The following is a 144,179-nucleotide window of genomic DNA, read 5'->3' on the forward strand; positions in this document are numbered from 1 at the left end:
TAATCCTTTTCTTTTTTCAGGGGGACGAGCCAATGAAAACATTTAATACAAAATAGGCTAGCAAGCAGTTCGCGCCAGCGAAGAGTTTCGAATTTGTTATATCACTTATATTTTCCTATTTTCATTTGTCTTAATGTTTCAGGGCCGTATGCGGAATATTTTTCTGGTGGGGGAGGGGAAAGATGCGTTAAAAGTTTTCGAAGAATCTCAAAAGCAAAAGGAGTGAAGGGAGTTCGAGAGACCGAACTGGTCATGAGGGTACTTTTGCATTTTCAAAAGTAGAATTGAAGGATTTGGTATAGGCCTACACTACATTTTCAGGAAAAAACTGTACGTTTTCAAAATATCTGGGGTCAACTGCCCCCCCCCTGGTGCGTACGGCCATGGTCTTTTTTTTTAATTTCCCCATTTTTTTCCTCTCCCTCCCTCTCTTTTTTTTTCTCTCTTTCTGTATTCACAATGTCCTTTCAACAATGATGTTATACTCTCGTGTATTATGTGTTATAATCTACCAGATCCAACAGACCCATTTGATCTTCGTCTACCAATGCGCATTGATAATCCACTTGAATATACCCAAGTGTCAATTAATCATCCAAATAGCTCTTTCTATGGCATTTTTGCTCATTAAAAAAGATAATATATATTAATGTTGTTTTTGAACATCATCGCGAAGTGAAATGTGCTCGTACTCTTCACGAATAGAGAATTCCTTGCAATATCTTTAAAATGAAAAACATGGGATATGTTTTATTCATGTTAAGATACCTACATACAGAAGTAATATAAAAGCACATGTGAGAATGTTGTTACAGTTAAGACATGAATGAGAATGTTCCCATTATTTTATTGTTCATCACAAACATGTTTGACGAACGTTTTCCCCTTTTTCATAAACTTATTTTGTGAACTTACTTATACACCAATTGTCAACATGATAACAATGTATACAATTACAAATCTGGTTTCTTTTCTCTAAGTGTTACATAGTCATATAAAACATTCACAGGTCATTAAACTATTAAAACAAATAAAAAATTATTAGTGTTAGTTCTAGCTCATATACAAGTTTTAGGCCCCAAAACTCTCTGTCATAGTTACTTGAAATTAGTTTAAAAGAATGTGCTAATAGTTGCCATTTCTTTTCTTCTCTTTTTCTCGTTTTTTGTAATTGTAACGTCCCCTTTCTGATATCCTAAACTTGATGACCAACATGTTTGTAGAGGCACATCATATTTCCTACGTTTTATTTTTAATCATTTCTGCTCCCACTGCTGTCGCTCATGTTTGTATTACTTGTTGGTACACAAAACACACGTGACGAAGTAATTATTCTCTAAAGTACCATGTGATAAAAAAGAACAGTAGCCAAACGACATAAATAGCTCCTGATAAAAAAAATCAGAAAGTTAAAGTGAAACAGCTCTTCGAACCAGGGAGAACTAGATGCCGGACTCTTTTTTTTTTGTATTCCTCCTTATTGACCAAGATTTGTGGGCAACATATTTCCCTATTTCCATGTAAACCTGTCATGTATGTAGCCAACAAAATATAGACGAATGTAGTGTTTATGTGAACTTGTTGTGTTTTTTTTCAAAATCGTAGTAACAGAAAAATATCAATTTTTCCAATGTTATACTTAAAACAAAATCAGTAAAAATCGATGCATTTCTCTGTGGGCTTTAACATACTTTCTAAGTAGTCTGCTTCAATTATTCCCTTAATCTGGAGGTATTTCTTATTTTAAGATATACATGTTCGGAATATATTTACAAAGAGCAGGGAAACGAAATATACAACTTTCAAAACTGTGGGAAAACACAACAATTTGTATGGATGACAATCGAATATATCCTTCATGAGCATGAACGAATACAATTAATATGAACAGTATTCAAACCCCTTGTAATTATGATGTTTGTGTGTGTCATAACTCAAGGGTGAAAGTCGGACTGGTTGAATGAGGGCCTTTCTGGTATACTTTTAGATATTAGCTTTAATATGTCACATTATCAAGAAACTTAAATCCGGACAAATCATGTTTGCAAACATCACTTTCACTGAGAACTGACAAACAATTATTAATCGATGCAACACATTGATGTTTTTGCTTTAAATTAGACATGTCGAAATTGACAATAACAACTGTTGGTTTCACAGTTTACAAGAAAATGATTACTTATGCACATATTATACCCAAAATAAAACAATGCACGGCAATGAAACATTTATACTATGAATAAGGTCAAGAGAACACAACAAATAAGTTGGATAAATGCGTGAAGCGAACGGTTTAACGAATTACATGCCATGGGTGTAGTTTCCCTCATACTTGACCCTGGTACGAAATAGCCTTCTTTGCACACTTATATGCTGGGGGGGGGGGGTCCTTATATTAAGGCCAACATCAAGATGTGCGTACTTGTGAGATCTTCGCATTGTCATCTGCATGGGACTTGAAATCATTGCTCAGGTGAAAATGCAGTGCTCTGCTGGGTACTTGTCCTGTATACGTATAGGTGCACCTATTTGATGATCATGCTCGTCACCATTATCCACAGCATGCGGCCGAGATGTTGTATACCGGTTCTCTGTCTGAGTGTGCTTATTCCGCTGTGTAGCCGTAGGTCTCTGGACGACGTCTACTTTCTCAACCGTCGATAAAATACAACCACCGTTATTGCCAAGGCGCAATTGATGAGGCAGGAGATTACAAGAAATAACACGAATGTGGTGTAATACTGAGGCTTGTCATCAGATCCTGTACGTGATTTAAAGTGAAGGATTTATAGGCTAATTTGGTGACTTCTATGACTGCTGAATTCCCTCATTCCAAAAGACCCTAAATGCATGATCTGTGTGTTTCCAGGACACAATGGGTTGACAATCGATACACAAGATGAAATATAATTTTATCAAAATGGAATAAGGGGTCGTATTCTGAAAAACATGTTATCTATTATGAATGTGAAATAAGATGTTAATTGTCATTAAAATGGACATTGCGCGAAATAGAAACCTAGGATTGTGCTCTTGTAGTTTGTTTATGCGCCCACAACCAGTTTGCTTAACATTATATTTTAGTTTGTAAAGCACCAACTAAGAATACTTTGCAGTATGTATACTAAGATAATTTGTATTTTTTTTCTTAATGCATAGGAATGTTTTATATATATATATATATATATATATACATATAAAACTGGTTCTATATTTTATATATATATATTATATATATATATATATATATATATATATATATATATATATATATATATATGTGTGTGTGTGTTACAACCAGCTTGTAGCCATCATTTTGCTTTTTGGGGCTTCATACAGGTATGCAAATGATTTCTGTAAGATTTGTTAACTATAATTCTGATTATGTTTATACAAAAAGAATATTGTTCGTATATTGCTATAGTCAGTTTTCTGTGTGAGAATTTGTACTCTGTCAACACGTTACTCCATATAGTCCTGTTTTTATCTTATAAAACAAATGTATTAGAATTATATTATTATAACATTATGTATTATAACATTAGAAATTTCTCACTAATTGAACACTCCAAGACAATTAGTTTATGCTATGGTCAGACTATTGATGACAATCTAAGTTTTGTACACGTATTACAGTATAATTCTGTATTATTTTAAGTATTATTTTTTAATATACTTTTTCATTAAGTCTCATAGAAGTTTAGGATTATAATGTATGTACATTATTTAATTCATTGATATTATTTTCATCAGCGTCGGTAATTTTAAAGCAAGTTAGCAAACAAACAAACAAAGAATGCATATCTCACATTTACCACAATTCATATGATAATAAAATTAAAGCAATGAATATTGTTTTACTTTCGACTGCCTAATGATTGTTATTGTGTATACCATAATTATGTTACCGATTATCTTTACATATATCTGTTTGTCTTTTTGTTCGATTGCGTATATATGTCTATTTTGTATAGTAAGTGTAAACAAGAAAACTTTCCGTATAAGGACAATAAATCGATAAACCAATAAATCAAATCAAATCAAATCAAATAAATACAATGAAAAGAATTGAACTAATTCGACAAAGTGTGCTTTATCATATCTTATAAGGCCTGTCATGAAAGTTAGATAAGTAGGACGTTATGGAAATATTGTAGGTATAATAAATAGGGAGAGCTTCGTGTACATATGGATAAGGGAAAAATATACAAATTTGTTGGTGTGTTTTATGTGGAAAATCGTTATTACATGAGTTAAAGACGCTTTGACATTTACTATTCATGGTAAACAATACACACAAGTAATGATATATTAATAAAACAGTGTTCGATTATAATATGACTAGATGTGGGACCGAAGGTAAGAATTGATTAATTGTCCCTGTTAAACAGTCTTGTGCTTGTTTGCCCTCAAAGGTTCGCATTCAAGAAAACAATGAAAAGTGAAAGTGAAAAGATCAACTTGGAGAGAGATTTGGTGCGAGAAACTATTAAAGAGGGAAAATTCGAGAAAGATTATGAGGTAGGGAAGGGTGTGAAAAAGGAAAGTGGGAGGGGAAGTAGGTTAGAAAGAAGTCAAAAAGAGGAGAGAGAAAAAGCAGGATAATGAGAGGGAGAGAGATCGAGATCGAGATCGAGAGAGAGAGATGAATTGAGAAAGAAAACCATAGAATCTACTTGCCCTGTTTTCTAGCAAGTCTATTTGATTGTGATTCGAGTCATCGGGAATGATTCATCCTTCTTGTCCCTTTTATCCGTTAAAGTAAAAAGCTAAACTTTCACAGCAACTTTCATTGCCTTGCAGCATTGATTATTCAGTAACTTTATGCGTGTATGTGTGTGTGTGTGTGTGTGTGTGTGCGTGTGTGTGCGTGTGTGTGTGTGGAGGGGGAATCTAGTTGCCGATTTTCCTCACCTTCAAGTCGTAGCTGTTCTATAGAAAGTTTGGGAGCTCAAGCACCCCCTCCCCCCAAAAAAGGAATCTTGATTATTGATGAATTTATGCGAGGACCATGTAAAAACTGATTGTAAGACCCCAGCTCCCCATATCCCCTTCCCCGTAGCTCCTTCCCCGCGAAAAAAAGATCTTCTAGAAATTCTTCAAAATGAGGATCGAGAAAGATTTTAAAAGAATCGATGAACTTACATTGAGGCTACAAGAATTGACCTCAAAATACATTGGTAGAGAAAGCACTTGAACTTTAAAACTTGCCGAAAACAAACTACGGATCGCCGACAAGTTTTGGGGTACAGAGGCCAAATCTCCATGACATCACAAACTCTCAATCATTCCAAAGCTTTAACAAGAAAAGACACTTATTGTTAAATATTCAATTCTATTCGTAACTTAGTACTGGTAATATTCCAATGACCGCACTCCCTCTTTGTTTGACAATGTTTACAATGTGATATGATTATTTTAGGGATTAACCCTGACAATCAACATTCCTTTTGTCCCCCTTTACATACTGTTTTATCATCTTATTTCCCCTTTTGGCACGTAATTGTTTTTCTTTTTATGTATGTATTCCTTTGTGTTTTATAATGTACATTATTTTGTATTTACATGTTTTTTATGTTTAAGAAATAATTCTGATCAATTTTCTACATATTGTAAGACATATACCCACTGAAAGGAGTATATATAAACAGCTCTATTAAAATAAAGACTCATTCAACCTACCGACCCATTAGGCCTAAAATAAAAACTTGTTGTATTGCCCTTTAGGTGACAAAACATGGGTCGGTCGGTTGGAAAGTTTTTTTGTTTAAACTTTTTTTTCGTCGCCCTCTTTGGGCCATTATTATTATTATTATTATTTTTTCCCGCCCTCCTTTGGCTGATATTTCTCAGTTTGTAATGCTTTAATACACGTAGTTTCAGCGTCATCATTCCATCCATATCTTTTGCACCTCATAATAATCCATGGTTTGCAATGTTGTATTGAGACAACACTCTGTGCTTCCCAGCTGACGAAGTCGTTTTTCAGCTACCTGTAAAACTTGCTATCCCATTTAAACAAACAAAATACATATTTTATTATTCAATAATAAATAGATTCTAAAAAACGGTTAAAAAAAAAATAAATTAAATGCCGACCGTAGATGTTCAGATTTTTGGGTCGGTCGCAAAGGGCAATACAACAAGTTTTTATTTTAGGCCTTACAAGAACATTGCATTATCATCAACCCTTGCCAAACACATAATTTTTTTTAAACCAGACAAAAATAATTAAAAAGATGCATCAACGTTCCATAAAACCTAGTTTAAATGCTCTTCCCTAAAAACCTTGTTCAGTGCTTCGAATTCAGCACACTAGTTTAGCCTAAATCTATTTCTCATTTGATAAATTCCCATCTTAACGAGGTAATGAATTCCCATTTACAAAGAAAACGCATTGTAAATATACATTAATTTCACTTTACTTCGAATTTCGTTCATTCATTATTTATATGTTCATTCATTTTCATACACATGGTTAAACAAATTGTCATAAGGGAGTATAAACCAGGCTAACTAAGCGTTTTAAAGTAGCAGCTGCCCTACCCCACCCATACAGTCAATGTCGCTATACGTAAGGTCCGTTATTCATAAGGACCGCTATTCATAAGGACCGCTTTTCATAATTGGAGAAAAGGGTCATTATTCATAAGGTTCATTATTCATAAGGACCGCTATTCATAATCAGAGAAGAGGGTCGGTATTCATAATACGAGAAGAGGGTCGCTATTCATAATGCAAAATCGGGGTCGCTATTCATAATAGGAGAAGAGGGTCGCTATTCATAATACGAAATGAGGTTCGCTATTCATAATAGGAGAAGAGGATCGCTATTCATAATAAGAGAAGAGGATCGCTATTCATAATAGGAGAAGACGGTCGCTATTCATAATTCGAAATGAGGTTCGCTATTCATAATAGGAGAAGAGGGTCGCAATTCATAATACGAAATGAGGTTCGCCATTCATAATAGGAGAAGAGGGTCGCTATTCATAATAGGAGAAGAGGGTCGCTATTCATAATACGAAATGCGGTTCGCTATTCATAATAGGAGAAGAGGGTCGTTATTCATAATAGGAGAAGAGGGTCGCTATTCATAATAGTAGAAGAGGGTCGCTATTCATAATAGGAGAAGAGGGTCGCTATTCATAATAGGAGTAGAGGGTTGCTATTCATAATACGAAATTAGGGTCGCTATTCATAATAGGGTCACTATTCATAATATGAGTAGAGGGTCGCTATTTATAATACAGGATGAGGGTTGTTATTCATAAAATGAAATAGGCCTAAGCAATATCCAAAATGCTCATAACAAATGGAAATATTGGACGGAGGACACCCCCAAGGCGATACATGGCCCTAAATATTTGTCTTGTAGGTTTGAAATTTGTTATCCAATGTTATAAACATAATTGAGAATTTAAATCAATAACATTTGAATCATAAAACATCCTCAAGCTTTGACTTTAAATCTTGAAAATCTTACTTCCTTACTTATGAGGAGAAAAACAAAATCGTGCAATATTATATATTTACGAAAAGCTTGAATATTGTATATAATCTAACTCTCTACAACCAGGGGCGTTGCTAAGGGGGGTGTGGGGTGCGATAACCCCACCTGTCAAGATATTGTCGGTAAAATTGCGCTGCTGTCGGGAAAAATGAGAAAAGGGGGAGGGAAAAAAGAGAGGGAAAGGGAAAGAAAAGAAAATAAAAGGAAAAGAAAGGAAAGAAAGGAAAGAGAAGAGAGGAAAGAAAGAAAAAGAAGAAAAAAGAAAGAAAAGGAGCAAAAGAAAAAGGAGATTAAAGAGAAAGAGAGAGAGGGGTATGTTTGTTGGAGTCGCCACGTCGAGGGAGCAAGAAAGATCGGGTCCGCTGTGTCGGTATTCTTGCTCGATCTTCGTATACTATATATATGTAGAAGTTTGAGGTCGGTGAGATGTATTATGTCGGTAATTTTTTTCCCCTACGAAGTGTGACTTTTTATCGGATAAAGAAACATTTTTGAGAATTCAGACAATAATTAAGAGTCGCCCGAATCGTCCGAATCGTCTTCTTTGTCTAATATTTTAATGAAACGTTAAAGCTACAGTCCCATATACGTCCCGGACCGTCCCGGACCATCCCGGACCCCATCCGGGGTGATCCGGGATTCGGTCCGTGTTGACACCGTGTTGGCACCGGGGTGGTCCTGGATGGTCCTGGGTGGTCCTGGATGGTCCTGGATGGTCCTGGGCGGTCCGGGAGTCGACCCCGGATGTTTTTGACGGTCAAAAACTGCCGGGGTGGTCCGGGACGGTCCGGGACAATAGTTTGATCCGGGGTGATCCGTGTAGCCACCGTGCTGGGTCCGGGGTCATCCGTAGTGGCGCCGGGGCGGTCCGTGTTGATCCGTGGCAGTCCGGGAGTGAGTTATTGACCGCCCAGGACCATCCAGGACCATCCAGGACCACCCCGGTGCCAACACGGTGTCAACACGGACCGAATCCCGGATCATCCCGGATGGGGTCCGGGATGGTCCGGGACGGTCCGGGACGTATATGGGACAGTCCCATATACGTCCCGGACCGTCCCGGACCATCCCGGACCCCATCCGGGGTGATCCGGGATTCGGTCCGTGTTGACACCGTGTTGGCACCGGGGTGGTCCTGGATGGTCCTGGATGGTCCTGGATGGTCCTGGATGGTCCTGGATGGTCCTGGGCGGTCCGGGAGTCGACCCCGGATGTTTTTGACGGTCAAAAACTGCCGGGGTGGTCCGGGACAGTCCGGGACAATAGTTTGATCCGGGGTGATCCGTGTAGCCACCGTGCTGGGTCCGGGGTCATCCGTAGTGGCGCCGGGGCGGTCCGTGTTGATCCGTGGCAGTCCGGGAGTGAGTTATTGACCGCCCAGGACCATCCAGGACCATCCAGGACCATCCAGGACCATCCAGGACCACCCCGGTGCCAACACGGTGTCAACACGGACCGAATCCCGGATCACCCCGGATGGGGTCCGGGATGGTCCGGGACGGTCCGGGACGTATATGGGACTGTAGCTTTTAAAGCATCACACTTTTTTGAACAAAACATCCCGGACCATCCCGGATCACCCCAGACCATGGTCCGGGATGGTCCGGAGTGGTCCGTGCTCGTCCGTGCTGGTCCGGCTTTATATGGGACTGGGGCTTTAAAAAGCATCACACTTTTTTGAACAAAACATCCCGGACCATCCCGGATCACCCCAGACCATGGTCCGGGATGGTCCGGAGTGGTCCGTGCTCGTCCGTGCTGGTCCGGCTTTATATGGGACTGGGGCTTAAAGCTTCCGCGCTTTAACGGGTTATTTTCGTTTCTTTTTTTCTTCATTTTCTGAATGCATTTCATGAACTAATGTAGATGAAATGAAATGAATGAATGTTGATGATGTGGGAGGAAAAAGGAGTTACCTAAAAGTCATTTCGAATATACTGAAATAACTTTCCATCTATCACTGTACGTCCCATATAATGTACACTAAACACTCATTACATGTCGTGGGAAGTTTAAAAAAAAAGTAGAGCAGCAAGCCACATTCCCCAATACGCGCATACCTCTTACTTAATTTCAAACAGCTCATCAATATGTAAGACCTGAATTGACCTCAATGCAAGCAAGCACATGCGTCTTACTAGGTAAACCATCTGCAAGTAAAGCATTATACAATGTACGAGGTCATCATGGAAGTTCTAGAAAACAACAGGGGAGGGATCAAAATAAGCTTTGAAGGGCACTTATACGGGGGAAAATGAATTCAGACAAGGATTAAGAGTAGTGAACGGTACAACGAATCGTCTTCTTTCTCTAATATTTTAATGGAACGTCAAAGGGGGGGGGGGGTGAAAATAATTTAGCTTCTGGCCCCGGATTTATAGGGTTAAATTTTTAGACGTTGGGACATTGGCATTAACATATATATATATATGTTAATATATAAATGGTAGCTATTTTTGTCGGTATTCGGTGGCCTCTTTACCCCCCCCCCTGAAACTGAAAAAAGTCTAGCGACGCCCCTGCCTACAACCCCCTTTTTGTCGCTTCCATCCTTTGCTGAAGGTAAGGGACATGATAGATCAACCCCCTGATGGCAACACTGCTACACCCCAACCGCACCCCCCCCCCCCGTGAAACACAGTCTACGCCATCTATGAACTAATTGTACGAGAATTGTCAGTAATATGTACTTGTACCACGGAAATACTGCAAGGAGGGTAGGCCGAATGGTCGGACTGATGGGGGGGGGGGGGGCACGCCTTTTTCTTTTCTTTTGTTCAGAAATGTTTTCAATATGTTTTCAATAAATGTTTTCTACAAATATTCGGGGCCATATGGCCCCCTCCCGCCTACGCTACAGCCGTGGGGTATCTCCTATCCATTATTTCGCCTACTGATGTTTATTGCTCATTTAATTTACATTTTTTTATGAATAGCAACCCTTATACCGTATTATGAATAGCGACTCTCATTTCGTATTATGAATACCGAACCTCTAGTCGTATTATGTATAGCGACTCTCATTCCTTATTATGAACAGCGAACCTCTAGTCCTATGATGAATAGCGACCCTCATTTCCTATTATAAATAGCGACCCTCTTTCCGTATTATGAACAGCGAACCTCTACTCCTCTTATGAACAGCGAACCTCTACTCATATTATGAATAGCGACCCTCATTTCATATTATGAATAGCGACCCTCATTTCATATTATGAATAGCGACCCTCATTTCGTATTATGAATAGCGAACCTCTAGTCGTATTATGTATATTGTATAGCGACTCTCATTCCTTATTATGAATAGCGACCCTAACTCTATATGATGAATAGCGACCATCATTTCCTATTATGAATAGCGACCCTCTTTCCGTATTATGAACAGCGAACCTCTACTCCTCTTATGAACAGCGAACCTCTACTCATATTATGAATAGCGACCCTCATTTCGTATTATGAATAGCGACCCTCATTTCATATTATGAATAGCGACCCTCATTTCGTTTTATGAATAGCGACCCTCTACTCCTATTATGAATAGCGACCCTCTTCTCGTATTATGAATAGCGACCCTAATTTTACATTATGAATAGCGAACCTCATTTCGTATTATGAATAGCGACCCTCTTCTCCTATTATGAATAGCGAACCTCATTTCATATTATGAATAGCGACCCTCTTCGCCTATTATGAATAGCGACCCTCTCCTCCTATTATGAATAACGACCCTCTTCTCCTATTATGAATAGCGAACCTCATTTCGTATTATGAATAGCGATCCTCTTCTCCTATTATGAATAGCGACCCTCTTCTCCTATTATGAATAGCGAACCTCATTTCGTATTATGAATAGCGACCCTCTTCGCCTATTATGAATAGCGACCCTCATTTCGTATTATGAATAGCGACCCTCTTCTCTTATTATGAATAGCGATCCTCTTCTCCTATCATGAATAGCGACCCTCATTTCGTATTATGAATAGCGACCCTCTTCCCGTGTTATGAATAGCGACCCTTATAAGTAATGAACCTTATTTCGTATTATGAATAGCGACCCTGATTTCATATTATGAATAGCGGTCCTTATGATTAATGACCCTTAATATGAATTATGAATAGCGACCCTCATCTCACGTTATGAATAGCGGTCCTTACGATTAACGAACCTTATTTCTTTATGAATAGTGACCCTCTTTTGCCATTATGAATAGCGGACCAGGAAGTACGGGAATTTACACGTTATGAATAACGGTCCTTATGAATAGCGGACCTTATGAATAGCGGTCCTTATGAATAGCGAATAGACCCCCACACTCACACCCACGCACACCCACACACATACGTTACCAAGCGTTTCAAGATACACTTATTCATTTAAGCAGTGTTGCGATAGTACATTTATGATAGTAGTGACTGAATATTCAATGCTGCAAAGCCGAACTGAAAGAAGGGACAAGAAGAGTGACTCATTCTCAATGGGGCAATGACTTGACTCGAAACACAATCGAATAGACATGCTGGAAACCAGGGCGAGTAGTTTACATGTCTTTCTTTCTTTCTCTGTTCATGTCTCTCTCTCTCTCTCTCCCCCTCATTATTCTGCTCTGTCTGTCTCTCCTCTTTTTTTTTTTTTTTTTTTTTTTACTTCTTTCTAACCTACTTCCCATCCTTCTTTCCTTCTTCACCCCCTTTCATATCTCATAAACTTTCTCGAAGTTCCCATCTTTAATAGTTTCTCGCACCAAATCTTTCTCCATGTTAATCTTCTCACTTTCAGTTTTTATTGTTTTCCTGAATGCAAACCTCTGAGGGCATATAATCGAAAACTATTTTATTAATATATCAGTACTTGTGTTTATTGTTTACCATGACTAGTAAATATCAAAGCGTCTTTAACTCATGTAATAACGATATTCCACATAAAAAATGCCAGAAAACTAGAATATTTCCCCCTTATTCGTATTATGAACACGGAGCTCTCCCTATTTTTTGTACACATTTTTTCCTTTTTCTTTGATTATACCTACAATCTTTCCATAACGTCCTACTTATCTAACTTCCATGACAGGCCTTATAAAATATGATAAAGCACACTTTGTCGAAGTAGTTCAATTTTTTTCATTGTACTTATTGTCATTGTATGGAAAATTTTCTTGATTATACTATACAAAATAGACATACATACATAATCGGACAAAAAGACAAACATATACATTATATGTAAGATAATCGGTAATGTATTACGGTATACACAATTAACAATATTAGGCAGTCGAAAGTAAAACAAATATTACTTGTTTTAATTCTATTAACATATGACTTTTGGTTAATGTGAGATATGCTTTTTTGTTTGTTTGTTTGCTAACTTGCTTTTAAATTACAGACGCTGATGAAAATAATATCAATGAATTGAATAATATATACATCGTAATCCGAACCTTCTATGAGAATCAATGAAAAAGTATATCAGATAGTAATGCTTAAAATAATAATGAGTACAATTATCAAATGATGCATTATAACCAATATATTGACATATATCACTGACATTTTCATCGCCATGTACGTCTTCTATCTTCTTCAGAAGCAGAATTAAACTGTTATACGCGTACATAACTTAGATCGCAAAAAAGTTGATGGCGAAATTTCACTTAATTTTATCATAATGTGAAGAAGGATTCAATTCGGGTTTATTGCAAATAAAAACATGCCGAATAAAAAGTCCGAAGACCCATTCAATTCAGTTTACAAATTATAAATACCTACAACAATATAAGAAATCAATACTTTGGCAATCTTCATTTTAATTACTATTCTAATTAACTAAACTAATATCAAATAATCGTAAAATAATACATGTTGTATTTATTCAGTTATAACATTTAAATAGTAAAATATGTTGTCGCTATTTTCTGAATGTCATATTCAATTTGTTCATACACTTCAAAATAATAAGTAATCTTTTTTTCAACCTAGTTCACATTTTTTTTAGAAACATATTTCCATATAGATAATTATCATAAGTGATATGGCAATACAAAATATAACAATTATGATTACTTACAGATTATAGTTTTATAATTATACTACGAAATCCGATTAAATCTGGTTAATTGGCATGACAAGAAATAAATTACATCTGAACCATAATACGGGGTGAAAATATTTACAGATTTGAATCCAATATTCATGTGAAGTGGGGAATGGGAGACTACCTGTAACGCTTTGTTCTCATTTTGGGGATATTGAGCTGATGAGAGTTGCGGAGAGTGCGTCGTGAGATGGTTGGTCTCGTTTCACGTAAGAGATGGCGGTGGCGGTCTGAGATCAGCAGGGATCTAGCAAACTTTTTACAAAGATGTCATTTACACTTCCGCAAAGATCCCCCTCCCCAATGTGTTTGAAGACAAATATTGATAAAAGAATACATTTTTTTTCGGTGGCCTGTTGTATGCAGAAAATCATAATTTTGTATTTCAAAATTCAATATTCAACTTCAAACACATTTGTTTTGAAAATCCTTGCAGAGATGTGTCTTAAAGGTACTACGTCCCTTTTGCAGCCAACCTCAGATTCTGTAGAACTTTGCAGGAATTATGAATATGTCATGTATGTCCTATCTGAAATTTAAACGTTAGCAGTGTCCTAATATTCAAATTAAGCAAGGAAACCCGTTCACTTGCTAGACTTCACTGTCAGACACTATTGAGTGACTGACTGGCTTTGTTTCTTCTTTGGTAATAACGTACATAAAATGAGCTGTAAAGGGTACATTTGTCTACATCAATAATCCACTTCTTGTGATGGGCAAAATTAAACTGATTGAATCTTTGCGCAGCATAAAACGTATGACCATTCGGTACAATGGTCTGAAAATCAAGGCTATTACTTATTGGCTCTATAGCTCCTAAGTCGATTTGACAACTAGTAGTCGTTAGTTTCCCACTTGAAGACATTTTCGAGCCCCACCTTTTTTAGGGAAGTTCTAAATTAGTATTATCTTTAAAATGCCGTTGAAATTTAACCTTCTCATTTTTTGGGCCTGCAAATGGGACATGGTACCTTTAAATGACATCCTCTTTCACATTATGATACAATTTACGTGACATTTTGCAATCATTTTTTTTTTTTTTGGGGGGGGGGGGGCTCTCAACACTTTAGAGGGGCTTTAAGCATTGTAATGAATTGTGTAGGTGTCCGAGCTATGTAATTTATCATCCACAGCCGTCATCAATGGGTTCAACGCATCATATGATATATGTTTTAATATTTCAGTCGGTAGAAAACACGTTTTATCACGCGTTTCCTATTGGATTGCGATGAATAGCTTCAGGGCTCCCAGGGCCCCTCAGGTGCCCCGGAAATTGTGTTGTATTGGTTGGATTAACAATTACCTTTAGTATTACACATTTACATTTGTATGTAGAAATTAAATATATAACTATAGTTTGATTTCTTGTATCAGTTATCTTATATTTTTGCCCTTAAAATAAGATTTGTGGGTACCTGAGACATATTTGGCTATAAAAAGCCTCATACCCACAATGTATTATTGTATTCTGTCTTCCTATTACCCCAGAAAATATTTTAAATCAGTACTCTTGACTGTCTAGAGTTGCTGATCCCTTTGGAACAACTTTAGGGCTCCTGAGGTCTTCTGTGGGTCTTAACCTTGACCATAGTTCACGTTATTGTTCATAGTGGGTTTTCTACCTAAAACGTTTAAAATAAAGTTTCCCTGTTGGAGCCATCTGTGTCGATAAACGAATTTTAATATTAAAGACCCATTCCACCTAGCTACCATCTACAGGTGCTATTTTGGAGCAGCAGCTAAGCAGGGCACGACTTAAAACGTACATTGAAGAAGCCATCACAAATCCGCGCGCCGATATTTCATCATCACCATTGTTTCACACCTTTGGCTGGCAAACAGTGATGACTACAGTCATGCCGTAATTTATCCACCACTTTATCGTGTGCATATCTAAGTAATTAATCAATACTGATTTTCTGGAAAAAGTTGTGGTATTTGTTTAAACCGAGACTCGAATCTTTGATCGGGCGGTACCCGGGTACCAGATTTTTAGTCGCAAACCAAGCATGCTCACTAACAAAAAAAAACACGAAACACCCCCCCCCCCATTACTCGTCCTCTCCCTGTTCTTGTCCATAATGTGTACCTATTAAACCAATCGATCACACAATGACAACGACAACGATTTTTATTTATCAAACGGCCCTCGTCTGTGGCATGGAAACAAACTTATTTTACAACAATTAACAAAATAACAGAATAATACAGTTGGTTCTTAACGTACGTGCAAAGGTGGTGATCACTCTCATCGAGCTACACGAGGCCTCCATATATATATATATATATATATATATATATATATATATATAAATCCTGTCCAAGGGCCTGCGTTGGATTCTAGTACTGGCATTAAGGGTCATTGATAGCTGGAATATCTGACACTTCCCATGTGTAGAGTGTGTCTGGAGAGCACAGGGAAATATTACCAGACTTGAACTCTTGCAGGCAGTACCATTGCCTCGCAGTCTTATCAATTCTGTATTTAGAGACTAGAGTCTGGACATGCTTCATAGTGTCTGTGTACATATCGATTGAGACCAACTTCCCGTCCGTTATCCAGGCAATCAGGATTGAACCTGAATGGGTAACAGTGGGGAAAGGCGATGCATTGCGCTTCGATATCGTATGCAATATGTTCCCTATGAAATTTACAATAAATATTGTGCCTCTATCTCTAATGACCAATCTATCCTTCAAGTAGAATATTTGCTCAGGTGTGTACCAATTGCATGGTATCTCCCTTATCGCCTTCCCACCTGCTGGTGAGAATACCTGGATCTTATGAGCTTTCATGTAGCTGACATAGATCTGATCGTCGCTATCAATAGCAACGCTGCTTAATCCCCCTTGTTCGTGATTTATGGTCTCGAACTTCATACCAGGGATAACCTTATGATCTGTGCTAGTTACCGATATAGTATTTAGGCAATCGAGTACTACACCCCGACCATCGGATAAGAACCCAAGACAACGGACGTTCACTCCCTCAAGCACGGTATCATGGAGGCAGCATGAGCTCTCGGAAACCAAGGCATCACGTATGAAAAAGATATGTATTCCTCCTGTATTGCAACCCACTGCCATACCACCATCTGGTGTTGCAGTCATGTCTTCGAGACTATCTTTTGTAGGGAGGTCTCTCTTATGTACTTTCCCACATGAAATGAACCGCAAATTTCCGATTTGCAATTGATTACCACGAGTATTAACATCAAATATCAGATTGCCAGCGCGTACAGCTATATCATTGGCACCCTCCCTCCGCGGGTGATCTCTACCTTTCTTTACAGCATCTTCGAGTTCACTAGACAGAAAGTCATGAATTGTGACTACATCTCCTTCTAGTGGGGCATTCAAACTATCACCCGCCAACTTACCCGAGCTTTTGATATTCGTAACCAACTTTTCATCAGCTATTTTGATTTCATCCAATTGTCTACAAAACTCATCTCTTAAGGTGTCCAACTGAGCGTGCAGTTCTGTCGTTCTCTCGTTCAGTTTATTGATTGACTCTTGGCATATCTCGTTGATGGAGTTTTTCCTCCTACTAATGTAATCATTAACAAGCTGTGTCTGCCTCTCAACGAATGCCACATCTCTCATCATGGTTGTAGCTTTCTCGTTACCAGTGGCTTGTATAGATTCAATCTTTGCTTTGATAAAAGCAATGTATTCTCCCGTATCTTGAAGTGTGTGGCCTTTCCTCTCGTGGTACAACATCCGACATCTCGTACATATGAGCTTCTTACACGTAATACACACATCAGTACAGACTTCGTCCAGTTTATCTGATTTGTGTACTTCTTCTTGGCAGGAAAACTTTTTTTCAAGAACTACCCGTCCCTCCCTGATATCTTCTACCTTCACCACTTGGTGGGTGAGATTTGGTTTCCACTTATTATGCCTTTTGAGGCAATCTTTGCACATGTTTTTACCACACTCATAACATATCTTGATAGCTCTAATCGACTTTCCCGCTTCTACACACATGTCACAAATTTGTCTACGATTTATAATGTTATCAACAAGAAGTTTTAGATGAAGATTTGTTCGCAGATTCACTATATTGCCGTTTGAAACATGTGTAGTTTCTCGACAGATCGCACATTTTATCTCATTCACACTTGAACTGCATCTTAGCATATTTGTTAGACATTTCTGGCAAAACGTGTGCAAACAACGTAATTCCTTTGGATCGCTCAATATGCATAAACAAATAGAGCACCGCAGGTTTCGAGAAAAAGCATGGTCAAATGAAGCCATTGCAATATATAAAAGAACAATTACGTCAAAAGAAAACAAAAAGTGAACCCCAATCTAAGTTATCGCACGTTTCGCAAGTGTAATCTTCGACTCATTTTATGTAGTAGCACTAGAAATAATTACATTAAAAAATCGTCCGTTCAGGTAGGCCAATATAGAGCTGTCTTTCGCCAACAGATCTCACTGCGATCATAACGCCTGGAAGAGACAACCTTGCAGCTGTAAGGCAAGATGGCACATCAAAGGTATGGTTCTGCCACTGTACATATGTCAACGTTTTCCTAATGAGGGATCTAAAGAGAGGAAGAAAAACAAACAACGGAAGCATATATTCATTATAATAAGAAATATAGGCACCTACATTTTAAAACAGCAACGAGAATTTATCTATCTATTTATTTTAGGACAACCATCCCCGGAAAAGAACCTCTGTGGATAATTACCCCCAGGTAAAATATCACCAAGCAGCCACTCAGATGACAGTACGTCCACCCTAAACAGCAAGCCCATACAATTTACCTACTATTCAGTATCTCCTTCATGAAATGTATCGCTGATACTTCACTCGAAACCACCGACAATTATTTCCTTCGAAAAATACTAACCGAGGACAATCCCTGCAAAAGCGCTCCTCGTCTGAGAGGCAATTTGGTTAACATTTTAAGGAGATTTTATTGGGTTGTCCTTCTGTGAATTTTCTAGTGGCTCTTTGTCCGGGAGATTTTACCGGGTAGTTTTCTGTAAGGCAGTCATAAGGCTCCGTTTAGTCTCATTTCACAACGCCCCCTATCGTCAGAGCATGATCAGAGTCAGCAGCCTAACATGTTAGCCTATGGACGTTTTTTTAAAAAATCGTTAAAAATTCATTTTTTTTTAAAACGAAAAGCACATCCACCCCGACGTACGTTATCATTAGCTCTTTCATTGGAGCCCTCATGTCTCATTGACTTTTGAAAGTTCATCCACCGTAATTTTTCAAAATAGGTTGCAAGCTCGTCATTGCCTATAATACACATGTGAAACAAGTCTAACTTTGGACTCAGTTTACCAAGCGATTTGAAGATTATAGGTCGAGCACACGAAACATAAAAAGCATGAATTATCATAGATCACTTCTGCCTATGTCATTATGTCCATTTCATCCAACCCCCCACCGTAATTTTTCCATTTAGTAAAAGCAAACATTTTGCCGAGTTTAGCAAAAACATGAATATTCATGAACGGTCAGACAATACAGCCTTTTAGTACGTAACGTATAGTGAATGGGAATGGGCGATGATCCGTTCAGGAGGTAGAGGTCAGTGGTTTGTGCTGGCAATGTTCACGCGGGTGAAAATGAGACAATCGGAGCAATATGTATTCCTAGATTTAGCTTAGAGGGCCAGTCAAGGACGTCAGGCCTGGGTTACGTTTGCGCGTTCGCACACACCGTACAAAAAAGGTGAAGTAAAAGTCAATATTTTAGAAACATGTCATAATTTGAAATAACGACCCCCCCCCCCCATTACCATTTCGCAACGGTCGTGATGATAGGAGTGGAGTTATACGGCTTCAAGCACCCCCTTCTTATTTGAAAGATCGTGGATCTGCCCCTGTGATTATTTAAATATTTTCTTTTTGATTCCCGACTCGGGTTGGTCAAATTATACATTCCAAATTATATACCTCACTTAAGAAATCCAGCCATCTGATTGGTCGAAATTGCAGTCTTGATTTTAGCCATTCCCGTAAAGAAACGAAAAATGCCCAAACCGTTTAATAGTCTAAGAGTAAAATCCCGGCAAAATTCCAGCTACCGGGAAAATAATAATATCTTGCTGCGATACCCATTGGTTTACGTGTTCAAATGTTCTTTGAGCGACCGCGGACTTCATACTGTACTTTTTGTCTGCGATTCCCAACTGTTCGAAATTTCAGTCATTTTTCGGGGCGGTGATAAACAGACAGTTTATTAGATTTTCCGTGATGTTTTAACCAATTACACGATAAAAGCATAAGGTAAGAATTCTTGATAGATTTTTATTTGAATTCGGCATATAAAAGGGATATCGACTGCTTTAATACTCGAGGACTAGCTGTATTGATACTGGCTCTCGGGAAATTCGGCGCGCCACCCATCCAGGCGGCGCATATTTTTTTTACACAACTGTTTAGCCACTTTAGTCAAATACACTGTGCAAACGACTAGAGATAGAGTCTAGCATTAACCAAGGCAATTTTGTTGGATTGCTGGAGCTGTACATGTGTAAATACTACAAACTCGTTATCTGTTTCGGATTAAATCTATCCTCTCTTCTCTTTCATTATGTATTTCTGTTTTCTCCTTCAATCTATCCTCTTCTCTTTTGTCATGTATTTCTTCTCTTTCTTCAATCTATCATTTTTTTCTCCTTCGTTATAACTATATATTTCTTTGATTTTCCTTCAATCTATCCTTTTCTCCTTCGTCATATTTTTCTTTGTTTTAAAAGGGGTTTTAATCTGATTCCTTTCTCCTTGTATTCCCTGTTTTTAGTCTAGATCCTCTTAGCTCTTCAATTATGTATTTCTATGTGTTTCCTTTGACTTATCCTCTTCTCTTTCCTTATTTATTTCCTTGTTTTTCCTTCTCCATATCCTCTCAACTATCCTTGTTTTCCCCTTCCTATCATCTTCCCTTACCTGGGTGTACGTGCTTGCACATAAGTGCGCTGACGACTTAGACTCTTTTACCAGAGCACTTTTTGGAAAATTTTCGCGAAAATGGCTAAACAGTTGTGTAAAAAAAATATGCGCATCCAGGCGCGCCTCGGGGTGATAGCAGCGGAGGCAAATTTCCCTTGAGCGTATAACAACAGCCAGTCCTCTCGTAGCAGTCGATATCTATATAATATTACTAGACAGTAACAGTAACGTATCCAATGGGCTCCCAAGTAACGTCCCTCGCGCCCAAAATAGAGGAAAGCTCGAATAAAACGAGGGGAATCATGACTCCATCGCTACCTGCGATATAAGGGCAGTAGAATTATTCGACCAGTGTGATCGGATCTATTCATTCAAGATCTTCTGGCAATACAATTTAACTACAAAGTCTGGACTCCCTAACATTCATGTAGTGGTTTTGGGATTTACTCGTTTCCCATTAAGCGATTACTACAGCCCACTGCAGAAACGATATTTCTTACGTTTGTCATCTGAAACAGTAGATGCACGTTTACAATCATGTAAACTAAATATTCAACTTAAAGAGAACAATTATGAGTAGTTAAAAACTCACTTGAATTAATCGAACACACGCCGTTTTCATCAGAGCATTTAAGAGATAGATGGTATTCAGATTTAGAGCGAAATAGATTTTCGCTCACTTCATCTGAAATATCTTAGAGCATGTGTCATCGTAATGCAGTATCTGAAATTATATTAATAATGATAATAATAATAATAATAATAGTTAGTAGTAGTATTATTAGTAGTAGTAGTTGTAGTAGGATAAATATAAAGAGAAATACCTCAATATTTTAGTGACTTTAAATCAAAGCAGACAATTATGAATTTACCGTAATAATGTTTTATTAATCAGTCATTCAGTGATTGATTAGTCATTATGTTTTATTGTAATTTCGACAATAGTATATACAATCTTTAAATATAGCTAATAAATGTTGAGCTTGTGTAGCACAGTCTTACCAGTTTCATTTGAACGTCCTCTTGGTAGTCAAACTTAGGCCGCTATTTGTTAGGGTCTTTCGAACTGAAGCAACACTGATTACCGCCACATTTCTTGCTTGGCATTTTATACCCCGTTTTAGTTTTCAGGCACTTCCTATAATCAGCCAATGACGTGCCGCTAGTATTCTGCTGATCTTTGCTTATTACTGATATAACAATTGTCATGTGATGTAAACAAAAATAGATCAAACAATGCTATTTAGGCCTTGGGGTACCCTGAAACGGATAGGTAACGTAGAGTTTGGGGTTAAGCGTTTTAATTTCCTTGATTTCGGGGAGATTATTTACAACTTTATGCTACGGTCACAAAGGTTTGTACGAACGATAGTTTCGTACGAATCTCCTTGTTTTTTCATTGTCTTCCCGAATTTCCATTGTCTGAAAATCGTTCGTACGGCGTTCGTCGCAGTTCGTTATGGCATTTGTGACCGAGGCTTAACCCGAGAACAACCAGATTCTTTGGTAGTTAGTCTGTGTCTCAGGAGCTGTATTTGGCTTGCCCCTCATAGCTCTGTTGCATAGATGAAGGCTCAGTGGTAGAGTAGTGGTTTCGTAACCTGGTAATCCCGGGTTCGAAACTAAGTCGATTCGTAAGGAGAGGACCTTCGCGACGGTCACATGCTTTCTTAGCAGTCATGTTAATCAAACTAAAGTAAAGTAAAGTAAACTAACGCATTGACATTGGTCTGAATTAAATATATGTTATACCGTTTTGGATAACGAACCTCATAGTGATATAATTCACATGATTTGTTTAACTCCATGATAAATAAAACGCCAGATACAACGTCGTGACTTCCACTTATATTCTTTATATCTCCTTCCCTTTTTTACATCTATATTATTACGATTCCATTTACCTAAAATCGTTACTCTTTAGAAACAACACGACTGACAACATATTGTTTAGAAATTGTTTACCTCAAAATGTTTAATATGATCTCATAATAAGCCTGCAGCGAAGGAAAGATGTGAAATGTAAAAATGATAGGTAATACAAAATATGCTAATGGTTTTGTTTGGCCTACACCTACTACACATACACATACACACATAGATGCGGGCTCTTTGAGCAACAGATAAAAAGGAAATCCACGCTTTCGAAATGTGGTGTTGGAGGAGGATGCTGAGGATATCCTGGAAAGTTCACGGTCAAAATGATGTCAAAAACCTTCACAGACCAACACTTTGGATCGAGTTTGTGTAAACATCATGTCATGCTGGTCGTCGTTATTACAAGCTATTACCGCTTCATGCAGGCGCGGATCCAAGATTTCTTAGGGGGAGGGGGGGGGGGGGGCAAATTTGAAATTATGCAAATATCCAAATATTGGTACGTAATGGTGACACCGGCAGTGGCAAAAACATTTGGGCATATGGAAACGTTGTATCATCCGCTCAATCTGACTTGCGTGCATAGAACAAATAAGCATTTTTCCATGAAAAAGTGAAGTTTTCTAAAATGTGCGTTTCTTTCCAGTATTGGGGCGCCCGGAAGTCACTCGGGTAACATTTCATAAAGTATAATATAAAAAGACTATATGCAAATTTTCTGTACTTTTGTCGGAAAAAATACATTTATCCAGCACAATGTCGTCTCTTTTTGCGTTGGAGAAGAGCAAATAGCGAGTTTCAATCACACTTTGGCCGCTCTCGCAAACTCTCACTCGTTTCACTGTGGTCAAGAGACTTTGGGGCAAGCGGTTAATGAAAATACTAATCGTTAGCTTTCTTCTGGTATCAAACTTATTTTGATTGATTGTATAATTTTGTCGGAATAAAGAAAACAAAAATGCTCGACCAACAACTCATCAGCGTCTGAATTGACCTTTTGACCTTGAATTCCCGGATGCAAGCGCACTAATGACGTGATCTTTGCTAAATCGGTGTATTTTATCGTAAAATGCGACACTTTTACAATGTTTATACATCTTTTTTTAATTATTAGTAAGATATAACATATTTTTTCTGATATCACTGAAGTTTTGGGTTTCATTTAAAGAGTAATTTTAAAATAAGAGCCATTTTATTGTTTTAATTTACTGGATCGTACCATTAAAGTTGCAGAGTAGAAAGATGCATTTTCCAACCGCGCCAAATTTAATTTACGTTCCGACATTATGTTAAATAGGTTCGTATTGTTAAGAATCCACTGCTTTCTGCTCCAACAAATGTCCACATGCGGAGTCGTTTATCAACTAAATTATTCAAATTTATGGACGCTTCCTAGCTTCCCAGGTGTTTGTGTTGCTGTTGAAGCATTTCATTCACCTGCTATCATTCTTTGTACTCCAATTGCCAGAACGCAAATTTCATTTTGGTTTTATAGTTTCATCGGAGTCGTTTATCATATGTATTCAAATTTATGAATGCTTCCTCCCCAGGTGTTTGTGGTGTTTATGCATTTCATTCACCTGTTATTATTCTTTGTACTCCAATTGTTAGAATACAAAATGCATTTTGGTTATATAGTTTCATGCAATAAGTAAGTCAATAAAAGAGTATGTTCTGCACAATAAAACAATGTGTGTCCCTATTGTACAATGTAACGTGTCCCCTCATTTTGTAATAGTTAATTTACCCATTCACATAATGGAAATACCTGCCCGATGAAGCCATTGGCCTGTGACCCCTGAGCACTCAACACCGTGTGGGAGTCAGTTCGTGCTCATATTCTTTTATGAGACAAATACAAGCAAACGTTTCCATATGGGGGGGGGGGGAGACAACAAAAATCCCCATCACCCCACTCTTACATGCAGGCCCCGCTTAACGTTTCTCGGCGGGGGTCAAGGGGTGGAGCCCCCAGAAGCTAAGGGGTATAGGCATTTAATTACTGTCATATTTTGATACCTTATTTTTGTGACACTGGCAAGACACAAACTGGTGTGGGGTCCAGGGGGCGGAGCCCCCGGAAGCTCAAGGGTTTTGGGCAATTACGGTCAGACAAGCATGCACGGGCCCGCCTTAGGGCCCCTGGCGGGGTCGAGGGGGTGGAGCCCCGGAAACTTAGGGGTTTCAGGCATTTAATTACGGTCAGATGAACATATTTTGATACCTTATATGTCCCCCGGCCTCCCACCACTGGATCCGCCACTGGCTTCATGAAAATAACGTTTATTGGCCTGTATACATACTTTACATTGTGTTTGATTCTCGCGGTATCGCGATCAGGGTCGCGTTTGATGTAATTGATATTTGTATAAAGTTACAATGATAATAGTTTTAAACTACTGGTAATGTTATAAGCAACTAATAATCATTACCAACTACTAACAAGCTACTGATATTGCATTTGATTGGTACAGAACAACTTTGTTTTTAGATCTGTGGCAGTTTGAGGTTCAAGGTGTTAAAATTTTCTTATCGATTACAACATTTCCGAAATATATTTTGAATATGTGATATCGTGCTTTGGTTGTTTCTCATTTCAGTTATTGTAATATTGTTTGGTCCAACGCGTCCCATTACTTTATCAACAGATTGTTTTTACTTCAGAAAATAGACTTAGGAATAAGTTCCAATGATTTCTTTCCTGCCCCACACCTTCAATACTTTTTCATAATTTATATTACTCAATTGTACGTTATAACAAGATTTAACATTGCATTTTTAATGTTTTTTTGTTCACAAGGGGATGCTTCACAAAGATCCTAAGTTGAACTTATCTCTAAGTTGGACTTAACAATTATGGAAATCCGATAGCATCTTTGGAAATATGTTGTAAAAGTTATTTAAAAAAAGCATAAAATGTTCATTAAATCATTCATATTTGTTATCATCAAGGAGATTTCATGTTCTTGATGTGGAAAGTATAACAAGTGTAAAATACTATATATTTTATTTTAAGGCTACAGTTGGCTCTCCATAATTTTAAAGTCCAACTTAGATTTAAGTTCGACTTAACACCCCCTGGTCTTATACTCCAGTTAATCATGTCTTTGTTTTTTCTTCCTTAATTTAACAAAACATTAACATTATACTCATAATTAATCTAATTATCATTTATTTTGATTTCCCATAATTCATTTTGTTTAAAGTTAAAGGCCAGTATTGGAAACGCCCCAATTTCAAAAAATGAAATGGAAGCTCTCATTACCAATCATGTGAAAGAATATGTTTTGACTAATACATGATGATGAAAAAATTACCGGGAAACCGCCTACTAATTCATATATTTGGTAAATTTGTTTCTCTCATGGACTGTGAGAGATATAGGGTAGTCCCATATACATCTTTCTGTGTATAGTGTTCGTAACTTTACGAAGAATGGGCCAAATTTCTTATCATTTTGATGATTCCAGAACCTTGCAGATGCTAGATGCTAGATGATCAACCTTTTCTGATAGATTCCACAACGTTTCTTTCACAATGCAATCGCATGACCATAACTGGTCTTTACCTTTAATTCCTTCTCTATGGAACAATCTCCCTCCTGTACTAAAGATCAGCCCAATACTTAATTATTTTAAACGCCGTTATACATTCCATCTGTTAAGTTGAAATCATAACGTGAAATGTGATACATATATATTGCATGTTTGTTTCATTATTTTATGTGTTTGTCTGTTTGTTTGTCGTATGTGTTGTCAATTATGGAGTCAACGTTCGATAAAACTTGTTGCTCTTTTTCGTCGATCCTTCATTCTCATAAATTATTTATGTCTAATTGCTCTATATTGTTTTCTATTGATGATGCTCAGTTGTTTACATAATGTATGTTGTTTTTATCGAGAGTGAAAAAAAAGACTGAACTGAACTGAACTGAGTTGTTTTCAATTGCAAATGAATGTAGAATTGACTCACAATAAAAAATTCAAGCAGTGAAAGATTAGAGAAGTAGCCTACCTGATCATGTTAGGAAGTTAACATGATGATTACACACACACACACACACGCGCGCGCGCGCACACATACACACACACACACACACACACACACGCATACAGGGGTGGGGGTGGGGGGGGGGAGGTATGCAAAAACAGGACATGGGATTTGTATTCTTACAGAACACAATAGTAACTACTTTCGGAGAATCAACCTAAAGAAATATTAATAAGATTGTGCGTCACCTGTTGAAATTAGCAAACATGAAAATTACAAATCACTTAAACCGAACATGATTTCTAAGATTTACATCATATTGAAATTGCCCTATAGTTGAGTCTTTGAAAGTAGTTGCAATTTGTGTATACCATTCTCTACCGGTGACACTGATTAATATGCGCCAAAAGACTGAACCATGTCACACAACGGATTATATTTGATAATTTATTGAAACATTCAAAGGCTGTTTGTACATAATATACATGAACAATAATGCAAATGTTATATACATTTATCAAAATATATACAATACAATGATGTATACACTAAAACAAAAAAAGAGAAAAATGTAGATTTATATACCTTCAATATATTGGTGCGTCGTACATTGCACAATTTCTTTTTTAAATCAAATAATTATCATTCGAATCGTCCGGGATGAATAATCTTTTGCATTCATTTTTGTATATCTGTTTACCCCCCCCCCCCCCTCTGGTATTTTAAAAGCTTTCCCTTTTTAAAAGGACTGTGTCGTGAAAGGAGATGTCGTGGTATGGTATTTCATTCATTTGGCTCTCAATCCTAGGTTTTTTTAAAACATTATATTCATTACCTTAACTTACTGTGCTGAAAAAATGACAGCATTCCCACCTTACGGTAAAAAAAGAAGATCTTAATGGTGCTCGCGTAAACTATAATCAACTGTTTGACTTTTTTACACGATATTTATGCTCAGCAAATATTAAATATTTAACTAATGGCTCGGTTTACTGAATTATTGCTAATCTCCGTTTTTACTTGAAAAAGATAATAGAATTTACATTACAATATTTACGATACCTATGCATAGCTATGCGGAAGGCCACCATTGGTCCAATTCTGTCAAATAATGTTATTACCTGCTCCCGGGACGCGTATTTTTAAACCTAACCTTGCCCACGCTGCCCTGCATATTAATATTTGAATATATGAATATTTGCGTTGGTATATTGTTGGAGATCAAAATTAAATCGGCCAGATTCTCGACTTAACCAGTATGTCGCAATGATAATCGACAATTTATGACCTGGGTAGTCATTCGTTTACGGTTTTCCCGATTTTCTCGCAATGTCATTTATTCTAACTAAAAATAGCTTTGCACTTGTAATTTTTTGTATGAAATCTCATTATTTGATAAATTATTGCATCGGATCCTGTGTGCGCGCGTATCATGAATATTTATGACTAGCGCATGACTTATGGTTCCTATTTAGCCAATCAAATGCAGCTATACGATGGCAAGGTTAGGTTTATAAAAAAAAGCTCCCGGGACGGGCGGATCAAGGATTTTGAACAAGTCAGAGGAGGCACAATATTGCGAAAATATTCTCATAAATTCATTCATAAGTCCATTTTATTTCTCTCATTGGTCAGTTGGATTCGTTGGCGTCCAAAGTATATTACTAATCGACTAGCAGAAAAAGAAAATAGGTCCATTTATATAGCAAAGCTACTACCCTCTTCTACTTCTACGACGATACTCAGCAGGATCCATAAGTCAGGATGTATAGTGCTGAGGAATAAACTATCTAGTTCTTGGTCTAGATGCTGGGTGGAAGCGCTCCCTTGAAGCTCTCCAGTGAAGTAGCGTCAAGGGTGATCTTTGAAAGTGCATTCCACGCAGTTACTGTCCGAGAGAAAAATGAGTTCGGGTAGAGCTGGGTGCGGGTATACATAAAATACTCTACTGCGCTTAATACAATATACCATAGTATTACCCCAGCTGTAGCTGAGCAACCTTAATAAAGAGCTAAATATTCAAGGAATTTCTTTCTCGAGGGTACCTTTACTTTACATGGGTGGAGAGTGGCAAATGTAGATTAATGTCTTGACAAAGGACATTAATGCCGCGGCGGGACTCTAACCGCGAACCATGTGATCCACAATCCGGTGACGTATCCACTAGACCACGACTGATGTCAAACAAATTACCAATGACAACAAAACAAAGTCTAACTCAAATCGGGTTGGAGCACAAGACTCTGGACCTGTTTCACGAACCCTTTTTACAATGACAAATCTGCTGATAACCAATCAGAAGCAAGGATTTCACTAGCTTATAACAAAAACTGCCATTTTTCATTGATGACAAGTTTTGTGAAATGGGGTCGTGGAGTATACCTACTTACAATGCTTACGGTACGCTGATTGATGTCAGGCGCCAGAGAGACCCAGTAGTTTTATTGGCGTCAAAAGGATAATACCAATCGACATCAACAATTAAAACAGCAAACAAATTATAACGTTTGGTTTGAAACGGTATAACAAAATATATTGCATTTATTGATTTTCCTTAGGCTACAAATTGTTTCATTTACGAATTTGGTATGTTATATATTTCTATATAATTGCCTTGTTTTGACCCATTTCTTCTTCTTCTTCTCTCTCTCTCTCTCTCTCTCTCTGTGTGTCTCTCTCCCCACCTCTGTTGTATCTTGGGGGCACTCCAAACTTGGGCACAGTAGATTAGAATTGTTTTCTTTTTAGGAATGTACCGGTAATATAAATATTTATATATCACTCAGTCATATAATTATCTTGCTTAATAATAAGCCACATAATTATGAACGACTTTATGTCTAGGATTTTGGGCGTGTGCTGATCAAATATATCATCTGTATGAATTTAAAGTTATTATAGTTATTACTGTGCCGCTCATACTGTAAAAGTAAACCAGAAACATGAAACTTTGGCGAATCTAAAGCACTTGCTAATTCATGAGTTTCACGATGTACGCCGCGGGGAATTCAAGGCAAGCTCTGGTTTCATGGTAGGTAACGCCTTCATCAACTGAATTATTTTTGTCATACTCTTTAGTTTACAAGAATCTGAATGTTTTTTATGTAAATGTAAAAAAAAAAGAACTTTAAAGTTCAATCATCATCATCATCATCATCATCATCATCATCATCTGGGATTGTTCTGAAAGACAGTACAGAGGATGGGTTTCTCTGTGAAGATCCTCATCATGAAACGGAGCGTGATGTCGGGTTTGAAGGTGGACGGTATGACGCAGTAGTGACCGGGCTCGAGAACGAGACGGCACACGACCTCCCGATAATTGATGTAATCTCCCGATCCTCCGATAGAATGCATGTACATGACGTCATCACGGGTCAATGGACGGTCGATGTTATCAGTCTGAGAAAATTCATGAAGAGGGCAAGAAGAATAAGAACAAGAAGAAAATGAGAATATTCCGATTACGCATTTAAATTATTACAAAATTCGGACAGCAAGTGCCAAATACTCTTATATTTGTTGAATCATAATATGATGGGATGATAGTTGCTCAAATATTAGAAATTATACAAATCGTTAAGGGACCCCCCCCCCCCCCCCCCTCCCCAATGCCTTATAGGCCTTTGGTCTATGAGAGTGACAAAGCGCAAGACTCTGATCGACGATCTTACCTTGTATATACGGAAGCCTATCGACTGTTTCTTGGCTCGTTTTCTGTTTCGAATTCTTCGGTACTCCTGAAGTAAAGTGACAATGAGAACGCACTTTCCTCTGTTTGCTATCGGTGATCCTTTGTCGGGATGCCAGTCATCTGAAGAAAATTAAATATTATTCAAGAAATTAGTTTCATTGTTCACAAATCGAATTTTTACGTAACACACAACTATCACACACCACACACGAACGCATACACGCATACACGCGCGCGCACACACACACACCCACACACGCGCACGCACACACACATACACACACACACGCACACACACACAAACCCAAAGCGCACACACCACACCCAGACATTCACGCACACATCCATTAACACATAATTATGCACACAAAATTTTTTCCTGAAATGAACTAACGACTAACGAGATACTTTCTATTAAAATCAAAATTTCAGTAGGAGCTGAACTAACCTGGTTCTAAGAGTGAAATGATGATCTGAGGGTTTGAGCAGTATCCTTCGTCCAGATAGTTTGGGGAACCTCCGGCATTGATACCTGTTCTCCATTGCCCAGTCCGAGTCACTAGGTGAAAGCCACGAGCTGGTGAAATAAGGAAAGATAGTTAAATGACTTTTACTATGAGCTCTTGATTGTGTATAATATTCTCATATTGAACCCGTTAGTGAAGCCGGTAGGAAGACGGCCGCCCCCATTAAGAATATAGAAACGAAAAAAAAAGAAGAGGAATTTATAGGCACAAAGTCCCGCGGCTTCTCTCCCATTTGATACACATATTCGCAGGAATAAAGGTGATTCCCGGGGAAATAAAATCTGCAAAATTTCGCTTGCCTTTGAGATAAAGCCGAAATGTGTACGGAATGAACCCCACTCTGCATGAGACATTCATAATAAGCCCTGTGATGTAGAAGACTAAGCCAATTAAAATATAAGAAAAAAATGCTGGAAGAAATTGCCGCTTCACAACTGGTTTTCGAGTTTGTATAAAGTGTCCGATTTACTGCCGCTATGGGGGCATACCCCCTTGTTTCTATATTCATGCTGTGGAAAATGCTTCACTTAAAGTGACTCAGAAACATTGTTGAAGGTTGATGAAAAAATGGCTTAATTTTTGTATAAAATGTAACTTATTTTATTCCTTCTGCCGCACTAACACTCTGACATGCAAACAACCCCGAAATATTTATGATTTTCTTTGAAGGCGTCACTGTGCAACACCCTCTAACAGTGATTAATAGTCAATTCTCCCAACCATTTTTGAATTTTCCCAACCGTTTTTCCATGAAAAAAAGACATAAAACAGGCTATTAAAAATCTGTCAACACTTAAATGTCTGGAATGGTATGTACAGCCAGTTTATTGCTTTGTGACGATTTACATTCACCTAAAATGTAATTAAATTGTAATAGTATAGTTGGGAGAAGTAAGGAATCGATCAGATAAGTTTTTTCCCATTTTGTATCATTAATAATGGTCCGTTTTCACTCAAATTGTCAGATTATCTTTAACTGTACATCTAGCATTGAAGTCACTGACTTAGCACCACTATCTCTCATCTGAACAATGTTACGTTACCAAGTTTCTTTAAAAATAATATCAATAACGAAAAATAAAATGAAAATAAAATAAAAAAATAGTGCCGCTTAAAATTTTTTTTTAGTCCCATAAAGTGCCTTTAAATTTAATCTTCCTAATCGGCGCCCTGCATAAAATATACAGCACGATCACAAAGGCTACCGAAAAACAATTAATTTGAGCCAATTTCATTTATAGCCTTACAATCACCTTTTTCAACGTACGATCTAAACAATGAAGTATTACGTAACCGAAACTGAGAAAGAAACTAACAAAGAAAAATAGAATGAAAAAGATAAAAATTAAAAAATAGTGCCGCTTAAAAACTTGTCTAATGGGGCGTTGCAAGATCAAACGCAAATCCCCAAAATCAAGCGCGAGTCTTGCGATTAATTGCAAATTTGTAACTGATATTTGCAATCGATTGCAACTCAACTTTCTTTCAACGCCTCATTAGTCTCATCCATTCTTATAACATTAATCTTCTCTAATCGACACCCTTTATAATATACAGCACGATCATACATACTACCAAAACACAATTAACTGGAGCCAATTTCATTAGCCTTACAATCACCTTTATCAACGTGTGAACAAAACACTGACGTATTACGTAATCCGAATAATTATGATTTATATTAGTATACACAAAAGCGTATTGAAAGTGCCCTTGAATTGATTCTTCGAAAGGAGTATAGCGATCGTGTTTATACCTGTATCGTTCACGACATCTGCTATCCCATCTCCATCGAAGTCGGGTCCCACGGTCGACATGACAACCTTGGTGAACTCCGCCAAGAAATCCTTGTATGACATCCTAAAATGTAAAATAGATTTTTTTTTTGGAATAACGAAATTTAGACCAGGTCTTCTTATTGTATGCTGAGAATGTATACTTAAAATAAAACGAACAAACATCGAAATATTTGATATTTCAATTGGTCTTGTATTTGGGCTCTATTGAGACTGTATTGCCCGTCGCATCCGAGGTGTCATTTAGAAATTCGATTATTCAACGTAATATTGGATATTAGAATAAAATAAAATAGTCTTGACTAAGCTAAAATATACTCTAAGAGTTGAAATACCATTTTTGATCGTGGAACAAAAACAGAAAAAGAAATCAGTTCTAATTATTCCATTTTGCCATGTAGACAACAATAAACCAATCAATTCTCATGAGTCTTTGCTTCCACCTTTTTGGTAAAGTAACAATGTGATATCATTACCATCATGACACTTACCAGAATTCACCATCACTCAAAGACCGTTCTTCGTCTTCTTCAAACTCGGCTTTGTTCTTGAGATTATTCCAAAGTTTGGAACTATTTTGATGGAAACGGGATAAAAAAAGAAAAAGAAAGGTCTGATTTTTTTGAGAGCATTCATAACGTATATAATAACTGCCTCGGAATGACAGCAAGTTATTTGTAAATACTCACTTCGGAGAGGGGGCAATATGATTTACTAATAGGCTGACTTATTACTTTATATACATCCCCAACGTTTCAAGGCATGTCTGACTTGGCGACAAATAAATACAAGAATGCAACAAATGCATAAAGACAAATGACATTTTGTAGGGAAAGGTATTACTCTGACAACCTTGAATGCTTATCAAACACTTCTCTGCAGCCCCCTCCCATACTTTAGCATCCAAGTCTAAACAGAGAAGAGATACTTAATAATTGACATAGATTTCTTATCTATCACGTTCTCTTCCACGAGTCTCTGCCTCTCCCCCCCCCCCCCGATCCACATCGAGTCTTAATATACGAAGCCTTTAAGAATTGGTATGTACGATAAAAATGATTAAAATTCACATACTATAGTATAGTCTTCTTACCTATCGCTCCATTTTCCCTTCCACTCGGTCGAGTTGGCCCAGGGGTTTCTGACCTTGACTAAGCGGATCTTGGATCCATCCTTTAGGACCCCTGTCTGGACCCGATTAAGGGCGTATGAATGCCCCGTAACTATACCAAGGTTGTTCGTTTCATTAGCTCGCCAGTTACCCTGTAAAAACAACATAATATTGACAATTATGCTGAGTTAAATAAAAATGCATATCTTTTAATTAGATTTCTTTGTCAAGCACAATTTTTTTATGGAATGAATGCAAGACCCCCCGACAAAATATACTTATAAAACCGAACCTATCGACAATCGTGTTGTTGTGGTGAATATTTATCTTATTAATTTGATACTTTGTCATGTAGTTTATGAAACGAATTCATGAAACAGTAAGAGGAAAACCAAATATGATATTAAAATGGGCTTATGAAGTGGATCTTTACTATTTAAAGGCCGTCTGTACTAGTTTGGTGAGGAGGGATTAGACCACCCAGGGTGGTCACTGACAGGTGGTCATCTCATCAACTCAGCTCTCAATTAACATAAGAAAAAGAGGATCATGGGGGACCATTGGCCACCGATTAGGCATTATTTTTTATATATATATATGGAGGGAGCAAGTAGCTACAAGTAGTACAGTGGGGCTTTAAGAGACTTGGTAATTTATATGTTTTACTTCGCCTGGGTGAAGAGTAGCAAATTTAATGTTTTAGTAGAATGAAACAAGTTCCACGGCAGGAATGCCCTGCACCATGAGCCTCACAGTCTTTTAAAGATGTGAGTGCTTTTTATCCAGAACCGTGAGAGAAGGAAGAAAATTTAAATACATAAAAAATACGGAAAGATATGAAAGTATGTTCGAACGAAGATTGTGCCCCGGAATTTCAATATTAACTAGCGATGACCTTAAGATTGCCAGTAAACTTGTAATCTAACAAGTGAATTATAATAATTTTCTAACAAGGGAATGCAATAGTTCGCAAGAGGTTTTGGGAAGAGGCGTCCGTTGCTTCGCATACCTTTTTTTGTAAACAGGTCTATTCAGTATATATTTACTTTGAAACATTCAGCACGTAGCATTCTTTGTTGTTCTCATGGTTTTCCATACGTTTTCAATCTACATGTGCAGTAAACATATGTTTTTTGACCCCGCCTCCTCAGATGGTGTGTCCCGACAACAAGGAAAAGAAAAGGAGTGGATGAACACTTATGGAAATTGAAGAGCTTGTATACACCACCTTTATACAACAAGACTTGTTAAATTCTAACTTTTATTGATTTATATTATAAAATTTTCACTTAAGTATATCAATATCTATCAAGAGAATGTATGATGTAAGAGTATACAAATATATATATATAATTTAAAAATTGAGAGGATGATGATGAAGCAAAAAAAAGAATGCCATCGACTAGGAATCCCGACGACGAGAAAAACTCGAAGTTTGGTGTATATGTTTTATTAGCGTCTTATTGCAATAATTAGAATGTTCGTTGTCTTTCTAATATGTCATTTCATTATCAATTTTGAAATCAATTTGCAATCAATATATGTACGAATGAATAGGATGATGGAATGCACGAAAAGAAGGACATTGGGGATGTTGTGTGGAATAGGGCCTCCTCGCTTTCTTTTCGCGTTGCCTTAGATTTCTCTTCCTTTATATCCGAAAGCTGAAACATCAACATGAAAAATGTTTCACATATGCATTCAGAATTCATGCCCTCCACTTCTTTTGACGACCAGGTTATTGCCCGAGGTTTCCTCGGCATAGCAACGGATAATGTAAGCAACCTGCATTCTGATTATCCAAATCAATGGCACATAGCAGGTGGATGTAATAGTTCATCGCCGGCGAGTGAGGACGAGGAGCAGTGAATTGGTCATTGTTCGAATACTGAACGGGCGTTCCCTCTGATCTCTTATGACTGTGTTAAAGGTGAAATTCAAAGAAGATCACAAATATTTCAACTAATGTATCACTAGAAACTGGTAAGCTAACAGATGGCCATCGTACAAGTTTGAGGTCAACCACATATCGGGTGATTTATAAAAATAAAAATTCAACCACCTCCATAGCAGCTGGGATATATACGAGAGATTCGCCGGAAAAATATTGATGTTTTAATGACGTCACTATATGGACCAACACTGCCCAAGCAGACGACATCCCAAAGAGAATGAACATAATTGCGAAGCTATTATTTCTCAAATTATAATGAGTTTAGTGTATATAAATGTAATGGCATGTCAAACCATTCGAAATGGGATATGACCGGACTCTGATAACTAAAATCTTTTGCTTGTAAATACACAGGATAGGGGTTAATTAACAATCAAAGAAACCAGGCTTTCAAATTGAAAAACCCCCGGAATGATATTAAGGTCGGCATTTGTTCCCTCTTGAAACGCCGAACATACCCCGGTGTGTGCAGCTGAATATACAATGGCGTCTTATTTTGTTTACAAGCGACAGATTCCTTTATTTTTGTATCGCTGCATTTTTCATCAAAATAAAACCATGCGCGGGGTTTAGAGTGGGGCAATAGATTATACATTTAGCCTGACGGTAGTGAAGTAAGAGAAAGAACTCGAGAGAAGATGAAAACACAGGCACTGAAAATGTGTGAGATGTCATGGGACATCGTCTGCTTGTGCAAGTCATGTCCATACTGTGATCTTAAACATCTCAGCGGCGTTCGGAGAGCTCTTCAGGTGCTATGCCGGGGCTGTATTTAAGCGTTTTGTAATTTATCATAATCATTACTTCGAATGTTTCCAAGCATTGAATTTTAATAACCTTGTCGAATCAAAGTTTCAACTTTGCAATAATGAAAATATAGTTTTAAAATCAATGAACCATGCGCGTACGCAGGGGTGGTTTTGGGGTTAACCCCCCCCCCCCCCCCACCCTCGAGTTTTTTTTTTATGTTTGATGTATGTTTTTTTTGGAAAAACCCCCCCTTTTGATTTTAACCCCCCCCCCCCTTGAAAAAAATCGTGCGTACGCCACTGGGTGGAACATAAGTGGTCAAATGCAAATTGCCAGGTCGACAAACTTTCGCACAAACTTGTTTTCAAGTAGTCCCTCGTGTTTCATTCACCTGTTCCAATCATTTCTTGAAAAGCCTTCCTCGAATAAGCCAGTTTCGTAATGTAACCAAATTTAATGCATACGTCTTTGTGAAGTGCCTCAATACAAATTATTTCATTCACCTGATAAGAATAATAGTATTTCAATAGTCAGAATGCAACTGCATATATTAAGTGTTGCTAGGTAGGTCAAGCCATAATGTTTGTCCAACCTGGCAACAACTTAATATATGCAGTTGCATTCTGACTATTGAAATACTATTATTCTTATCAGGTGAATGAAATAATTTGTATTGAGGCACTTCACAAAGACGTATGCATTAAATTTGGTTACATTACGAAACTGGCTTATTACCAGCGACGAATTGTAAATGATGGAATGTCAGATGCAAATTACCTTCATGAATGGCGTAAGGCATTACAATAAGTTACATTTCTTGTCCCTATTCGGGAATTTCGCACCGAGGACCGGAATCGTTCGAGGGTCACCGTCCAGAGCCGCTGGAGGGCCGTATAAAACCAGCACCCAAACGGCGCCTCCTTCACTTCTCTGCCTGCGTTCAATCGAAGCTGCTACTCGATCTTACGCTAGATATCTACCGAGCTTTCTCGTCGAATAGAACAACCGACTGACCCACGTCGTTCAAGATGAAGTTCATCGTATGCCTCGTGGTCCTCGTGGCCGTAGCTTCAGGCAAGCCCGTCATCAGCGGTCAGGACCAGAAGTACACCCTTGCTGATTCCAGCAAGGATCTAGAGGGCATTGCTCACATGGCTATCGTCGACTCACTTTCCCCTCTACACATCTCGCTCTCGTCTTTGGAATCTGCGGTAAGCTCCTTTTATTTTCTCTTAAAAACGGTGACCGAATCTGCCTAGTCTCATCATTTTTCTCGAATTGTCTGAAAGTTGTGAAATGCCAAAGCAAGACTATTTTACCTGGGAAAGCTTTTCATCTTGACTTACCTTGTTACATCTCGTACAACACTACATCGTCCAATTTTTCACAATTTTCATATATGTGGTATGCAACCGAAATGGTATTTGAATCTGACCTCTGGAAATATAAGACGTTCACGCTTATTTTTCCTTGGTACAAATTTGTTATTTTGATCCAGATTTAAAAATATACATGTAGGCCTACCAATTGTCACTATTGCTCTCCAAGGTTTTTTCAGTAAAGTACGTTTCTGAAGTAGAGCAGTTTCTTGCAATGTGTATCGTCTTGCTCTTGATGAAAATGTAGTGGTATAGAGTGGCTATCTCTGCAACGGATTTCAGATAAATACTTTGGATTATTTTTTTCATTTTGGTATTGACACTTGCTTAAATTGTTGGAATTGAAATGTGTTTTTAAATGCTCAATTATTAACTTTTTACAGTGGAACAACCTCGTCAACATTGCTTCTCAGGAAGACTACTCTATCCCGGAACTTTCCATACCCAAAAGTCAGTATTTCGCTTCTCTTTAATATCATAAAACAGAAGGCTGGTCTTGTACAAGCATCAGTAACATTACGCCACCTGTATGTCCATGTGACAATTTGATATTGTAATTTACTTTCGGCCGTGATGTAGAATTCCTAGTTAGAAAACTCTGTATGCTTCTATCAATTTAAAATATTGAAATCAATCTTCCACTAAATATTAAGTGCTTCCACCAGAAACCTTTAGTCCGGAGTTTTTTTAATTATCAGTCTTGAGACATTTTTTAAATTTTGAAATAAAAACAAGCAAACAATCAGAACTTGAAAGTTACAACGCTTTCTTCAATTTTGTAGAACTTAATCTGCGTGCTCCAAAATAAATGAATCGTGGATGTTCCAGTTATTGATTGATTTTTATTCGCCAAGCTTCCAACATACAACAATATAAAAGAATAACGGATCAAAATTGAGTCCACTTGAATTGGATAAACCACGAAAGTTTAAATTTAAAAAATCTGGGTTTCTAACAACTAAATTAATCGTGTCTTTCAGTCGACGTGAAGAGCATCTTGTCATGCAAGCCCAAGTATTCTCCCAAGTACCCTGTGGTCTTGCAGTACATCTCTGATCATTACATCCAGGTCCAGGACCATATCGCCAACGCCAAGGAACTTGCAGAAGGACTGAAATTCGTCTCGCAGCTCATCATGTACAAGAAGATCGACCACGGTAAGGAATTCTTCATAATAATAATAATAATAATAATAATAATAATAGCCTAATAGTCCACTCCAAATTTTATTAAACCGAAACGGAAATTCTTTTTGCCCAATTGATCGTATTGGTGTTTTTATTTTTAATCGATGCAAAATGGGAAGAGTGTCCTTTATTACAATATAATAGTAAACATGATTCGAATCTCCCAAAATACAATATTTTCTAAAATTCGCATCTTAGATGCGAATTCATTGGAGATTATATTTTTACGCAATAGATATAGGAAAGTGAAAACCGTTTCATATCAGATTACTTGAAAATGACCCGATACCTCCATATAAATATATTACAAAATAGGAATACTTTGCATTTCAATCGATTCCTGGAATATTTATTATACTTTCATCATACTTATCATGTTTTGAGGTACTATTTTGGGGTTGATTTTTTTTTTGGTTTATTTGTTTTAATTTTTTTTTTTTTTTTTTTTTTTTTGGGGGGGGGGGGGGGGCTCCTTCAAACCGCCCTTTATAACTGATAAAGTATATAATCTTTTTGTGCTTCGCCTTTAATATTCTGATCGTATTTCTCCTACGCTAGATACCCTGGCCTCTGTCTCTAAAATGTTGAGCAATTACTTGACTGACTACGCATCGACAATCTCATCACTTAAATCAGTCGTCTGTCAAGATCAAACAGCGCCCTCTCATCCTATGGACGAGTAAGTTCTTATGTTTCATTCCAAATACGTATCGTGCCTTTTGATAACTAAACCAAATTAAATTATATGCAAATCTAAGCATGAAAAAAAAGATTAAAATGTAACATGGAAAGCGCTATAAAAAACTTACAAAAACACAATTTGAATAGAAAATTAAGACTACATAAAATCATTGATTGTTTCAGGGATCTTTCTTTGAAAGTGGCAGAACAAATATGTTATGTAAAGGATGTTCCATTTTGTTGATGCAGTGACAAGTTTGAATATAAGAGTCGGGAGTAACTATTTTAAATTATTTTGTCAGTTGATAATCGAAGATCACCTATCTCAAGCAATAAATAGAGATTCGACAAAATTAAATCGGGTTACATCAAATGATTTCCGAGAAGAAAAAATAATACCTAAACTTAAATGTTATGCAGCGATATATTAAAATATGCTAAATATATTCATCTTTTGAGTGGATTAATATAATAGACAAACATAATCAATTTACTTATTCAGGAGTTACATGGACAAACCCCTGTCAATGATCTTGAAAGGGTAGGTCACAACTGCTTTTTCGTATTAAAAATATAATGCCTTTAAATCTTATTCCCGGTTGCAGTCGAGTTTTAAATTGGAATGTGCCTTCTGAAGGCCTAGCGACCAACATTTATGCCCCCACAAAAACGTCTCATGTACGCCCTCTATCGGAACATTACCCCCGCCCCCCATCACTTCTGCGCTTATCAACCTTTGAATACATTTCGTTTTTAAATTTGTATCCAGATAAAAATTCATTAAGCCTGCCTAAGTAAACGCCTTAAAATATCTAATTCAAATTTCAATCTTATTTGTTGATCTCATGTAGTAGCTTTGAATTTCAATGAAACAATATTTTGCCTTCCCCCGTTTTGTCAACAGCACCATGCCTACTGTAAGTATCGTATTCACTAAAATAAATTCACCACCACCACCACCACCACCAATCAAAGCAATTTTCATATTAAAACTGAAATTAATAGATATGAGAGGATATGGTAAAGGTTATTGCCAGGTTTGGATTTATTACTGAAAATGCAGATATCCATTAACTCTGATCCGATGTTGGTCGGTAAATATTGCTGCATTCTCCCCTACATAGTAAGACATAGGATTTCTTAACTCCTTATGACATTTTACGGAGCATTCACGCTGTCGAAACATGTAATATTTTTCTAATTCGTGTACCTTATGTTGAAAATTTGTCTTCATTAAAAAAAAAAGGTTCCGGTAGACATTGTAAACTTTGCATAATTCTTAAATTTATCTTTTAGGGCGCTGGAGTAGACAAAGGGTAAGGATTTTTGTTTATCAATTTTAGTAAACTGTCATGTAGGGCAAGCATTCTATTCTTTAAAAGTTCGATTTGAAAATTATAATTATAATCTACATATCTGAATATTTCGATAGTAAAAATGGCACAAGATGTCGGACAAGTTTTATTAGTTCATTTTCGCTACCAGAGCTATACTCTTAAACCAAATCTTTTATCTCTTTCCCTCCTCGTTCAGCTTCGCACTTGGTGTAAGTATAATTATTAAACACAAAATAAAATATAGCAATTACATTATATATCTCTGCAGTAGTTCTTAGGACAGATTTATACTAGATGGGTAATATCCGGGGTGATTTGTCTTAGGTTAGTTTTGGCTCGGTGGCAGAAGTCTGGGGGATATATTTCTCCGATAGATTATAATTTGAAGCAATAGTGCTTTACTCATTTTCACCTCGATTAGAAGGGGGGAAATGGAATAACTATGACTTATAAATTAGCAGTAATCTTTTCCGTCGGAAGTATTCGTGTAGGTTTTAGTTGTCGTTTGTGGACAATTGTCCGGGGTTGTTTTCCTAGGTATAGGTAGTCATCTGGGGTAGTTTTCTATATAGATGTCCGGTATAAAATAAATATTTGGTAGGTCGGGCTTGAATGTCAAAATATGCTATTCTCGCTAATTTATTTTATTTGTACACCTTTCATTTCAAGGGTGGTGGAGTTGGTAAAGGGTGAGTAATTCAATTACTTTCGTCTTTTAACACACTTGAATCCTGCTTTATCTCATTGTATCACTTGTTATATTGAAATTGGAAGTAATGAAACCTTTTTTTTTTAAATCCACAATTATCCTAACAGATTCAACTTGAACGTAAGTACTTTCTTTTAAATAGCATCAAGGGGAGGACGATTGAATAATTAAAACGAAACTCCTTTCCACTTTGCAACGTGTTACATAATGTTTTAGTCATAAACTTTTCCATATTTTATACACATATATTTTCTTTGAATTTTGGAAACAGGGCGGTGGAGTTGGCAAAGGGTGAGTGTTAAATTAAATTATCCTGTACGTAATATTAAACAAATTTGTAATGTTTATATTATAATGTTCAAAGGGTTCAGTAGGTCTGTATTCGTTGCAAATCTTTAACTTAAATTCAATAATTATTTGAAATTTCTCTTTCTTATACAGCTTTGACTTGAACGTAAGTATGGTTATTCCTTAAAAGCTTCAAATTCATTTCTTCACGGGAGCTGTAGCTTACAAACAAAATGGAGTAAACTATGATATAATTTGTCGATCTACATGTGCTGAAATTACACTTTATTTTGCTAAACCATTTTCTATTTTCTCCTTGTCAGGGCGGTGGAGTTGGCAAAGGGTTAGTATTAAAACATTTCTCAATTTTGGTCTTCTAACACACCGTTAATTCTGCTTTACATCTCATTGTATCACTTGTTATATTGAACTTGAAAGTAATATTTTTTCTTTTCCACAATTTATCCTCGCAGATTCGACTTGAACGTAAGTACTCGTTTCTTTTAAAGAGCAACAAGGGGAAGAGGATTGCATTAGTTACTTTAAACAAAATTGTATCTTTTCACATGTGTAAAGAGCCACAAAATTTGCACAGTATTACATGTGTTTTTATAGTCATAACTTGTTTATGTTTTCTTTTCCTTTTAATTTTTAATAACAGGGCGGTGGAGTTGGCAAAGGGTGAGTGTTAAATTAAATTATCCTGTACGTAATATTAAACAAATTTTTAATGTTTATATTAGAATATTCAAAGGGGTTTTGTATGTTCGTTGCAAGTCTTATCCAACTTTGTATTCAATAATTATATTTTACTTTCTCTTTATTATACAGCTTTGACTTGAACGTAAGTATGGTATTTCTTGTTGCTTCAAATTGAATTTCTTTACGGGAGCTGTAGCTTACAAACAAAATGTAATAAACTATGGTATAATATTTCGACTAACATGTGCTGAAATTACACTTCCTTTATCATGCTAATTCATTTTCCGTTTTCTCCTTGTCAGGGCGGTGGAGTTAACAAAGGGTAGGTATTAATTTTATTAAAACATTTTCAATTACGTTAGTCTAATTCTAACATCTTATCTCATTACATCTCATTGTATCGCTTGTTATATGGAAGTAACGAAACCTTAATTTTTTCTTATCCACAATTCATCCTCAGATTCAACTTGAACGTAAGTATTAATACTTTTAAAATAACTATCAAGGGGGAGGAGGACTGTATTTATTACTTAAAACAAACTTGTATCTTTTCCACATTTATACAGAGCCACAAAATTGCACCCTCTACTTATTACATAGTCATAAACTTTTCCATGTTTTTTCTTTGAATTTTGAAAACAGGGCGGTGGAGTTGGCAAAGGGTGAGTGTTAAATTAAATATCATGTACGTAATATAAATAATTAATGATTATATAGTGTTTATTATGTCTGTATTCGTTGCTAGGAATAAAATCTAACTTTGTATTCAATAATTATTTGAAATTTCACTTTTACTCTTTTTTTATACCGTGACAGCTTTGACTTGAACGTAAGTATGGTTTGTTTGTTTATACTTCAGCCAATGGCTGTTCTTCGTCATGGTCGTGCATATAAAAAGCAAATGACCATTTTACAAAGAAACATACATACATTATATTATTCCTAAAATAATTGCTTTTTTAGATTTAACTTCTTTACGGGGGCTGTAGCGAACAAACAAATGTAGTAGGATATAAATTGTTGACCTACATGTGCTGAAATTACATTTCCTTGTAATGCTAATCCGTATTCCATTTTCTCCATGTCAGGGCGGTGGAGTTGGCAAAGGGTAAGTCTTGAAACATTAAATAGTACATTCATAGCCAGCAGTAATTAGTTTACTTGTACCTGCGTATTACACTTTTTCATAAAAAAATATAATAAAGAAAAAAACGGCTTTCTATAACTTCAATTCAATTTTCTCTATCTCTCTCATACAGCTTTGACTTGAACGTAAGTATGGCTATTCCTTTCAGTGTATTTTTCTTTTTGCTCATTTCGGTTACAAAACAATACGACTAGATAATGCATGGTATTAGCATGTGCATATATAATTATATACGAAGGGCAAGATAAACGAAATTATGTGTACTCCCTTCCCCATCTGTCCTTATTTAGCCAAAAATATGACTGTACCCATCTTTCCGCACTTGATAATAACCATTTCAAATTTGCTACTTTCCCTTAATATTTTAACAGGGCGGTGGAGTTGGCAAAGGGTGAGTGATGATCTAATTATTTCAATTATTAAAATTTAAATTACTAATTTACCCTTTTGTATAAAAAAGACGCACAATTACTAAACGAATTTCATTTTTTCTCCTAATTCTTCCACAGTTTCGCTTTGGGCGTAAGTATGGTTTTCATTGTTTTGTAATATTGACTTGCCAAAGATTTTGAGCAATACATTTATATTTGTTTTTATAATAAATTTGAAATATATTTTACTTTCCTGATCTCTCTGCACGTGATTTGGGTCTTAATTATAACTATTAATCATGTTTTTTTCCTCCCATATCTTTCTCCATTTCCTCAATAGGGTGGTGGAGTTGGCAAAGGGTGAGTTACTTATTACCAATATCGTGTAGATTATCGGATTACAACTGCATTAATAATGCATGTACATACAGATTTTATTCATTGCATAATTAATGTTCCACTTATTCTTTTCCTTTATCTTCTCACTTGACAGATTCAGCCTCACCGTGAGTATAACTTAATAGCCTCTAAGAGAATTGTACATGCAAGTAGTTCTCATTTTATATAGTATTTATTATTGGAATTTAAAGCTATTTTTGCATCCCCGTATGAGTTCTCTGTCTGGCTCTAATGGTAACTTTATTTCTTCTCCACAGGGAGGAGGCGTCGGCAGGGAAGTCGAAATCAAAGACTGGTAATCGACGTTGATTATCTGGCGCTCAATAGGTATAATTCTCTTTATTCTATTTATTAAAGACAAGACTTGCATTTTAATATAAATACAATATCTTGGGAATTCTTCTTTGTTACCACCCCCCTCAATTTGAAATGAACGTCTTGCTCCCTTTCAAATTTACGAACGAAAATATTCGTTTTTACTCAAAATTGTGCCCACACGCAATTCTGGATCATCCCCTGGTAATTCATGACATCAAAACCCAATTGAAATACAATTTTATATAAATTTATCTTTTTGTCTTTTTTTCGCAGATCTGATCTGACATCAAATGCCATGCGCCCGTACAGGAATTTCATAATTGCCATTTTTTTACACTGATATCAATACTTTGGTCGTGCCTGTCCAATGATACATATGTATTAAATAATAGCATCAAATGCAACTACAATTTGCCAATTTTATTCATTCGATGGTCATTAGTTAGTTTAGTGTGGTGCGAATGCGAACGTGATGATATCTTCATGTGCATGATGTATTTTGGGGTTTACTGAATAGTAAATCGGTGGTCGTTTATACGAAGCATGAGCAGACGTGTAAATGATTGAATGATTGCTGTCGGTGAGAATTAGTTCAGAATATTTTTATTGAGGAACGTTCAGCGAAGAGTCGTGAGTTGCGTGAGGGATACGAAGTGTTTGAGAGCGGTTTGAAATGCGATAATTGCAAATGATTATTGGTTGACAAGAGTGCGATTCTCTAGCTCGCTTTCATTCAGCTCCTTTTTCTCTTTTTTTCTCTCTCTCTCTCTCTCTTCCTTTGCTCTCGTCCCCTCTGTCTCTCCCGCCTCGTCTTTGTATTCAAATCTCGTTCTCTCGTCTCTCCTTTTTAGTTTGCTACATCTCTCTGGCTCTTCTCGTCTCTGGAACCTTGAACTTCTCGCCTCATTACTCAGGATTGGGAACTATGCGTGTACAAGGCCTTAGGGCTTTATTTATGTAGATCCATTTCATTTCTAAAATCGTCATGTCTATTCTATGCCTAATGTTCTATTCCTGGTTTTTTTTCACCTTGTTATCATTACTTCCGTTTACTTGTGTTTCGTTTCACGATGAAACGCCTAGGGAAACGGATAAGGATAGCACAAGGGTAGTGAGCACTATTTTTTTTTGGCCCTCAAATTTGAAAAAAAAAATGGAATCCCCCCCCCCCCCCCCTTGAGCGCCAGGGGAGGGGGCCCATCTCCCCCTGACCATAAATACTTAGATAAAAAATCTTACATTCTATCCAAGACTCGAGTTATAATTATTTCTTCGGTAGGTCGCGTCTTAAATCTCCAAATAGGAAAAGCCAAAATTTATTTTCGGAACCATGGTATCTACATTATGACAGTCGTCAACCCCCCCCCCCCATCCCCGCTAAAAACTTAAGTTTTTGATTAAAAAAAAAAAAACTTGAAACACGATAGCTTTCCAAAAATTAACTCAAGGTACTTATAGTATCCTCGTCCATTACCCTTTGAAACGTGCGAACAATACAATGTTGTAGGCTTGTTACATAATCCAGACATGATTTTTATGGGATACCATCATGACAATGGAATAATGAAATTGCCCTTGAGATAAAAAAAAATATAGAACGGATTGATTCATTTACCTTTCTTGAGCAGCACATGAAGGCTCCTGATCGTGTACCCCTATAGAGGATACCATAAACATCATCAGGGTTTTCCGATGTGAGGTCATAGACCTCTGCTAGACCACCGGTCAGGTCAACGAACGCGTCTGCCGCCATACCGCCTGATAATCCACTGTAACTACCATGTAATCTAGAAACAGAAACATAAATGATTGATTGGAATCGAATCCTGATATTATTATCAATGAACAAACGAAGCAAAAAGATTCAATTTTCAAATAGAAACCAAAACCTCAACGAAACGTAAGGCAAATTGTATTAATGTACGGTACCCTTGACAACATTAATTAGCGATATCATTATTTTCACAAAATACAGGAGCATATTAAATTAAAACAAAATTTCCAACGAAAAATAAGGTAAATTATATCGGACATCAGAAAGTGCATCCAACGTAGGCATGGGAAGTTAAGAGAAAGCAATTCAAACCAGTAGCGTATTTTAGTGGGGGCACATGCCCCTGGCCGCGCCTAGAGGGCGGGCGACAGGGGCGCAAATGCAAGATAGATGGAGAAAGGAAATTATGGTTTAAAATATATACTAAATCGTTATGCTCCTGTATGTATATCTAAGATCTCGTAAATTCGCATCCCCAATATGCCATAGTATAGCAGATTCAAAAGTTTTAAAATTCTATATATTCGAATTTTTCGGTTGTTCCTCGATTTCACATATCCAGTGTTTAACAATCAGTTCCCTTCGTGCCTCCTCTACAATAAAAAAGAAATGGGTTAACTTGATTTCAATAGGGGGGAGGGGCAAACAAATTGTGCAAATATTTTCCATGCGAAAATACAAATGTTTCACCTATTTTCAAATCTTCCATAAAAAGGTAATCACATTTCCAAATGTTATATGTATTCCAACTGAAGACATCTTCATGTTCCCGAGTTACCGGCAAGCTCTCAAACCCCCAAATCAGCAGAGAAAATTCGAGTGGGGGAGGGTCGACACACCCCAAACATCACCGTCTCTTTATACGTCCCTGGTCGCATAATAGTAATAATGTTTAGCTACTTACTTGGCATATGCCTTCTCTACAAGCGACGGCCAGAACTCATTGGGATCGCTGGAGCTGGCGAAGACTCGTCGGCCCTGATGGCTCACTGGAAGACGGTCATCAATTACTACGGTTATCCATCGGCCAAACCGCCAGAACCGAAACCGAAACATGCCGCTGTAACCGTCTGTAAAGCTCTGGTCGCTTGGGATAATCTGCAGATAAATAATAACGAAAAATATATGGAATTAATTTTTTTTTATTTTATTTTAAATATGGCCGCATATTATATCCCCCCTCTTCCCCCTTTCTTTCTCTCTCCCTCCACTCTAAATGTCGTGCAACAAGTAAGGGCATAAGGAGGGGAAATTAAATGGAGATAGAGAGGAGGCTGAAAGAAGAGGTAGCGGCTTCAAAGCATGTAAAGAAGGGGGAAGTAGAAAGAGAGAGACGGAGAGAGAGAGAGAGAGAGAGAGAGGATGAAGGTGAGGGCGAGGGAGGGGGGGGGGGGAATAGTTATTGATTGAGGGGTGATTATGCAGAACGTATCCGGGGAAAACTTAACAATTTATTTGTTGCTTGTAACTCCCATTTTGTCAATGAGAAAGGTATTATAACAATATCAAGAGAGGAATAGGGAAAGAGAATTGTAGAAATAAACGCACCTTCTGAATGAGAGCAGGCATCTTGGCGATAGCTGAGAGTGAGGCTAAAAACCAGCAATCTCCGAGGTTTCCTTGGACAACATCTTGCCTGCTGAAACCATCAACGACTAGACGCGGATTGTCAACAAGTTCCTGAAAATAAAAACAAAATACATTGCCGTGTCTTATAAAGATTTTAAACTCAATAGCGGTTCAAGAGGGAGCTTGGGGGCTCGAGCCCACAAATATTTTGTTCAAGCCCCTCTAACCGCCAACAAATTCTTCAACCCCCCCCCCCCCCATTCTCGAATTCAAATGAAATCAGCGAGGTGCATAGAGGAAAAAGGTTAGAACCCAAACTACATCCAAATACGGTTGTGCCCCCCTTATGGTGGATACGCCATGCTGTCCAAATAGTGGTGAGGGCTACTACGGGCATTGACAGGGCGACATAATTATTTAGAGTTTGGGCCTGATCAAATTAAGGAGATTTTATTGCATATAAATAATGAATTTATTAGAATTAAGAGTGTAATATTATGGTACTTGTAAGAGTGTATCATATTGGCTGGAAAAAACTATCACTCGACACTTAAAGAATGTACAAGCGTGCAATAAAAAAATATAAAAAACGTCACTTGGGAGATTTTTAATATGTCTGTTCATATCTTTTTGTCATATTTAAATGCGGAGCATGCAATATTTTCATGATATAAATACACTTACAAAGGGTCTCTTCCACACAATGTTGCTTGCGTTTCGTGAACCATCGGAGAAAACTGATTCCGGTTCGGCTGGGAAATCGGGATCCTCAAATAACCCTTCGCTGTTGATGTGACTAGCGGGTGCTTCATAATCCTGAGAGCGACAAAGAGATAGAGAGAGAGAGAGGGGGGGGGGTGGGATATAGAGACAGACAGAGAGAATTAAATTGAAAGAGAATGGTGTAGAGAGAGAGAGAGAGAGAAAAAGAGAGGGGGAGGGTGGGATATAGAGACAGACAGAGAGAATTAAATTGAAAGAGAATGGTGTAGAGAGAGAGAGAGAGAGAGAGCGCCAGGGAGAGAGAGACATTTAGGAGTTGGATGGAACGAAGCGAGAGAAGGAGAGAGACATATTGATATAATTATTTCATCGATTCGTTGTGGAAATAAAGTGACCTTCCTTCTAAAAAGTAGAATTTCAAAGAAATTCAATAAGTAGGCCTACTCATTAAATTTTATTTATGGTCAGTAGAAAAGGCAATAAAATGCAAATCGTGATGTTGACAGGTCACTGGATGAAGAAAATAGATATAGCGCTGCATTAAAAAAAATGAATTGGAATAATGGACCGATAAAATTGGCTTCAATCAATACATCACAGGAGAGAAAAAAATAATATTCAGTCTCACTGTCACAGTCATGGAGCACGATTTTACCAGGTGTACAATTGTGTTTATTGGTACATGCTTGTCTATTATAATAATTTCAATAATTTATGACGATCAAAAATCTACCTCTCATACCCTTATATCTATCAAGCTATACCAACTCCCGGTTCGGAGGGTGATTGCAATATTTTCCCATCTCTGTTTTCTGCAATCCTAATTAAGTACACCTTGACAGTGTCATTCCACTCCATGTCTTAATATTCACAGTAGTTCTTTAAATTTATTGTAAAATTATCTTCACAGAACGGAGAATTCAGCGCCTCGTGACGTAGGAGTTAGTTTTTGGTTTACCTCCCCTTTGGTCTTGCTGGTACCTTCTATCTTTTCTTCCAATAAATCTTCAAGAGACTCTGATGTTTATCAATATGGCCACAGTATTTTCCCTTTCTTTCTTTAACCATTCTACGGAGCCCGGGAAGGGACATGGTAAAAATATTTTTATCTCGTTAAAACGAGATAGTTATCTCGTTTTAATGAGATAGTATCTCGTTAAAACGACATAGTATCTCGTTTTAATGAGATAGTATCTCGTTAAAACGACATAGTATCTCGTTAAAACGACATAGTATCTCGTTAAAACGAGATAGTTATCTCGTTTTAATGAGATAGTATCTCGTTAAAACGACATAGTATCTCGTTTTAATGAGATAGTATCTCGTTTTAATGAGATAGTATCTCGTTTTAATGAGATAGTATCTCGTATAAGTCCATTGCATACTGGAACCGGGTGGTCCCTGTATTAAGCCTATGGGAGTGAGAGAATTCAGTAGTCCACGGGTTAACAACATAATACCCGCGAGGCTAGACTAGACTGCGCGCGCTGGCGCTAGCGCGCTCGCTGCTTAATGCAGTATATAGCCAGGCGGCCATGCCATGCCAGGCCTTGTACGTATGTACTACTAAGTTACGTCTACGGTAGATCGACTGAATTCAACCAGAAGTTGCCGGTTGCAATCGCGAGGATTGAAGGTTAGTTCACTTCTTTTACTTATTTATGGCCGGGTCATTCAATGTAAAAGTGAACAAACAGCTAATTTAACAGATTTGCTCTTTTTCGCGATCAGTTCTAGATCTGTGTAACGTTAATTTTAAGACTGCTCAATTAGCAGACTGCAGTCCCCATCTGAAGCGCCCTGTTCTGGGGCCCGACGCTTCAGGCTCTCCGCGGTCTGGGTCTGGGACCCTGGCCTTGGGCTTGGCCTGCTGGGAAGGCTGTGGTCATTTTGCAAGCTAGAGACGAAGTAAACTAGATCTAGACGTTACTTTTTTACGTGCTCGCATTGCAGTAGAAGTGTGGAATTTTCGTATGTATAGATCTAGACTAGTCTAGATATACGAGGAAAAAGCAAGCAAATGTCAGAATTGTAAAAAAAAAAAAAACCTCATAATATTCCACGGCTATTGTCGATGTCTAGTGTGTAGAGTCTAGATCTAGATTCAACTATGCAATATGCAATACACCGCAACTTAGTCTTAGTATAGATCTAGATCTATTTCAGCGGCGCGGCGGATCCAGGATTTTTCAAAAGGGAGGGCCGAAGTTGGACCGAAATATCAGCCTCTATTTGGCGTTGACGGTTGGATCCGCTGAGATTGCATATCTGGCTTCTCTAAATGCCTCTGAGCTCTGTCATTTTGTCAAAAGAATGCCCCCAGAAAGATGGTTATTCCTGTCTAGGCCGAAGTCTGCTCAGCCTCAGGGCCTCATCAGGCACCAGAAAAATTCGCTGACCAGCGAAAAAAGTGGAAAAAATGATCCTTAGCTTTTTCAAGTGTCTGTTTTCTAGTCTAGATCTACCCAAAATATTCCTTGACAAGCAAACAAAAAGGAGAAGGGGAGGGCCATGGCCGATTCCCCCCCCCCCCCCTTGATTCCGCCACAGTATAGATCTAGATTCTATGACTATGTTGTTCAAATTATTTGCTAGGTACCAGTTTACTAGTAGGTTTATTGTCACCCTTAGTCCTTACACTTCTAGCCATGTAATAACATTAACAGTAACTGGGATTTTGTCAAAATGTTTACATTTACGTATCTAGAGGCTAATAAAAAAACATCAGTGCAACACTGTTGAGTATGTTGAAGCACTAAAAATAGAGGATTTATTTATTTAATAAATTTACTGTCTTCATATTAACTTTCATTGCTAACATGTTGAGCTATTTGATAAAATTATTATTTTTTTTTTTTTCTCAGTAAATTTACAATATTTTAATGTTTAAATGTTGCTGAAATAGTTACTTGACAAATGCAAAGTAAGATTAATAAACAAAAACCAGTGTGCATGAAAAGTTTATTTAACCAGTTCTTTGGGGGGAAAAACACTGTTGCCTGTGCGTTTTAGATAGGTATACACCATGGGGCTAACGTAGTGAGCCCCATGCCTGCAGGGGTGGTTTATTGTACTAGTAACTACGAGTGTAGAAAATCAATAAGTTTTGAAATATTATAAATAAGGACTAGACCTAGACTGCATGCATGGCTGGAATACTCCCCCAGGGAGTGGAGAATGTGCATACATTGTGTGCGGGCAATCCTGATTGAATCCGATGACCGGGGACGGGGTAATAATAATCTGTAAACTGCTTAGATACATTATTAATGTCTTACTCTTAAGCACTATAAAAAAGCGGATTATTATTATTATTGATTGTGTTTTCAATATTTTAATTTTGTATTCATTGTATTTCTTCAGTAACTTAATGCCTGGCTAAAACATCGACAAACTTAAACTAATGTCATACATAAGTGTTAATACATGTGTAGGATCTACATCTATATAAGTTAGTTGGGAGTAGACTCTAGACCCTATATCATACATGTATGTATATGGTCCATCCATGCATGGACCACATACTCATCTCCCATCTTCCAAAAAAGAATAGCTAATGATTTTGGTAACAAAAAAATTGCCTCACTAATCATCACTGCTTCTTTGTTTTCTGTCTTCAGCGTGTTCTTCGGCAACACTGAGGCAGCATTTGAGAAGAAATATCCCTCAGGCTCAGCTCACCAATCGAAGGACAAGGACAAGGGTTCTATCCAGAGTTTCCAAGTAAGATAATTCCTCTTATAATCCTATTCAGTGTAAGTGTTAAAAAAAGAAACTGAATTGAAATAAGAAATTAAATTAGATAGAAGAATAGGCAGCAAGATGAGGGGTAATGGAATGTAAGTTCTAGGAAAAAGTTTTGAAAACACTTGTAACGATTTCTGGATCTGGATGTATACGATGATGGACCAGTTGGTATATGATTGCAGCAGATGAGAGAGGGCGCAAAGAATAGATAGTTGAATCGTAGGTGGCTCTTCTCAATCTTAGACTTGAACACCTTTGATGATGGACAGACTATTGATTACTTATTAGAGTACAGACTCAGTAATTTTGAATCCAAAGGACCTGTAGATGGTACGTACTGAACTGATAGACTCTTAGAGCTGTAGCGTACCTTTAGAATAGACCTAAACAATCCAATTTTCTGGGCATTAGTTGGCACATAACCTTATTCTTGAAACTTATGACCTAATTCTTGTGCAGCCCTGATATGGGTATTAATTGCACAGGTCACTTACTGACTTTTTCTTAAATTCTCTTTTTAGGCACAATTTTTGTAGGGTGTTTTCTGCAGCTGTGACCCATGCATACACACCCTAGCCTCCAGCACAGCATTGACCACCCAGCTAATCTCATTCAGGTATGACTTTCTGGGATTGATTTGAAGCTCAATGAACAGAAGGCTCAAGATTAGCTATTGTCACCTTCATCAGGGGTGGGTTCATTAGGATCAGGGGTGGGGGCTAAATGGAAAAGGGAACAGATTTATCAATTTTTTTGGTCAAAATGCATGATCACATGTAACCAAACTTGGCAGGAATCATTCAAAATTCTACCCATGAATGTACAATTTTTAATCATGCATGTAACTCAATAAATGTCTTAAGATTGTTCTAAAGATAAAAGAAAGGGGCTAAAGTGTGGTTCGATTCACCTCTCATTCCATGTGTATACCTTCACCATGTACAAAGTCTATGGCACTAGACTATGGAAATGGTAAGCTGTCACTGGCAATTCAATGCCAATGATGAAATAAATGGCAGTGCTTGGAGTGGTGACATTAACCATAATGCGATTGAAGTAAATAATGAAATGTTTCATGTATTTAAAAAAAAAAAATGCATTTTCAGATTGTAACCGATATATGTATGACTATAGGAATCATCCATGAGGATAGGAGCTCAATGTAACTTAATTCAAACTCTTTGCAAGTGAGAATCAGCAACAGGTAAATTATTCACAAGTTGCATATTATAGTAAGTTCATACATGTACCTCTTCAAAAAACAGAAAGACTAAACATTTTATTATATTTCAAGAAATGTAGGTAATTGTTAGTCACTACCTAAGCCCCCCCCCCCCCCAAAAAAAAATGCATCATTAGTCGTCACTGTTCCCTCCTTTTTTCATTTTCAGCATTTTCCTTGGCAACATTAAGGCAGCATTTGAGAAGAATTAACCTTCAACTCACCAACCTGCTCTTAGGCATTTTCTTCAAGGATGCTATCCACAGATGCCAAGTAAGTGGAACAGATATACGAGGTGTGTCAGAAAAGTTCCAGGACTGATATCACAAAAGAAATATATACCCAAATTACAGACTTTGAGTTTTCCCTTTCGAAGCAATCCCACTGGAGTCTTACACAATGTCCCATCTTTCTCTGCCATGCCTCCATGCACTCCTGAATGATTTTTCTTGGATCCTCTGCAGCTTTTTCCGTCCTCATGGCCATGTTTACATCTTCCACATTTGTAACTCTTTGTGCGACCAACCATGAAACCCCTGTGTGCCCCATTATTTTAGGGAGTGACAATTTTGCCGCATTCTGCCAGACACTCCTAATTCAAAGGGCTGTAACTTTTTCTGCAATCGTTATGAAGAAAAATTGTGTCCAGCAAAGTTGTCTAGTTTTGTATTGGCTTTCCAGTCATATATATTTCTATTCTTTGGCTAATTTTGGGATCCAACACTTAAGAGGGGCGTTAAACTGTTATCAATCAAGCATCTCAACACTGAGCAAACAGATACTATAAATTGGTTCTTTCTATTGAAGAATATTACTGCCATTTTACCTCAAATGAATATTTCCTTTGTTAAGAAGAGTGTTTGATGCTATTCTAATTAAACAAGACAAAAATAAAAGAAATCCATTCCTTTCTAATTTCCATACGTCTGGGTCATTCGCTCTAAAGTTTGAACGAAGTTATTTTCATGACAAAGTACTTCTATCCATGAAATTTCATCAAAACTAGGGAGGATGTGCCACTCAAGACTACTTCCCTTGAATGCCGTACTATTTGATTAATATCCGTACTATTTCAAGGTGATGTTTCCATGATCTGCTTTTAAATCTTGTTTGGTTTCTTTCTTCTTTTTTTTTGCCACAGATGTCGAAGTTGTACCACCACAAGCTAGACAAGATTTTGATTCCGACTAACCCATTCTTTAAAGGTCCATTGCCTTAGGAAATTAAAACTTTTATGTCTTGTATCAAGACCCTTTTAAAGCAACATAATAACAATTGTTTCATAAATAAATGCCTCCTTATATTTTTTACAATTTTTTGAAAACCTCTCCAAGTTGCTCGTCTAATGGTGGACCCCGCCCTTAAAATTCTCAGAGTTCCTCGGAATGATTGACCAAAGGATTAGTGATGTTATATCAAGAACGATCTCCGCTTAGGCAAGCTACGGTGCTTGCTAGCCAGCTCTGCAGGCATTATGTTTTGTACACAAACATAAACAATTACTTTTGTTATTAAATAGTGTGCTATGCATCTTTACTTGTTATTTATTGTGGTGAAATTTCACTAATGGCCCAATTTTAAAAAGAGAGCTATACCATGAGTCGAAGAAGATCGTAATTGATTTGAATGCCTGTATAACGTGTCAACTAAATGCATGCTATAAAGAATTTCAAAGGTAAGAAAAAAATGTTTCATATATCTAAGTGACTGAATGTTTTTCGTACTACCTTCTTCTCAATTTAAAGAAATATTGAAAGTGGTATATCAGAGTGAAGAAACTTGTGTTTTTCCCTTTACAAGCTCTGCTCTTTCTTACTTCACTTTCAAATTTCCTCTCTTGTTATATAAACATTTAGCGATTGCTTTACTTCACACATTCAAGCAATGTATACTATCCCTCCTAAAAAAAAAGTTTGTAGATGTGTTAACAATAGATATGGCGACGAAATGTATCAGCATCTCTGAAATGCCTAAGCATAAAAAATGTTGGCAATTTCTCTGAATTTTATTTTTTTAATTTTTTATGGAACATTGTTTACATTAATTGCCTAGTTCTTGGCATGCAAATGGTGGACACTTTATTAATTTCTTTATATTTTTGTGCTGTACATATGTAGAGGAATCTTGTCATAAGCAATCGTGTTCGTCTGCCAGAAAGTTTTTTTTTGTTTTACTCGGGAAATTGTGAGGATTGTTTATTATATTCGTACAATGAATTTCAGTATGTTATGTTGTGTTACGTGTAAGCGACAATTCATTTTTATAACAGCTCCTATCGTCCTAGCATTCATTGATAGTAGGCCTATATTGTGACACATTGAGATACCTTGAACTTGAAACTACGTTTACATCTTTTTCGAATTCACGAAAATACAAAAGAAAGATGTACAATAATTGTATTCACATTTACAACAGTTTGTTTATTACACATAAAATAAAGTATGTTTTATCACAAAATCAGTTTATTTTCCTTGTTCTTTTGTTTTGGAGGGAGGGGGATGTATTCAGAGCAAATTCTAAGAAGCAAGATGGTGAACTTTTCATTAAAATGGGACAAATAAGTTGTTATCAAGTTTTGATAGTGATTAAAATGTACAAGATAATAGACATGACGAAATTAAAATAACATGTCCCTCTTGCTTCAATATTGTTATTATACATATCTTCCAGAGGGATCTAAGTCGAGTTCTATAATGAACTTTTCTCAAATTCAGTCTAATTTTGATGAAATTGTTACTATCTTCATTTTGTGGATTTTGCTCTGTTTATTTATTTAATCCAATCTTTAACTACTTGGCTTTTTCTTGTCACGTTGTGATGCATGTGTTTGAATGATTGTACATGTCCGATGTAGTATGATCTTGACGATGTTCTTATGAACGGACGACTGATGTTGGTGTGAATATGTTTTTGAGTTGGTGTTGGTAATGTCAGAAGGATGTTGGCATGAACTGGAAAGGGGAGGTACAACGTCGGCACATGGTGGGATACGGGTTGGCATAACGTTGCTTCTACGTCGGCAAATGGTGGAGAAGAGGTTGGCATAACGTTGGTCTAGCATTGGCACATGGTGGAGGAGGGGTCGGCACTTGGTGGGAAAAGGGTTGGCATTATGTTAGGACAACGTCGGGGAGACGTCGGCACATAGTGTAAAAGGGGTTGGCATTACGTTGGTCCTACGTCAGGGAGACGTCGGCACATGGTGGAAAAGGGGTTGGCATTACGTTTGTCCTATGTCGGCATATGGTGGGATAGGGGTTGACATGACGTTGGTCATACGTCGGGGGACGTTGGCCCGATGTTGGCTTAATGTCATTTCGTCGTTGTCGAGCCAACGTTGGCCCGCCGGCAAGAAAGCCGTTGGCCCAACATCACATTGGCGACGATGGCGCAACGTAACAGCCCACGACGTCGGCACGTGGTGGGATAGGGGTTGGCATAACGTTGGTCCAATGTCGGAACTACGTCGGCACATGGTGGGATAGGGGTTGGAATAACGTTGGTCCTACGTCATGGAGACGTCGGCACATGGTTGAAAAGGGGTTGGTACACTGTTGCTCATAACGGTGGAATATTTTTTTTTATCCCAATTTATGGAATTATCTTAAAAATAATTTAAAAATACTAGATCTAGATAATAGTATACAGTCTCAGATTTTATTGAATAATAATTTGCCAATATGTGTTTTGCGTGACTGCTAAAGCATGTATATTATGCTACTATATTTATCAACTAGGGGGCCTATACCCTTAAGTCATAAATGACAGTAATGAGGATTAATGCCTCACAAAAGGGCACTAATATAGCACATCGACACGGTGTTGATCCTGGGGCCTCACAGTTACGAGGCCATTGCTTTGTCACTGAACCATGACTGTACGCAGCGGGGGCTATGGTAGGGGGCAGTTTCCATAAATTAAAAAAAAAGAAGAAAATGCAATAAATTTTCAATAATTTATTGCATTCTACCCCGGTCTCCAACATGAAAAAATCTTCTGTGTGCCCATGCCTTGAGCCATAATGCATGGCCGTCCAGAGGATTTTTTTATGTTGGGGACCGGGCTAGAATGCAATAAATTATTGAAATTTTATTGCATTTTCTGTTTTTTTTTTAATTTATGGAAACTGCCCCCTACCATAGCCCCCGCTGCGTACAGTCATGGTTCAGTGACAAAGCAATGGCCTCGTAACTGTGAGGCCCCAGGATCAACACCATGTCGATGTGCTATATCAGAGCCCTTTTGTGAGGCATTAATCCTCATTACTGTCCTTTATGACTTAAGGGCATAGGTCCCCTAGTTGATAAACATAGTAGCATAATATACATGCTTTAGCAGTCACGCAAAACACATATTGACAAATTATTATTCAATAAAATCTGAGACTGTATACTATTATCTAGATCTAGTATTTTTAAATTATTTTTAAAATAATTCCATAAATTGGGATAAAAAAAAATATTCCACCGTTATGAGCAACAGTGTATAACGTTGGGCCAATGTCGAGGAGACGTCGGCACATGGTGGGATAAGGGTTGGCATAACGTTTATCCAATGTCGGAACAACGTCGGCACATGGTGGGATAGGGATTGGCATAACGTTGGTCGTACGTCGGCACATGGTTAAAAAAGGGTTGGGACGACGTTGGTCCAATGTCGGAAAGACGTCGGCATACGGTGGAAAAGAGGTTGGCATAACGTTGGTTCAATGTCGGGAGGACATCGGCACATATGGTCGGATAGGGGTCGGCACAACGTTGGCCCGATGTTGGCTTAATGTCATTTTGTCACTGTCGGGCCAACGTTGGCCCGCCGGCAAGAAAGCCGTGGGCCCAACATCATGTTGGCGACGTTGGACCAACGTAACAGCTAACGTTGGCCCCACGTTGGCGTAACGTCGTATTGTTATCTGGGTTAATACAGGGACCACCCGGTTCCAGTATGCAATGGACTTATACGAGATACTATCTCATTAAAACGAGATAACTATCTCATTAAAACGAGATACTATGTCGTTTTAACGAGATACTATCTCATTAAAACGAGATAACTATCTCGTTTTAACGAGATACTATGTCGTTTTAACGAGATACTATCTCATTAAAACGAGATACTATCTCATTAAAACGAGATACTATGTCGTTTTAACGAGATACTATCTCATTAAAACGAGATACTATCTCATTAAAACGAGATACTATCTCATTAAAACGAGATACTATGTCGTTTTAACGAGATACTATCTCATTAAAACGAGATAACTATCTCGTTTTAACGAGATACTATGTCGTTTTAACGAGATACTATCTCATTAAAACGAGATACTATCTCATTAAAACGAGATACTATGTCGTTTTAACGAGATACTATCTCATTAAAACGAGATACTATCTCATTAAAACGAGATACTATGTCGTTTTAACGAGATACTATCTCATTAAAACGAGATAACTATCTCGTTTTAACGAGATAAAAATATTTTTACCATGTCCCTTCCCGGGCTCCGTACCATTCCCATTCTCATATGCAATATTTCTCTGTTAGTTTTCATATCTTTCCATGATATTCTCATCATTCTCCTGTACACCCTCAGGAAAAAATAATTAGTCTGGTTTAAGGAGTTGTTCTAGCATTGTGTTCCAGATTTAAAAAAAGAAACGATATGTACCCAGATTCGTAAAAGTTCGTAACTGTCGATGCCATCTGATTACCATGACTACTGGGAACCCTAATGGATAAATGCTGAGCTGTTATGTAAGCATTTTTGTTATCAGCACCGTTGCCAGGCAATTTGCCTTGATACACACTTTTGTTGTGTCGACGATCATCATTATTTAAATTGTCATTACTTCTTCTGAGAGCGAGAAGGCCCTTTACTCAACGGTGAGCGCATTCACGAAAGGAGTATAACTTTTTCGGATTATTTGAATGATCATGTTAATATTAGCTATTCTCTCCTCTGCCGTTTTACAACTTTTATGATGACACGATCGAGACTATTTTCGAAGAAGAACTCAAGGGCAATATATCTTAATACCGTATTGTACGTCCAATAGAAGGTAATTATTCGGATTTACGTCATTCATGTTTGCACATGTTAATATAGATGACGCACATGACTACATAAAAATATTTTTCGAAATGTTACGTCTTTAATATTCTTCTCACATTTTGGTGCATGTGAAATATAAACATCTATAGGGTATAATCTACAAATTCATTATCAAATATATACATTTTTGGGGAAATATTGTTTTCTTCTTTTTGTCAACACAATATCAATTTGAATTTCATAAACAAATAATATGCACAATATTGCCTCCTCACTCTAATTGCCTGGACTCTGCTTATAAAAAGGATTTTTTTTTCTTCAATTGGGCCTATAATTCAACTGACGGTTTTGTTTATACATTGACTGATGATACACGCATTCCACAACTATATACCACAACACCAACACCTATACCACCACACACAAAAAGGCCTTAATATTATCATTATGAATACAAATTATTATTATCAAAATTATTATTAATATCATCATTATTATTATTATTATTATTATTATTATTATCATCATCAACTATTATTAATATTATTAATACTATCACAATTATCATTATCATTCAGAAACCAGTAGGATTGGTATACCTTGTCTGAGGTAAGAACAAGCTGCCCATCTGGATGTGTTTCAAAGTCTTCCACATCATCGCCGTTTTCAAGCAAGTCGGACTCGTCAGTATTGTTAATGGGCGATGGCGGCTGTTCAGAATACAACCACAGGTCCCCGGGATCGTTGACCACGTTTGGCCTTGCATTGACCGCTGCGAGAGGGGGAGCAGGGACGCGGTTAGTCCGCAGCGGTGATGTATAGGGAGGGGGCGGTTCGTTAGGCTTGAAGACAGGTGCACGCTGTGGATAGCCGCTGCTGTAGTTACCGTAAGGGTTCTCGACGTAACCGCGGTTAGTGCTTGGTTGAGTGCGGCTGTAAGGTGGGGGCGGTGGACGACCAGCTAGGATATCATTACTTTCTCTTGTATGTAATCGGCCTGTTGGTGCCTGGGGCTGCTGGAAATGGGCATTAGGATCTACTCCCGATGTCTCACTTCCACAGAGCGATGGTGAAGAACCCATGGTCCAAGATCAAGCTTTTCAATTCATCTCATACCCGGGAATATAAAATTTGAAAATTGAATACAATCATGTCGACTACAACGCGGCTACACTATGAGATCTATCATCTGTGTTCCAAAGAGATATATTATGAAGAATATATTCGTAACGCACTATGCAGTCCCGTTGAACGTAAAACCATGAATTGCTCCGAATTATGTTGGTTCAATTTCCTGCATACAAATCACCGCTATATTCCATAATATGAGATGGCAATCAAGATGGATCCTAGATTTCAAAATGAGCTGCAATATATCACAATCACAAGATATAACCATACGTGTAATTATATAAAAATAAAAGTACGCTGGCTTTAAGTATAGAAGCTACGATATACCCTCCATTATTATTGATGTGTTGATATACTCTCCCGGTATACTCGGCGCTTTCTACATGTTAGGGTAGATGATTGGACAGGGGTCGATCGCACACAAAGCATATAGACGATTCAAGGGTAGTCGATTCTATTCATTGCTAGCGAAAGCATATACAGCTCGCTCGCTCACACGCCTCCAGTTCGGAGCGAATCAACGCGAACAAGTGCGGCAGGTTGTACGACGAGCTTTGGTAACCATGGAAACAAGACGCGCGCGAACGATTGCGGTGAATGGGCTTTTGCTGTTGAGTGTTGGAGGTGTCTGCTCGTGAAGTGGAGAGTGCTTATGTCAAAGGGTTATTTATATCGCCCTTCTTTGTTTTATGCACCCATGTCGAGCCGTATATCTGTCTGTCGATCTGTCTTTACTTTCTCCCGGCTTTCTCCCTCGACCTTCTCTCTCCTCACCCAAACCACACTGTCTATCTAACTCTAATTTCTTATACCCTCCTCTAATTGATTTATAATCCGTTATATCTTTATCCCCAGCTATTCTCAACCATTTTCTCTCTCTCTCTCTCTCTCTCTCTCTCTCTCTCTCTCTCTCATTCACCTTCTCTCTCGTTTTCATTCATTCACCCCCTCTCTCTAATTTTGTCTCTTTTTAACTATATTTCTCTTTGCCTCTCTTCCTGCCTTTTCTCTGTAACTCTTTCTAACTATATTTCTCTCTCTCTCACTCTTCCTGCCTTTTCTCTGCCCGGTTTCTCTGTATCTCTTTCAATCGCCCCCCCCCCCTCTCTCTCTCTCTCTCTCTATTTCCCTTTTCCCCATTCCCCCTCCCCCGTCTGTCTAACCGTCTTTGTTTCCTCCTTCTTCCTCTCTCATTTCCCACCCTGTTCCCACCTCTAATTCGTTCTCCTACTATATTTATGTCTGTTGTTATTTGTTTATGTCCCCCTCTTTGTCTCTTTCTTGTCTTTATTATTCTTTCCTTCTCATTCTGCTGCTCTTTTCCTTCATAGTTCTCTCTCTCTCTCTCTCTCTCTCTCTCTCTCTCTCTCTCTCTCTCTCTCTCTCTCAGTATTTCCTTTTCCCCTTGCTCTTTCACTCTTAGTCTGTCTCTTTTCTGTTTATTTTTCAGCTCTCTACCTTTTTTCTCGGAGTCTCTTTCTCTCTCTCTAGACGCGATTCTAAACATGGTATGGACAAACAACACTCGCCTGCATTAGCCCTTAATAAAATATTACTGAATTGAAATGCCCTCGTTTCTAAAATACTAAAGTGGTTGGCTCTTTAAAAAACAGAAGCTGATGAAAAGCACACATGATTCGACAATAATTTCATCAATATAATTACGAACACTATATGAGAAATCAAATTTCTCCTTACTACACCAACCTTTGCCATAATTTCTGAATCTATTATGAACCAATTAATTTACTACTCAATGTATGCTGACAGCAAAATACAGACTGCAATAGAGCAAACGTACCATGAATGTGATGACACTATTGATAAAGGCTAATGGAAGCATACTGTGTGGATTATGTAACTGCTTGCCAGCAAGGTCGTATTCTGTATTTCAGATATCCCCTTCCCCTATGATGTCAACGATAGATGGAGCTACATGGATATAACACGGGATTGGAAATTGAAAGTTATATGCTGAATTCACAATCTTCATTATGTCATTTGGGTCAAATTATTCAAAATCATGAATTCTTTTGTTTCCAGGTCCAAGAATTGGAACGCCTATATTTTGGTACCTCCCCTCCCTGCCTCTTAATCTATTTTGTCCTCATTTCGAAGTCACTTCCTGCACCCGACATACTTTATATTCATGTTAACATTGCTATTTTACTTTTTGTCATATTTCATTTTTTATTCATTTGCAATGCAATGCTACGCATTGTAATGTAATATATTGTAATGTAATATATTGTATTTAATTGTAATGAAATGCCATTTAATTCAATATGATGTAGTTATGTTTAATTGTAATGGATTTTCATGTACAGAGCATTTCAATGGATAGAGATATATGATGCACTATATAAGCGAAAGATTATCACCATGATCATCATTATTATTATTATTATTAATATTATTACTTTTTTCACTCAGGCTCAACCAAATATTTTCAGCGAGAGAGACAATTCCCCTTACTAGGAAACAGCATTAAGATGTCTTTCGTCAAATAATCTCGGGCAAAAAAAAATCAACAACATCCAAACAAGCAGGCATTGAACAAAACGTACAAATATTCACATTTTTATTATCAATATTCAATAACATTGACTGAAAGTAACATTCAAATAATAACCACTTAGAGTCTTAGACATTGTCTAAAATAACATGTTAATAACTGAAATGGCAAAAATAAGCAATTGAGAATTCTCAAATAATGATGGAAATGAGATTGAAATTATTACAAGTCACATACAGTACATTTAAAAGAACAAATTTACAAGATTCACATTGTGCAATGAAATATATTGTAGTTTGTACTCAAATATAATTGTAATGCATAATGCTATGTAAAAATAGATGTGTACTACATGTATTAAATTTTTCAATAGAATGTAATAAAAAATAATGATGTTTTGGGAGGGGAATAAAAGATTATCATTGATGGATTATTATTCATCAAATAAGAAGTACAGACTAGAGTCATAATTTAAATTTTACTTGTTTTCACCTCACCTGGAGCAACTCCTCTAATTTAGACAGCGCAGGGGGGTGTTTCACAAAGATTCTAATTCAAACTTAACTCTTAAGTTAAGTTCGACTTTAAAATTATGGAGAGCCATTTGTAGCCTATATAATGAAATATATTCAAAAGCAAACATTCAAGTTTTTTTTAGACATTTCATAAATTACACATCAAGAACATGAAATCTCCCATGATAGTAGAAAATATGAATGATTTGAATCAACATTTTATGCATTTAAAAATAACTTTTACAAAATATTTTGAAAGATGCTAATGGCTTTCCATAATTGTCCAACTTAAAGATAAGTTTAACTTAGAATCTTTGTGAAACACCACCCTGGTCTTTCAACAAAAAAGGTTATCACAGCATTATCTCTGTTTGAATCATTTTCAAATTCGATTCCACAGACCACAGTACGCTCATGGTGTTTACATTTTGTGCAAAATCACTTGGCGTTATGGGAACATATTGAAAAATACACTATGTTTTATTTATATTCTTGAAACAAAATACATGTACATGTATATGTGTACTCTGTATTACTTACAATTGTATTTCAACATTTTATATGGCGAATTTTCTCTTCTTTTTACTCAAACACAATATATAGATGCAAAACAAGTGTGCAAAAGAGATAGTGAAACAGAAGTTCAAGCAATAGAACCCAGTAAACACTTGCTTCCTCAAAAAATAAAATAAAATGCATTCCAGACTTTTACAGCAGGGCAAAGGCTTATCAGAATGATTACATTATACAACTTCTCCAGTTCAAGTTATTTCTCTGGCTCATATCGTAGACTTTTCAAGGCAACAATACTGAGGATGGTATTCTTGAAGCAGACAATTATTACATACAGTTCAAGTCCTGACTGAGTGGATGACTGATTGCCATGGAAAATCAATGTTTCTTGTGTTTTTTGGGTACATTAAAAATCGACAAATCGGACAGTATAAAAAGGGTGAATTCATTATTATACAAAAATAAATGAGAGTGATTCATAGTTTTCCCAAGAAAGAGCAGTGATTTCTATGAGGTATGTTCTATAAAATAATTTGGAAATAGATTCTTTAAATACATTTCAATACCTTATAGGTTTGTTCCAAACTTTGTTTTCAATGACATACACGAGTATGCTCGAGAAGATTGTTATTACATGTTATGTTGTTGTCTTTTTCATAGTAAAGCTTTCTATTCAAAATATGTTCCTCTAGGTAGTATTATTTACCTCTTAATTGAAGAGATTGTCCCTCTTAGATTTGAACCAGCGCCCTGTGGTATAAGGGTTTTGTTGCCTGTTCGCAAGAAGGCCTCGGTGTCTCCTCAATGAAAGTAATGGCCTTCTTGCGGGCAACCCACAATTCTTTTCTTCTTCTTCAACACATTGTTCTTAACATGTTCAGCTATTGCCTAATCCCTAACATAACATAACATACAAGTAACTGGCATGTATTCCTGGGAGAAAAGATTTCACTCTTTTTAATAAATATACATTGTATATTGAACACTTGCACCCTCTATATTTCTTATGTTAATTGAGAGCTGATTTGATGAGATAGCCACCTGTCAGTGACCACCCTGGATGGTCTAATCCCTCCTAGCCAAACTAGTACAGACAGCCTTTAAGTTTAAGACCGAGTCCCCTTTTTAGTCTGGCTCCCCCCTTCCCAATGCATGAATGGGAGAGGAGACAAGGTGCACAATAGTGGATATAGCCTTATATTCTATGATTCAGGGTACGAGACTGTCAGGCTTTCACGGCAACACGAAAACAAACATTTCCTCAAATGCCTACATTCCTATTTACAGGTCAATATTCACAATAATTTAAAAAATGGTTTGCATCAATGTACACATAAATATACGACCATAGACAAGGCCCTGCCTGCCATGCTCATTTCAATTCAATACAAGGATCAATGATGTGTCTATAGCTCACATTCATTTAGTCGCACGATGATGTCTACATGCAGGCATAGTTGCATCAACTGTTGTTACTGACTTGAGATTCTAAACGAGGTTGCTTGGAGGGCGGTTCATCTGGATCATCATCCTGTCACAAGTAACAAATGAAAAGTACAAACAAATTAAATCACTATTACAAAATGCATAATTATAGGCATTTCAATAGCGCCGTCTATCTAGAAATTCTATCCGAGAGGCATTAATTATTACCCCGGCTTTAGCTTAGCTGCCATTACAGCGCTCCAGCATTTCAAGGAATGAATACCCACCAGGTACCTATTTACCTCACCTGGGTTGAGTGTGGCAAATCAAGATTAATCAGTAATGCCTTAACAAAGGACACTAGTGCCATATCGGGATCGAACCACGACCTTGAATAGACCAGTTCACGGTAAGCACATTCTTACAATGACCCTGAATATCCACAGATCTTCAAAACATGAAGAGGTCCCACTTTGTACATTTTGAAATAATCACTCTTACAGCGATGGAGGTGCAACATAAATAGCCTTTGTTTCCCCTATTCAAATAATACTTCCACCTGTGTATCATGGAGTGCACTGCTTGTGCACAAATGAATAATGATTACATAACTTTCATGAGCATGTATCCAGTATTTTGTCTCAAAGTATTTCAAAATTTGTTCTGCAATGACCTTTATCTGCTCATGCTCAGACTGTTACCATGAACTGGCTTATTGCAAGTCAAGTGCTTAATAAACCACTCTACCACGACACTTCTATCAAGATCGTAGACTTTTGATTGGTCAAAACTGAGGACATGAACTAACTATCACCCACTATGTCACAGCAGTAGGGCAATGGAAATAAAAACTGACACAAAATCACGGAATTCAATATGATAAACCAGAACGTCAGCGCTCATCCGCATCTCACAACAACAAATATCATAAATTTTATGTGGTACACTTTTGAACTGGTCAAAAAATAAAAATTTGATGCCCTGGAGGGGACATAATTTCATTTCATTTGCATAAATTACCATAATTAATTAATGGAGAACAATTTTGAAATTCTGTGTAGAAGTCTAGTGTACCAAAGTTAGCTCTACCAGATAAGGCATACCAAATCAAAATCGGTCAAGAAATGAAGGAGAAGAAGCATTTTTTGTGATTTCGAATAAATTTGCATAAATTAGCATATATAATGAATTTCATGCTTCTGTATAGAAGTTTTAAATCCCCCTCCTAGCCCTATCATATGAAACAATCAGAATCAAAATCGGTTGAAAAATAATGAAGAAGAAGCATTTTGAAAATCTTGATGTTGATGCCACAACAAAGTCTAAGTTTGTTGACCTTAATTGACCTTCGACCTTGACTTAGTGACCTGAAATTATACTCACATGATTGGGGAGACTTGATAACCCTATAGTCCAAGTTTCATTGACTAAGAACTTATACTTTCAAAATTATATCAAAAATTCAAAAACTTAACCTTAGGTTAAGTTTTCGATGATGATGCTACAACATAGTCCAAGTCTGTTGACCTGAAATGACCTTTGACCTTGACTTTGTGATCTGAAATTCTACTCACATGATTGGGGATACTTGATTACCCTATAGTCAAAGTTTCATTGACTAAGAACTTATACTTTAAAAATTATATCAAAAATTCAAAAACTTAACCTTAGGTTAAGTTTTTGATGTTGACGCCGCCGCCGCCGCCGTCACCGGAAAAGCGGCGCCTATGTCTCGCTTTTTGCTACGCAGGCGAGACAAAAATGAAATGGAATTCAAGAGAAAGGATACAAAGCAAAACTTCAGTAAGCTTCTGTATACTCACCATTGCAGAATGTGGTCTAGCATTTTGTTTGGAAACTGGCTCTTCTGCTGTCAACAGAGGGGGCTCTTCATCTTTTGATGGTGAGTCTATATGGTGCAAGAAACAATGGGAGAAACAAAGGTAGCTGTTAGGATGACTGTGAATCAGACAAAATAGTAATCTTATCAACATAGATTTTTAAAATATGGACACTTAAGGTAAGTTCATACCTGCAAGCATCATTTCCATATAATAAATACTTTGAGAAAGAAAGTTTATAGTTTCTGAGAAATCAAACTCTTTACCTTTTACATAATAATGCAGAGGAGTGGGAAGAGGGGAGAATGGGACATCAATATGTCACCCTCTAAATCTATTGATATATTTGTCTATACAGGGATTGACATTAGGAGGAGGGAGGGGTAGGGGAGTTAAGAGGAGGAAGAGGAGGGGTAGGAGAATGGAAGAGTGGAGGGGGAGGGGGAGGGGAGAGGGGAATAGGGAGAGGAGACATATTAAACTCTTACCCTGTTCATCGGTTTCTTTTTCTATACTTGGCTGGACATCAGGAGGTTGAATCCTATTCTCACTTGATGTGAACCTGCTCTTTTCAGCATCTACCAAAAAGAAAGACAAATACCACGATCACAAATCCTACTAATCTAGGCTCCAAACAAGACACTTCTCCAGGTGGTATAAATTGAAAAATAGTGGGAATTTATTCACATAATAGGTTCCTTTATAGACACAATCAATACAAAAGAAATAGATTGCCATGCACATTGCATCATAAAAGCTTCAGACGTGAGCCATTCCTAGTAAATAACTCTCCTTCATGTTGTACTAGAATTTCAAAACTATTTGGAAAGTTTGCCCAAAATTGATTTTTAAGAAATCTGAATATGCATGTGTAGCATATAGAGGTTTGAAGATCTGTGACTCACATTGTATGAAATTTATAATTACAAGTTCGTAATAGCTTGTTGAGTTATAGTAGTTGAAAATAATTTCTACAGAGGACTTCAGTGATCACAAGAGCAAAAGGGGGATAAAGAAACAGAATAATTGCAATTTTTTTTTTTTAAAGTCCTTATTAATCACAATCAAAGAACAGTTAACCACAATGAACAAGATACAGACAAGATATTCAAGGCAGGTCTGAGGTGGCAATGGAGAAATAAATATCTAAACAAACACAAGGAAAATGAAAAAGTGTGTTATCTTACCTTCTGCAGTTGGCCCTTGATTACTACTCTCATCTAGATCGCTACTCATCATAGAGTCCATGGTTGACTCATCGTAACTCAACGCTGATGAGGGCGCTATTTATGGAATAAGAACAATGATAAGACATTGATGTTATATAATGTAATCTTTGAAGGCTTTAATAATAATAATAATATATAACATTTATTAGGCGCTTAATACAGGTGTTTCTAAGCGCACCATTGTCTTGACTTAAAATTACCAACTAAAGCTTGTAATAAACACAAAAAATATAAATATGATCTTTATTCAATAAATCAAGCATATATAATAACAAAAATGAAAATGAGAACAAACATAAGGTCAAACATGAGATCAAACAAAATATCAAACAAACAAAGAATAATATGGTGAGCACCTCCTTTGACCTACTCACAACTGCATAATGGCATTCATGAATTAAAAAGGTGCGTTTTCAGTAAGGACTTAAACTGGTCAAGAGAATGGGTATTATGAATATGCGCTGGTAATTTATTCCAAAGGATAGGGGCATTTACTGAAAAAGCTCGATCGCCATATTTTGTAACAGAACGAGGTCCAAGGGTTAACTGCAAGGTTGATGATGATCGAAGAGGTCTTAAAGAACAGGAAGAACGTAAGGAAATCAAATCTGAAAGATATTTAGGGGCTTGGCCATGGAGAATTTTGTATGTCAGAAGAAGAACTTTAAATGTTGTACGATGGTGTATGGGAAGCCAATGGAGAAAACGCAATATTGAGGTTATGTGCTCAAATTTTCTCGAGAGAGTAACAAGCCTTGCAGCAGTATTCTGAATTCTTTGGAGTGGAAGTAAGTATGAGTGAGGAAGGCCAGAAAAAATTGAATTACAATAATCAAGGTGGGAGGATACAAAAGCATGGGTTAATTTTGCAGTTGTGGGTCGGTCAAGTAGTTTCCTAATTTTCCCAATTTTGAAGATTCCAAAAGATGCGGATTTACAAACGTTTTTAATATGCTGCTGAAATGTAAGATTTTTGTCGATTAAAACACCAAGGTCTTTGATGGTGATGATAGATTTGAGCGAGGTTTGGGGATACACCATGTATTCTTTTGACAGGGTTAGTTGGCCCTGAAAAGGTCACACTCATGCTCTATCTCTCCATCTTGAGAAAGAATACGTGGTGTAACTACAAAACTTGCTAAAAAAAATAAGATGTTATATTACTTGTTGTACGGATGTACTCGGTCACACTTGCATAATGTGATGTCATAAAGATAAAATATAAAAGATTTGACGGCACATTATTAGTATTGAATACATACACTGTACAAAGGACAATGTACAATGTATGCATTACATGTATACTGGCTTTCTTAGAACTGATCCATTTTTTATCACAAGTTCTATAGAGCATGACAAGATGATAAAGATCAAATTACAAGAACCTGTAAGTGTAAGGGCGCATTTATCAGGGCTTGCCACTAGATATGTACATATCGTACCCCACTATCGAACCCCACTATACGATCGTGATTTGCGGGATGTCGCGTATATCGTCCCTTCACGATTCAAAATAAAGGCCTTGTGTCTGCCCAGCTGTTTTGACCCGGGAAGCAGTTTCTCGGAGGTCATCTTCACACACATGCTTGTACACAACACCTGGGGGGTCCTATTTGTATGTGAGGTTCAAAACAGCTTTGCGTTTATATTCTGGTTGTATGTCACATTCAAAACGCACCTTTTTGCGTCTTTAGATATGCCCATATCTAAAGACGTTTGAAAAAGGCTTTGCGTTTATCAACTTCTAAATTTGCCTGAAAGACGTTTGAGAAACCTGATTCTAGCCAAAAATTTGCTAGATAAACGCAACCTAAGTCATATGGGATTTTAAAGGCAATCTTGATTCTTGCATTTCAAGTACTAAACTGACTAGGAGAGGAATAAATACTACACCTACATGTACATGTAATTTCAAGGGATAAGTTTATAACACCACCAATGTGATATGTTTTCAGACCTATGGCTATGGGCCTACCAACAAAACTTCATGCAGTTTGATATCATCATCATGAAGAAAATAGAAGTTTCAGCATAACAATTAAATAAACAAACACACAAACAAACAAACTGTCTTACTTAGTCTTGAGTTGGAATCTTCAAGATTAGGGATGTCTCTAAGTTTTACTGGAGTAGTCTGTTGTGAATTGCTATCAACTGCAAGAAGAATAAGTAAACCAATTAAACAGAGAAATTGAAATACTCTGTATAATTTCACAATGAAAGAGAAACAAAAACATTTGTAACATTAAATTCACTATCAATATATCGTCTTAAAAATAAAAATATATATTACTTGTACAGGATACAATATGCTTTAACATTTCATTTTTTTCTGTTCCAAGAATTTTCACAATATATAGATTCTAGGCCACAACAAAAGAATGCAGAGAGGGAAGAGAAACAAGAATATGTTACAAGATTTGCTGTCATCCAGGGCCCCATTTCACAAAATTTGTCATCAGTGACAAATGACAGTTTTTTGTTATAAGCTACTGAAAACCTTGCTTCTGATTGGTTATCAGCAGATTTGTCACTGATTTTTGTCATTTGTCATTGAAAAAAGGTTTTGTAAAATGGGTCCACCATGTGCTCTATGGTATTCAGGTGAGTCAATTTCAGTTACTGTCAGACAATATCAGAACAAATTTTCAATTGCTTTTGAGCCCCTGCAGTGCATACACAAATGAAATTATTGTTATAAAAGTTGTGTTCAAGTTGACCTACTAGCATCTTTACACATTGTACACAGAAAATATCAAATAGTAAAGCAGTCAACACTGAATCGTCTGATATTTACAAGATTTTGTCATTGTTTATTTATTTATTTTTTAAATTTTTTTTTTTGGGAGGGGGGGGGGGGCCGAGGGAGAGGGGGGGGGGAGGGTATCTCTTACATCTGTTTTCTTTCTCCTGTTCCCCGTTCATGCTTTTAGCATCTCCCTGGCTACTGGTCTCACTAGTCTTGTCATCCTGGCCATTCTGATCATCTGTTTTCTTCTTCGCCTCTATAATAGGAACCCACTTAAAGATCTTCAAAGTCGTGTCACCAATGGTTATCCATTTCTTTTCCCTGTAAAAACAAGAGAAAAGAAAACTGTTAACGAGGGACAGAGAGAGACAGAGAGAGAGAGAGAGTGAAAAGAATCAGGAGGGAGGAAGAGGAACAAAGAAATATATCAAAGGAAAGGGAAAAAAGAAGAAGGGAAAAGAGATGAAGCATAAAAAGGCAGGGGCTGGGGTTTCAGTCTCGGTCTCGACACTCACATGCTGTGCAGTGCTGGTGGCTGTGCGCTTCACTTGTGCAAATTTCTACCAGTAAATCTCATCATGACTGGAGTCAATTGGATCCCACGACTGTCTAAATGGTGAGAAAACTCTTCTACTGTGCAATAAACCAAGAGCATAGCTAGGATTTTATTTTAGGGGGTATTGAGCATGCAAATCACTTACAGAGCGCTCCCTAAGGGGGTGGGAGTTTTCCTATTTTTGGAAGCTCTGACGTTTCATTAAATTATTAGAGAAAGAAGACGATTTGTTGTACTGTTCTCCCCTCTTAATCTTTGTTTGAAGTCAGTTTCCCGGCCCTCTCGTGCAAAAAGCTTCGACTACGTTTCATTAAATTATTAGAGAAAGAAGACGATTCCTTGTAGTAGTAGTAGTCTAGGCCTAGTACCGCTCTTGCCTCTTACTTGTCTGAATTCAGTCCCCCCCCCCCCCCCCCTCCCAAGCTTTGAGTTTGAGTTGACCACGTTTCATTAAATTATCAGAGAAAGAAGACGATTCGCTGTAGAGGGGTCTAGCGTTCGTTCTTGGCTCTTAATCCTTTTCTGAATTTTCTTTTTTTTTTCTTTGTCTGCTCCCTTTTCTTCCCTTTTTTCCAAGGCCACCCCTACAGCCCCTCTGGTTATGCACCTGCAATAAACTGGAAGAGAGTTTACAGGCATTGGATTCTTGGAACTTGGACGCACTGGAACATCAGCAGAGACCTTTTTGTTCTGTGCCGCTGGCAAACTGGGAACAGCCATTCACTCAACACACACAATACGTTGCAGAAGCACCACTTACAATGCACGTAGGCAGCTCAGAAATGAAACGAGACTTTTATTAACTCACCATTTTCTTACTCTGTCGATTGCTTGCATTACCCTTTTGATTTCATCTTTGGCGCGGCTACGGGTCTCTGCGCGAGAGGACCGTGAGGAAGACATCATCATCCCACGTTCAGAAACAAAACAATAATCGAAATGTGCGAATAATGTAATGTCTTTCTTTCGATCGGCGAAACGAGCGGAGCGACGGTCAGTAGATCGACGCCGTGAAAATGGTCGCGTTCACTTTGCATGCATGCAATTTGCACACAAAGAAATTCACGGTAGGCGACCTGCATGCGCTATCTATTATACACACAAAACTACATACACACACGGTATGGGTACGGTACATCACACACAAACACCACCGGTATATACGCAGCATGTATGCACTGCCTGATAAAAGGAAAACCAATAACCGAAGGTCGTGTGTGTCAAAGCATGCACATTTTCGCTTCGAGCGAGATTGTGTTTTGTGCATGTGTACAACCATGAACCTAGTAAACAGTTCATTGATGTGAGATCTTTTTTTAAAGAAAGAAAGAAAGAAAATGAGCCCATCGATAAAAAATCTTCAGGCTTGCTGAATGGAGAGTAAGGAAAATATGAAACATGCCAATTTCGATCGTTCGGTCAAACTTAACAATTCTACATTTTTGCAAATATAATTTAGGACTGCAATCATCATTCTCAAAATTAAATATATATATTTTTCCTACACATTTTCACCTCAGCTTTTACTTGGTGCGTTAACACTGTATCAGGAAGATGATGTTGTGCGCTAATTGTGACCCCAACTTTTTTAAATACAAAAATAAATTAGGGATGCACTCACTTTTGTATTATACCTGGTGTATATATAGTTCTATATTTAATGAAGAAAGATAATTTCCTAGCTAGGCCTATATCCCTGTACTATATTTTGTTTCCACTGCATGCATGCCCCCAAGCATGCACCCCCCCCCCCATCAGTACGCCAGTGTTCAGGGGCTCATGTCTTCTCAACCCTATAATAAAAAACGCACACACTTTCCCATCCTCTCAAAATATTTCCACGATATGCGCTTATCGATATTATAAAATCCAATGTTTAGGAAATTGATTCCTGTTTATTTTTCTTTTCTTTGAATAGAATATTTGTATGTGATTCAATTCAGGTTCTATTATTTTGTATTGTCTATTTGGTTAAAAGATACAAACCTTCTTGTTAATAAATACTCCTTTTACTGCCATTTTTTCGGGGGGGGCGCACCCCTGCCCCCGCCCCTCCCCCACACTTCCGGCGCCTATGAGATATATATTGTAATTGTTTTATTATCAAAAATCGTTGTAAATATTTTACATCTATGAATATTGCAAATATTCAACATATTCAATACTGATTCTCTAAATAGGACCTCATTGTAAATAAGCCCTCGATCTTTCATGGGCCATCCTGTCAGGTTAATGGTGATGTTCTTGTGTTTTGTATCTTTAATCCCCTTGTCTTTTGAACCACTCCTCTATATTGATTCTTTGTATATTTTGAGCTTAACAAATCTAAACAAATCATAAAGATTTGCATGCTGTGCCACCCTCCATCCACATCCCTCGCATGCCTGTCTGACAAACCGCTTTTTAATTGCCTTTGAAGAAGAAAGAGAGAGAGAAAGAAAAAAAAAAAACAGGGGATAGTTGTTTTACTTCCATGCAATATGGCAACTTTTGGCTACCCTGATAATAAATTATTTTTTAATCAACTACGAACAAAAGGATCAATATCATTTCCTCTAAATAAAATACATTATCATATGCTTCCATTTTCAATTGAATCATAAATAGTAGGACTTAATTTTTGCACACTGGCTCTACCCCCGCCCCTTTGAAGTATTCTTCAACAACCAACAAAAAACTTAAAGGTGGAAAAAAAAAATATGTGAAATAGGAAACGGTGGGAAAGATGCCCAAGACGAAAATCCAATAGAATCCCCATTGAATGTCCCCATTCAATCCCAATTGGCAATTTGGAGTAAATGGAAAGTGAAACAGTAGGTACCCATTGAAACCAATTGGCATTGGTCCCCATTGAAACCAACTGGCAATTGGTTTTAGTGGGGAGCAATTGCCAGTTGGTTCCATTGGGGACCAATTGCCAATTGAATGGGTACCCATTGTTTCACTTTCCCAAATTCCCAATTGGTATTGAATTGGGATTCAATGGGGGCATTCAACGGGGATTCAATTGGTAAATCGATCCAGTTAGAAGAACCAGTGATAAATTACTGATACTTCATAATCGATATTGGCAACTGTCCACTAATTAGCAGGCCCGGATCAAGGATTTTCCAATAGGGGGGGGGGGGGGGCCGGAAATTTGAAAATTGCGCAGACAGTTTTTCAACTCAACATACCAATACTGACAAGGTCATAATTATTAGAAGCACCATACCGGTATTTTTTTTTTTGACATTTTCATCGGGGGGGGGGGGGGGCTGAAGCCTCTTGCCCGAAAAAGTAATTTTCTAGTTTCACAATTCGGCTATATAGTGAGCGAAGCGAGCGAGCAAAAATTTGAGGATAATATGTATTTTGTGAAAGTGTTATTTATCACCAAAATATACGAGAAAAGATATAACAAATTCATATTCGGGCAGCTAGCTCGCTGTCCCCTCCCCCCCCCCCCCCCCCCCCATTACGCTCGAAGCGCAGAAGCTTTAATGTTCATGAAATTATTAGAGAAAGAAGAGGATTCGTTGTACCGTTCTCGGTTGTTAATCATTGTCTGAATTCAGTTTCCATACCCCCTCCCGCGCGAAGCGCGGAAGCTTTAACGTTTCATTAAATTATTAGAGAAAGAGTACCGTTCTCGACTCTTAATCCTTGTCTTAATTGAGTCCCCCCTTCCCTCTCCCGCGCGGAAGCTTTGACGTTTCATTAAATTATTAGAGAAAGAAGACGATTCGTTGTACCGTTCTCGATTCTTAATCATTGTCTGAATTCAGTTTCTATACCCCCTACCGCGCTAAGCGCGGAAGCTTTGACGTTTCATTAAATAATTAAAGAAGAGTACCGTTCTCGACTCTTAATCCTTGTCTGAATTGAGTTCCCCCCTCTCCTGCGTGAAGCTTTGACGTTTCATTAAATAATTAAAGAAGAGTACCGTTCTCGGTTCTTAATCATTGTCTGAATTCAGTTTCCCCCCTCCGCGCAAAGCGCGGGAGCTTTGACGTTTCATTGAATTATTAGATAAAGAAGATGATTTGTTGTACCCAGTGGCGTACGCAGGATTTTTTCAAGGGGGGGGGGGGGGTTTAAAATCGGGTCCAAAATTTCGCAACGACTCAGGAAAATTTGAAAATCGCGCCGGCCAAAAAGTCGCTCAGTGGGGGGGGGGGGGGGGGGTAAGAGGACACTTTTTTTTTTTTTTTGGTCACAAAAAAAATCACAACGACTCAACCGACCGCTGAATAAGCGGGGGGGGGGGGGGGGGGGGGGGGGGGGGGGGGGGGTAAGAGGACACTTTTTTTTTTTTTTTTTGTCTCAAAATTTGAAAAAATTGACATTTTGCTCCGTTTGGGGGGGGTAAGGTCACCTTTCTTAGGTCGGCCATGGGGGTGATTTTTTTTTTTTTTTTTTTTTTAAATAATTAAAAAAAAAAAAAAAAAAAAAAAAAAAAAAAAAAAAAAGGGGGGTGGGGGGGGGGGGGGGGGGGGGGGGGAGGGGTTTTAGGGATTTTTTAGGGGGGTATACAGCCATAAAAATACCAAAGGGGGGGGGGTCTTTAACCCCCCAAAACCCACCCCCCCCCCCCCCCCGCGTACGCGCCTGGTTGTACCATTCTCGACTCTTAATCCTTGTCTGAATTGAGTCCCCCCCCCCCCTCTCCGGCGCAAAGCGCGGAAGCTTTGACGTTTCATTAAATTATTAGAGAAAGAAGACGATTCGTTGTACCGTTCTCGGTTGTTAATCATTGTCTGAAATCAGTTTCCCCCCTCCGCGCGAAGTGCGGAAGCTTTGACGTTTCATTGAATTATTAGAGAAAGAAGATGATTCGTTGTTTCATTCTCGACTCTAAATCCTTGTCTGAATTCAGTTTCCTCCTCCCGCGCGTAGCCCGTAAGCTTCTGACGCTTCATTAAATTATTATGAGAGAAAGAAGATGATTCGTTGTCTCATTCTCGCTTCTTAATCCTTGTTTGAATTCATTTTCCACCTTCCGCGCGAGGCGCGGAAGCTCTGACCTTTCATAGTTTAATGAAATTATTAGAGAAAGAAGATAATTCGTTGTTCCATTCCCGACTCTTAATCCTTCTCTGAATTCAGTTTTCCCCTCCAGCGCAACTGGCAATTGGTTTTAGTGGGGAGCAATTGCCAGTTGGTCCATTGGGGACCAATTGCCAATTGGTTTCAATGGGTACACATTGTTTCACTTTCCATGTACTCCAAATTCCCAATTGGTATTGAATTGGGATTCAATGGGGGCATTCAATGGGGATTCAATTGGTAAATCGATCCAGTTAGAAGAACCAGTGATAAATTACTGATACTTCATAATCGATATTGGCAACTGTCCACCAATTACTAGGTATATTCCAATCTCATTTGCATTAACTTCATCACATAGATCATTTGAAGTGAATTCAAGAGTTACATTTACAGAGACACAGGCTCGTACAGATATACACTAAATATGCATGTTGTTTCTTGGTTAGTAATTGCTAAAACGTGAATGTAATTGTAACATGATCAGACTAAATGATCTATTGGTTGAATAATTGCCGAAGGAAAATAGAAATCACAAAATTGATGTGCATTGTCATAATTTGCTTAACAATTAAATCATGATAAATTTATTTTTCTGTGACACGTGTAAAGTGATAATGAATATTCATGAGATGCCTAGATTTGTTGGTTTCTATTGGTCCTATTGTATTGTATTGGTCTATTGGTCCAATTGGTTTCTATTTAGCATTGGTCCTATTGGTTTCTATTGATTTCAATTGGCCCTATTAGACTTTAATGGAATTTCAATTGGGTGGGGGCGTGAGGTCATAACAAAAAAATGCCTGTATATAGACGCTTCAGTTTGGGCATGACGGTCTCGATCCCAACCGGGCCCTGTTGCATCAAGGAAGTATGATTTGAGAAAAGGCCTACACAAAGTTTTAATTAGCGGCAATGTTACATCGACCCCATTCATCCACCGCCAAATTGTCCCTCTTTACCATTCGACAGGTAGTTAATTGTCTAACCTTTTATAATATGCAGTAATTAGCACCAGAATTTTTCATTCATCCTCCGCCAAATTGTTCCTGTTCAGGTAATTAATTGTTTTGCCTTTAATAACAAAATATGCAGTAATTAGTACCAGAATTCTTTTTGGAGAGAGTGTAGGGGGTGGGGGGGGGGGGGCGGCTGCATTTTTCGGGTATTTGTTAAGCACAGTCACCTTAAGGAAAAGAAATCATTATCAGGCGTATACATACACAGAGTGTAGGTCTATAGCCCTATCAATCGAAGTAACTACATACATGCCCATTTTTAAATATTCACTTTCATAATACTCATGGGCATAATAAGGATATATTGACTGCTTTGAGAGGCATAGTGGTTTCTATAGGGTCAAGGGAAACTCACAACCTGCTATGACCCCAAGGCGCTTGCGCCGCGGGGTCATAGCAGGTTGTGAGTTTCCCGAGACCCTATAGAAACAATTATATACCTCATTTTAAGATTCTTTACTAATCCTGTCTTCTGATTGGTGAAAATGCAGTCATGTTCTTAACCATGCCCGCTAATTGAAATTCATAGTCATTTTTCCCGGCTCTACGGTTATATCCATTTTTCATAGCACTTTTTCCATGGCTGTGAAACGTGACGTCATTTTGCTGCGATCCCCATTTTGGTTTACGTGTTAACGGTATTGCGCATCGGTCATCGCACAAAAGAAACTTATATACGGTAACACGTAAACCAAAATGGGGATCGCAGCAAAATGACGTCACGTTTCACAGCCATGGAAAAAGTGCTATGAAAAATGGATATAAACCGGTAGAGCCGGGAAAAATGACTATGAATTTCAATTAGCGGGCATGGTTAAGAACATGACTGCATTTCAACCAATCAGAAGACAGGATTAGTAAAGAATCTTAAAATGAGGTATAGGCCTTACATCAATGATTTATGCAACTCATTTGTTAGGCAATGAAAAGTGATGGATTCCAACTTAATTCATCATAATTGTAATGAATTCGCCATTAATTTGATTAGAATTTATTCAATTTATTTAATCGCAAAACAAATATAATAATCCCCGCTATTTTATTGTGACCGAGCTAGGGCTGAGATAAAAATAACGGTAAACTTTATCTTTGGCATAAATATGATTAGTGAAGCGCCATCTTTAGTTTGAAACATTATAGAGACACCTTGTTTTCCATATTTCGTCCGTGATATGACTGGACGTCCGCACGTCTTCGTGTTTACTCTGAAGAAAAGCATATTTGTGACCACAACAACTTCAGTTGCTGTACGTCAACACATCTAGCAGGGAAAAGTAGGTATGTAAATTACTTTTGAAAGATAAAGTTATGTTGAAAACGTGTAAAATTATTAGGCATCGGTACCCAAAAGAGTATCGAAGTGGGCGGAGCTGAAGTGATGTGGTTGCATTTGCGTATTGTGTAGACCATCCCATTGAGTTTGTGTTTGTTGTGAAATTCACCTAATCTTGATCTTGCCACTCATCATTCTCATGTAATGTAGTCTTGGTTAGTCTTACTTATACAACCTTATCAGAAATTAGGTGGCGCTATTGTACTTTCGTATCCAGACCGTGACTTGTAACTTCGGCATACCGTACCAACAAACAACAATGCTAAGTTAATGCCAAGGGTGTCTGAACGATTTTCAATTTGGGATCGTTTTTCACAATTTTTGTTCGATATTGGAATAAAAAAATGTAATCGGAATAATACCTTTCAAATTCAAGACTCACCAATGATTCTATCAAAAGATACAGCCCCTCAAAAACTGTGCAATATTCATAGCATTTCGGTCAGAATGGACAAAAAAGTGGTTCATGCAGAGTCAAAAGCTGCACAGCTCGATATGCAGAGTGTGGAGTAAGGGTATTTTCAAACTGAAACTGCTCGTGATCCTTGGGACTAGAGAAAAAATAAGTGCATGGATATATTCTTTACAGCTGGCCCAACTTATCCCTCGGGGGAGCACTTCGTGAAATTGGTAAATCTCTGAGTTAATGTACATGTACCATTTTTTAATCGCTGTTTTGAGCAAGATATTTTTAGAATTTTGGGGGTGGGCCCCTATGGGGAATATGGAGAAAAACCTGCTCTTTGCGCAATGCACATGGACTGCATAGTGATGTGTGCAATCTCTATGGGAAGGATTTTAGCACACAAAACTGAGTGCGCGATCAGACACCCTACGGCTTAATGCCAACAAAGAGGTGCACGTGCGCATGCGTTAGGTTAGCGAACCGTTATAATAAACATCGTCATAATGTGAATTACTTACATGAATTTAATGAGGATCTGAGATTACAGGAGGAGGAGGAGGAGGAGGAGGAGGAAGAAGAGAGAGAGAGAGAGAGAGAGAGAGAGAGAGAGAGAGAGAGGGGGGGGGGGGAGGGGGAGGAGGATGAGGAAGCGGCGAACAACAACAACAACAAGAGGAAAAAAAAGAAGGAGAAGAAAGAGAAAGAGGAGGAAAACAAGCTGGGGCATTTCAGTTCTTTGGGTCATTGAGATTTGTAAAATGACCTCTGAAAGTATTTCAATATCGCCCATTGACTTCAAAAGCTAAAGCACAGACTGTACAGTACATGTACATGTAGTCATTAGCAATTCAGAAGTGTCATAAATTTCTGAATTACTAGAAATGCTTGTTTTCCTGAAGAGGGACATTATATCTGTAACTACTACAGGATTAGCTTTTCCTCTTTTATTCTACTTGTCAATTTATGCTACTTCCTTTACTGTTTTTTTGTCTTTCAACTCAAAAGTGTCTTTTGTTCTTTGACAGGATGAACCAATTATCCTCTCATTGGGAGATGCCAAGTACAAAGGTCAACGATCTCCTCTGTAACTTCTTAAGTACATGAGAGATAGACTGTAGGCAGTATTGTTCAGCAGCGGTTGGCTATCAATCGTTTGGCAGTAGATGGCAGATGATATTGATAGTGACGAAGAAGAAAGAAATATGGTAAGTCCAATCAAGTAATCTGTTAAATACTGAATTTTATAAAAAACAGGTTTTTAGAATGTAGGCCATCTAATGTACACCTGTACATGTAATTGATCAAATGAATCGATTCTTTCTTACCACCTTTACTGTTCAAACAAGTCCCTATCAAAAAGAGATAACCTTTGAAATTGATAATGCAAGGCTAAGCTCCACATAGTTTTTTCTATGGTGCGTTTTCAAAGTTAGAAGGCGATGAAACTCATGCAGTGTCAATTGGCAAGGACATACACTTTTGGCTGTGCTTTTTTAATATGTGATGTCATTCAATTAAGTTTTTTTAGTACAGAGCAAATGAATGAGAACCTTGCAAAATACGAACCTTGCAAAATATGTCACAGAGTTCCCAATTGTGGTTGATTAATTATTACTTTCTTATTTTTAATAGGATTTTGCTCAACTTTCGCTGACCTGTTCCTCTTATTTTTCTGCTTTCATTAAAATCAACTTTAATATACTATGACTCTGATTGTATTAATATAAGAATCATTTTTCTGTGCAGACAGTAGATTATTTTCAATAATTTGCAGGCAGTGTAAAGATTATTCAAAGGAATAATTCTTCAAAGGGCACACACTGAAAATTACCAAAAGAAACTGATGAACAATATTAAAGGGATAATAGTGTTTGTCAAGGTTTGTGAATCAAAGTTGGTTTACTGTAATAGGTTTACTGTAATAGGTCTTCCTCTACTAAGATTGAAAGTTTACAGAAGACAACATGGGTATTAGCGGGGTATTTGCTTTGTAAGAAAAATTGTTTAAACTATTTTAACACACAGACAGTTCTACTTCTGGAAGTTCTACATAAAAAAAAAAAACCCAAACCTTTTGAAGCAATGTGTATGTGTGTGTTACAGTGTTTGGTAGATCAAACATGGTATTGAGTCTGTAAAGTAAACTCAAAATATGAATTTATACATTTCAAATAACGGTTAACTTCATCAAGTGGGTTTATTCAATAAGAATTTTCAAGAGAATCAACTTCCACTAACCACTACATGTGTTTGTATTGACATAATATTATTAATCATTAATTTTTTCCAGATCAAGTACGGTATCTAAAATGGTTAATCGTGTTTTTGCTGTAAATGGGCACTGATTTATTACATGTATTGGTACAGGAGGATGTGGATAGTAAAGGGGATATCCCCCTTAACATTCAGCCCTTAATTTGTTGTAGCTACTCTCCTTAACCTAGATTCTCAACCTCCCTTTAGCCTGGTCACCTTCCCTCACCACCATTAAGTGAATTTCAAAAATCTAATGAATAAATAAATTCTGTATTTAGGATCAGGAAGACAAAAAAACAGTCATGCGGCAGGAAGCATCTCTATTTGAAATAAAGAGGATTTCTTATTCTTCATTCTTTTAAAGAATTTTGGACTTTGTTTCAGTTTTGATAATATTGTTGTGCTTATTGAAAATCTCAGTAATGATTAGAGCTTTGATTAATATTTATGTCAACATCAGTTATTTTTGTTTATATAAACATAAAAAGATAACCAACCCAAGTATTATCCTTATAACCTCCACCAGCGGTGGAGGCGGAAGAAGAGAAGAAGAAGAAGAAGAAGAAGGAAAAAAAAAAAAGGAGGAATGGGGGTGGAGGGGAGTACAAGAGCCATTGAACAGTAATACCTTTAAAAAGAACCATATATCAGAGATGTATGATCGGCCTTTTGATTGAGAGCAACACAAACACACCAAAGTGAATTGATAGAGAAGAGAGGAGAGGAGAAAAGAAAACAAGGAGAGAGATCATGTGAAGAGATTCAGTTTTTGAAGGAGGAATCAAGAGCACCCTATTAAATAACATAAATAATGGATGTTTATTTGCTCTGTAAATCTCTTCCTTTATTACGTCGACTTTGGCCTCGTTGACTCTCAGACAATCGCAAGCTCTCTGATAAAAAACCTGATAGATATTATTGTAGTTTGGACCTCTTGTCTAGAATCACTGCTTGCCGCATTGAAAAATCGAACAAAATTGCTATTGGTTCTGCAAGTGAAAACTCTCTGGAAGTGTACATTTGAGGTGCTTGTATCGAAAAATGGATTTAGAAACTTTTGTGATGAAGTGAGTATTGTTATTCCATAATGATACTGTATCAGTTTGTCATTTTACTGCTTTGTTCGACATACTATTCATGTACATGTTCTACTTTTATGAGGAGTACTTACGCATTACTACACATGAACTTCTGTGTCATCTTTGCCGTAATTCAACTCAATTCAGTTCATCAATGGTTTTATTTGACAATGCCAAAGGCTGAATTGTGGTGCATGTTCACAACAATTTCTTAGTATCATTAACATTACATTGTGCCATTAAAAAAATGACATTTAAGATCAAGTGTCAAATTATGTTTACTTAAGAAAATAATGGTTGAGATATAATGTTAAAACATCCATTAGTTTGTTTATTACATGTACATGTAGGTGTATATGCAAGGTTAAAATAAGTTGTTACAGTTTGCAGTGTTTGCAGTGCATTACATGTTGGACACACAAGTGCAAGTGCATTGGTAAATAGTACAATTACTATAAGGCTTGATATTTTATATTGTGGTCATCTATATTTTGTGGCAGTAGTGGTTTTATAATTTATTTAAGGGGGGGGGGGGGGCTCTATCCCCCAAGCCTTCCTTTTGAATTGCTACTGTTTTTTGGAATGTTTGATGACCATGAGGTAGAGGTGTTGCGGTCGAGTGGATACGTCGCCGGACTGTCGATCACAAGGTCCGCGGTTCGAGTCCCGCCACCGCACTAATGTCCGTCAAGACATTGATCTACATTTGCCACACTCCACCCAGGTGAAGTAAATGGGTACCTGGTAGGAATTTATTCCTTGAAACACAGCGCGCGTAACAGCTGCACTGCTAAATCCAGGGTAATTATGCTGCATTATTGTAGAGCACTTAGAGACTTCTGATAAAGTAATGTAAGTGTTAGGCGCTATATAACCAAGGATAATTATTATTATTCTGTTCATGTACTTCAATTTTACACATCTATACTTTAAACAGGCCTTGTTAGAAAATTTCTCAATGCACATCTAAAATCTCAGAATGTAAGCAGGGGTTTGGTGCACACAGGACCCACTATTTTGCTTCAGACCACACCCCCCCCCCCTCCTCCTCTCATGATCCCCTCCTCCATTGGGAAGTACAAGTTAGCACTGAGCCATGAGTTCAAAATGATTATACATTAGAACATTCTTACATAGTTACAAAATCAAAATGCTCACGAAACAACAGTTCAGTTTGTTTTTGACTTTTTGGTTTAAAATACTTTGATTATAAACACATACTGTACATATTCTCTAGTTCATGTAGAAGGGGTTCAACTTTCTGACATAAAACTTATATGGTATGTTTATTGTTTACAATTTTCTAAATTAAAAGAAATACTTTCATATGTTCTTAATGTGTTATAATGATAATCTATTTCTTATTACACTATTCCCCATTGATCATAGTTCAACTCACCATTATACTTTGCTCTTGTTCCGTTTGATACAGGAAGATGAATTTCAATGGCTGTTGAAGGCAGAGGTACATGGCGTACTCAGACAACTCAATGTGATTCTAGAAGTAAGACATGTTTTCTTTCCTTTCTTATTAAACCTCTGTGTTGGCAGCTGGATTCATACTGACACAGCACTGTGCAAATTATATAATGGAGATTGATTGTAAATGGTACCGAACGACTGGAATCTAAATAATATTTCTCATTAAAATGTATGGCATTGCTAATGTTTTAATAACCTTTGTGGATGGATCTTTATTATCTGAATCTTGCATCAATGTGAACTGGAATGAAGGAAATTATTGTTATTGATTTGGCAAAGACAAAATCAATAAATAGTGAATGCAAATGATTTGAAGTGTGTTACATGCATTTCTGAACCCTTTTTTTACTAAATATCTTTCTCTCCCTCTCTGTATATAGGAAACAGGCAGGAGGTTTAACATTCCGGGTACAGGTAAGTTAATGCTTTTTGATATTACAGTAGGCATATGTTATACAATTCCCAGGGCTCAACACTAACAGGTGCCTGACACACACAGGGGCCCCATATAAAGTCTGCCCTCCCCCCCCCCCCCCCCCCCCCCCCCCCCCCCCCCCCCCCCCCCCCCCCCGCGGAAATTAAGTCTGAACCCTAAATTATAAAGTTCATGTTGAAAAGGGTGAAATGACTCTCCGACGCCACAGATGACCTTGAACGAAAAAGAAGAAGAAATGTTGCCCGTATTCATGAACAATATTTTCGGACATTCTGAATTTTCAACTCCTATTCCAAAAGCTGATTTAATATTCACATAAAATATATAATATTTTTTCATTATCAAAATCCTGTTCAGTGATTGGTCAAGCATCATGTGACCAAACATACATGTAACGTTGCTCTGATGTTACCGATAAGGGAAATCTGCTATACCGGGACGTCATCCATGGTATAGTGCGCTATACCATGGATGACGTCATAGATACATTTATGCGATTGATCGAGATCAATCAGTGACAGAAATTATTATTATTATTATTATTAGATGGTCTGTCGATTATCGATAGATCCTCCATTAATTATTATTATTTAAAAAAATTGCTTTTCCTGCCACCTCGTTCCTTAATTTCAACTAGAGCCTCTCAGTGCATGGTATATTTGTTTACTATGGTGGATCGTAATATTGGATTGCTTTTCTTTGTGGTGAAATGTGCGGAATGTTGTTTTGTATTCTCAGAGGCACTCCATTGCTTGAAGGATTTGCAATATGGAGACTCTTGACAATATGGTCTACACTTTAATACACTAAAAGAAAACAATACATGTAAAACCATTGATATTGAACTGCATTTTTAGAGGAAAACAATTTCATGAAATAAGATTACTTTGTACAATATGACTTCATTCAACAATATCTTTATAATCTTTATATAATTAACGGTGTATTAACCGCACCTTTTTTACCGCCAAAAAAAATTCAAAGTCGGGGGTGCGGTTTATACACGGTACAAAAAAAAAAAAAAAAAATTAAAGTTTCGAATTATGCCCCTCCACCTGGCGCTATGCCTGGCAATGTCTCCCAGCTCAGTTGACCAGGGCTCAAATTAATTTTTTGTCCACGGGAACTCTTCCCCCCAAAAAGAGCCCTTGTGAGCCTTCTCACAGGGGCTCTTTTAGTACTGACGGGGGCTCTTGTTTATACAATAATCCATACAAGCTACATAGCTGTTACTGACTTTCATCCCCTGATGACATTCTCTCGATTTTTTCCCGTTCTGCACATTATTTCCTCCTCATTATTCGGAGCAACCTTTACATTCTTTCTTTACTGAGCCGCGTAGCGGCGAGGCGATTTTGTGTGTGTGCTATTTTGGACAGGCGCGGATCCACGGGCCGATTCTACCGGCCCGCCCCCCCCCCCCCTAGCCTCCCAAACCGGTAAAAAATAGGATAGTAACGTACATTTTACCTTAAGAAATAAAATAGAAAACGCCCCCCCCCCCCCTGACCTGCCAGTGACACAAATGCGGCATCAAAATATTTGTGCTTCTCTGACCGTAATTAAATGCCTAAAACCTCTGAACCCCCCCCCCTCCACACCAATTTACGCTCGCTACCCTCTACCTGATCGTAAATACTTTAGCCCCCATTTTGATAAACCTTCCGCGGGGCCTGTGTATATAATATATACGCATACAACACTGATCTTTATGATGTCTTTAACGTGGCATATCTTCTTCTCCCCTTGCAAACGAGAAAGAAAACAACATCATCAAAAGGGATTAAGCGACAAATAATGATTGTGATTCAAATTGATGCGAATATTTGTTTGAATAAGCACTGCTATTCACCCAAATCTTCTTCGTAAAAACAACTTTAACAAATCTCTGCCATGCTTACTGAGTTGAGACGTTCCATTCAATGTAAAATACTCATTAAAGAATACATTTCTCCTAATCTGAAAGTGATTTTACAACACAGTGGCAGATTTGCATGGCTGTGATTTGTAAAAGTCATTTTTACAAAGAAGATTCTGGTGAAAAGCATTGCTTATTCAAAAAAATCCTTGCAACGATTTGAATCACAATGATTATTTGTCGCATGATCCTTTTATTGAATAACCTTGTTTTCTTTTTGTTTGCAGGGGGAGAAGAAGCTATGTCACGTTAAGAAAACATAGAGATCAGTTGTATTATGCATATATACATATGATACCAGAACAAAATATTGATTATCAGAATGTCATTTTGGAATACCTCTATAAAAATACTTTAGCTTGTATCAGTATTAGTATGAGCCAATATAAAGCTATTATTCTTTATTCAGTTCAACTGGACCCCCCAAAACAAATATATGTGCATTTAAAAGTATATTGATTTACTGGTCGAGGTTCATTATTTGCTGGTCATTTGAAATCACCAGATTTCAGCGGGTTTACGCTTTCACAACAAAAAACTTCTCCATGACCATGTTTCTGCCCTTGCGCGATCGCCTCCAGCTCCAGCAGACATGGCGCGGCAGCGTGCACACGTACAGTTACTAACGGCGCAGTAGGCCTATAACCACTGCTGACGGCGGCACTGCACTGCAAGCTGAATCGGTAATAATAGGCCTACTCATAGCACGGGAAATCTTGCACGCTAATCTAAGTTCCGTTTCATTGGTTTAAGGTTTGAAAATTGAAACTAAATATTGTGTTAAAGTTATAACAGAAAAGATAATCTTTATTCTATAATTCCAGGGGGGCAATTTTTAATTTTGCAATCGCCCCCGTGAGCAACCTGACGGGGGCGATTATGTAGCTCATGGGGGCGAATCGCCCACCGCCCCCGTGTATTTTGAGCGCTGGTGTTCACTCACCGCTCGGAAACTAGAACAACACTCAAATTTGTCTGTCATCTTGGTTTGAAAGCAATCTTTCTGATAGATGAAAATAATTCCTCCAATTTTTCTTCTATTACACAGCGTACCACAATTAAGGTTCTATCCTAGGTCCTCTACTGTTTTTTAAGTCGGCAAAAAAAAAAGTTGGCAAAAAAAAGTTGACAAAAAAAAAAAAAAAAAAAGGGATGCGGTTAATACACGAGGGCGGTTTATACAACGTTAATTACCGTATGGTTTATGATTTTTGTGTGGATGTTTTTCAGTGTGTGTGTGTGTGTAAGTGTGTGCCTACAGTGTAGATTACAATACACAAATTAAGTCTGGATTTTATGAGATTAATTTTAATCAATATTTGTTCCATGGGAGCTCTACCACAAAATGACTTCATTATGAGGTTGCACAAATCAAATTATATGGTATCCATAGTGCACACAGTACTAATCTAGTGGTTTTCATCTTTATGAATATTTAGTAGTTATTGTTGGGTGAGAATAATCATAGTTGGGTCGATGATAGCAATGATTGAAACCAAAAAAGCTACTCACATGGTGTTTGTTTTGTTGCTGTAGTGAAATGTCAGAAATTTCTGATGAAAGTGTTGGATATGTTATATAGTTTATGTATACAATTGGATTCTTATATAGCGCACGTATCGACCTTGTGTGCATTGTTCATGTAGACTTTGTGTAAATCATCTACAAACTACATTACAGTTTCGGTTCGTCAAGCTTACATATCACATTATGAACGTGTACTATTTTGCTAAAAACCCCAATTTACTGTAAAGTATACCGGTACTCAAATGTGTATGTATAGTCTAGTCTGCAAGCTTCATATCTACTGTACTTGTCCGCATAAGACTTGCTGCTCTAAAAAAAAATGAAAGTGTGGGTACTTTATAATGCATTTCTCGTCCAAATGCTCTTAAGAAACACACCCCGTAAAAATGAAGAGGTATACGAAAGAGCAAAATTTCTCTCCTAATAAGTAATAGTAATATTTGATACTTTTAATTCTATTCATATTAGCACCTACTCTGCAAGGCTACCATTTTTGGTACCAATTTAACACCTGGGTGTAGAGTGGCGAATGTAGATTAATGTCTTGCCAAAGGACATTTTAATAGTACAGTGGCAGAACCCAAACCGCGTATCTTGTGACTCACAGTCCAATAATGTATCCACTTGTCTCTGTCATCTCTACACCTCCAAATCTTCTATTGATTCACTTTTTTTGGGGGGGGGGGGGGGGGAGATGGGCTGGACATTTCCAAAATACATTTTTAAGCAGTTTATGTCGAAAAGTAGTTGTGCTCAATGCAACCACTTTTGTTTTTACCTCTCAAAACACAAAGGCCTAAAGTATTACCTTTAAATCCTTTAGTGTATCTTTGCCAGCAGGTGCATACGTTTCCCATGCCATCGATATTGATGCATGGAGTTGACACTTGATCATATAGCTCATAGATCATTGAACAACACATGTATGCCATTCAACGAGGGATATGATTTAAAGTACAAGAGTATAAAGTGATGTTAACATGATCTAGGGAATAGCTAAGATGAGTAGTAAAGAGAGGTTAGGGTATTTTTTTACAAAGTAATATCAAAGAAGTAAATGTTTTTATAAAATGGAGATTAATTGTTAAAGGCATCTTTTAACTATGTTAAGTCTGAGATGCACGGCCCTACGTGTTATCAGCGTCTTTGATATGGTGTAATATTGAAGCCCTATAAGTTACAGAATCCTTTAAGAGTAAACAAATCTTTTCAGAGAGGGATGTGTATGTACAAGCACTCAAAAATTTATCTCAAAATATATCAGTAGCAGCAGGATGGGCTTATGTGCATAATTTTGGATCAAATGACTGTGGTTTTCTCGCTATAAGTGAAAATGGAAGCCCTCATTTAGTACATAACGCATGGGGTAAATAAAACACTCCAGTTTCAAAATTAAAATCTGCAAAGTAAAATGATTGCAATTTGGTAATAATGCATATTTTGCCATCATACTTTGAGAAAAGTTTTAATAATTAATATTCAACATTTTTGCCCTTTAACATGTTCTGAGATTTTCACTGTACACATTCCTGCAGTGTAAATTGAAGCCCTCATTTTGTACATAACACATGGGTAAATAAAACACTACCATTTTCAAAATTCAAATCTGAAAAGGAAAAGTATTGGAATTTTGCTAATAATGCACATTTTGCCATCATACTTTAAGAAAAGCTTAAAATAATGAATTTTTTCAACATTTTGGCCCTTTAACATGTTTTGAAATTTTCACTGTACAAATTCCTGCAGTGCCCTGCAATGCTTTTTAAGTCGAGTAACTGCTGGGAACCACTTACTTCAGGCTGCTAATGGGTTTATATGCTCATGATACACTCAGTTGAATTTATTTGACAGGGATTGAACCCTGGTGGAATTGAGAGTTCTTCCATGCCAATGCCCCCTAGATGGAAGGAGATGCGGTCTCTCCATCTTGGAAGAGTTCCGTTGAATCCCTCCATCTAAATTATTCACCACATCTTTCATTATTACCTGATAGAAAGGGCCTGGTTGGATGTTTTGTGCCACAGAATGAAAGACAAATTAAGAGGTGGGATGATCATGAGAGTGAAGTGAAGACAATGTACAAGTTCAGTATTTGCCTTTATAAGTAAGATAAGAGCTGTAGTGACCTGTTTTATTGTAACAGAAATGGTGAGAACTTTGATGATTATTTGAGGTTTAAGGAACTCTCTCTTTATCCAATTCAGCGTCCAGGCTTTTTATACCTTAGAATGAGTACATATTTATGTAACAACTGCTCTTCATATCAATCTTGAGAGGAAAACTAACTTGTCCATACTAGTTACTGAAAAAAATGATATGATCAGTGTGTTTCAGGCATTTGAACCATATAGTTATAATTTACAGGTAAAGAATTATTTTCAAGTGTCTTCTTCTAATTGGTTGCAGAACAGTCCTGGAAAAAATATTTTGATTATTCACATGTTCACTGTTCAATTCTTCAACATCTAAAGAAGATTCTGAGTATGATGTATAAGACAATAATACTGTCTCTTGTGTGAAAGGTCCTAAATAGTTTATTTGGTTCCTGATGAAACTTCTCTGCCCCATTTCCAACTAGTCCCCATGGAAGACTGCAAGAGCGTTTTAGAATGATGTGTATGTTGTGTATACTTGTCACAAGCAGGCGAAGGCAATTTGCTTTCCTTCTGAAACTTGCCTTGTCCCTAAAGTCTGAATTATTCACTTGATCCACTGCAAGCAGCCAAAGTGTCCGTATAGTGATGAAAGCAGGTGTCTCAATAAGCATGTTTACATGTATGTTTCAAGTAGCAATTCACTCCTCACTTAAAGCTACTGGTCAACCTGTTCATACATCTAAAAGTAGGTGAAGGGAAAAACAATTACATTCACTCATATACTGTCACTATTTATTCAATGCTATTTCTTATAAAAATGTAAGAGAAAATTATCTTACAATTTTGTAGCTGAACATTAAACATAACAGCTTTCATGTTGTCTCTAAATTATCACATATACATGTATATCTCAAACCCCTTGAAGGATTTAGAGAATACACATAGTTTCTGTAGGTTGTTCTGTTTTAGAAGATGAGTTGTATATCATCTGTTTGGAGCCAGAAGGGTGTTAACTCATATGTATCATAGAGTTAATACCCTTCCTGTTTCAAACAAGTAACTACTGGCCTACTGGGTACATACATGTACATGTAGATCTCATCTGCTATGAGCCAGAAGGGTGTTAACTCATATGTATCATAGAGTTAACACCCTTCCTGTTTCAAACAAGTAACTACTGGCCTACTGGGTACATACATGTACATGTAGATCTCATCTGCTATGAACCAGAAGGACGGTATCTAATAAACATTTGCATGGAGTTGATACCCTTCTGGGCCCTACATGTATTTCACAAAACTTGTCATCAGTGTCAAATGACAGTTTTTGTTATAAGCTACTGAAATCCTTGCTTCTGATTGGTTATCAACAGATTTGTCACTGAGTTTTCTCATTTTTCATTGAAAAAAAGGCTTTGTGAAACAGGCCCTTCTGGTCATTAGCAGTCAATCTATTGAAATCGGCCTTGAAGCAGGTACATGCAGCTACTTGACATTTTAAGAGTGCTTTTATTCTAAAGAGTTCTAAGGAAAATTGATCGCTTGCTGAGGCATATATGTGTAAATGTACGCTGCGGTAAGCCAAAAGGTCAAATTGTATTCCTAAACAGCTTTCTGAAGGGGCCTATATATGGTATGGAGAAATTGATTCTGATATCCTAACCAATGTTTTGATGAATCAAATAATAATCGAAGGGAAAAGAAATAGCTTCTTACTTAGCCTATGCCTTCGATTTTTTAATATTTATTTATTTGTTAAGCTAAAAATCTTAATCTACCTATCTTGCTATATTTCCTTACTTTCAAGACAGTCATACACATCTCTAACATCTCAAAAATGGGCAAAAAGGAGAACTAACATGATTTCAAATTGCCCTAAAATGAATATTTGAGAATTGAGAGTCTTTGTGATGTGATTGTGTTAAATATTGATGAAACAAGGAAGGCATTTATAAACATACATTTTTCAAAGTTTCAACACCTGATATAATGAAGGCAGTATTATAATACAAACCCATGGCATGTACCTTCCAGCGTCTTTAACTAGATCTTTACGAGCCATGCTTGAGTACTGTACATATGAATAAATGAGAGGTGCAGATATCAAACGAGTCCCGGGAGTCTCATTGTAAATCATCTATCAGATGGATGAACATTAACTGGAATAACTTACCCAGTAGGCCTATCATCTTTTCATCACACCAGAAAGAAAGAGAGAGGGGGCAGGGTATTAGGAAGTGTAGTGGCTATCATGTTTTTGTAATTTCTGTTATGCCATTAAGTCCTTCTTAGATAAGTGTCGTAAATAACATTTCAAGTGTGAAGTTTAGAATGCTTGTTTTGGTGTAATATTAGGTATAACATTAGGGTATTAGGAAGTGTAGTGGCTATCATATTTTTTAAAACCCCCTGTTATGTCATAATGTCTTTTTTAGATAAGTGTCGTAAATAACATTTCATGTGTGAAGTTTAGAATGCTTGTTTTGGTGTAATATTAGGTATAACATTAGGGTATTAGGAAGTGTAGTGGCTATCATATTTTTTAAAACCCCCTGTTATGTCATAATGTCTTTTTTTTAGATAAGTGTCATAAATAACATTTGAAGTGTTTAGTTTGGAATGCTTGTTTTGGTTTAATATTAGGTATAACATTAGGGTATTATAGGAAGTGTATAGTGGCTATCATATTTTTTAAAACCACCTGTTATGCCATAATGTCTTTTTTAGATAAGTGTCATAAATAACATTTGAAGTGTTTAGTTTGGAATGCTTGTTTTGGTTGAATATTAGGTATAACATTAGGGTATTATAGGAAGTGTATAGTGGCTATCATATTTTTTTAAACCCCCTGTTATGCCATAATGTCTTTTTTTAGATAAGTGTCATAAATAACATTTGAGGTGTTCAGTTTGGAACGCTTGTTTTGGTGTAATATTAGGTAGAAAATGTGTCCCATGGGAATAGACTTTATCGCAAGGGTTTCAGATAGAAAAAGTGTAGCCAGTTTGAAAAAAAAAGTCTTAAAGAAACCACTGAAGTTCTTTGGAAGGTTTTGTTTTCTATGGCATGCAAGGGTTAATCTTACATTTACAATGTAGGCGCAAACAACAAAAGCGTCTCTATTAGGAATAGTATTTTCACCTTGTTAGAAGGATTTGATTCAAAATATATTAATATATGACTGACCAATTGTGAATATACATGTTGATTTGATCTTCTTCTCAGCATTTTGGCAGTTTCAGCAATCATAGAATTATTAAATAAATTTAAATGCTCAATCTATGTAGTCGTCTTTCTATGATTGTGATCCAAATCTAAGGTTTGTGGGTGGTTGTAGTCTGTAAATGCCATGCATGTCATGATATTCAAAATGCAAAGTGCACCACCGAAACTTGTCTGGTTTTCAATCTCTCCTCGATGAGGCTTGCTAGGCCTGATTAGCTTACATACATCCAACCTTGCCAATCAATTCAGCTGAAAAGGCCAGCCGCTATTCCTCTATCGCAAGCCGGCCGGCCCGCCCGCCCGCCAGCAGCAAGGCAAAGCTCTTTGGCTATGTGTTGTACATCTGGCTGATTAGGGGCTGAAATGAGGCACTGTCCTGGGTTGCCAATTCGCCCCTTGGACGTACATGTACGCTCCTCTTCTTTACACGTGTCTCCATTGCAGCACTCAGCAGCATACAAAGCTACTTTGAGGGGGGGGGGGGTTGCTCATTTCAGATTAGCTTTCATATGTAGAAATCAGATTTATTGGGGGATTTATTTGAGGGATTTCCAATAAAAAAAAAAAAAAAAAAAAATCTTTTTTTTTCTTTCAAAGCTTTTAATATGTACACTTTTCACTGACATCTCCCTAGTACATATCTAATCTTCATTTGTGCCCTTGTCTTTTTCACTGACTCTCAAGAAAACACAAGAGAGAATTTTGGTTAAGGATACAATGCAGATATATAATTATATATACTTAGGTCTTAGGTTTGCTTTATCTTTCCGTACAGTGCTCAATGCCTAGGCAGAGCAAAAATATATTGAATACCGGTAAGGCAGACTAGTGGAACATGGTTGCTACTCTGAGTTTCACGCTTTACAAGCGATCATCGGGCAACTCATGGCATTCTTAAAAAGCACATAATTACTCTACAGCCTGGGTACAAACACGCTCAAAATAAGACTTTAACTAATACATTAAGAATTCGACTTGGGTACTGCACTGGATTTCTAAACAGGGTATAGCAATGCAGCGCAGTACCCAAGCAATTACCATAGCACTGCCACCCATGAGTAATTATTATTGTATTAATTAAAGGAGAATTAACCCCAAAGAATAACTTTAGTTGTTCTGAGAGGTTTATTGCATTCTTGCCCATCAGTCTACACGATTCCCCACCAAAGTGTATGAGAAAGGCATAAAGCAAGAATGAAGTGCAGTTTCTCAGCAAGACATAGGCATCGCCGTTGTCTTGATTGCATGACGTACTACAGTGTATATGCGAAGTTGTTTATCAACTGAATGTATTCAAATATATGGATGCTTACTTCACAGATGTGTGCGGTGTTGGAGCATTTCACTCACTTACTATTTTCCTTTTTACTTCAATTGCCAGTACGCAAAGTGCATAAATAAGTTGGTGCTGTTCTGGGGTGAAGGTTTCACATACTGTAAATGAAATAGCTATATTTTAGTAAATTACTATTGTTACCCTATTATATATTTTTCACTAAATGTAATTTTTGCCTTCTCGACTATGATTTTCCCTCATTCAAAAGTAAAGGATTCGTTATTGAATTAAAAAGCCTTTCCCGTTAAAGCTTGGTGCATGATGTACAACTCCGCCTGGTACGTCACATTTTCAAGAAAATGGCTGCGCCCATGCCATGCTATAAGGCATTATATCATGCCAAGAAATCTTCATTTACATCTCACTTGTACACATTCGTATTAAAGAATGCTATCAGTTGCCCGATGATCGCTTGTAAGGTGTGAAATTCAGAGTAGCAACCATGTTCCACTAGTCTGAATTATTAAAAGGCAATTGTAAATCTTACAAAATGCTTTAGAAATGTGATTTCTAACAGTTCTCCCAAAAGCCCTAATTTACTGAAGTTGGAAGACCTATTATTCAAGACAGTAAATAAGTGAATGTACTTCAATATTAAAGAAACATACATGTATATATGACTGGTTTTCGCTAATTAATGTATTCATTTATTGCTTGACTCACAAAAAAGGGATTTTGTTTTGAGTGATGTTACTTTATCTTAGATAACATGAAAGGAATACATCATCTGTTCAGAGCCAAAAGGGCTTTAACTCTGCCAAGAAAGCATGTGACTTGCACCCTTCTGGTTCCCAAGGGTCGATATGGAGATTCTGCTCACTCTCAGTGTGGAATTCTACACCGCAAGAAAGTGTAGATGCGGAGTGCATCTCATGACATTACCCCTTAGGTTGTATACTTAGTAATCATCTTCTTGTTCTGTATGTCAGCAAGAAGACTAGATGGATGAGGCGCTGTGCTCTAAATATAGATGATAGCTGCAAAAACACAAGGTGTGTGGGAAGTAAGAGAATATTAGGTTCAAATCTACTCTAGATAAGGGTATACCTGAATTTGTTTTTCTTCAAATATTGATTCATCTTCCAGATTTACATAATAATGTGAGCATGCAGAATAGATTAGGTATTACAGTAGTGCGATCCTCCAGAAATAATGGAAGTGGCAAAAATACAAGTTGGGTGTAGCAGGATGTTGTAGGGAAATATGAGTTTAAATCCACCATAGATAATGTATACCTGAATGTGTTTTATAAAAATATTGATTCATCTTTCTGATGGATGTGAACAAGAAGATTGGATGTTGAGCAGAGCTTTAACAAAATGAAAGGAGCACGAACACAAGATGTGTAGGGGTATAGGAGAATAGTAGGTAAACAGAAATTGTAGATAATATGGGTATACCTGATTAGTAGGTATTGTTTTTAAGTACCGGGTATTGTTTTGACTTTTAGATTTAATTATGTGCACAAAAAGAGGAGAGATGGTTGTTTATAAGAATGTTGCACAATGCTCTAAAGATTGATGTAAGCAGCCCAAACAGATATGTGGTGGGCAATATGAATGGGAAGCGGTTGGTCAAAAATTACCTGTACATAATGAGAGGACACTTATCATGTTTTTAAATCGTTTTATAGCAAGTATTGCTCCATTTTCCAGGTTTGTGTGTATGTGAGCTCAAGGAGAGTAGATGGATGTACATGTAGCATGGTGCATTATAAATAGAGTGAAGCGGCACAACCACAAGATAAATGGGATGTAGGATATAGTAGGTCACCATCTACTGTGGATGAGAGTGTATCCGCTCTACTAAATATAAAATGATTACGGGTATAGACCAGTTTTGGTCATGCGATTGCATCGTGAAAGAAACATTGGGGAATCGATCAGAAAAGGTTAATCATCTAGCATATAAGTATTGGTGTGTACTGCAAGTTTCTGGAATCATCAAAATGATAAGAAATTTGGCCCAGTTTTGTAAAGTTACAAGCACTGTACACAGAAAGATGTATATTAGTCCACGCAATTTATATATAAAGGCCGAATTGATATGATAATTTACCAAATATGTCAATTAGTAGGCGGTTGCTCAGCAAACTTGTTATCGTCAAGTATTTTAGTCGAAACATATTCTTTCACATTATTGGTAATAAGAGCTACCATTTCATTTTTCGAGAAGGGGGCGTTTCCAAAACTGGTTTATACCTTTAAGTGAGCTGCATAAACACACACAAGCTGTAGTGTGAAGGAAAATAGTAGGTCAATATCCACTGTAGAGTAAATTTGATGTGATTGTGGGTTTTTTCTTCATGTTTGTCCTCACCTGAATGGAATAATGAAAATAATATTTTAATAGTTTATAAAGAAATATAGATACTTAATGCAATTAATTTGATATAATTCAGACTGTTGCTCTGTTTTTTTTTGCCGAAGATATGATGAATTTGTTTTCATGCACCCTGCTGAAGTAAATCTTTGTACCAACATTCAGATTTTAGATTCATAAGCTGATCTCTATACCGTGAGAGTCAAAAAAAAGTTTACACCTAGAAAATTGCTAATTATTTTTAAAAACATCTATGAACAGTAAATTATTATACATCTTATGAAAGAGTGTTTCATCCCAAATCATTTGGTACTATTTTTGTGTGGTATGTGTTCACGCTTGGATGAACAGGTGGCATTGTTTGCGAGAGTGCAAGTGGGCAGGTCCAAGCTATTTGCTTTGTGACGTACGGGACATTCAGAGACTTTAAACAAGAAATAACAATGGATGACATTATTTATATGACTATCTTTTGGTATGAGTCTGTGGCTATTATGAGCAAGTTCATTTGTGGAAAGTTTTAGTTCTGACCAATTCATAAATTAATTTTTAATGTAATTAATGTGCCCCGTGACGTACAGGACCAGAGAATTTCTGACTTTTTTAAAAATAAGTTCATCATAAAAGTTCTCTGAATTTATTAAGTTATGAGATTTATGGTAATGATATCTTAATTCATTATGGAATTAAGCATTAATCACAACTATTACCATATTTTTCTGAACTTTCGTTATTATGTAATATACCAAAACGTAAATGTGTGCATGTGACGTACGGGACACGTGACGTACGGGACAACTTTTCCCTATGGGAAAATGCATGCATTGAAATGGAGAATTTTCGTCAACATTTGTTAAATGTGAACAATTTTAACTTAAATCAGTGACAATTAGAGTGTTTTAAAACCCAATTAGATCCTCTGACCATCATTTAATATCATCTGTGTTAATTTATGAGGTAAATCAATACAAATATTACTTTAACAAAGAAAACAAATTGAATTAATATTCATACACACTATATTACCATTTTTATTCCATTTACCCATCTATCATGTGCAGTCATGCTTCTTTTCTCATTTCTTTTATCCATTCCATTCAACATCGCAAAATGTTTTTAAACAATAATTAATGAAGAAGATGAACTTGAACTTGAAAACTTTTATTTAAACTTGTTTGAAACACAGGGGACACTCGGCACATCTTATTTTGTCAAAGAACATTTCTTATGCTCTAAGTGTTTATGAACAAAGATACATTAAAAATATGAAGTTTTTTCTTCATAGCTCGTTTGAATTATTTGATAGTAATATCATAGAATTTTGAAGGAATTCAAAGATAATGCTGGACATATTGTCTTTTTTATATCCTTTTATCACAGATTAGAACATGTATATGTTGCTGTCGTATATTCAAGAATTTTGATGTACATTAATGTAGCCTACATGTTTGTGAAAGATGGATACAAAAATATAAATCTTGAATGTATTTTGTATTGATTAACACCACCAGATATAAGAAATTAAAACCCTAAAGGTTTGTGTGACCTTTTCCACAATTCAAAAGATTAATTTAAAGCAAACTCAACAAAAATGCATGGGTGTTAACGTGATACAAATCTTAAGTGGGTGAGAGTGTGAAATACTCAAAAAGGCTATCCTTCCTTAAAAGTTATGATTTAGTTTTTAGGAGATCAGAATTCCCGAGCTGGCTCCATAACATGTACAGTGCATGCTGTAATCCTTTACCATCATATATGACATTGAAATAGAATATAAAAAACCTCACATGGAGAGCTTGATAGCATACATGTGCTATTCTTACCTGCAGCATCTATGAGTTGTAAAAGCCAGTTTCTGGTGCATCCACTACCATATTTCATTAGACTCATTCCAGGAACTAGTACACTATTATGATTTACATATTTAGCATCCTGCCAATGTTGGAGACATCAACTGGCAAAATACCAAAGTTGATAATACCAGGGGTCTGGCTTGAAGACTAATTACATTAACAACAATTACATAAAACAACAATAAAAGTACAAACAAGTAAATTCCTAGAAGGGACCCAGTATATGTTCATATATCCCTGTATACAACAAGTTTCCTAACACAGTATATATTCTCCTTTTGGTCATTTCCTTTTTCACATCTCGCATTGGTTTTATATGGGGTTGTCCCGTACGTCACACACTTGTCCCGTACGTCACATTTCTTAATTTGATTATGTAATCAACACAGAATTTTTGAAATTTTTGTTAAACCTATTTTTTGTTAGGTATTCATCTAAATTAGAACTTCCTAAAATATCTTTAAAAACAAAAATTATTTTCATAATTAAAATTAAACAAATTATGATCAAATTGTGACGTACGGGACATCACACTTTGGAACCTACCTCATTTGCATAATTAATTCATTTTGAAAGTTTTTATATTTTTTCCTATTTTCTAGCATGATGGTCTTCATGTCCTGAGATATTTAATTTTAAACAAAAAATTCAAATGAGATACAAAAATAAAAATGTAATGTCCCGTACGTCACGCTAATTAATACAAATCGAAGTTCGTGACCTTGGCACTCTTCGTATTTTGATAATATTTTTAATTTTTTATCAGATTCATAAAATTCATAGTTTCAGCTTTAAAAATGAGGTATAGTTTGTTAAATATATATAAAGATGAAATTTGACCCCCAGAGGGGACAATAGCTTGGACCTGCCCAAAAATTGACTTGCGCCAAAGTGATGCCTTCAGTATGTAATATGTTGGGATCAGTGGAGTGAGAGAATGGATTGAATGTATTAAATGAAATGCATTGCATATGCTTTTTTGCAAAGGGCAAAGTCACACACACCCACACACACGCGCACAAATGTTCCTTTATATTTGATATTTGATATGTGTGGCATAATTAATTTTGTTAGGGATGTTATTTGGATCTGCAAAGACCGAATTAATACCCAAATCCCAATTGTTTTATTCAAACATCACATAGGCAATTTTGGCGCAAGTCGATTTTTGCACTCTCGCAAACAATGCCTCCTGTTCACCCAAGCATGAACACATACCACACAAAAATGATACTGAATGATTCGGGATAAAACACTCTTTCATAAGATGTATAATAATTTACTGTTCATAGATGATTTATAAAATAATTAGCAATTTTCTAGGTGTAAACTTTTTTTTGACTCACTCTGTATACCGGTAGTTAGATAATTACAGTCAAACCTGCTTTAGTGACTACATGTAACTCTTTAGAAAGACCACATTTGTTTTGTTTCCCTTTAAAATGATTTTTCATTGAAACATATAGTTAAGAAACCTGGACATACATGTAAAGGACCCCTGACTATATCAAAACCACCTGCCTATAAATATATACTGCCTACAAAGACCACTTTTTTGTCTCCTTTTCAAGAGCAGTCTTTATATACAGGTTTCATTGTATTTTGTTTCAATTCAAATCATGGTGAAAGTCACCCCTACCTTCCCTAGTTGAGTGAGGAAAGTGTGCTACCATAGATTGATGAAGTGAGATGTACATAGAGAGGCCAATGACGAATGCTGCTGAGCATTTAGTAAGAGTAAAAGGCCTGTAATTGAGAGGACCCAAATATAGATTGGTCGTCCTTTATGCGTAATTTAGATCACCCTGTACATGGGGAACACAATGCAGATTAGGATGGCATGGATGTGTGCATCTATAGAGGAATATAAATTTATGTAGGCTCAATTTTTCAGGTTCAAGGGAAGATAGATTTTGAAAGATTTTGCATTACTATAATGATTCATCTTACATTTCTAATTTTCTATGTAGCACACTAATTGAAGGAGAAAGCGAGAGAGAGAGAGAGAGAGAGAGAGAGAGAGGGTGTGTGTGTGTGTGTGTGTGTGTGTGTAAGTGACTGTGGGTGCGAGTGAGTGAGAGAGAGAGAGAGACAGGGGGGGGGGGGCACTGTAAAAGTAAAAAGAGTGGTTGAAATTCATCAGAAAATGAGAAAGAAACAGATGAAACATTAAAAGTAAAGCTGAACATGCTGAAGTAAAGAGATTTTGATAGAAATAAGCAAACCATGTTTATACATGAATTGCTTTTTTTTTGGGGGGGGGGGGGGATGGCTCTTGTATTCATACTAAGGAACCTGTGCATGAGAGCAATAAAGGAAGCTCTTTGAGTTGGTATCATCTCCGTCTTGATGTAGATTCTGGAAAGTGTTTGTCGTGAAAGACTACCTTGAGGCACAACAACTACTTAAAATGCATACATTCTAGAAGTGTTTGTATTGCCGATGGCAGTGCTGCGTTAAAGGAATGAAGAAATAAGTGAGTTCTTACAAGCTCCTACACTCTTATAAAGCAAATCATGCTCGAGTTTGTTTTGCTCTGATGTTTAGATAAAAGGAGCTTCTGTTCTTATCCTGGAACATGTATTGTGAAGATTTTTCCTACTGAAGATATACAGCGTGTCCACGCACAAAACAATTTATCCCGAAACTCTATAACGATACGTCGTATAAAGAATCATCGTATAAATTCCAGGGTGTCCACACACAAGAAACGACGTATAAGGAATAATTGTATAAATTCCACGATGTCCACACACACAAAAAAGTTATCCCGAAACTCTAACGAAACGTCGTATAGGTGCGCAGTTTGCTACTGCGCAGTGTGTTGTTTTGTTGTTGTCAGCGGCATGGGCGTCAATCCTTACGTAATACCTATTGTTCAGGGGGGATGAATGAATAGATCATCCCCCTGAATTAAATGTACTATATCTGTTTGTTTTTCTCTCTCTCTCCTTTAGGGCCATTTCTCACTTAATCAATCACTTTTCTATTAATCCTTACAATATTCCCCACTGTATTTTGTATTATTGTTTGCATGTTTTTATTTCTATGGTTTAATAAAATGTCTTGAATCTTGTAAAAGTATTCATGTACATTTATTTACTTTGATTAAATGTGCAGCCAAAATTCAGCTGTATGTAGCCATCTTTTCATGCATTTGCCATCTATAACTTTCACTGTATAATTATGATAATAATAATAATAATAATAATAATGGTGGCTTCTTATATAGCGAACATGTCTGTCACGTTGTGATGCTCCTGGCACTGCCCCAATTATCTGCGGCGCTCTAGCATTTCAAGGAATTAATTCCTGTCAGGTACCCATTTACATCACCTGGCTTGAGTGTGGCAAATGTAGATCAATGTCTCGCCAAAGGACATTATACTGCATATAAAGCTGCCACCAGCATTATAGTCATTTCATTTAATTTCCTGAAATATAACATTAAGTTTTACGATGTGTAAGTAGCTGAATATTTTTATTTGTTGGTTTACACAGGTGGGTCAAGGAAAGTTTTGTTTGTATGTAATTGAACATGTAAATTAAAAGACCATCAGTTCTTTGTAACAGGCTATTTGTGGTTGGGGTATGCTCATATAAATTTGAAACTAAGAGAACATTTTGTGGTCAGTTATAATCTTGTTAATGTAAAATAGTCTTCTCTTTAAAGGGAAAGACCAGTATTGGAAACGCCCCAATTTCAAAAAATGAAATGAAGCTCTTATTACCAATCATGTGAAAGAATATGTTTTGAATAATACATGATAAAAATGTTGATGGGAAACCGCCTACTAATTGATATATTTGGTAAATTAGTGTATCTCTCGCCTGTTGAGAGATACAAATGCATGTGTCGCGCACGTGTGTGTAGTCCCATATACATCTTTCTGTGTACAGTGATTCTAACTTTATGAAGACTTGGCCAAATTTCTTATCATTTTGATGATTCCAGAACCTTGCAGTACATCTATGCTAGATGATCAACCTTTTCTGATCGATTTCACAATGTTTCTTTCACAATGCAATCGCATGACCATAACTGGTCTTTAGCTTTAACCTTTTGGATATAAATTCACTTTAACAGGCACTCCATTTTCATGTGTCATTATATGCAATGATTCAATTGTACTATTAAAGGTAGTTTATGTTACATTACACAAAGATTACCATTATACAACTTGCCTTGTCATTGCCAAACTGTAGACTGCACATTTCCTTTAAAATCTAATGGACAGGAGTTTGTTTGAAAGCGTCCAGTTTATTGATGTGTACATGTGTAGTTGATTGTGTTCAATAAGCCATGCAGTACAGAACACCTGATGACGTTTTAATTAAACACCAACCTCTTTGCATCTTCTGCTTTTCTGATCGTTCTCTCTCCTTTTCTCTTTCCCGAGACCTGATTTCTTCCTGCTCTTTCACTTTTTTCTCCTTTCTCTTTCAGTCTTTCTTTCATTCTCAGTCTATCTGACTGTCTCTCCCTCTCTCTGTCTTTCACTTTCTCTCTATCTTTCCCATTCTCTCTATCTTTCATTCCCTCTCTCCATATCCCTCTTCTTTAAATAATAGATATCTATATCTTTCTCTTTATCTGTTTTTTCCCTTCTCTCCTTCCTTTTTGTCTATTCTCTCATTTTTTCCTTTTCTTTCTATCATTTTTATCTTTCTTCCCTACTCTCCAATATTTCTTTCTCTCCCTCTATCTCTCTCTCTATCTCTCTCTCTCTCTATCTCTCTATCTCTCTCTCTCTCTCTCTCTCTCTCCATTTCTCTCTACTGTAACAAAAAATATTGACTCAATCAATACATGCATAGAACGTATTTCTGTTAATCATACAACATGTGTACAATACTACTATTACTGGGCATGCACATGTATGTGTGAACTTGATTATAAAAATCAATTTCAGCTTCACAGGACCTTGGTGTGAGCTGGGACAAAATTAAAGGCTGACTTTAACAATACCTGAGTCAATATTAATTAAAGCATTTGTTGGCATTTGCAGTATATTTGAAATTGGACTTGGTATCCCCTCCCCTCATGACTAGATCAAGTTGTATTAATTCGATGATCCAGTATATCAGTGTGGACTTGGGGACTTGTCTAAATAAAATTCATTGATATCTGAATGTGGAAACTAAAAAGGCATTGAAAGAACATTATTGTAAAAAAGGACTGGAAAAATGCTAACTTGGTTTCTCATTTTATAAGATATTCAGGATTATAGAGAATGATTGTTGACCTCAACTAAATTATTCAAACTCCTTGTAAATTTGATGTTTTTATGTTTCTTGTAATTCAAGACTGGTTGAATTAGGACTTTTGTTGAATACTTTTACATGTAAGCTTTAAAATATCACATTCTAAAGAAACACAAATCACGACAAATGTCACATACATTGTATTTAAAAAAAATGTTCAAAACTTAATAAGTGTAATGAATGATTTAGTTGTTACTGTACATGTATATGTATCTTTCATGTTGGTTTGTGTGGCATGTTAAAAAATGGTAGTACAACACTTGCTCATGTTACAATTGCTCTTCATCAGTTTCCTGCACTTAACATATTACCAGTAATAGATTCAACCCTGGACCCAAACCCTAACTCTGTCCCTAAACCTAACCTTAAACCCAAGTGCAACCCCAACCCCATACTTTTGACTAAGTAAAGAGCTTGGAGCAATTGACACAGGAGTTAATATGAGGACACCTGACATACAATTACCAATCCATAATTTGAAAGAAAGAAAGAAAAGAGGACACAAAACAGGTGGTGAAAACATTCTGTGGATAACATGGCAGTGAATGAGTGAATGAATTTATAAACCACTTGTCCAGAAGTTGAGTTTCCTAAATGCAGTGAAATGAATACATTTAAAAGTCAAATAATAGCAATGAAACCAGACATGCTGAAGCTTTTTTGTCTTGCCCTCATACAAAATAGCAAGAATGAACGGAAAGCCAAAATCAGATTATATAATTAATAGGCTGTGATTGGCTGCTGGAAATTAGATGAATAATGCTGGAGTTAAAGGTAAATACCAGTTATGGTCATGCGATTGCATTGTGAAAGAAACGTTGTGGAATCGATCAGAAAAGGTTGATCATCTAGCATTTAGCATCTGCAAGGTTCTGGAATCATCAAAATGATAAGAAATTTGGCCCATTCTTCGTAAAGTTACAAACAATATACACAGAAAGATGTATATGGGACTACCCTATATCTCTCACAGACCATGAGAGAAACAAATTTACCAAATATATGAATTAGGCGGTTTCCCTGCAAATTTGTTATCATCATGTATTAGTCAAAACCTATTCTTTCACATGATTGGTAATGAGAGCTTCCATTTCATTTTTTGAAATTGGGGCGTTTCCAATACTGGTCTTTACCTTTAAAATTTAGTGTTTATGAAGCTATTTTAAAGATTTATTTCCTTTTCTTTCAAATCAATGTAGTTGTAAACATTCCCTGTTGGTGGCTCTTGTACAAATTATACACATCATATGGAGGGCATTAATTTGGTTGTGTCGTGTATTCAGTGCAGTGAAATTTCTTTATATAACTTAATTGGGCTTGTGTATCTCTGTGTAAGTTGGAAACATGCCAAAAACTACAGAATACAGAATGTGCTTATATCAAAGAAGATAATCATGCTATATAATTCTTATGATTGATGTTCATCATGCTGTGTACTTTTAAACTTGATCTCTTCTTTTCTCTGTTGTTGACTTGCAGGTAAAGATACACTGATCAAGCCCGAGACTTTTGTTCTCTCAAGTACAAAGTGAGTTCATTATGTATTGTGTGTGTTTAGCCCCTGGGGTTGACAGAGTAGTTTTAAATGTTGATTCAAGACAGCTATTTATCAAACTCTCAATGCAATGCTGACTTAGCATTTGTATGATCAAGGAGATATCTATTTGGTATGATATGTGCCATACTAATGGTTGCAGCGCAGGAAAACCGATGAAGCATGGGACGTACCGCCCCTTGAGGAGGTACGATAGCTCAGTCAGTAGAGCAGTGGTCTTGTAATCCGGTGACCCAGGTTTGAAACCAAGGCGATGCGCTAGTGCCCTACTAAGGCATTAACCCTCATTACTAGGTCCCTCGAAGAGGACCTAAAGCCATCGGCTGTCTGGTTGCTTACTTACAAGTATATATGCTTTCTTAGCAGTCAGGTAAAATAACCACCATCATTCAGTCTGACAATAATGGTCTCATAGGCCTTCTTTGGTAAGGTATTATTCTAACTTTGCCTCTCTCCACCCAGGTGTAGTAAATGGGTACCTAGTAAGAAGCAGTTCTTTAAAAACGGGGATAGTAATATGATTGCAGGGCCCTCAGGAAGAGCAGTGCATAAGGCTTCCCTGGGTAAACAAAAATATGTTACTAACTATTCTGACAACTTTGCTGAGTATTTTGACGTCCCCATATTTTTAATCATTCCTGAAAGAATTACTTGAATATTATATTTAAAGAAAAAAATTCATGAGTAAAATGGAATCTGGCAACAAAGCTTTTACTCGTGGGATGCAGTAGTAAAGCTTTCTGACTGTGTGTGTGTTGTATTTAAATACAAGTAGGTCCAATATTGTAGTCCATAAGTTTTATGAATTTTAAAGAAAAAAGGTTTGCATATAATTTCACTAGGTGTACTGTAAATTTGAAGGTATGAATAAAATCATTTTGCTTGTAATGAAATGATTCAGACACCTATATGTTGGAAAAAGTAATTACATTCATTTACTTTGTGTTTTGTTTTGTTGTTATAGTGGGACTGACTATGTGAAAGGCATTGTAACATTGGTTGGTGACATGTTATGCAAAGCTGTAAGTATTGGAATCCATTTTGTTTCTTCATATCATCTTTGAAAATAATATTGAAAAGACATAGAAATGGAAAGAGGAAGACTGGAATAAACACAAGTACAGTGTATATACTTGTAGGTGAAAAAAAGGTCAAAATAAGGGTGAAACATGAAAAAAGAGGGCAACAAAATATCACAATGAACACAAATGTGGTGCACTTTAATTTGCTTTATTTCTCCATCATTGTTCTGTTTGTTCATGCTTATGATTTTCTAAGACAATTGAAATGTTTGACTCATGAATTTCACGCTACATATATATTTCCTAATATAGAGCGATGTTTTATAAAACACAACCTATTTTGTTTGACACATACAATTTAGTTACTCTTGCTCAGCAAGCACTAAAGACGAAACAGTTTGATATATGGTCATTGGTTTTCTTGGAAGTACCTCAGTATTATTAAGTTGCTTTAAAAGAAGATGGAAATCTTTAATACATGAGGCAGTGCTACCCAATCACTCATCAGTTCTACATGCTTTTGAATGAATAAGTGATGTCTGCTGTTAAGGAGAAGGTCGAGTTCTAGAGAAGGAGAACACACATTTTTTAGCTTTCTCATTATTTTGTTACCTACATGTACACTTAGAAGGATATCATCGTAATGATGTTTCCTGAGAGTTTTTTCCTTTAATTACCTTCATATTTCAAATATAGCTAATGATAGTTGAACATTCTAGACCATAGTTTGATGCTCCTTTTTTGTTTGGTCCCATATATTTGTGTGCATCGTGCAGTGCTTTTTATGTATATGATTATCAACAATATTGAGTCACTTTGTTTTCATTTTGACAAATCCAAAACCTCACGATAGGCCCATTGATCCTTGTGTACTATGTGATAGACCCTTTCTAATAATAGACAGCTCTTTTTGTTGAAAATGCAATCATACAATGTATGACTGATACTACACTTATCTTTCAATTGTACACTTGTATGTGTGCAAATTGAAGTTGTTTGCTGGCAGACTGTGAGAATAATATTGGAGGGATTGGAGTTGTGACATTTAGATTTCTTGTTTTCTTAGTGTAAAAGTGTAAGACTTCATTAAGTATGCTCTGCAAATATCTTGATCAACCGTCGTCAAACATGCGTATGAACATTACCTGATGTAGATACTTTTATTGTATTTTTGCTCATACAAGCCCAAATTTCAAAGAGATATATTACGTTTTTGTTTGTAGAAAATAATTACCAGAAAATCATTAAAACATTTAAGATGAGAGCTAAAGTCACTTAATAATTAAATAAGTTCATTTGATGTAATCTGTGATTTTCTAAAAAATACAAGATTTTGCTTAAAGAAATACTTGAGTTCAGAAAATTTGTAAATGTGTAAGTACAAATGCATTTCAAAATTAAAAACTAGCTTTTTAAATATATATTTTTATGACCAGTTTTTTTAAAGGATGTACATGTATTTTGAATTTAATAAATAAAAAACCCTTATGTAAAGTGTCAATCCCCAGCCCCATTTATAGGTTTTTGTGTACTCTTTATCATCCTATTTACTTCTTGTGTTGCAGGACTTGACCTTAAGACCACATAGAAACACCAACCAGCTAGTGAAGACGTATGTCAGAGATGACATGCCATGGAGGTTACAACAGGTATGTGAACAAGATACAATAATTACATTCAAGTTAAGATGTGATGCAACAATAAAACCACCTTCAACAAACCAGATGCTGCAAAATGTAACTTGTAAATGAACTACCACAAACATATTGTTGTGGTCTCGAGAAACATAACTTTGCTTATGACCCCTACATGCACTTTATGCAATCTATATTGTACATCAGAAATGATTGGCACTTCACTTACATCATGTATTTCATTGTATTTTGGTATGTCTGAGGTGTTTCACTTGTCTAAATGGGCCCTAAGATGTCCCTTTATCCATAATTTCCATATAGTCATATCCAGAAAGAAATTGAGTAGCTCATTGTTTCTACTAAGATTCTCAATATTTTTGTTTTATCATTATATTCGGGCAATGAGATGCTTAAATATCCTGATATTTCGGGCAGTTGTGTAATTTTTGTGCCATATAGATTGTATTTTTTTTTAATGATGACTGCATGTAAGGAACATATTTATCTAAAGAAATTGTCATTTATTTTTGCATGCAAAAAATAGAAACTGGAAAGTTGATGTATTTGGGCAGCAGGTGTTAACCCCCTTCAAACATTACATACATACCATACATACAGATCAAATCTTGGTAAATGGAATTATTCATGCAGGAGGTAATAAAGAAGCGTTATATCATATCAAGTTTGATACTTTGATGTGCTGCTGAGAATGAGTGTAGGGTAGCCTTGAAAGCTGATTAATCAAATATTCATCTCTATAATACTCATCAATCATTTAATTTCCTGCTGGTAAATTTGAGATTCGAGTTGGACACGTTTGTGTTAGATGAAAAGAGATGAGGCAAGGTTTAAAAGAGAACAAAGAACTAGGAAAAAAAGAAAAAAATAAAAATAAAAAGAGATTGTAATGTAATATGAAGAGAATACAAATATAATCTTCAAATTTTGTAATTCAGGCAAATTTTGATATCATAATATTGTGTACTTTCTGTAGAAAATCCAGCCAAACTGTGAGATATACATGTATTTGTATCTAGCAAAACTTGCAAGTAGCAAATAGTTTTGTGAATTTTATTTCAATGTTAAGGTTGTATCATCACATATGTTATTCTTTTATTATGTACTTCTCCCCTCCCTATCTCTCTCTATCTCTCTATCTCTCTTTCCCTTTCTTTGTTTCATCTGTATAAAATCTAAATGTTTGCTGCAAAATTTGAAATGTAACTATTATTATCATCCATTTCTATAATCCAGGTTCAAGATGTTGGCAATCATATATACTCAGCTATCGAGATAATCAATACTAAAGATGTAGATTATGAATTCCAGTCAGCTGAAGAAGTCAACAAAGTAAGTCAAATACAAATTTTGAAAATCAACCTGAAAATCGTAATACTTTTGCATTCTGTACTATAGAGCTAATGCACTGTTCTTAACAAAACCATATGGCCCAAAACATGTAGAAGTACCATGTTTTGATTTTTATCATGTCTGATTCCAGTATTATCTTTGTGGTTGGATTAACATGTGAGTGCCCTAAACTACCAGCTGAATGCTTTATTTTATGGTCGGATGTTTATTAAAGCCCCTCTGCACTAGTTTGGCCAGGAGGGATTAGACCTCCCTGTATGGTAACTGACAGATGATTATGTCATTAAATCAGCTCTCAATTATTAAAGAAAAAGGGGACCATGGGGGACCAATGGTCTATAAGTAGTGCAGTTGGGCTTAAAACATTCTGTCATTTGTGATAAAGATCTGATAAGCTGATATTCTTTAGTATGCTAAATGTCCTTAGGTTTGAAGTCATGTTTGAAATGATTCTTCTCCTTTGCAGTTAATGGATGAAATTCTAAGTCAGCTGATGCGGGCTAGGCAGAGGTTTCTTAATCCACTCATTCCGTCCCTACAAGAACTCTACCATAGCAGATACACGGTATGATTCTTCTTCTAGCTTTCATACTTGCACTTGGAAACCACATTGTTCACTTTGTGCTCTGCCCAAGGATTGCCTGTAATGTATATCTGTGACTTAATAGGGTTGTGTAAACAAAATCAATGTTACTCAAAAAGCTACTGGTACTATCAGTTGTAAGGAAATAAGGGCCAGTTTTGTGTTTCAAGAATGAAAGTTGGAAAGATAAAGAGAGGGAGAGGACAATAGAAGAGAAGGATATATTTGAAAGAATTGTGAATAGCAATGTTTTTTAGGAAATACAGTTAAAAGAGTATTATGAGGGATGGAATCTTTATTTCTTACCGGTAATAAGGAAAGTTTCAATAACAATAACGTAAAGAAATTAAATAGTTAAGAGTACAATGAGACAGGAAATGATGAAAAACTGGAAGCTGTAGAAAAATGATTAATTAGCGATGGAATGACAAAATACAGTATCAAGAAAAGTAAAAGATAGGGGGAGAGAAGAGGAGGGGGAGGAGGAGAAGGAAGAGGGGTAGGAGGAGAAGGAAGAGGGGGAGGAGGAGAGAAGAGGAGGGGGAGAAGGAGAAGGAAGAGGGGGAGGGGGAGAAGGAAGAGGGGGAGGAGGAGAAGGAAGAGGGGGAGGAGGAGAAGGAAGAGGGGGAGGAGGAGAAGGAAGAGGGGGAGGGGAGAGAAGAGGAGGGGAAGGAGGAGAAGGAAGAGGGGGAGGGGGAGAGAAGAGGAGGGGAAGGAGGAGAAGGAAGAGGGGGAGGGGGAGAGAAGAGGAGGGGGAGGAGGAGAAGGAAGAGGGGGAGGGGAGAGAAGAGGAGGGGGAGGAGGAGAGAAGAGGAGGGGGAGGGGGAGAGAAGAGGAGGGGAAGGAGGAGAAGGAAGAGGGGGAGAAGGGGCTTGAAGACTATGTTCAGGGGGAATAAAGGAAATAATGTTATGATGAAGGACACAGAATGAAAGGGAAATTTTGATGTGAATAGAAGGGGGGATGAGGAAGATTGTTGGACATTTGACTCTCAAGTAGAAGAAATATGCAAAAAATGGAAAAGAAGGAAAGGGACAGCAGAAAGAAAATGATTGAAAAAATAATGTTTATGAAAGTTCCTAAATGTAAGTATAAGTTTTAAAAGACGTGTCTCGCCTTGTTCTGAATTTCACATTGCCTGACTCACATTATTTTTCCCATGTCTTGGGTCTGTATGATTTTCCAACTGAACAAGCTTTGTCTAACCAAATGGATATATAATTTTGGATTACAGGAAATTACATTCTCAACCACATTACTCCATCCAATATCATTCAAGGATAAAAGTGAAATTCATCTTTTGATCTTCCCCAGGTACTGGGATTTTTGTGTGTTTCATGGCACAAAGCCAAACCAGTAGTAATTACATTGTGCATCCTTCATGATTATGTTTGTCTTGATGAGGGTTTTAGTAGTACTGTAGGTGCTTTGTGTGAAAAAGTGACCTATCCATTCAAATATTTAAATGTGATTATTATAATTATGATGACGATGATTATGATGATTGTTGTTGTCATTGTTGCTATTACTGTATTTATTTACCATTATTCTTATTACTATTATTTTGATTATTATTTTGATAATTTCATCTTTATTTGTACTTTTAATATTATTATTAATTATTATTATTAACAAAAATAAAAATTTTCATTATTATTATTGTAGTATTATATTATGCATTTAGTACAGTTTCATCTTACACCTCATGGACTTGCTTTTTATAAAATACCATTCATTTTTTCTTAAATTATTTTTAATCTGACAGAAATCATTAACACCTCCCTTGCCGCATGAGAGTATGGTCAACTTCTACATTCTAGGCACCAAGCTCGTTCTTCACACGTATTATCTTCATCCACTAGCCCTGCCCAAAGCACACAACCAGGTAGGTACTGTAACACCCCACAAACTTAAAGATAAAGTTGAGTTCTGGTCATGCGATTGCGATTGTGAAAGAAACGGTGTGGAACCGATCAGAAAAGATTGATCATCTAGCATATAAGTATTGGTGTTTACTGCAATTTTCTGGAATCATCAAAATGATGAACTACATTGCTTTGTTGTAATCTCTCATTTCCTGGCAGCAGAAAATACTTGTAGGACCCCACTTTCTAGCTTCTAGCTAGCTTGGAGTTGCAGAGGCAACACAATATTCTGAGACATTTCAAAATTATTGTAGGACCTTATCAATTCTAGTCTTGGCAAATCTTCAAGATGCACAATGAAAGTTAATCAAAACATGAGAGAGCTAGATGTAAACAGAATAAAAACAGTATATTTCTTCCCAATTTAATTTCTTCCACATATGGCAATTTGTGAAGGTTGTGGTTTAAGTTAATATGGCCTTGGAGAGAGAAAGATGATGACAAAACAATGTAGGAAAACATTGTGGTTAATCCTATTGCTTGAAATGTTTTCTCCTTCCCATATATGCGAAGAGGCAAAGAGGCATATTCTGTTAGTAAGTGCTCTCACAGTGCCTTTGAAAGAGGACTACCTAAGGTACAATATCATAAATGATTATTAAACTGTCATTAGAATATTTGGAAGGGGAAGAAAAAAAAAAAAAGAAAAAAAAAAAATTCAATTCATCTTCAATAGTTCCCATTTATTTTGTAAGATTATTGTGGACAAATTCTATGCTTCAATGTTATATTTGTGTTTTTCAAAACTTTTAGGATTCATGATGTCACACTTTTAGATATAGTTAATATATTTTGAGAAGAAAAAGTGACTTTGATGAAAAAATAAACATATATGTGTCCTTTTTTTTTCTTTGTTTATACAGAAAGGTCTGTCCTCCTCTGAATCCAAGAGCAGATTATTGTAAGTATTGGTTTACATTAATCATTTTTGCCAATGAAATACAAATTATAGTAAATATTGTGAAAATAAATTATAATGATAATATTTGTACTTTTCAGTTCAAAATATATCTCTGCATAGTGATCAGTTTGTTTTAAATGTCCAGACATTTTGGCCTAGGTAGGATGTATGACTAGTTTGCAGTGTGTGTTTTTCAAAAATGTACAAATTATGAAACACTTCAGAATGAGCATTGGTATGACATTCCTGCTAGATATTTAATTGAGACCTATTTTTGGGAAACAAATTCTTGAATACATACAGGTACATTTAAACAAAATTGTTCTATATCTTGTTGTTCTATATCTTGTGTATTCATCAGCAAAATGCTTCATGACTGGAATTCAATCTCAGCAAATCAGTCGAACATTGTACCATAGTTTTGTTTAAATCTCTTGTATTACCCCCCCCCCCCCCCGCAACCCCCAGCCCCCAGCCCCCAGCCCCAGCCCTTCCCCACCCCTCCTCCACCCCTCCCCCACCCCTCCCCCAAAGATGTTTGTAGAATCCAGACACTGGAACCAACCAAGTATGGATCTCAAATTTGCAACTTTGTAATATTATCTTCCATATACCAGAGACCTCGGGCCTATCAAGTATGAGTTGTTCTCCCAGAACACTGTAGAATGTGCTGTTCCATGGGTGGAAGAAGTCACTGCCTGTCTGGCCTTCGCAATGCAACTATGTCAAGAACTCAAAGACAAGGTAAACAATCCACTCTCTCTTCCTCCCTCCCTTCCTCCCTCTCTCTCTTTCTCCTCTCTCTCTCTCTCTCTCTCTCTATTATATATATATATATATATATATATATATATATATCTATCTCCCTCTCTTTGTTACTAAGCAGACATTAACCCTTTCCATGTCGTTGGTGGCAAAACCCGCCTTAGAATGGGAATGATAACCTCTATTTTTGGTCTCAGAATAATTCTTTTTCCTTTTTCCAAAAACAAATATAGGCATGTTTATGCTGAAAATTGTTCGTTCAATATAATGTTTCATTTACAATCCATAGATCACACACTTGATTGAAATGAAGAAGAAAAAAAAAGTGACTCTTGAAGGTTTATTTACCCTGATGTTTTGCAAACTTCTTGTCATAGAAAGGGTCAAATCTAATTTTGAATTTCAGTAATAGAAGTGCATTCCCAAAGAAATAGGCTGGAACTCCTTTTTTAAAATTATGTAATAGATGGATATATATTGCATCTGTAGTCCATCATTTCCTTTGGCGACAAGTGTTCCGGGCTTTATTTTGTCAAAGAAATTGGGTTGGGTTAAGGTGACTGTTGTGATTAGGTTTAGGTTATGTAATTGTATAGGCTTAGGTGTAGTACAGGATCAGGAGTCAAAGTTAGGAATTCTGGGGGGTGTTTCACAAAGATCCTAAGTAGAACTTAACTCTAAGTTGGACTTAAAAATTATGGACAGCCATTGATTGGAGTCTTAAGATGAAATATATTCAAAAGCAGAAATTCAAGTATTTTCGACTTTTTATAAATTCCACATCAAGAACATGAAATCTCCTTGATGATAAAAAATATGAATGATTTGAATAAACAATTAATACCTTCCAAAATAACTTTTACAAAATATTTTCAAAGATGCTAATGGCTTTCCATAATTTTTAAGTCCAACTTAGAGATAAGTTCAACTTAGGATCTTTGTGAAACACCCCCAGTTGGTGTAGGGAATGGAATGCAGAGCAATATTGCCTTTAATAGGGCCATGTGTGGTAATACTGTTTGAATCAGCAAATAATCCAATTTGAACAGAAACTTGTCAGAAATCAAGTTCACTGAAAGTTACAACTGGCATTGGAAAATAAGAGACTGCATGGCCCTGTTTTACAAAGAGTTGATATCAATCACAACTATGTACATAAGAGATGGGGGACTGCAAACTTGTGGATCAATTGCAACTCTTTGTAAGACGGGGCCCTGGTTAGAAATGTTTATGTGTCAGTACTGCTAGCTCAATTTTGTTGTTTTGGGTAGTGACAGAGAATGAATTTGCACAGAATCAACCAAAATCTTAAAGGGATAGTTGAGTTTTCAGACCGCAAATGCCTTCAAAGTGCATGGTTATTGCTCTTATTCTTATCTATGACATTTCTAGTGCCCTTTTAGAACCTAAAATTGCTATGAAGGTAATTTTAGACCCCAAAATGTGTGAAATTTAGCCAATACGTACGATCATACCAATTCAGCTCCACTGTCTTAATTAAAAATAATAATACATGAGCCGGCTAATTGTGGGCAATATAAGCAACACGAAAATGCAAACAAAAAGTCAACATCGGCATTGGCTGAAATAGGACGTAAAAGGTCTTATTTTTGTGTGTTTTTTAACGTTTTTTTCAAATTTTTCGAAATATCTGTTCAGGAAAAGTAACCAGATGGATGGCATAGAAATAGACAATATCCTTATCAAATGTGTCGATGCCGCTAGAAATCTTGGCGTGCAGCTAGACAAAAATCTTACAATGAGAGCTCAAGTCAATAATGTATGTAAAACCAGTTCGTTTGCTCTGCACAAAATTGGAAAAATCCGCCAATTCCTAACCAAAGAAGCTACTAAGCAGCTGGTTCATTCCCTGGTTATATCTCGCATAGATTTTTGCAATAGTTTACTTTATTCTCTTCCTGATGTTCACACCAATAAATTACAAAGAATCCAAAACTCAGCAGCCAGGCTAATCACTAGAACTAAACGCAGAGAACATACATGTATAACGCCCATACTTAAACAATTGCACTGGCTGCCAGTTAAATCCCGTATTAATTATAAGATCCTTTTACTGACATATCAATGCCTAAACCGTACAGCCCCGTCTTACCTCCAAGATCTCATTCTACAATATACCCCTACAAGAAACTTAAGATCAAATAGTAAATCCCTCCTAGTAGCTCAAAGCACTCAAACAAAATATTATGGCACTCGCTCCTTCAGGAATTCTTCGGCCGAATTGTGGAACAGCTTGCCTGATGCTGTCAAACAGGCAAGCACAACAGAATCATTTAAAACTCTGTTGAAGACCCATCTTTTTGTAAATTGTTAATTTTGTTCTAGCTGTTTAGTGACTTCTTTGGTTATAGTATCATGTACATATTTAATATTTAATTTAATTTTCATCTAATTTTCATGTTTTTTCATGTTTAAATTTATATTACCTGAATTTACAATATATTACATGTAAGCTATGTAGGAATTGTGTATCATTATTGTTGTTTGTAATTAATTATTTTCATGTATCAGGCATAAATGTTTATTTCTATTCCGCCCCTTTCCTTCATTTCTAAGCGCATAGGGACTTTCTTTGTGTGAGTGATATGCGCTATACAAATAACGTTCATTATTATTATTATTATTATCTAATATTTGTGGTGGTACACAAATATTAGAAATCATTATATTTTAGCCGTCTCTGAACCGATTTTGATCAAACAAAGCTGATTTTGTCATTTAAATATTATGTTCTTTCAAATTTTACATTCAGTTTTTCATTATCTCACACAAAATATATTTTGTGTAGCACCCTCTGGAACAAAACTCAACTATCCCTTTAACTGAATGTTCGAGGTTACACATCACTGTAATCCTCTGTTCAGTCCCAGAAAGACATTAACTCATATCATTTTACAGATTTCAAGCCCATATGGCTTCACATTCATGATGTCCACATCATGCAATGCCATGTATTTTGTATTCATGGGATGAGTACAAAATAAAACAAATGAGAAATGTCATTCTACCTTTCTCCATAGGTGTCTGTGTTTGCATGCTGTTGGGATGAGTACAGGTGATGTATAGCCATTGCCTAAACCACCAAACCAAAGATGGTGAAGGGTTATCAGTTTCTTCTACATTCAGCACCATTCCTGCACATACATGGTAGCATCAGAGAGAGGTTCAGCCACCAGTCTGCTGTGGTCATCAGGTTAGAGAAGGCAACCTTCTGTAGGAATGTGAAATTGGGCTTCTTCAAGAAACCCCTGGAATCATGTTTATTTTGCTAGAGTATATGTATTGTTTGTGTTTTTACTTAACTAGTCCTCTGAAACATGACTAGGACAAATATATATTATTGTTGGAATACGCCAAATGAAAGTTAAACTTATTGTGATTTGCTTTGTTACTGTAAGGAAAAGGGGTTTCATGAAATATCATATTGATTGAGTTAAGGTAAGTATATTGCCAGTATATTGCCCTTTGTTTGTTCAATCCATCATCTGTTGTGAGATGAAAGTTTAATCCAGGAAAGCATATCCAGTAACCTCTAGGTGGGCTTTGAGGGTCTTCTTAATTTTGTTGACAGAAATGGAGAATTCTTCAAATTTGTTCCATTTGTTATAATTTGAGCATATTTTCTGTTAAAATCCAAACACAGCATTTTCTTGAAGGGCTCACTTCCTGAATTTTATGTCCCTAAAATCTTTGAAACTTTATACGTTATCTGTTTTGAGCAAACTATACTAAAACTAATAATTATGGTAGCCATGGTGATACAAGCTAAGCACTTTGTATCTCGTCTGAATTTCATATAATGGAACGTTGTACATCTGTAATGAAACGTCATATGGTAAAATGGAGGTTTGAGCATCGCTTGAAACAAAAACCCTGAAAGAAACATAACCAGGTGTGGTTTATTGTGAAGGCATCCTGTATCATTTATGTCTGGCTATAATCTATAATTGTACCCTTGAGCAATGTCCATGACTTAAGCTGCCATTAAATGTATGGTGCAAGCTAACCTCTTCAAAACCTGTTCTTTATGCAATGTTCCTGTACGCAATATTTTCATCCCAGGCATTGGCACAAGTATGTCTCTTTCGCTGTACGTCATTTCTTAAGGAGAATTTTGTGTCGCTTGTGTTAGAGGGCTGTAGTATCATGATCTAAGCAGATTGATTTCTAACAAAGATCCACCCTTAACTTTCACTTCATGTGCTGCACATTTGTATATTCTTTATAATGTTTTATTTGATACATGATTGACAATGCTTAGGTGTTTATATACTACATTTTGCACTTTGGATTTTTTTTTTTTTAAATTACTTGTAGAAAATCAAAGTTTAAAATAAACTTTACAGCATTGAATCCCAGAGTTATGTAATAAAGGGGAAAGGAAAAATGTTTTAATTGTCTGTATCATTTGGCTTATTTGCACCAAGAGAATATTCTTCAATTATTTTATTCATTAATTTTCTTCTTCACATAATTAGAAAAACAATAAGGAACTAAAACCATAGTATTGGTGATGAAATCATTCCAGAATTTCTTATTTATGATACAAAGCAGCTTTTGTATTTTAATTTCATATGGTTACAATGCTTTACGGACAAGAAACCGATCAGCATTTTTATTTGAAGCAAAAGCTATCTAAACATTGTGTACATAAGAGAGAGAGATATTTATGAGATGTATATATATAGCATAGTGCAGTGTAGCAGTAGTGGTAGTAACTGAAGGTATCTTCTTTCGAGAGTTAGAAGGGGGTGTTTCACAAAGATCCTAAGTTGAACTTTTCTCTAAGTTGGACTTAAAATGGAAAGCCATTAGCATCTATGAAAATATTTTGTAAAAGTTATTTCAAAAGGCATAAAATGTCGATTCAAATCAATCATATTTTCCATAATCAAGGAGATTTCATGGTCTTGATGTTGAATTTATAAAAAGTCTAACAAATTTGAATTTTAGCTTTTGAATATATTTTATTTTAAGGCTACAAATGGTTCTCCGTAATTTTTAAGTCCAACTTAGAGCTAAGTTTGACTTAATGATCTTTGTGAAACACCCCATTGTAGAGTGAACGTCCTTCTGATTCTGAGAAGATGAGGTTTAGTCTTCCTGCAGTCACAGACTTATTACGGCAGGTCAAGTATCTATTGTTGTATTCATTGAAAGAAGAAATGTTTTTGCCATCATTTTATTTTATATTGATAAAAGTGTGCCAATGTGAGCCAAGTTAGAAAAGGACTACAGTTCACAGACAATGACATTTTAAATTGATGTGCATTTGAGTATTTGTGTCTTTGGGACATAACTAAGATGGCACATAATTATTTGAATTTTGTTTGAATCTGATTGCAGCATTAATTTTGACAAAGACCAATAATGTCCTCCATGTTGAATGAATGGCAACTAGTTTTAGTATTGAAGATCATTGTTTTATTTACTTTAGAGTGAGGGGCATGATATGGTAGTTCTTGAAAAGATTGCTATAAATTGTGAGTTATAAAGTTGTCTCTTGGAAGCATTATAAATGTTAGGTTGAAACTTGAACCATGCTTGCCAATAAAAGAAAGCAGTAATTTAGATTTATTTACTATAGTTATGAATGATTAAATCAACCCAATTCATTAAAAACAAACAATTTTTATTATTTTATATAATTTATTTTTACTACAACTAGTTGGTATCAGTGATTTTTACCAACCTCATGTAAAAATGAATTACACTAGGCAGTATTATTTGGTGTAATGCTTGTCAGTATGTGTATTGAAACTCATGTTTTTCGTTACAACTATTTCCTGCTGATTAGTGGTCAGTATTGTTTGGTGGTATGATGTCTTTGATATCAGGGAGACTCGTTATCATCCATATCGTGCTTTGCAACAATCAGGTTTTGCTACAAATTTGTATTTTTTGTTACATAGCACTTTATTGTTTTAGCATTAATCATTGCAGATAATTTGCTGAGTTTGACAAAGATAAGCAGTTCATTTTCTGTTTTGCAACAAAATACATTCACATTTAATGTTATATTAATCATCAAATAGGAGAGTTATCATTTGCCTAGGAAAGTTCAATTTAGTTATTTTTGTAATTTCTCCAGCATTTTGAAATTTTAGTGTTGCCAAAGTATTATCACACACTTACGACACGCTTTGTGAAAATTTTAGTTTGAGTTTGTAGACATTAGTTTTTACCTTGGTGCTAGTGAGTTCTGGGGGGTGTTTCACAAAGATCCTAAGTTGAACGTATCTCTAAGTTGGACTTAACAATTATGGAAAACCGTTAGCATCTTTAAAAATATTTTGTAAAAGTTATTTTAAAAGGCATAAAATGTTGATTCAAATCATTCATATTTTTTTTATCATCATGGAGATTTCATGTTCTTGATGTGGAATTTATGAAAAGTCTAAAATACTTGAATATGCTCTTTTGAAAATATTTTATTTTAAGGCTACAAATGGCTCTCCATAATCTTGAAGTCCAACTTAGAGTTAAGTTTTACTGAGGATCTTTGTGAAACATCCCCCTGGTAATAAATGTTTGTACTGTTTGCTATTGATATTGGGTTGATAGTCGAAGCCTACACTCACATCATCAATGAAAATGATCGCTGCTATTTTCATAAAATCAACTCGTGGGCAATTTGATTACCCTATTGTACTTCACCTAGAAATCATGTTATGATTATGTAATACCTCCGTTTTCACTGATATCATGAAATAAGCAAGTAATTGTTATACAAAAGTGAACATGGGAATTTTAACTTAAGAGGTGCAAATACAAGGCATTAGTATAACATTTTGTCTGGGATATATACATATATGTCAATATAGTTCATCCAGTTAACTAATTATTAGAGGTTTTGAAATTTTCCAAGCCATATTGATGTCAAAACTGTCATTTAGACGTTGATCTGTATACTCCTTGTGTTATGTAGGAGGCATTGTTAGGATAGATATCTCTGACAGTGAGGCATTGTGGCGTTGTGGCGTGCGCCTGTAATCCAGCTAACAGTGGAAGTTACAAACTGATTCAGACGAGGACGCAGGTTCAAAACTGAGTCACATCTTTCGGATGGTGACGTTTAAAGGTCGGTCCCCAGACGTAAATAATCATATCTGATTGATACACGTCTGTAAAAAAAAAATACACACACACACATTGAATGCAGTCACTTTTCGTATACATGTACATGTCATGGGAAACTGGGCATTCTGTGAACAGTTCAAGGGCAATCCAACCATTGAAATAAGTTCATTTGTATGAAAGCAGAAAAATTAGTAAATAATCAGACCAATAATAATGAAGTCATGAATGTTTGAAATGTGACATCTTTAGTTCTATGAGTATTTCAAGTTGGCAGTTGGTTAGTGGATTGTTATTTTTTTTTGCAGATAACTCCTTGTCATGCACAAAATGATTATCAATCTCTTTTTTTCTCTAGTACCTTCTCCCTTGGGGCTCTACTCAAAGTATATTACAGATAGCATATTATTATAGGTCCACTAAAAAGAATAGACCCTCCTAAGTTATGCATTTTCGACAAATTAAAATGTAGCCATTTCATGTGTTGGAACCAATAGGAAAGTTGTCCACCACTACATCACAGATACATTACCACTTCAGCCAATTTGAAGAGCTCGTACTTATAGGGATTACAGCTTTCAAAACAATTCATAACTTTCTCACTTTTGTCTGATTTCATTCAGACTTTCACCAGTACACTTCTCTGATTTTCTGCTTACCTTCAGAGTAGTTCGCTATCAAGGTTGGATTTCCCTTCAAGGATATGAGGAATGGACACCATTCCTCTGGTTAGTTTGACTGGTTATGATGTTTGATTGCAAGGCTGTAACTAGTGTATGTACAGCCATGACAATGACAATGTTCTGAGTATGCTTAAAATGGTTGATGGTGACGGTTAAGTGAATGTATTTGGAAGTGAATGGTTCACTAGTGGTAGACCAGTATTACGCCCTGTACATTGCCCCTCTATTCATTGTTTGCTATTATGTATTCTGTTTTATACTAACGAGTATAATTGATGATACTCATTATACTGCTTCAGTCATAAGGTTAGAAGACTTTATAATTAGCAAAAATACTTTTCATTTCTTTCTCAAAGGTATTAGAAAGCCTGTCAAACATTGTTGAAGATACTGTCAATCGGAAAATCATGAGCAGAAACATACATAAATTCAGTCATCATATAATATAAATTCAAATATTCTGGTTGAAGGATAAATGTATTTTGGTAAAGATGTCAGTAGTTTTTTGTAATCAAAGTTGAGCTAGGTTGCTATGGGTATCAAGAAAAAACACATGCCTCCATATTTCCGCCATTCAAATTTGAAAATCATGTAGTGTCTGGATCATATGAATTTTATATGAGTGTAGAAATCTTTTTATACAGTATTTATTTCCACTAAAGACATAGGTAGATAAAGAAAGCAACAACAATGATAACTTTGGTTGGATCATGGAGGTAGTTCGCATGTATGTATTCAAATGCCCTTTGTTTAGAGTTGAGAGTGATGCTGTATGGTGTATATCAGCAACTCAATTATCTGTTACATATATGTATTTTGAATACCCCATAGATAACACTCATAAATGTATACCCAGTGGCATTATCCAATTTCGATGAGTATTCTTCCCTGTGAAACTCCTTAGGGTCACAAAGAAAACCAAGATATATACTATAAGTGTGATCATTGATGTTTATTTTTTATTTTTCCACCTGAAAAGTATGAAGTCTTTTGTTGATTAGTTTTTAAATTGTTTGATTCAGGTTACAGTGGTGAATATCATGATATGTGATGAAGCAGATTATTTTGTATTGAGTGAATGAATGTTCATGTATAATTGTGTCAAGATAGAGGAGAGTATCAGGTAAAGAGATTTTATTAAATGTCTTGATGTTTTAGATCAAGCGTGTGAACCCGAATGTAATCATGTTGTCTCTTCGTCTCATTTCATTTGTGATGTTAGTAGAATAACTTTAGCGAGGTACATCATTTATTGTAGTTTCGGCCCAATTACTGTGCACTCCATGATTACAATATTAGGAATGTAATATGACTGAGTTTTTTTTCTTCACGATTGCGGTTTGGTCTTTCTATATCTCAGACGAGGGCTGAATACTTGTATGGCATAATAATTCTGAAAATACTTTGACGAAATATAGGTTACTTATTCTCCATTCCCTCTTTAAAATCCTTTTTCATGAAAATACACCCATGATGGGTGATCCCTCTCTAGGCCTTTCTCTTCTATGTCTCTTACTGACAAAGCACCCCTCCCCCTCCATTTTAGTCTGTTATTTCTGTCTGTCCTCTCCTCTCTCTCTCTCTCTCTCCCTCTCTCTCCCATACAATCTGTCATACATTCTCTCCTTTCTCTCACCCTCTCACTCCCCCTCTCCCCCCTCTTAGACACAAACACACACACACACACACACTCTTTTACTCTCTCTCTCCCTCTCACTTGACATCTCTTCAACTGTATATACCTTTACTATTTCACCGCACATGTCCTTCCATTTCTTTTTTCCCATTTCATTCATTCTCTTTTCTATTCTTGCTAATCCACTTTAAGTACATTACTAATTCTGTTCCTCTCTTTCAAACGTCATTACCATCCTTGCTGTGTAATTGAAATTAACCACTCCTTTGCCTATGTTTTTAGTTTCCTGTCTTTTCTCAAACACATCGATTTCAATCTACCACATACCAGGCACCTGACCACTCTTGTCCTTGCGATGTCCACACTGATGAAGGTTTCATTCATTATTAATGAGAGTTAGGAGGAAGAACATGATTGTTATTTTGTACAATGGTCAGTTAATTATATACTTGTTTACGTTACGTTTGACCATACGGTTTGATCCACTCTCTCTCTGTACCCCCCCCCCCCCGATCTCTCTCTTTCTCTCTTCTCTCAAGCTCTCACTCCCTTCTCTCTCTCTCTCTCTCTCTCTCTCTCTCTCTCTTCCCTCTGCCCCCTCTGTGTATATCCGTCTGTCCCCATATCCACCGTCTCAGTTTCTCTCTCTCTCGCTCCCTCAATTTTCTCTCTGCATGTTACCCATTGCTCTTCCCCTCTCGATTTCTCAATTTTTCTCTCTTTCTTGAATGCAATTTATTTCATTGTCTTCAATTATTTTGACAATTATCACAACAAAAATTCTCTTTCTTTTCTCGTTTTTCGACTCTTCTCGATTTTCTCTGCCATCCTATTGCATTCCTCCATAATTACTTCAAGTCATTTAGCCATAATAAATCCCCTCGATCTTTTCCTTTACTTTTCTGTAGGAATGAGAGGGTGGGGGGGGGGGGGGGGGGGGGGTAGAAGGCAGATTTTGTCCGCCGATTTTCCACATATCCTTTGTCCATTCCATTCTTCAATTCCCTTTACGAGTAAACTCCATTATTTGCCAATCGCTTAAACGCAAGGTCACTCCGTCACTATAAGGGTTCTGTTTACCTCTCTAAGCCAGTAATCGTTAGTATTACTATTTACCTTTGCTAACAACCTTTTCACTCATACTATACCATCATCATTCGTACCCTAGGAAAGAATGGTTGGCATATCCTCGCTTTTGGGGGACCAAGTCAGCTCCTTCAAATTGACAGAGTGTCTCAGAAAAACGAGGATAGTAATTAAGGCTAAATTCCTCATTTAACATTTACTTTTTGACTGGTACACCACAATGGCCCTTACTCTTCTACACAAATTTGATCCTGAAGCTGGGTTTTAGTTTTTTCAAATCGGATTTTAAAGGGAGGCGTTACTACTTCAGCAAGAAGGGATTAGACCACCCAGTGAGCCATCGAGGTCACTGTGACAGGTGGCTTTTTCATTAACTCAGCTCTCATTTAACATAAGAAAAAGAGGATCATGGGGGACCAACAGGCACCGATTTGGAAGTTTCTATATAGAGGGAGCAAGTAGAGACAAGTAGGACAGTGTGCCTTAAGAAAGTAGGTAAATTAACTATGATCTAACCAATCAGTTGTTGAGTTCAGATTGATTGAAGGAGTTACGATTCTAGGGAGATACAAATAATCGTACCCCTTATCGTTACAGGGACACAGGGCCCATTCCATTCCCACTTAAACCCTCCGTTACCGTTGACGGGTAGATGGCCTGTTCAATTATTTCTCATTGAAACTAGAGTACATTTTCTCTCCTTTTTCTGAACCACTGTATAAATCTTAAATTAATTCCCTTTTACGAGGTTCTTTAGACTTTAACGATAAGTTTCTTTCCTCGGCTTGGTCCTTGGGGTATATATACTTAAGGCGTCGAAGCATTGTGAACAGCGACAAAAGGAAGGGTTTCTAATTCCTAAACAATGGTCTATCAGTAAAACGGAATTCTATCGCTTCTTTCTTTTCTATAGTTCAGTACTTTGTGTTTCGATATTTGTTATTAAGTAGTTGACATCGAGTCTCTCCGCATCTCAGTTTCCGTCTCACTTTCACTGTCTCAGCATGTCTCTCTTTTCTTTCACACTCCTTCACTCTCTGTCTCTCTCTCTTTCTTTCTCTCTCTTTCTCTCTCTCTTTCTTTCACACACACACTCTCTCTCTCTCTCTCTCTCTCTTCATCTTTTCCCCTCCACCGACCCCTCCACCGACCCCTCATTCGATCTCTATCCCTAAAATTAAAATAATTATTTTGCTTCCTCTCTACCACTCTCTTTGCCCATTCTCTTCATTTGTCAACGTTACAGCAGGCCACATATTTACGGTAACTTGTCAATGATCCAGTAGGGGAATGTTCAGGATCGACTAGAAAAGTAGAATTAAGTTTTCTTTTCAATATGTTATCACCTTTCTCACTCACACACCCTTCTCTCCAGTTTTCTCTTATCTCTATCCCTTCTCACTCACACACCCCTTCTCTCCAGTTTTCTCTTTATCTCTATCCCTCTCTTTCCTTAGCATACAGCCTACACCGTTTCTCTTTTATGTGCAACACTTTCCTAAAAATGAATATAAAAGCAAATACAAAAAAAGTATTAAAAAAAAAAAAAAAAAAAAATCAGGGGCAGTGACGCCTTGACAGGAGTATTGTAAATCCACATGATTATTTATTATAATATAAGTCACAGAGGGGTCGCAAGTTTATCTGAGCATTAAATACAACTTTAAACAATCCAACTTTTATATACAATATCTTTGGCATTAATTGATAAGAATATACATGTAAATACAACAAAAAATTAAAAAAAATTAATTGACTTTAATGAAATGTGCTCCTCAGGTTCAACAGCATTTTGATTTCATAAGCACACGTTCATTTGCTCATCTAATACTACAATGGAATAAGACTTATTGACGGCAAGTTCAGTAATTAACTTTCACATGAAATTTTGTGATTAATGGTGGGTTATGAGACCTTAACAAAGACAAAAGCGAACGAGATGAGCTGGGACTGCATGTAGCCCTATTTATTTATTTATTTTTAATATCCCTCTTCGATATTTTTCTAGTATTCTGACGACCACCACCTAAGCGCAACCTTGAGCAGCAAGGTGTCCCGTTTCTGTTTTATATCTTGGTTTGTGTTTTTCGATTTAAAAATCTAATCTTCATCAAATTAATATCAAGCTTTTGCTCGCTTGCTTTGCTCGCTCGCAATATTTAGAATTTGGAAATTTGATATTGGAGATTTGAAATTTAAAGTGAATCTATATTCTGATAAATGCAAAATACAATGTGATAGTATTTTCCCTATCTAATACTTAATCGGCTTAGTCAAAGGTGCATTTAAATGATCATTATCATACTAAATATTAAATTTCAGCTAACTTCGGCTGTATGCGATGTTTCTTGAGAGTGATTAACGGCCGATTTGATAATTCTCTCTTCCTCCCCTTGTACTCGACCCCCACCTCTTGAGTTCACACTTTCGTGATCGACCACTAGGTCATCGGCGACTGTTACTTTCTTGGAGCTGCTTCCCCCGCTCATAGCACTCTTGATTTGATCATTGCTGGACGGTGATCGCTGAAGGCTCTTGATTCGCCTGACGTGATTCCTTGAAAGCACCATTGCCATCCTGACCCGCTGCAACCACGGTTTTTCCTCGAACATCGAAGCGATGGTGAGCGCTTCGAGAGCACGCTCCCATGTCGTCTTCCCGTTCACCTCCTCGTAGAGGTCCACGGTGAGACGAGGGATGTTCTCATCGTCGCTTTGGGAGAAGAAAAACGGCCGATTAATGGTATTCTTGCTGACGGGCGGCAGAGGTATACTACTATCCATCTTACTGGCTTTTTTGCGTTGTCTTCGGAACTTGTCCATGCGATCAAACCTCGATTCTTTCTTCGCTTTCGCTGGATTTTGTTCGAACACGGTGGATTTTGCGGTAACTGATTCTAAAATCGGTTGTTGTTTAGGTCTTCGGGATCGTCTGCTCCCAGTCCCAGTGGTTTGTATGTACGCTATCTTACTTCGCTCTGCACCAATGTCTACTGAACTTGCAGCTGCACTTACGGCTCGAACATCCACAAGCAGGCCGTTCTCTTGTTGCGATGAACTACGAGGTCGGGACTTTTGACCGATCTTTGGCAGAGCAAGAGTCTTTTCATGATTGAAGCTTCTGCTCCTTGGTCGTATTTTTCCTCGAAGCTCTGCAAATTTACCCTCTTCATTGGATATCTCCCCGTCGTTTTCGTCATCATCCTCATTTTTGCTTCGAAGTCGTTCACGGTACGTGGCAACCAAGGTCGGAGTTCTGACGCCAGATATTTTCGGGAGTCTTGGATCTGGCGACGAAGAACCCGTGACACCGGTAAAGCTAGTCATTGCCGTCGTTAACCGTCGCTGTTCTTTCTGCTTCTTCTTTTTCGTCCGACTAATCTCGGAGCCACGTTTAGGGTTCGTATTCATGCTGCTTGTGACCAATCCATCCACATAGACCCCTTCACCACAAAGCCCTCCTGGCTGTCGCGTTGTCCTCTTGTATTTCGTACTCGACTTATCTGGTCCATGCACCAACAGAACTTTGTCCTTGGCCCGATCACACCATTTTCGGACCTTGGAAAAAATTGTGAGAGGCAATATCAAGGCACTGTATTGTACATTTGACCATTGTTTCGTGAGCAGATAAAGAGCGACCTCACGCTTCTGTTTTCTGAGTGCGACGTTCAGAGCAGTAAGACCGTTACCATCTTTGCAGGTCACGCAACAAATATTGTTATAGACAAAGATTCTGAGAATACTCAGTTGTCCATTTTCGGATGCCTCGTGCACGGCTGTTTTCTTCGACTCAACGTGTGTACTCGCGCACCATTCCTTTGTAGGATGCTCACCAATGGCTTCATCCGATCTGTAACCCCATTTCAAGATGGCGGAGGCCAGGTCCATGTGACCGTAGTGGGCTGCGATGAAGAGAGCCACACGCATCTGGAACTTCGCGATGGATTCGTCCTGAGAAAGGTTGTGGGAGACATGCGAGGTATGTCCGATAGAAGCAGCTCTGAGGAAATCATTCCAGCCATCCCACGTCTCCAGTCGCACCGTGCAACCGATGGCGATGTCGTACATCTGCAGGAGATTGCCGTCGTACATCTCTTTGCCTTTGGGATCCAGGATACGGTAGACGGTGACCGGTAGGCCGATGCGACGGGAGATGATCGACCTGAGCGCCGCCACGTAGTCCGTTTCGAACCGGACTTCTTCGAGGATTTCGACTTTCTCGTCGTTATAGACGCAGTAGACGAACAGCTTGGGTGTGATTTCTTCTCGGAGGAAACATCGCAATGTGGAACCAGCTACAACACCGATGTCTCCCAACTTCCAAGTGTCCTGCAGATCAGCTCCCTTTAGGAATGCAAACAGAATTATGAAAAAGGTTAGTGATATTTTAACACATTAGTGTTGAGGGGTCAGTGCATGTCATGATCCGTTACATAATTTCATCCCAATCTATTTATCACTTCAGGTCAGGGTGTTGGTTGCTGCCACCATCACCTCCCCTATCATTTTGGAGGTGGGCGGATTCCTTGGTTCCGATTTAATTTTATGCTGTCTTGGTAGCAAAGTGAATCAAACTTTTTTTTTTTTTACTCGTTATGGACCCTTTATACCGCTTGAAAATTTCAATGACTCGTGGCAATAAGGTTGTATAAATGTAATGATGATTATTTTCATTCAAATGCCAGACAAAATTTAGTTTTATTCAAATTATTGATACAAAGTCGTAATAATCTTAGTGCTTGAAGTACCATGACATGTGATGTAAGAGTAAGTTCAGTACTACCCATTTGATATATTTGAACAAATATCTGCATCCTACCTGGTATTGAAGTACGACGAATTTCTGCTCTCCGTTTTTCCCTCCTCGCGTATCGATCTGACATGTGTCGCAAACGCGTTCTCTCAAGGAGGCGATGGTGTCGTCACCATCAGTGTCGAAGGTGTGACGGAGTTTGTTGTAGACGACGAAGATACGCAACATGGTGGTCGTCTGCCTACTAGACGTCGGTATTGAGAAAGTTCAGGGTAAGATGAAATGAATGAGTCTATACTGCCCGATCAATGGGTTGGGTTTCAGAGCAACATTGTGCGCATGCCGAATACAGGCGATGAATAAATGGATGCCAGTTTATGTGATCTGCATGGAGAGAAAGAGAGAAAACAAAATATTTAGCACAACTAATTTCAAAATATTTGTGAATTTCCAAATTAATTTTTGACGTCATTGTATCAATATCATTTTTGTTAAGCTAAATAAAAAGATTTCTGGCCGAAGCCATACTTTTTAATTTTTTTTCAAAGCGACAAAGTCACAAATAGTGTCTGTTTTATTTATTCTCTTACGTGTTGTACGGCACATAAAGCCGTCCTATTATTTTCCTCCCGTAAATTTTATTGGAAAGTTTATCTGTCCGTCATCAAATTGTGAGCATTTATATAGACTCTTGATACGTCTTCATATTGTAAGGAATATTGGCTTGACTTTATCGATATCACCTGCTACCCACCCCCCCCCCCCCCCCCCCGTCAAAAGAGAGTTTAACAAACAGCAACAACAGCAACACTTAAGATTAAGGCCAAATCTTGCAGGTGTTCTTGAAGTACTGTGGCGGAAAGAAATCACATTATCGTCGTGTGATACCGATGTAGCCAAGCCTATATTCTCTTCGAGAAATTAGACCTGTAATTTCTGCTCGATCACTCATTACCATGGCGACAGCGTAATTTATACGAGGACGTTGCTTGGCGACGAGCCAAAGTAAACATGCAATCTCTCGAGACGTTAATGATATAAGTGTCATTGCAATGAAATACCACTTGAATTACCCGTGGGTCTACTACATTATAAATGGTTTATTATTTCACGTATGGTATAATTAAGTGTATGGAATATGTAAATGTTCCTCTCTTCCCAAAATGTCGTGTTTTGATGTACTTACAAAACATAGAAGACTTATTTCCTAGTCTTCTTGTTATGTTTGCACACTATTATTATGTTTAAATACAATATTATGCATTACGACATGAAATTAGGCATAATTAATGCAAGTACACGGGGAGAAATTCTTTGCTAGTAAGATGACCAGGGTTTAGTATGTTCAGAGTATAAATTAAATTAAATTATTGTTATTTTAAACGTCAGAAAACTACTGTTATGATAAATTCCATTACATTTTAAAATGGTTTATTAAAGCAATCAAAACATGCTTGTACAAATAATTTTACATAAAAAGAAGAATTATACATTTAGAAAAGATAAGAACAATAACAATCAGACATTTTATTTGAAAGATTGATAAGAAAATAGCATTCCTAGGTTTTATGGTAAGAAGAGATATTGCATAGTGATTTTATAGGACTAATACTCTTATGCAGTGCAGCTCAGCGTGGCACTGGATGTATATTCTGTATATTCCGAGATTATTTTGATATCCTATAACTCATAAATTATAAATTTGAAGTCAAAAGGGCGTTAACTCTGTACGAAATGATATGCCCTTCTGGTTCTAAAGAGATGAAATATGACATCTGTGGGGCTAATATTTCAGATGAAGTGTTTGAAATATTATAAGAGGTTCAGGTTTCAAGACAGGTGAATCCTTAACCCAAATTACTTGATACATAATACGTAAATTTGCACGATAAGAACTATTAAAAGAAAACTGAGAGGAACATTTATCGGAAAATAAATGAATAAATAGGTGATCCAGTATCAGATACGCATCTTTTATGTATTCTGTTATTTCAAGGCATGTAGCACTAATTTCTAATTTTGGTCATTGTGAAAAAAAAAAAAAAATGGTGGACTTGATAGTCAGAGTTGATGAAACTTGAATTGTTTTATATTTCGTTCCCTACGAATAAAGGCCTCTTCCTTTTGAATTAATAGTGTTAAATAGTTCCATTAAGAAGTGATTACATTCATTTAAACTGAGTTTATCTCCTCCTCTGTCAATATTAGATGATAGCAATGCAATATTGCGTCGTTATGTTCAAGTTAAAACTTTATAACCCCAAATGTTTACGAGTACTATTTACGACTCTTGTCTATCCTTTAACCATCGAAAGACCTAATAAAGCTAACGAAATTTACAACTATATTATTTGGTATAAAGTAATGCAATTTAAAAAAAAAAAAAAAAAAATCGATTCATCGAATAAGATTGAAGGTTGTTGTACGTGTATAATCAAGCTATAACATTAAAAGACCTAATAAAGTTAACGAAATTTACAACTATATCATTTGGTATAAAGTAATGCAAAAAAAAAAAAAAAAAAAAAATCCATTCATCGAATAAGATTGAATATTGTTGTACGTGTATAATCAAGCTCTAAATTTGGATGATAGAACGATGGAGTAATATCCCATTAATCTCCATGGATGTTTACATTGTATTCGTTATTATGTATTGTATTTTGTTTGAAATGAAAACAATAAAAATGAAATGAAATGAAATGAAATGAAACGGTTGTTTTGGTACCCAACTCCGAAATGTCTACGGTAGGCCATTATTCTATAATCTATTTATCCCATTTTTGGGGCAAATACCCTCAAACTTTGTGACATATGAAAAGAAGTCGTGAGTAGGCCATTCATAATGATAATTTTAATGTAAAACATCCTATTCATAGTAATGCAACATTGTTTTTGTATAATACTGAATGGACGCATCTATAATTTTACGTTTCCTACATTTACATAGTATTGAAATCAGAAATGTAGACACATTCGACCATAATACAGACCGACAATTATATCTACATAAATTTATGCATAAGAATATAACATAAAGTTATATGGAAACTACTTACCAACAGTCTGTTCACAATATCCTTTGATTTAGTATACGACCTCGTATTATTTTCCTTGTAGAGTTCTCCTAAATTGATATCAGGATTCTAGTGGTCAGAATACCGGCATAATTACACGTGTTTAAGTCCTCTTATCTAATAGCGTATCAATGCCAAAAAGTCCTTGCAAAATTCTTGTCTTCTCGACACAAAATAATTTCCCATTTTATTAGATCCAATTCCAGTGACGAGTGCGTCGAAAATATATTTTCAAGATGAAAGAAGTGTATATGATATCTCGACAATAAGCTGGAGGCAACTATGAAGGCGTCGAAGAAGTTTGCATACTCTCACCCCTAATCCATTGTGGATCAAGGAATAGAAAGTGTAAACAACCAAGCGTTGTCAAGCAAGAGCCGTGGGTGGCTATCGATGAGAATGACAAATCAAGAAGGGGACCAATAGCAAATCAATATCCCGTATTCCGCAAGTTGTCTGCCGCGCGCCAAAGAAAAGATCACATCTGCGCTCGGCTGAGCTCAGAGTACTGATGTATGGATCGCGGCTTGCGAAGTTGCATTATTGATCTTATAAATACTTAACGAAGGAGATACACGAAGGTGCCTGCGGGAAAAAAAGATCGTCTATCAGGCAATCTCAACTCGTCACTTTGTCTTGCAAGCACCCTTAATTCACGTTCCAATGGCAATAGCGTGTACAGTGCAGGAAAAGAGTGCAATGCCCCTTTCACAAGTTTTTAGCAATCTCAGAAATTCAGCCAACTTTTTGGATACAATTTATTTCGAGGCCAAGCAAAAGTGTTTAAAAAAAGTAATATAGCCATACTATCGAATCGAGGACGTGCAGAGTGCGGGTGTGGGGCGGGGAAGGCACATGAATACAAGTTCGCACCCATTTTCTCTTGACTTTACTTAACATAGGCCACATTTTGTCTTCTTAGAGAGAGGACCCCCCCCCCCCCCCTGCCCGCTCCACAAGATAATAGAAAGAGAGAGAGAGAGAGAGAGAGAGAGGGGGGGGGGGGGTAAGAAAATGGGAACAAGGAAAGCAAGCAAAGAGAGAGGAAAATGTGTGTATAAATAATTTAAAAACTATTTCGAAAAACAGCTGTTTCGGGTAGTTTTCAACCTCTTTTTTTGTATTTCCTTGTCTTGTACTACTCTAATAACGAAATCCAGCGTTCCATAATACAGCAATATTATCTCGTTTCATACTTGATTGGTTTAACTAAAAAGGTCCAATCCTCCTTACCCCATACTGCTCTGTCGATCAATGGTTGAGGACCACTGGAGAGGGTAGGAGACCTCGTTACGTACTTGTTTGCTAAACTAGATGATCAGCTTAGGGTGTAAAGAGCTAACAATAAGCCTCTTTGACAAAAACATTCCTATTGTATCGATTCTTCTGCAATTCACTAAACCTCCTTTGATATCATTCTGATACGCCTTAAGATTTAAAGCCTACGTCACAGACTTGTTGAGAAGCAAGACAATACGTTGAATGAAATGAACCATCGGGGGAGGGGAGGGGGGGGGGGGGGTTGGGGGTCAGACGCCCATTTATCTCATAAAATGCTCGAGCAATGGATACACGCCAAAACCTCAACTTTAAAAACAGTAAACAAAAGGGTGGATGTACCCAGAAGCAAAATGTTGTCAAAAAAATTGTCCTTGAGAAGAACATACATTTATTTAGAAAACTCTCGAATGCGAATAGAATTAAGATCATTATTGAAGGTGACATTAGTATGTAATTTGAATAAAATGTCTCATCTAGTTGCAGGGGCGTAGTTACGGGGGGGGGGGGGGAAGGCATGCTCCGACTGCTCCGAACAATCAAAATGGCGAATAAAAACTTGGAAATAATGTATACACCCCACTCCAAAACCATCCTCTCTTTTTTTTCATCCACGTATATGATAATAAAACCAATTGCCCCCCCCCCTCTCTCCACATGCAATGACGGTACCAACTCTGTCACATTTCCTTGTTAATATGACGATATCTATGACATTACGGTTATTCATAGCGCGTTACGATACCTTTTTCTAACTGAAAACCCCTCTCTGAATACATATATTTTTGTTATTTTTTATAGTTTTAAGCCAAAGTAAAACAAAAAGGACAAGTCCACGGTGGTTTATCTTGGACATTATAGACCACATAACAGATTTTAGTTTTTTTCTGACGTATCTGATGAATATTATTTTGAGAGATATTGGCCTACTCGGCTTAAATTAAATGAAATATCAAGGATAATGGCAAATATCAATTTTAACTTCCTTCAGTACACAAAGGCCTACATTTAATTCCTTCTGTTGTAGTTTGGTCCATGCATTAAGCATGATATATAGTCCTGAATCTGGACCGGGCGTACGAATACGTGGATCACGCCATCTTCAGCCTGCCGGAGGTAAGGGATAGAGATTGCGAAATTGAAACCGGCCAGATCTAGACTAGACATGCTAGATGAGCCTTAAGAGAAAATAGTGACCCGACTTTTTTCTTATCCACCGTCTATTTGTATTTTTTTTTTTGGGGGGGGGGGCTGGCAAAACCTTCACGAAGGAAAAATTGCTCAGTTGTCGAAAGAACACTCTTTTCCTCTTAAAATAATAGCGTAAGTTTCACATCGTCTCCTCTCTCTATGTACATCCCAATTACATATATATCATATTATGTGTTTTGACACCCCCGCTATAAACATAGTTTATCAAACCAAAATGAGTTTTTTAAAAAGAAGAATAATCCTTGATTTGAAATGTTTACAAATTTAAAACGATTTATAAAATACAATTTATCACATTGAAATTAAACCGTGTTAGATCTCAATGTGTGGGTTCTCGTTATACGAATAATCGTACGATCACAAAGACTTTCGAGAAAATTAACTCCTGGGGCAAATTGCAATACCCTATTGTGTACGCCATTATGAATAATGTGTGAATAGGCAATACGTCATTGTCATGTTCACACATTTCAACAGAAAATAATGACGAACAGGGCTTCTGGATGGTATGGGTTGATTGGGTTCAAAAGTCTTAGCGATCGTATCATACACTCAATGAGTGCCTACTGCACACATGACGTCATTCGCCTGACGGAGGAATGCGACAGGGTTGCGACACGGCTTAATCGTCCCCCATTTTTTTTTATAAGTTCCCTTCTATATAACAAAAAACAAAACAAGAATTATAGTAGAATACATATTGGAATTTAAGATTAATAGGAAATAGAAAGCACATTTCATCTGTAATGGTAAAGAACTTTGCTGGCCTTGTATAACAACGGGCAAAAATATGAATACAAACTGAAAAGAGAAACCATTGTTCTGATTTACTGACGCGTGCATTAATATAGATATATTGACTGCTATGTCTCGAATATTAAAGCAGTCCATATATCTCTTATATACCAACTTTTAAAAAAATCTACAAAGAATTCTTACCTTATCCTTTTCTTGAGTAAAGATTGGTTAAAACATCACAGAAAATCTGTGACGCTGTCTGTTTATCTTCGCTGGAAAGTTGCCTGAATGTTACGATCATTCGGGAATCGCACACACACTGCACTAAATGGTTCCGCGCTCGCACAGAGAAACCTTTTACATGTAAACCCAAGGGGATATCAGCAACATTTAACTATGCGGCCCGTTACCCGGGGCAACGGGCATCTTTCTCATTAACTATTGACCGCTAGGCGGACATGGCTAAAATCACGACTCGAATCTAAAGAGAGGTTAATAATTGCCTTTATACAGGTTTAATGAACGCACGGATTAACGCAATCAAAACCAGACCCCGGGATCGACGACGGGCGTTATACAGGAAACCCTTAAGACACAAAATATGCCATACATGTTTACATTGATAGAATGGAAAACCACTTCAAATATGAATTCGTAATTTCCACCATTCCATTTTGTATTACCAAAAGAAAAAAAAAATCTATTGACTTTTTGCAACGCGTTGATAAGAAATACAAAAAAATACATAGAATACAATATTTTTTAATTTTTTTATTTATTCACTTTAAACGATGTAGACGTGCATTACAAAAGCCATTACAATGAGTAGTAGGATGAAAAGTTCACTTTCAGTGAAATTAAAGAAATGTAGAAAATAAAACAAAGGCCTAAATATACTACAAAGATGAATAACGTAAAACGGCTTAATCAAGGTATAAATAGAAATTAATCTTAGATTTATTATGTTGAACACTGTTTGATACTCATTAGTAATTCGTCACGAACAGAGGGCCACTTTGGTAAATATATTCTATTTTCTTCATTATTATTATTTTTTTAAATTAGGCTTAGAGTGGCACAGAAAAGTAAATAAACAAATACACAATAAATTGCATTGGCATGTAGACCTTTACATATACCATCCGCCCTTTTATGGCACACGCTGCGGCAATCGTTGCTCTGCAGTCATACATATTCCTTAACGCCCATCTGTACTAGTTTACAGGAGGGATTAAGACCACCCTGCAAGATCAATGACAGGTGGTTATCTCATCAAATCAGGTCTTAAATCAGGCCCATAGTTTCAACCAGTACCTCGAAAAGAAGGCAGGGTACTTTTGTTTTATACCCTGCTTCTATTTTTTTTTTTTCATTTCATACATTTTAAATTTCAATAAGATTTATTTAATTCAAACGAATTATCAACAAACAAAATTACATAAAAATTTGTTATTTTTTCACAATTTACAATTTTAATGAAATATAAAATAAAGACAATAATTCAACTCTCAAATAATACTCCCAAATAGTACTTTTTCAGAGGTTGAAATATTTCTGGTCACGTGAACTGCTCTCAACCAATCAAAAACCAATACATTTTTGATGCATGATATAATAATAATTATAATGCAATTATTGAGGAGCGCTTGAAACAAATATTGCCATATCGCTAGAATGAGTATATAGACTCATGAAATAGGTTGATCACATTATATTACTAAGGCCTATACACCATATATGACAAAATCATTAATCCCAATTGTAATCCTAAACCTAAACCTAATATTTGGCAAAATAAACCCAGAATAAAATGCATATGCACACACACACCTACACCCCATAAACCAACGGTAATAATATCTGTAAGGCGCTGAGAGACATCGTCGATATACCAAGCGATATATAAACGCGGAATATTATTATTAACATTAATCTCCCACACCCCACATACCCAAGCACCCCACGAACACGCATGAATACATCCCACTCACGAACGCACACACCCATATTATACTATCGTACAAATTGTAAAATGATCCAACGAACTTAATATACAATCCTACGAATATCCCGAGTGCTGATATATTCCGAAACCTTCGTGAATTCACCTTTGTGTCCTCCCGGTTAATGTTACAGAAAACCAATACACAAACAACCCCTCTAAACTTTTGCCAACCTCCCGACCTAAAAGGTTTTATCGCCTGTCCCTTTTTATCTAAGACCAACTTGACTTATTCAATGAACCTTACAAGAAATGTAACAATATTAAAATACAAATTTGATGTCATTTGTGGATTCCTTTTCTTCTGTGGCATTTATTTAAATCATCAGATCTCAAACGAACTAGCTCATACATCAACCGGGGACGTTCCATGCACGGCGGTGGCTCCTGGAGTATGACGAGATAAGTGATACCGAAGGAAAGAGAGATATAATTAGAGAGGGATAGGGAGGGGGGGGGGGGGGTTAAGCAACAACAAACAAGATATTAGAATCATTAATCATCATTGTATAGGGTTAGTATGATATACATCATATAATAACGAAAATATATGATATTTCCTAATTTCAAGCACTATGATTAAAAACACATAACAGTTTTGCGGGTGACTTGCCGAAATGAAACATCTTTCTCTTTTTAGAATGGAACATTTGTCGTAGAATGAAACTGTCATGTAATTTGCCACGTCGCTTACCTTCTTTTTATTCAATCTTTGAATCCACATGGTGATAGCGCGCAAAACGAGAGCCGTCAGGAAACAGATGAAATACACGAACATGGGCACACAGAGACCAACATATACGGTTTGTGCTTCATCCATTTGCGCCAAGGTATCTATCAGACCTGTACGATTATAGACAGAAAATGTATAATGTACACGACTGAGATGAGATAGAGACTCCATCGTGGGTATGTTTTGATTTTAAAGTTATGGAATACTTCTATTAGAAATGATAATTGGGCTATCACTGTCTAATGATGCTCCTATCACACAAATAAAAACCACCTAGGTAAAGTAATTGGGTTGGTAGAAATTCCTTGATTGCTACAAAGCCTATATAATAATGATAGTTTGGCTAAGCTGGCGGAATAATCATGATAGCAGTGCCCTCCGGTAGAGAGTATTAATACTGATCATGCTACCCTGAACAAACAAGACAAATCATCATATCATATATAGCGAGTCAGAAGCAATCTAATACAATCGCCTCACCCTTTTACTCCCATCTTTAAATAAAGAAACGTACATAGGTAATTTATGTATGTGTAAGCTTTTGTTTTACCGAAGTTTCCAGAATACTAGTAGAAGCAATCATTTGAAACGTGACTGTAAGGGCGAAAAAGAGGAATCAGTCCCCTAAAACATAAATGGTTGGTAGCTCTGGACAATGGTTTTTACCTTTTCGTGGCTCTCTTGGTGTCTTTGTAAAGTCAGATTGGTTCTTGGTGCCACTTCCTTGAGACGTTGTTTCTTCTCCAGAAGTCTTAGTCTGCGGTGAACCCGATGTCTTCGGGAATGCTGTGGTCTAAAAAACGGGATGAATCATATGTGGATTTATATTTTTCTTTTCCGAAATAAAAGAAGCGAGAAAAATGACCGATGGAAGTCTGTTGATGCCATATCTCTCATTTACGGTTGAGAGATACCCTTCGTTTTTTAAAATTTTAAATATCAAATAGACAAAAAAAAAATCATTATTAGAAATTCGCAATTATTTTAACTTAAGTTCTGTATCCTCTCGTTTAGCTTTGTTCTCTTCAGCTCAAATGAATTCAATTTGTGAAAAATAACTCTAACTAGGTGTACTAAAAAGAGAATCACTTGAACCCTCGCCTCATGATTAGGCGCTCGCAATTCTTAAATTGATCGGTTTCTTAAATTCGACAAGAGGGCAAGGCGGGAGAAACTCCAGGTTTTCTGGTCACTTATGATTGGATCGAGTGTCAGAGTCTTTGTCACAATGCAATATTAAAGATTCAAATGATTTAATTTCTTATGCAAAACATAATACAATGAAATTGCCGGTTTTTTAAAATGTGCAACATAATGGACCAGTTTCGCGGTGGGTTCGGGTTGGGTGCGTGGGTCTTTGTCGGGGTGCCTGGATGCGGGTGGCTCCATTCACCGTTGGGAGTGGTTGTGTTTTGGTGGGCGGGGTGTGAGTTGCGTACGTTGGTTGTTGCTAGGTTGGGCGAGCTCTAATGTATTGCCAGCCTGGTAGCGTCTTTCGTGAGCGGCTCGCATTCTGCCTGTTGGAATACGATTGTTCCTGGCGGGTGGGAGGAGTCATTCGTGTCCGCGCACTTCGCGGGGACCTGCGCATTCAACGTGGATACACTGCGAAACTGGTCTATTACCTCTCAGATAGACAGTTACATGTGTCGTGTTTAAACTCGTCCCCTTCCTTTCCTTTTCTTTCCCCTCCCTCTATTTATACCCTCTTCTCTCCTTACGTCCACCTTTCGTTCCTATCTTTCTCTCTCTGTCTCCCTCTATCTCTCTATCTCTCTATCTCTCCCCTCCCTCTCTGTCTCTTTCCCCTCTCCCCTCTCTCTCTTATTACTATTTTTGCTCCTCAGTCTCCTTACGACTTTTTCCTCACTTCTCAATCTTTGAATGTCGACTTCTTTCCCTATTTTTCCCTATTACTATGTAATTTATACTTATGCTTTTTGTTAATGTCATGATCTCGTGTGAATTTATGTACATTATGTGACATATCAATTATTTTGTAACTACTTTGTATTATGTTTATGTGCTGCCAGTGGAGGCCAATTTTCTATGTTTTTGAATATGGACCAATAAATTATCTATCTATCTATCTATCTATTTACAATAAGTATATTACAAAAACAACAACAATGAAACAATACAAATATAATAGTTATAGCTCGAGAAAAGAGGAACTAATTAGAAGTAGAGGTTGTTGACGTGTTAGGTCCTCATAGGCTGTTTTACAATACGTCTTTGAAAAAAGAACGAAATTGAAAATCATTTAGTTAACAAATATGTAACAATAAAGAAATTATGAATTTGGGGAAGGTGATAACAAAAAAAAAACCGAGGACAAATTGAAGAAGGCAACAAAGAATAAAAGGTAGAAAAGGAAAATGAAAAATAACAAAAGCTCGAGAAAGAGGAGGTTAGATCAGCAGAATAAGGAAGCTAGGGATTAAGTTATCATGTTATCGTGACAACATTACCTCTAAATCTGCCTCCGTGGTTTCCAGATTTGTCATGTCATTTGTATGAGGAGGTTTTGTGAGAGCCAATCCGCTCGGTGGAAGCCTCCTACCACCTCGCGCGGGCTGAGACGTGGTGGTCGTATCTGGTGACAGATTGTATTAAAGAAAATGAATTGTCAACCAAATGTTTTGACAGACACATAATGAAAATCTCGTAACGAATAATAATAATAATAATAATAATAATAATAATAATAATAATAATCATCATAGTAGTAGTAGGCGTTTATTAGAAGTCATGGAAGTTGTAGTAGTTAAAGTAGTAGTAGAAGTAGAAGTAGTAGTAGTAGTAGTAGTAGTAGTAAAGGTAGTATTAGTAGTAGTAGTCATAATAATAGTAGTAATAGTAGTAGTAGTAGTAGTAGTAGTAGTAGTAGTAGTAGAAGTAGTAGTAGAAGTAGTAGTAAAGGTACTTGAAGTAGTAGTAGTCATGGTAGTAGTAGTAGTAGTAGTAGTAGTAGTAGTAGTAATAGTAGTAGTAGTAGTAGTAGTAATAGTAATAGTAGTAGTAGAAGAAGTAGTAGTAGTAGTAGTAGGAGCAGCAGTAGCAGTAGTAATAGTAGATTAGTTGGAGATTAGGAGTAGCAGTAGTTATAGTGGTATTCATAGCATCAGCATCATTAGTAGTTAATTGCAAAAAGAGCTATACATGTTTCGTATTTATAGGAAAAAAACAGTTGCCTCACTTTTATGTTGACATGCTTTGTTTCTGGGCTGAATTAAAATATATTGATATGTTTAAAATAACAGATAAATACTGAAAATGAAATGATTTTGTATAGCAGTAATATTAAATATAGGAATGAGTTATTGCATTTTCCAAACTGGATAAATAAGAAACACTATTCTTAAAGTGAAACAAGTTTCAGTGAACAATATCTGGAAAGAAGTTCATTCCACCTGTATTAATCTTCAAGAAAATGTATTACTCTCCGCCTTAAAATTGGCAAAGTTAAAAAGTTCATTTCCGAATGTTTGGTTGCAGAAGTTACGTAATAGGATATAATATGTAAATAGTGTCGTCTGCAGTGGAATCCTGTACGATGGAAATAGTAACAGGTGACTCAATTGAACTATCGGGCATGAGAGCCAAACACTATTGTAATAAAATATAATAAACAGGATCTACCGTGCATTTATTTTTGGAACGCTTATTTTGATTAACCTGATGCGTTTGTCTGGAACACAGTGCTTCATTATAAATTTAATTTATAAATGACAACAGAATTAGGCAGTTTAATTTTAAATTTATTCATAGACTATTGCCCAGTACAGACAATTTATGTGAATGGAAGATTAAAAATAATAATCTATGTGATATCTGGAAGATTCCAGATCCAAAAACCACCTTCTCCTGGCTCGTAAGAAGGTTTCGCTTTTTGGAAGATTGTGTCCAAATTAATGGATACTTTGTTTGATTTAAGAATCGTTTTGAACGATTAAAACAAAAAAGGGTCATGAAATAGAGAGGAAGGAAATGAATCTTGTCAATCTTATTTTAAACTTTGCTCAGTTCATTATTGATAGAAACTATATAAGAAAACGTTTCGGAATAGAAACGCACAGGATAAATGCTGTATATTTGAAAACAGAATTAGAAAATTCACACCTATCTCGATATGAAATGTAATGGAAGAAATTCAATACAAATGAAGTATTAATAGTGACAATGTAACATTAGATTCATGTTCTGTACTATATGTGAAATGTAACGATTGCATGATTCTGTTTAAAAAAAATTGTTGTTATTTTATGATATGAACAAATAAAGTACCTCGAAAGAAGATGTTTTTAAAATAAGAAAACAAATCGTAACATTAGTAGTAGGCCTAGTACTAGCAGAAGGAGTAGATTAGTAGCGGAAGTAGATTTTTATTGTAAATTCTTATTATTATTAGTCGTAGTAGTACTAGTAATAGTAGTAGTCGTCTTCGTCATAGTCATCGTAGCAGTAGTATTAATGATACACCTCGGTCGTAACACAGGCAAATTAATGTCCAATATACCGCAGTTGACAAGTGCCATTTGTGAACTCGGAGCCAAAAAGAAATAAAAAAATAAAAATAGTGCTCATTTTCGGGAGCAAAAAAGAAAAAAGTTGGGCCCCCTCCCCTAAGAAATCCTGGATCCGCGCCTGCCTCTGAGCCCCTACTTTCCTCCTTTTCTCTCTCTCTCTCTCTCTCTCTCTTTCCCACTCTACTCCCCTACCTGTCTCACTTCTGTCGATCTTTATTCTCCTAATCAGCTGAAATCAAATGTAAAAAGTGCTCCATCAACAAAGACAAAATCATTGTTTACCAGCAGTGGTTTCAGATGTGACTGGATCCGATTGTACAGATATCGCCGTCTTTGGGTTTGTCGTGTGTACGGTCATAGTAGTAGGAATAGGAGTTGATTCTGTTGAAAACAATGATTACAAGCAGTTATTATGAATAACAAGGAATGAAAATATGAATAAAGAATGGGAGGGGAAAATCGAAAAGTGTAATGTACGTTTGAATAAAATACTCATCATGGACAACCACTAAATTCCAACAGACAGAAGGAGCAACACCTATCATTGGCTCCCAGCATGGTTCCCAAAAGCCCATTCACGAAGGATAAGCTACCGAAAAAATGGTTCAAATGTTACATATTTGAAACGTTAGGATTGCAGCTCTCGAAAAAATGAAAATGAAACAATTAGCTAGATACGGTACACACACTTTAAATGTGGCACGGT

The 144,179-nt window shown here is 36.8% G+C and overlaps 6 protein-coding genes and 1 long non-coding RNA gene across 11 annotated transcripts in view; 3 read left to right on the plus strand and 4 right to left on the minus strand.

Annotated features, from left to right (window-relative positions):
* Nucleotides 1–26,835: 26,835 nt before the first annotated feature.
* LOC100888469 (calpain-A) lies at nucleotides 26,836–61,521 on the minus strand. Its single transcript, XM_030992418.1, has 11 exons — nucleotides 60,439–61,521; nucleotides 48,780–48,911; nucleotides 48,075–48,206; nucleotides 47,431–47,624; nucleotides 46,368–46,539; nucleotides 33,513–33,682; nucleotides 32,911–32,991; nucleotides 32,380–32,483; nucleotides 30,545–30,673; nucleotides 30,077–30,216; nucleotides 26,836–29,804 (listed from the first exon to the last, which is right to left on the minus strand). Exons 1-11 carry the CDS (start codon nucleotides 60,919–60,921, stop codon nucleotides 29,571–29,573), a joined length of 1,971 nt encoding a protein of 656 aa, XP_030848278.1. The 5' UTR covers nucleotides 60,922–61,521; the 3' UTR covers nucleotides 26,836–29,570.
* On the plus strand, nucleotides 37,185–45,156 carry LOC373457 (speract protein; the record flags this gene model as incomplete). The annotated part of the gene is given in 25 exon segments (NM_214606.1): nucleotides 37,185–37,296; nucleotides 37,298–37,445; nucleotides 37,997–38,063; nucleotides 38,594–38,770; nucleotides 39,359–39,479; nucleotides 39,984–40,022; nucleotides 40,386–40,398; nucleotides 40,778–40,797; nucleotides 41,015–41,027; nucleotides 41,488–41,507; nucleotides 41,635–41,647; nucleotides 41,799–41,818; nucleotides 41,969–41,981; nucleotides 42,139–42,158; nucleotides 42,289–42,301; nucleotides 42,477–42,496; nucleotides 42,647–42,659; nucleotides 43,160–43,179; nucleotides 43,334–43,346; nucleotides 43,606–43,625; nucleotides 44,174–44,186; nucleotides 44,376–44,395; nucleotides 44,529–44,541; nucleotides 44,692–44,761; nucleotides 45,031–45,156. Coding segments are annotated over 24 exon segments (891 nt in total). The 5' UTR covers nucleotides 37,185–37,276.
* Nucleotides 50,179–56,201, plus strand: LOC115926869. Its single transcript, XR_004065318.1, has 5 exons — nucleotides 50,179–50,454; nucleotides 52,439–52,541; nucleotides 53,087–53,181; nucleotides 53,957–54,060; nucleotides 54,929–56,201. It is a non-coding gene; the product is annotated as an uncharacterized LOC115926869 (long non-coding RNA).
* A 4,454-nt stretch (nucleotides 61,522–65,975) lies between the features above and the next one.
* On the minus strand, nucleotides 65,976–73,383 carry LOC590446 (B-cell CLL/lymphoma 7 protein family member B). Its single transcript, XM_030991287.1, has 7 exons — nucleotides 73,122–73,383; nucleotides 71,903–72,078; nucleotides 71,085–71,162; nucleotides 68,967–69,062; nucleotides 68,268–68,357; nucleotides 67,762–67,847; nucleotides 65,976–66,044 (listed from the first exon to the last, which is right to left on the minus strand). The coding sequence occupies exons 1-7, from the start codon at nucleotides 73,220–73,222 to the stop codon at nucleotides 65,976–65,978; spliced, it is 696 nt and encodes a 231-aa protein (XP_030847147.1). The 5' UTR covers nucleotides 73,223–73,383.
* A 6,135-nt stretch (nucleotides 73,384–79,518) lies between these two features.
* Nucleotides 79,519–119,027, plus strand: LOC589260 (protein rogdi homolog). 3 transcript variants are annotated; one of them, XM_030992420.1, is made up of 13 exons: nucleotides 79,519–79,638; nucleotides 81,125–81,304; nucleotides 84,867–84,938; nucleotides 85,297–85,330; nucleotides 106,373–106,421; nucleotides 107,413–107,470; nucleotides 109,036–109,119; nucleotides 110,359–110,454; nucleotides 110,942–111,040; nucleotides 112,824–112,943; nucleotides 113,847–113,884; nucleotides 114,502–114,628; nucleotides 117,691–119,027. In XM_030992420.1, exons 2-13 carry the CDS (start codon nucleotides 81,263–81,265, stop codon nucleotides 117,727–117,729), a joined length of 858 nt encoding a protein of 285 aa, XP_030848280.1. In that variant the 5' UTR covers nucleotides 79,519–79,638; nucleotides 81,125–81,262; the 3' UTR covers nucleotides 117,730–119,027. The 3 variants fall into 3 exon arrangements, with proteins under 3 accessions (XP_030848280.1, XP_030848281.1, XP_030848279.1); XM_030992421.1 differs by having other exon boundaries at nucleotides 79,521–79,634; XM_030992419.1 differs by lacking the exons at nucleotides 79,519–79,638; nucleotides 81,125–81,304 and adding an exon at nucleotides 83,093–83,422.
* Nucleotides 119,028–126,736: 7,709 nt separating this feature from the next.
* LOC587133 (protein ANKUB1) lies at nucleotides 126,737–133,468 on the minus strand. The gene is made up of 3 exons (XM_795338.5): nucleotides 132,964–133,468; nucleotides 129,971–130,288; nucleotides 126,737–129,495 (listed from the first exon to the last, which is right to left on the minus strand). Exons 2-3 carry the CDS (start codon nucleotides 130,130–130,132, stop codon nucleotides 127,471–127,473), a joined length of 2,187 nt encoding a protein of 728 aa, XP_800431.3. The 5' UTR covers nucleotides 130,133–130,288; nucleotides 132,964–133,468; the 3' UTR covers nucleotides 126,737–127,470.
* Nucleotides 133,469–137,658: 4,190 nt separating this feature from the next.
* The window catches only part of LOC587152 (neuropilin-1), a 20,809-nt gene continuing 14,288 nt past the window's right edge, over nucleotides 137,659–144,179 (minus strand). For all 3 annotated transcript variants that reach the window (XM_030992422.1, XM_011662669.2, XM_011662668.2), the window contains 5 exons: nucleotides 143,756–143,854; nucleotides 141,416–141,540; nucleotides 139,611–139,737; nucleotides 138,906–139,054; nucleotides 137,659–138,598 (listed from right to left, as the gene is read on the minus strand). In XM_030992422.1, the coding sequence (XP_030848282.1) occupies nucleotides 138,494–138,598; nucleotides 138,906–139,054; nucleotides 139,611–139,737; nucleotides 141,416–141,540; nucleotides 143,756–143,854 (605 nt within the window). In that variant the 3' untranslated portion in view covers nucleotides 137,659–138,493. The remainder of the gene's footprint in view (nucleotides 138,599–138,905; nucleotides 139,055–139,610; nucleotides 139,738–141,415; nucleotides 141,541–143,755; nucleotides 143,855–144,179) is intronic.

This window comes from Strongylocentrotus purpuratus, unplaced genomic scaffold, assembly GCF_000002235.5.
Source record: "Strongylocentrotus purpuratus isolate Spur 01 unplaced genomic scaffold, Spur_5.0 spur5_scaffold_2, whole genome shotgun sequence".
NCBI classification, from domain to species: domain Eukaryota; kingdom Metazoa; phylum Echinodermata; class Echinoidea; order Camarodonta; family Strongylocentrotidae; genus Strongylocentrotus; species Strongylocentrotus purpuratus.

Bases quoted from the DNA above. Each gene is read 5' to 3' on its own strand.
- LOC100888469 (XM_030992418.1), bottom strand. From the start codon at position 60,921: ATGGGTTCTTCACCATCGCTCTGTGGAAGTGAGACATCGGGAGTAGAT. The intron at 33,683-46,367 runs GTAAATGAATCA...TTGTTTTTACAG, and splicing joins TCATGTGCTGCTCAAGAAAG to GGTAACTGGCGAGCTAATGA. The intron at 30,217-30,544 runs GTTAGTTCAGCT...AATTTTCTTCAG, and splicing joins CATTTCACTCTTAGAACCAG to ATGACTGGCATCCCGACAAA.
- LOC589260 (XM_030992419.1), top strand. From the start codon at position 83,171: ATGTTTATTTGCTCTGTAAATCTCTTCCTTTATTACGTCGACTTTGGC. The intron at 83,423-84,866 runs GTGAGTATTGTT...CGTTTGATACAG, and splicing joins TTAGAAACTTTTGTGATGAA to GAAGATGAATTTCAATGGCT. The intron at 84,939-85,296 runs GTAAGACATGTT...CTCTGTATATAG, and splicing joins AACTCAATGTGATTCTAGAA to GAAACAGGCAGGAGGTTTAA.
- LOC587133 (XM_795338.5), bottom strand. From the start codon at position 130,132: ATGTTGCGTATCTTCGTCGTCTACAACAAACTCCGTCACACCTTCGAC. The intron at 129,496-129,970 runs GTAGGATGCAGA...GCATTCCTAAAG, and splicing joins TCGTCGTACTTCAATACCAG to GGAGCTGATCTGCAGGACAC.
- LOC590446 (XM_030991287.1), bottom strand. From the start codon at position 73,222: ATGATGATGTCTTCCTCACGGTCCTCTCGCGCAGAGACCCGTAGCCGC. The intron at 71,163-71,902 runs GTAAGAGATACC...TTCTTCTTGCAG, and splicing joins ACAGGAGAAAGAAAACAGAT to TTGATAGCAATTCACAACAG. The intron at 69,063-71,084 runs GTAAGACAGTTT...TTCCATAAATAG, and splicing joins AGATTCCAACTCAAGACTAA to CGCCCTCATCAGCGTTGAGT.